The following is a 144,179-nucleotide window of genomic DNA, read 5'->3' on the forward strand; positions in this document are numbered from 1 at the left end:
TACGGGGGACCCCTACTCATTTTGTCCCCCGTATTTTGGGAACCAGTCCCGGACCTGGAGCCTGATTTTTTATTACCAGCCCGGCTCTTTCAGCCTGGTGCTGGTTACGGCTGTGGGGGGGACCCCACGCCGAATTTATTTATTTATTTTTCTATTTTTTGCTACACATTGCAGCCTGCACAGATCTGACTGATCCGTGCAGACTGCCTGCACAAATTCGTATTAGCGGCCATATATACAGCCGTTAAAACGAATCAATACGACATCGGGGATTACAAAGCAGTCGTATTTGACTGCTTTGTAAATTCCCCTCCGGAACATGACTTTGCATACGGCTGACACAGCCGTATGCAGTCATAGTGATTCATATTAAGAATATGAATACGATTTTTTGTATTCGTATTCTTAGTAAATTTCCCCCTGTCACGACCACCATTGCAGCTACATGTGCTCCCTGTGCTGTTCCAGCCCTGCAGACCTCTGACGCTATGCCCTCTGCCCTGGCGCTCACCTCCGCTGCTGATACCGACGCCGACCTGCTGCATTCTGTCACTCTGTCACCCAGGCGCCATGTCCATTCACCGGGTGTCAGTTCTGGTGTGCAGTGTCTTGGCGTGCTGGCTCCGGGTGGCGTGAGGCACGATCTGCCATGATGGTGTCCGCGTCCTTCTAGGCCTCAGGCTGGGAAGCGTAGTATTCTCCGCCGGCTGGTTTCTGTCGCCACAATGGGCGGCGGCCATCTTGTTGGTGTCCACAACCTATGCTGCGCGGCTCCAGCTGTGATGTCACTCTTGCGGCCAATCCCCCTTCAGCTCAGCACTTAAATATTGACTAGCCGGGCCAGACCGGCAGTCAGTACAATGTTGTCCACCAGATAGCATCTCTGTGCATCCCTGACAATTCCTGCAGTATCCGCTGCAGGCTGACCCCTCTAACTTCTGGGTGAAGTCTATCGTGACTATTCCTGCTGGTCGTCCATTGCTCAAGTCATATCCTCCCACGGAACTCATCGGCCGCCTCTTAGGATAAGAACAAGGTTAAACACCCCAAAGGTGTCATCTTCCTCCTGCAATCCTGACAGTCAATATCCGTGGCCAGTATCCCTGGTATCCTGGCAGCCACAACCTCATACAGCAAGAACTACTACTGGACTTCATCTTATTTCCATTTCTTCTTTGTTATCATTCAATCATCCAATCTTCGAACCACCCAATCACCCAACCATCCAATCTTTCAATCATCCAATCTTCCAACCATCCAATCATCTTCAAGCTTCTTCAATAAGTATTATCATTATTGTCTTCTGTCATTCAACCAATATCTACAGTTATTTCATTGTGCCATCATCCATATCTTTGTACCGCAGTATCTTCATTAAAAAAGGTTTAATTTTATTCAATTGCTTCACTCCATTCTGTCGTTCATGCAATAGCCCTACATTAAAGCACCCAGCCTCCGTTACACTCCGGCTGGTGCTTCAGCAAGCTCACGAAACGTGACACCCCCATAGTGTCACAGTGCCCCCTTTATTACACAGAGAATGTCGCAGTGCCCACCTTATTACACAGAGTGTTGAAGTGCCCACCTTATGTTGAAGTACCCACCTTATTACATAGAGTGTCGCAGTGCCCGCATTATTACAGAGTGTCGCAGTGCCCGCAATTATTACAGTAAGTGTTGCAGTGCCCGCATACTTAAACAGTGTCACAGTGCCCTCCTTATTACAGTCTCGGAGTGCCCACATTATTACAGAAAGTGTTGCAGTGTGTTGACAGTGTCAGAGTGCCCTCCTTATTGTGTTGACAGTGTCAGAGTGCCCTCCTTATTACGCAGAGTGTCGCAGTGCCCTCCTTATTACATAGAGAGTGGTGCATTGCCTACCTTATTACAGAGAGTGTCCCAGTGCCCACCTTATTACAGAGAGTGTCACAGTGCCCACCTTATTACAGACAATTTCACAGTGCATGCCTTATTACACATTCTTACAGAGTGTCGCAGTGCCCGCCTTATTACAGAGTATCACAGTGCCAAAGCGATGCTCAATATGTATGCGCTATATAAGAAACTGTTTATGAATAAATAATTACAGAGTTTCACAGTGCCTGCCTTTTTATGTAGTGTTGCAATGCCTGCCTTTTTACAGAGAGTGTCGCAGTGCCCGCCTTCTTAAAGAGAGTGTCGCAGTTCCCGCCTTATTACAGAGAGCGTTGCAGTGCCCACCTTATTACAGAGAGCGTCACAGTGCCTGCCTTCTTTCAGAAAGTGTCGCAGTGCCCGCCTTCGTACAGTGACGCAGTGCCCGCATTATTACAGAAAGTGTTGCAGTGCCCACCTTATACAGAGTTTTGCAGTGCCTTCTTTCAGAAAGTGTCACAGTGCCCGCCTTCGTACAGAGGCCCTTATTCTGATCGGTGCGGATATTCCCGCTTGCGTACGGGCCGCCGATGTTTATCGTCTGCGCATGTGCAGAGGTCACTCTGCGCATGTGCAGGCGATTTCGCCGCATGGATTCTTTATACGCCGCACAGGGGGCGTAGAGGGGCGTGAGGGGCTACTTAGCCTCATTACCCTATGCATACGCCCCCCGTTTCATGGGCGTTCCCATGCAAACGCGGGGCGTATGCATGGTAATGAGGCCGTGACGCGTGGGTACGGGGCGGGCATCTGACATCGCCGGATGTCAGCTGCCCGCCCCCATACATGATTTCACACGGACAAGTGTCCGTGTGGTCTTGTGTTGCGGGACCTGGTGGAGCGTGCGGCCCTGCATTCGATGTTCGACGACCATCGAATGCAGGGGCAGCTCCCAAGACGGAGGAGGCGTATCCCCGTCCAATTTCATGCGGATCGCCACATATCCGCGTACGGACGGCAGGTGGCGATCCGTATGGAAGGCGGGGATTCGCCTGCACGGTTGCGGCCGCATATTCTGATCGGGCCGCACCGATCAGAATAAGGGCCAGAGAGTGTCGCAGTGCCCGCATTATTCCAGAAAGTGTCACAGTGACCGCCTTATTACAGAGAGTGCCTGCCCTGTTATACAGTGTCACAGTGCCTGCCAGAACCGACTTCCCACACTCTACATCGTCATGTAGTCACAGACACATAGATTCAGAGTTACAGATACACGTTACCATTACACAGACACCTATACACTAACACATATACAGATGCCTACATAGTGTAATTACACAGACACAATATAACTGAATGTTCTTCATAACTTACATAGTGACAGTATTGGCAGCTCCTCGTTCCTGTGTCTCTCCGTGGGACAAATTACACTGCAAGAATCCTTTTTAAGTAGTCAGGGCCAGTGACACACACCCCCAGAGACCCCCTACTGCGATCACCATTCTCTCAGTGAGACTGCCCCTCCTCGTCTGGGAGGCGGAGCCTCTGACTGTCTCAGAGTCTTAAGGTGGCCATACACACGCATATTTATCTGCAGATCTGTCTGGTTGGAACAAAAACATAGTTATGGATGAGAGCAAATGACAGTTGACCATTTGCTTAGAAATGCTGGAAAACTGACAAACTGTCACTCATCCATAACCATGTTTTTGTTCCAACCAGCTAGATCTGAAGATAAATCTTACTAGTGTATGGGCACCTTTACCAGGAAGTACAAGAGGCAGGAAGAGGCGGCGTTATTCTGCCTGGTGATCATCATGCTGCCACAATGGTGGGCCTTATTTAAGTGGAGGCCTGGCCCTGATGCTGTGTTATATACAGGAGAAATGAGTGCAGCTGGTCCATGGTTACAGCTCCCAGCTCAGCTTCTGCAACAATGTACCTAAGTGCAACAGCTGCAGAGATTAACCCTCTCTGTGACTTGTGCACACAGATCTCACACCCGCTATTCATAGGACCAGGGACAGTTTCAGGGCCTCACGGGTAGGGATGCCAATCCCGGGGCATTTTTCCAATCCCGGAAACCGTGATTGAAAAATGCTCAATCCCGGGATTCCCGGGATTGGCATCCCTAAAAGAAGACCACCCCCCTCTCCCCCACGTTGCCCAGTGACGTGCGGTGAGGTCAGCGGTTGGTGAGGCACTGGTGCAGGGGAGCGGTGGGTCCTACAAACATTAAGGGCGCCATAGCAGCCGCATATCCTGCACCTTTGATAGTTATGCCACTGCGCTCAACCTCCACAGTCGTACCCTTATACGTAGTATGCAACAGTAATACACCGTATACACATATTGCCACAGTAAAGCACCTTACACATATGGCACATCTTATTAATCCACTGATTCAAATAATTCCCCCATACACAAACTGCTTCCTACACATTACTTATGCCCTTATACACATAATGCACCTTACACATATGCCCCACATGATTAATGCCCATATACATATAAGGCCTTTTACACATACTGTATGCCCCACATTATTTATAGAGATGTGCGGCGGCCACTTTTTCGGGTTTTGGTTTTGGATCTGGATCTCAATTCGTGTTTTGGATCTGGATTGGTTTTGGCAAAACCACCCTTGTGTGTTTTGGTTTTGGTTTTGGATCTGGATTTTTATGAAAAAATGCTAAAAATTTCTAAAATAACAGAATTTGGGCCTGTTTTTGCCCCTAAAGTATTATTAACCTCAATAACATTAGTTTCCACTCATTTCTAGTCAATTTTGATCACTTCACAGCTTACAAAATTGTTTTCATTTACTGTAGTTGGGCCAAAAGGGTATACCGAGGTAGCTGGATGACTAAGCTAAGCGACAACAGTCTGCATCACATACATGTGGACCTTACACTTCCAACCTGGCAGAGCGGCACTGCAGGGGCAGACAGGGTGGCAGTTTAATAAACTATCCCAAAAAAAGAGAAATGCTCCAAACAGCAAATACAAAGAGGTATCGGCCTTGTCATAACTGGTGGTAGCAGCTTCAGCACTCCCACTATTTCCTCCTCCATCATCCTCCAGAAATGTGTTTTTATTTTATTTATTACTTTTATTTCTTTTTCTTACTTTACACTGGACACAGCCTGTCACACTGGACACAGCCCCTTGGACACTGGACACTGCCCCTGGACACTGGACACAGCCTGTCACCCTGGACACAGCCCCTGGACAATGGATACAGCCTCTGGACACAGCTCCTGTACACTGGACACAGCCGTCACACTGGACACAGCCCCTGGACAATGGACACAGCCTCTGGACACAGCTCCTGTACACTGGACACAGCCGTCACACTGAACACAGTCCCTGGACAATGGACACAGCCGTCACACTGGACACAACCTCTGGACACCGCCCCTGGACACAGCTCCTGTACACTGGACAATGGATATATGTCACGCTGGACACTGGATATATGCCGTCACACAATGGTTAGATGTCACACTGGCCACTGGATATATGTCGTCACACTGGACACAGGATATATGTCGTCACACTGGACACAGGATATATGTCGTCACACTGGACACTGGATATATGTCGTCACACTGGACACTGGATATATGTCGTCACACTGGACACTGGATATATGTCACGCTGGACACAGGATATATGCCGGCACACATTACATGTCACACTGGACACAGGATATATGTTGTGACTTGTGACACTGGACACAGGATATATTGTCGTCACACTGGACACTGGATATATGTCGTCACACTGGACACAGGATATATGTCGTCACACTGGACACAGGATATGTCGTCACACAGGACATAGGATATATGTCGTGAGTGACTCGTGACACTGGACAATGGATAAGATATAGGCCGTCACACTGGACACAGCCCCTTGTATTACTGCAGCCCCTGTACACAGTGTACTACTCAGCAGCACTGCAGCCCCTGCGTGTGAGCACTGCAGCACTGAGTTAGTTAGTTAAATCACAAAAAACACAGGGTTCATGGCTAAATAAATCACAACACAGGGCTTAGGGCTAAATAAATCACAACAGGGCACGGGCCACAGGACAGCCCCTGGACAGTGGACACTGCAGCCCCTGCGTGTGAGCACTGCAGCACCTAGTTAGTTAAATCACACTACAGGGCTCAGGCCTATAATCAGTCACTGACTCTCAAGTCTACAACACAGGGCAGTGAGGGCACAGGGCAGGTCACGGAGCACAGCACAGGGCAGTGAGGGCACAGGGCAGGTCACGGAGCACAGCACAGGGCAGTGAGGGCACAGGGCACGTCACGGAGCACAGCACAGCGCAGTGAGGGCACAGGGCAGGTCACGGAGCACAGCACAGGGCAGTGAGGGCACAGGGCAGGTCACGGAGCACAGCGCAGCATGGAGCACATGGCACGGAGCACAACACAGGGCAGTGAGGGCACAGGGCAGGTCACGGAGCACAGCACGGAGCACAAAGCACAGAGCACAGCACGGAGCACACGGAGCTTCCCAACCACCCTCTTCCCTCTCCAAGATTGGAGTGAAGATGGCGGGGCGCGCGTGCGTCTTTTATAAGATCCCGCTCCCGCGATAATCCGACAGCGCGATGATGACGTTCGGCCTCGTTATTGGTCCGGAATTCAGGCGGGAACTCCCGAGCCGGCTCGGATCTGGCCCGGATCCCCGATATTCGGATCTGTCGGATCTCGGGGATCCGGACCCGCTCATCTCTAATTATTTATGCCCTTATTCACATAATGCACCTTACACATAATGTCCTTTACATATGCCCCACATTATTCAATGCTCCTTTATACATAATGCCCCACATAATCTCTTACTTTTGCCCCATATTATTAATTGCCCTTATGCATATAATGCACCTTACACATCCCCACTGTCTGCTCCCCTGCTCTTACTTAGCAGCAGCCGGGATCCAACTTCCAGACAGGTGGCACACGGCACCTGCATTCCCCCTGGCTACTACCCCCCCGCCTCTGGCTTTCTCCCATCTGCCCAGTCCCTGCCCTGGGGCTACTACTTACCCGGCTCCAGGCATAGCTCTTGGGTGTCCCCCTGAAATACATAGCAGAGGCACCCACGGGGTTGGGAGCAGCCTATGCCAGACATGCGGGGGGGAGGGCTGAGATGCGGAGATCCGTGCACCCGGTCCGACAGGGAAGAAAGCCTTGCGAAGTTCTGGCATGCACCCGCCAGGGGAAAGAGAAGGTGTGGGGGTCCGTGCTGCCGCCACCGGGTTTGGAAGGAGGGTTTGCAATGTTCCGTTATGCACACACCAGGAGAGGGAGAAGGTATGCGGGTCCGTGCATCCGCCGGGTGGGGAAGCGGGGGTGGGTGCGGAGGTCCGTGCACCTGCCGAGTGGGGAAAGGGGGATGCAGAGGGTGCTGCTGCACTGACCGGCATAGGCAGCAGAGAGTCAGTGAAACCAATCATAGCTGTCTGAGTGACAGGGGCGTGCTATAATAAAGGCAGAAAGTAACCCCCTGTCACTGAGGCACCGTTATAGGTGCCGCCTATATAGGTTTTTTTAATGTGATTTTGCAGTCTGCTGCTTGGCCCCGCCCCCTGCCCGCCCCGGTTTCTGGAACCTGAACATTATCAGCAGGAGGCACTGTTCCCAGTGCCGCCGAAACCAATAAAAAAAATAATAATTATGGCATAAAAATGAATAGAATAATATAAAGCATTTACTTTTATATGTTTATCATTATTGATTATCATTAATGACAGGGGAGGCACTGCCTCCCCTGACGTTGCCTTACTTTAAGCGGGGCAGGTGGCAGCGGAATGGAGGCAGGCTGCGAGTGTGATGCCAGAGGGAGGTCAGTGTGTCACTAGACTGTGCAGCCGGGAGAAGTCGGGCGGCGAGCGGGTTCGGTGCTGCGGCCTGCGCAGCGTGACCCATAGTTGTGTCCCATAGGTCACGCTGCGCAGGCCACAGCGCTGCAGCTCCAGTGTCACAACTCGCTTGCCGTCCAACCTCTCCCGGCCGCACACAGTCATGCCTAACCTGGTCACAGCAGCAGGCGAGTTCAGCGAAGAAAGAAAGGTAGAGAGTAAGTTCTGTGCGCCTGGGCAGCCTATGGTGGGTACATCCAACAAGGGTGACCCTGGACCCCCAAGAAACAGTGGAAAAAGTGACAAAAGATGGCATGTTCCCTCCACCGGCGCCCTTGTGAATTTAAAATATGTCCATAGATATATAGGAACGTTCCTCTTCTCCAAATACTGGCTAGCATATACAGATATATATAACCATACGTTCCTCCTGTCCTGATAGCTTCTCCTCTTCTCCCAAATCGACTGCTTATTTGGATAGTGGAACACCAATCCTCACACCCATAGATCATTTATCTCGGTCCGGATGAGACCCCAAAATAAATGTAGAAAAGATACATATGGTGCAATACCACATTTATTGATATACGACAAACATGTGATGTGATAGTACAAGAAAAGAAAATATAAGTACCGGATGGAATGGAGAATCTGAATTGAATCAGTTCTCAAAAGCGCTTGAAATACAAAGGATGATGGTCCGGAATCCGTCATCCAAAGTTCTCTGCGGTCGGTAAAGGAAGTCCAGATCCAATTCAGGGTTACACAAATAAACACCAAAGACCTCCGTTCAGCAAAGAGCCTCCAGTTGTAGAAAGAGGCGGCGGTGCGGGGGATGTGTTCGGTTGGCTGCACAGTGTGACGCCCAGCATGACCTCTGACCACATCACGCTGCGCGTCTGAGCTGCACAGCCGGCACAGGACTCGGAGCAGCCAGGCAGCATCTGAGCAAGTGCTCAGACGCTGCCCAGCATTAGACTAATCCTGAAATATTGGGCAATATTGGGGCCAAATCCCGGGATCCCGCCGATCCCGATCCCGGGATTGGCCACCCTAGTCACGGGCCTGGCTAATAATGTACAAGAGCCTATTATGAGAAGTGGAGGAGGTGAGGCCAATGCCATGTAGAACCCGTACACTATAAGCACCAATGTCTTCCTAAACACATCAAAATACAAACATGATTTTATTATTATTATTATAATTTTATTTATAAGGCGCCACAAGTGTTCGCAGCGCCGTACAAAGGAACAATACAGGGAGACAAAGCTTGGCATAACATTGAATAAATAACAAAAATACAGTACAAATAAAGAGCGCCACAGTTCAATACACATTACAGCTTGGATATAAGTAGTGAGGACTCAATCAACATACAACTAGAGGCTAGATGCCAATGATGGAGATGGGTATGCGGACGAAGATGGTTTGATTTATGGCCCACATTGTGCCCAGCTGGTGATCATCATTGTGCCACGATGATGGGCATACTTTATGTGTAGGCCTGGAGCGGCAGCTCCATCTGGCCCTGTATAACCAATATTCTCTGCACTACATCGCTACACTATATACCCCGCACTACATTACTACACTATATACCCCTACACTCCACACTACATCACTGCACTATATACCCCTATACTCCGCACTACATCATTGCACTAAATACCTCCTACATGCCGCAATACACCACTACACTATGTGGATTAAACGGCGCCCCCCCCCCCTCCTTCGTTCGCTGGTACAGCTGCGAATGGATGTTTTGCATAACATCACTACAATATATACCCCCTATACTCCGCACTACATCACTACACTTTATACCCTCTATACTCCATACTACATCACTACTCTATATAACCCCTTTACTCCGCACCACATCACTACACTATATACCCTCTATACTCCATACTACATCACTACTCTATATAACCCCTATACTCCGCACCACATCACTACACTTTATACCCTCTATACTCCTCACTACATCACTACTCTATATAACCCCTATACTCGGCACCACATCACTACACTATATACCCTCTATACTCCGCACTACATCACTACACTTTATACCCTCTATACTCCATACTACATCACTACTCTATATAACCCCTATACTCCGCACCACATCACTACACTATGGGGGTTATTCAGATTCAGCCTTGCGAGTCCACCAAACCCCGCCCGGTGAACGACCGCCCCCCCCCCCCCCCTGCGGCCCCCTCAAAGTGCGGCTTCGCCCGAACAGCTGCGAATGGATGTTTTGCATAAACATCCATTCGCATGGCTCGGGTAACCACCCACATCTTTCGATGGTCACCGACCATCGAATGATGTTTAGCGTGCACGCATATATAAGTGACTTTTCAGTTGCGTAGATATGCGTGCATGCTGGCGTGGATACGGCTGGGCAGCTGACATCCGGTGATGTCAGCTATCCGCCCCCCACACCCGCGTCACTGCCTCATTACCATGACAACGCCCAGCGTTCTCATGGGAACGCCCATGGAACGCTGGGCGTCCCATATGGGAAGGTGGCCAAGTCCCTTGCTTTTCCTGGAGGTCCTCTGCACCCTCCCCTTTGCCACCCACAACAGAGTGGAGGAGGGTGCAGCAATGTAGGAAGTATGACTCAAGGGAAAGTATAGAGGTGAGGTCTTAGAAGTTCCACAGCCACCACCTGCATTAAGTACAGCAAGGATCCTCATAGACAGCCTTGCTTTTTTGATTTGCAGACTTGGTGGCGCCCCCCAGAACCTGGCGCCCTAGGCAGCTGCCTAAAGCTGCCTAGTGGTAGAGCCGGCCCTGCCTGCACATGCGCAGATACCCGCCTGCGCATGCGCAGACGCACAACATCGGTACTGCGTTCGAATGCACGCAGTACCGAACGGATCTGAATCAGGCCCTATATACCCTCTATAATCCATACTACAGCACTACAATACATACCCCCTATACTCTGCAGTACATCACTACACTATATACCCCCTATACTTCATACTACATCACTACACTATATACCATTTATACTCCATACTACATCAGTACAATACATATCCGCTATACTCTGCAGTACATCAGTACACTATATACTCCATACTACATCACTACACTATATACCATTTATACTCCATACTACATCACTACACTATATACCATTTATACACCATACTACATCAGTACAATACATATCCCCTATACTCCGCAGTACATCACTACACTATATACCCCCTATACTTCATACTACATCACTACACTATATACCATTTATACTCCATACTACATCACTACAATACATATCCCCTATACTCCGCAGTACATCAGTACACTATGGGCCTGATTCTGGTTAACTCAGTAAATTGCAAAGCTCGCAGCTTATCGAGTCCCAGTTTGCCCGCCCCCACAAATTGCTGACCTCCCGCCGCTGTATCCTCTTCGAAACGATGCCATGCCTTCACAATCATGGTATGAAAACACATCCCCTTACATGCCCCGCTGCTGGAGAAATCATTCGATGGTTGGCGACCGTCTAATGATTTCTGCAGGGCTCCCAAATATAAGTCAGTGGAGACTGAGTTATATTTAAGGGCTTCCGGCCGAAGACAGGGCGAGCGGCTGACATCATGTGACGTCAGCCACCTGCTCCCGGCAACGTCCATGAAACGCTGGACGTTCCGATGGAGCATAGCCGCCGCCACTCGCTCCCCCTCCCCCCACGACAGTGCGGATTATGCGTATGTGCAGGGTACCACCATCGGTCCCCCATGTGAACATGCGAGGGACCGAATTAACTAGAAACAGACCCTATATACCCAGGGCTGCCAAGAGAAATCCTGGGCCCCGGTACAACAGCTTCCCAGGGCCCCGCTGGAGGGGGTGAGACCACATATTTTGGGGGCATGTTTAGCACATAGCAGGATGGAAAAGTGAAGGTTGAAGTAAAATGTGCGCTTAAGGCACATGTTACGTTCAAGGGGTGTGGCCACTCAAAGGGGGGCATATCTTTGAGTGTAGTGTACCACACCTTATACCGCTTATTCAATACAATAGTAAACCCCCTTACACATTATGCTACAAGGAATGAGCCAAAATTCACATTATGCCTCACAGAATAACCCAAAAAACACAGCATGAGACAAAATTCCCGTTACGTCACATAAATTGAGCCCAAATTCACATTATTCCACATGGTGATACGGCGGGGATGCAGAGACAGAGACGCCATGGACATAGAGACAGACATGGCTGGGACGCAGGGACAGAGATGGCGACGACGCAGGGACAGAGATGGCGGGGACGCAGGGACAGAGATGGCGGGGACGCAGGGACAGAGATGGCGGGGACGCAGGGACAGAGATGGCGGGGACGCAGGGACAGAGATGGCTGGGACGCAGGGACAGTAATGGCGGGGATGCAGGGACAGAGATGGCGGGGATGCAGGGACAGAGATGGCGGGGATGCAGGGACAGAGATGGCGGGGATGCAGGGACAGAGATAGCGGGGATGCAGGGACAGAGATGGCGGGGATGCAGGGACAGAGATGGCGGGGATGCAGGGACAGAGATGGCGGGGATGCAGGGACAGAGATGGTGGGGATGTAGGGACAGAGATGCATTATAGTGGGCTATTTAATGTGCAAGCCTACCTACCAGTGGTCCAGTGATGGAGTCCGGCGGTACGACAGCAGCAGTGGGGATGGGGTGGGCTCCAGCGGGGTTTGTAAGGGGATCAGTGGTGGGAAACACAGCCTTGCAACCAGCAGAAGGGCCCAGCAGCAGCTCCAGCTGTTGTGGGGATGACAGCCTAGTGCATGGGTCTTCAAACTGTGGCCCTCCAGATGTTGTAGAACTACATGTCCCAGCATGCCCTGATAGTTTTGGCATGCTCTTATAGGAAAAAATGTGGCAATGCATGTTGGAACATGTAGTTTCCCAACATCTGGAGGGCCACAGTTTGAAGACCCGTGGCCTAGTGCACTGTGAGGGGTCCAGGGCTGACACACCAAGCAAATGTGGCAGAGGCATACATGGGGAGAATGTGTCATAGACACATATGAGGAGGGGAGGTGGAGGCATGCATGGGGAGGTGGTAGAGGCACACATGGGGAGAATGCAGCATAGATTAACATGGGGAGGGGAGGTGGAGGCATGCATGGGGAGGGGAGGTGGAAGAGGCACACATGGGGAGAGGGAGGTGACAGAGGCATACATGGGGAGAATGCAGCATAGATAAACATGGGGAGGGGAGGTGGAAGAGGCACACATGGGGAGAGGGAGGTGACAGGGGCATACATGGGGAGAATGTGACATAGGGGTTTATTCTGGTTCGGGCGGCTGGGCCGTAAGCGTACATTCCGGGATTTTTTTTGATCTGCGCATGCGTACCTACCGCAATGCGCAGGCGCGACGACTCCACAACGCTCACGGACGGTTCTTTCTGTGCGAAAAAACCTGTCCGCAAGAGTACGTCATTGTGGGCGGCATATGGGCGTGTTGAGGGGAGCGGCCGAAATAATGAGGGAAACTGGGTGTAAACATGGGCATACACGGAGGTGTTCACAAAAAAATGTACGGTGCTACTACCGCTCGATCGGCGAAAGCACCGTGCATTTCGGACACAAAACAGGCGGCCGCCACCACCACCTCCAGACCACCCCTACAGATACACAACACATACACCTGAATGTAATAAGCAATGCTTCCTAGTGGAAGTCCAGGCCAACAAGTAGAGAATGAAGCTTCTGATTGGTCTTTTACTATAGGCAAAACTAGATAATCGGTAATATGTCATTCAAGTGCCCTAGGTGTCTAAAACATCTTGCAATCGCCACTGCTGTAGCTGGTGATCAAGCCAATTGGTGTTGCCAATCTAATATAAATAAAGGTGCACTAAAAACATATATCATGCTATGCCAAATACTAATGCCCGCAGTTACTAGAATACCAAACAGTAATGGCCACAGCTCATATTTGGCCAAACAGTAGTGCCCACATGCTCACATTATGCCACACACTGAATTTCCATGCCTGGTCCACACGGCAGGCCACACTGAGGGGGTTATTCTGGTTGGTACGGTGAAACGTACGTACGGTCCGTCACACCGTACGCTCGCGGTGAGCGTAAGTCCGCCCACAGAACAGCCACACACGGACGGTCACAAACACTGACAATGGGTAGTGGTGTACACTTGAGCGTACGCCACAGTGTATGGATAGATCTCCCTCTTAGCCACCGATACCTGGCGTACATCAGAGCGTACGCCACAGTGCACGGGCGGATCTCATCCATTTTTCCATCGACACTTTCCGTATATCTGAGCGTACTGCACAGTGCACGGACGGCTCTCAGCTTTTTACAATGGAAAACTTGCGTGTGTCACCGATCGTGAGAGGAAGCGTACGTCCGTGCACGGTGGTGTACCCTTCACATATATGGGCCTGCAAATATTCCCTTTGAAGTAGAATTAAGACAAATACTTAATTATTCCAAGTGTTATTTAATCATTGTTTTCTATTACCTCAATTGTCTACCTTAATAAACACCCTAATAAAACAACTTTTTAATCCTCCTTACATGTATATTAATTATGTTCTAATAAGGCATTTTACTCACTATCTATGTGTCCCCACATTGGATTAACTTTTAAATAAAGTCAGGTTGGTGTTTGTGTGTATGTACTAAATTATGTCCATAATTAGAACAATGAGTTCCTCATGGAGTGGATGAGGTAGGCAAACAAGAGGGAAAAGTGACATTTGTGTAGGAATGCATATGTGTCCTCCAAAAACAAACAGTGATGACTCCCCATAGTTCTTGGTACAGGTGTGTTAAAGTTGTCAGTCAACCAAGCATGACAAAATGGTATGTGTGCAAACATGTTCTAATATTGTTCAACATAAGACTTTAGAGTGTGATAGGCAGATGTTGGGATCCTTTGTTAAGTTGTGTACACAGGGGGGCGATAGGGGCTGATCTCGCTGGGAATATGGTCACTGGCGACCATATTGCCAGTGATGGGAGTGTGCCCCGGCGATAAATACCTGTCCTCTTGCGGACAGGTTTTTTCGAACGGAGAGACCCGTCCGTGAGCGGTGTGAGGGCGCCGCACATGTGCATTGCGAAAAATACGCATGAACAGATGAAAAAAAAACCCGATCCGCCCGTATACAGTCCCACCGTACCAAACAGAATAAGGCCCAGAGTCCCAACTAAGTGCCAGCAATGGGTGAATGGATGAGCTTCTGCAGTTGGGCATGTGTAGCAGGTTCCATTTCAGCCATAATAGAATATAGTGACACGCACAGGAGCGCAGCACAATATGGGCAGATGTTGTTGTCCTGCTTGTCCCTCTTAGTATTAGGTGGTATGATGAGCACAATGCTCACTCCGTAGTTTCGCCCATGCCAAGAAGTTAGTGGATGCAGCTTCAGAAGATGAGAAAGGATTTATGTTAGTTCTTGCCCCATATGGCATAATGATTAGACACACACCTGGCCTGGTCCCTGACACTAAGCTTTCTAGTCCTTAGATTCCATCTTCAGCTGTGATCTTCTTCCCATCAGGAGCATCAGACACTTGGGGCGAAATTTAATAGGGGCCAATTTTTAGGCATGTTTTAAAATCGCACAAAATTGCACTTTTTAAAATCGCATTATTGGGCCGATTTTCGCATATTTAATGAGATGCGAATTTGCGGCAAAATAGCACGATAAAGTGCGATATAGGGCCTTATTCTAGTTCACTCTTAGAGGTAAATTCCTTCTCAAATGGACAAAACCATGTGCACTGTAGGTGGTGCAGATGTAACAGGCGTAGAGAGAGTTAGATTTGGGTGGGGTTTTTCTTCAAAGTGAGATCTATATTGCAGTGTAAAAATAAAGCAGTCAGTATTTACCCTGCACAGAAACAAAATAACTCACCCAAATTGAATTCTATCTCCACCTGTTACATCTGCCTCCTGCAGTGCACATGGTTTTGTCCATCTGAGAAGGAATTTGCCTCTAAGAGTGAACTAGAATAAAGCCCATAGTGCGATTTTTAGTCATGAAAATGTGCGATTTTCAGTCATGAAAATCGGCACATTTTATGAAATGTGTGAATTTTGGTGTAAAAAAAACTAAAAAAAAAAAACTGCGTGGGGTCCCCCTCCTGAGCATAACCAGCCCCGGGCTCAAAGAGACGGTCCTGGTTTCATAAAATCACGGGGCAGAACAAATAGAGTTCCCCTGGATTTTACAAAACCAGCACCAGGCTCAAGGGCCGATACTGGTTCCCAAAATACGGGGGACAAAATGAGTAGGCGTCCCCCGTATTTCAAGAACCAGCACCGGGCCCAACCAGCCAGCAGGGTAATGCCACAGCCGGGGGGGGGGGGGGGGGGAGACTTTTTATACAAGTCTACCCGGCCAAAGCATTTATCCCCCTGACCGGTCAGCAGGGGCAGGGGTCCTGGGGAAGTGGGGACCCTCCAAAGAAGGGGTCTCCCCCCCCTCCAGAACTTACCTGCCCATGCTGAAGCCCGGGGCTGTCCTCGATGCCCCTGGGCGGTGGACATCGAGCTGATATTTGGTGTAAAAAATAGATGAAAAACTATTGTCTTATACCATGGAGCTAGGAGTCCCAGCAAGCCTCCCCCGCATGCTGGGACTTGGAGAACCACAAGTCCCAGCATGCGGGGCATTAAAGGGCCCGCTGGCACTTGTAGTTCCACAGTAAAATAAATAGTTAAATAAACACACTGACACCCAGTAAAAATAAAACTTTAATACATACAAAGCCCACAAATACTGATACTTACCTATCTTGAGCCCGTTGGTAGGTCCCTGGGTCCGGTCCGGGGGCTCGGTTCCGGCGCTGGTCCGGGGCTCCAGGGCTGAAGAGTCCGGGGTCCTGGATCCGAAGAAATCCATGGGGGACCTGTGGAGGGAAATCCTACTCACCCAGGTCCTCTGGAAAACATCCCAACATATTCTCCATCTTCTTCTTCTTCTCCGTCTCCGCTACACGCTTGGAGTGAAAGGTGCAGAGATGTTTCATCTTCAGCGCCTCTCATCCAAATGATTCTATTCGCAGCCTAGCGGCCAATCAGGAGCCGAGAATGTCGGCTCCTGATTGGCCGCTAGGCAGCCAATAGAATCATTCGGATGAGAGGCGCTGAAGATGAAACATCTCTGCGCCTCTCAAAGTCCATCGGGTACCGGCGGCGGAGACGGCGAAGATGGAGAAGATGTCGGGATGTTCTCCAGAGGACCTGGGTGAGTAAAATTCGACCCCTATTAAATTTCGCCCTTGGTTTCTGCTCATCAGCATTGCTGGCAGCAAAACAGAACATGTCTTATGGCCACTACTGACAAGTCTCACCAACTTCAAATGTGCACTTATCCCTCACCTTTTCTTCAAAGATTTCCATCCCTCCTCGTAAAACTCCGCTTTCCTCTACTCCGTTTACCCTCCATAACCCCTATAAACTTTCCGACGGATAAAGGGGGAAATTTACTAAAGGAAATTTGTAAAAAAAATAGGTGTATTTGTATCCAGAAATACACTTATTTTTGACATTTACTATGCCGAAAATACGGCAATTTGTATTCGTATTGATGTGCTATCAATACGAATACAAATTGCCATATTTTCGGGATAGTAAATGTAAAAAATAAGTGAATTTCTGAATACAAATACACCTTTTTTTACAAATTTTCTTTAGTAAATTTCCCCCTTTAAAGTGTGTCATGCAGTTGCGGAACTAGAAATGTTGCCCCCCCCCCCGCCTCAAAAATGTCTGCCCCCCGCCCCATACATTTATTATAATTTGATATACCTAAAATATCATTGCAAAGGGTTTTATGATCATGGATGGGATTTAAATGCTTGTTAACAGGGTTTACACGCCATTGCTAGGGTTATCATACTCATTTCCGGGGGGATATATATATAAATTCCGGGTAGCGATATACGCTACCCAGTAGGACCTCTAGCATCTATCCATCTGTCCAGTAGGACCTCTATAGCATCTGTCTTCTAAAAGGCAGCGGACATTTTGGGAAGGACATTTTCAGTAGATTCCACACGGATGGCCAGACCCATTGGAATCTGCAGAGACCTGGGGCCTTATTCAGATTTCATTGGTACTGCGCGCATTCGCACGCAGTACCGATGTTGTGTGTCTGCGCATGCGCAGGCGTGTTTCTGCGCATGTGCAGGCGCATGGTGCGTGCACCCTGTGACCCGAAAGCAGGGAGGGGGGGTGGGCGGAGATGGGCGGGGAGCGCCGGGCTGCCCCATTACCATATGGGAACGCCCAGCGTTCCATGGGCGTTTCCATGGGCAGTTTTCATTGTTTTGGTGTCTATGTTGACATAGGTCGACATGGGCACTGCATCAGTCTACCGCATCCCCTTGTGTGAGCCATGCTGCGCTAATTACACTATTATACCCAGGGCCGGTGTAAGGCTTCTCAGCACCCCAGGCAAAACTTCAACCTAGTGCACCCCATACTGCCACCAATATCCCTTAAGGCATACCTGCCTAACATTCTGGAATGGCAGGGAGGCTCCCAAACAATTGTGTGGTCCTCCCAGCCCCCCTGGAACGTGGGCAAGTCCCCTGCTCTCCCTGGAAGCCCCCCGCACTCTCCCCTTTGCCACCCACAGCAGAGTGCAGGGAAGAGGTGGCAGCAAAGTAGGGAAGTATGCCTCAAGGGAAAGTATGGAGGTGAGGTCTTAGAAGTTCCACAGCAACCACCTGCATTAAGTACAACAAGGATCCTCATAGACAGCCTTGAGGTTTTGCTTTGCAGACTTGCTGGCGCCCCCCTAGATTCTGGCGCCCTATGCAGATGCCTAAAGCTGCCTAATGGTAGAACCGGCCCTGATTATACCCTCCCTCTATGCCCACTGGTGTGGTAATGTATGAACAAGTCATAAAGAAAAATCATGAAAAACTCAGGGTCGACCTTTTTCATGTCGACCTTCAGCTTGTGTTGTCCTTATGACCATGTTGACCTTTTGACTGCCGACCTAATGACCACATGCTGTAAGATATATACCTGGAACTAGACAAAGCTGAGCGCTGCATAGCCGCCTGTCCTGCCCACACGCCCGCACTGTACGGTACCTATGTGAGAGCATCCTGTGAGCATACTACATACACCTCTGCATCACTCATACTTGGGTACTGTAAGTGTTGGTGCATTCCCGATGTGAGCACACACAGGAGCTGCTGCATCAGCTCAAAGGGCACATACATCACACATGTGCAACACGCCCATGACTTCCATTTATAAGCATTATATATATACCAACAAGGCCAATAGCACTAAATGACACTATGGTGCGAGTAACTGAGCGTGTTGTACAGAAATTCATGGAAATGTATTTATAAATGGTAGTAGTAGAAATAGAGGCCTCAGCACTTGCCTCCTATAGTACTATTGAATGGTTGATATATCGATGCACCATCGGCTGATGTCTACGAGCGATATATATCTGTGAACTGCGTCATTCACAGATATATCGCATCGCTATGCACCACAGCCGATGCTTGATATATCAAGGAGCGCCACCGTGATTGACAGCTTAGTGGGTGCGCGCATGTAAATCCCCGCCTATTTGTGATGTTAGTCCCGACGCATCAGGTAGCGGGCATGGAGAACACAATGCCCAATCTGTCTGTAGATATATCTATTAGTGTGTACCCAGCTTTAGATGCTTCTGTGCTCAGCTGTCAGTGCATCTGTGTGTTCTGTATGTATCATTTTAGTGACTATTTGGTATTATTATACACTGCGTGTGCATGTGATAGATAGTAGATTGTGGGCCAGATGCAACAGTCAGTCAATCAGCTCCTAAATTCAATGTCACAGACAAAAAATGTCAGGCAACAGCTGATTGGTTGGTTGTTTATCACTCTCCATTTTATTACTTTAGTGCATCTGGCCCACAAGCTACTACCTATTCCAGGTCACCCAGCAGGTGCTCTGTGTATCAGCAACGGTCACATTTCAAAAATCCACAGGTAACCTGGAATATGAAAGCTGATAGGGGGACTGGGGGTTGAGGTTGGGAATCACTGCTCTAAAATGAGCTATATATAGAAGTAACTGGTCATAAATAAAATAGGAATATAAATTAGAGATGAGCGGGTTCGGATCCTAGAGATCCGAACCCCCACGGACTTACCTGATCCGAGGCCGGATCGCGGGAGTTCGATGGTCGCCAGTGCACAGTATAAGTCCAGGGTGGCTGCATGTGTGCTGCATCAGTCCAGGGTGCCCGTATGTGTGCTGCATCAGTTCAGGGTGCCCACATTTGTACTGTATCCATCCAGGGGTGCCCACATGTGTGCTGTATTTGTCCAGGGGTGCCCACATTTGTGCTGTATCAGTCCAGGGGTGCCCGCATGTGTACTGTATCCATCCAGGGGTGCCCACATGTGTGCTGTATTTGTCCAGGGGTGCCCACATTTGTGCTGTATCAGTCCAGGGGTGCCCGCATGTGTACTGTATCCATCCAGGGGTGCCCACGTGTGTGCTGTATTTGTCCAGGGGTGCCCACATGTGTGCTGTATCAGTCCAGGTGGTGCCCGCATGTGTGCCATATAATTCCATGGGTGCCTCCATGTGTCCTGTATCAGTCCTGGGGTGCCCGCATATGTGCCGTATAATTCCAGGGGTGCCCCATGTGTCCCATATCAGACCAGGGAAGCTTCCCTTTTTTTAATGAAAATAAAAATAAGGTGTTTTTTTTTTGTTTACTGCAAGGGCTGTTAAATGCGCTGTAGTCCAGGGGTAAGCCAAGAGTGCTGTATAATTCATGGGGTGTTGCTAAGTAAGGTGTGCTGCTCTTTTTTATAATTAAAAGAATACACATTTTTATTTTTACTGCAGGAATTTGTTTGCCATATAATTCCATGCCTGCCGCCATGTGTGCCGTATCAGTCCAGGGGTGCCGCCATCTGTGCCGTATAATTCCATGTGTGCTGTATCAGGTCAGGGGTGCCACCATCTGTGCCGTATAATTCCTGGGGTAAGCAAGTCTGCCGTATAATTCATGGGGTGCTGCCAAGTGTGCCGTATCAGTCCAGGGGTGATGCTAAGTGTGCCATATCAGTCCAGGGGCGAGCCAAGTCTCCCAAATAATTCCTGGGGTGAGCCAAGTCTGCCGTATAATTCATGGGGTGCTGCCAAGTGTGCTGTATTAGTCCAGGGGTGATGCTAAGCGTGCCATATCAGTCCAGGGGTGATGCTAGGTGTGCCGTATCAGACTAGGGGGGATGCTAAGTGTGCCATATCAGTCCAGGGGTGATGCTAAATGTGCCGTATCAGTCCAGGGGTGATGCTACCTGTGCCATATCAGTCCAGGGGTGATGCTACCTGTGCCATATCAGTCCAGGGGTGATGCTAAGCGTACCATATCAGGCCAGGGGTGATGCTAAGCGTGCCATATCAGTCCAGGGGTGATTCTACCTGTGCCATATCAGTCCAGGGGTGATGCTAGGTGTGCAGTATCAGCCTAGAGGGGATGCTAAGTGTGCCATATCAGTCTAGTGTTTGTGCCGCACACTTGTGTGGCTTATCATAGTTATCCAGCTACCTCGGTGCAACCTTTTGCTCTAAAAAAGGCGTGAGCTGTTCAGAATAGACTGGAAATGAGTGGAAATGAATGTTATTGAGGTTAATATAGCGTAGGAGCAAAAAATAAAAACCAAAATTCTGCGATTTTAGCAGTTTTTATGCTTTTTTTTAACAAAAAATCAGAACCCCAAACCCAAAAAATCCAAACACAAAACACTTAGGAGGTGTTTTGCCAAAACCCATTAGAACCCAAAACCTCAAAGTACTCAGAACCCAAAACCCGAAAAGTGGCCGGTGCACATCCCTAATATAAATGAATGTTTCTAAGAATTTTTTTTCTAATAGAAGTGACAAACATAACCAAATATGTACCTCAATATATATAAATTGTAATCTAATCAGTCTGCTTATAAAAATGTCCCCCCACCATAATTTAGGAAATCACTATTAAATCCAATGCTAATATCACACATACCCCCCAATTGATATAACATATACAACTTGTATGTAGTGCACAGACATAACTGGGGCCCTTATTCTGATTGACGCGGACTTTACCGCATACTTTCGGATCGCGTGTTTACGGCGTCTGCGCATGCGTGGAGAATGCAACGCGCATGTGCCACGCCTTGACTCGGTACCAGTTCGGCCAGATCCCGTCCAGAACTGTTCACCGCTCTCATTCGGGAAATAGGGGCGTATTATGGGCGTCATGCGGAATGACACATGGGCGTAGTTTCAAAGTGGGCAAAACGGGGCGGAAACATGGGCGGACACGGGGGAGTACACTTATGTTGGGGGGCGTACATTCGGAAACCACTCCGAATGCACGCGATCAAAAAGGGCAGAAATGTGCGGTGTCCACAAGTGTACTATTGCTTTGCGGACACCACTCGTTCATGCGCTAGGCAAACGTACGCCTAATGACTACAACCATTAACACCTGAACCCAATAGAATCTACTCCTTTACTCATTACTCACTAATAGGACGCTTGTCAGTGCTTTAATTGAAACCATTGCACTTCAATTGCTGTAAGGGTTAATGTGTGCAATGCATGTGTTAGGCATGCTTGTAAGGATATATTGGCATCTAATTGATTCCAATTCCAAATAAGCAGTTTTTTATGAGGATAGGTAATTGAATAAGTGGGTCATGTGATGTATTGCAGAAGATACATAATAGTGGGTTGTTTGGCGTAAATACTCCGCTTACGTGCGGTAGCACCGCTTGGCTCCCGTTCGGATGCGGTATTCCCGAGCATACTCTGTAATACTCTGTAATACCGTGCAGAATCTGAGTGTTTCTCCCGCACACGCATGGTTTGTATGTCGTCCGTAAACACGCCCTGTTCTTAAAGAGTGGGCGTTTCTACGGACGATGGCCGCACGCGGCAAAACACCGTGGCGTGCGGACCGCACCGTAAGAATGCGGGAATATCCGCACCGATCAGAATAAGGGCCTGGGTAATGCCACAGCACAGCACTTGCTGCTTTGAATGTTGTCATGGCAACCAAGCTGTTTACTTTCCACCCTCTGCTGCAAGTGGCAGTTGGTAGCCAGATGACAGTTGGTAGCTATAGATGTGGAGGAGAGCTACAGGCAAGATCGCTACGTGGAGGAGGACAGCTTTGCAGAGAGAAAAGATGAAGAAGACGGCAATGAAGACTTCGATGTGGAGCATGGCCATGCAGAGGATGACCAGGTGGAGCATGGCCATGCGGTGGAAGGCCAAGTGGAGTTTTGGCATGCAGAAAAGGACGGCGACGAGGAGGAAGGCGGCCACATGGAGAAAGAAGATCTGCAGGAGGACATCACCCTGCTCAGAGACCAGCGCGGTAAGAAAGAAGAGAGAAGACCTACAAGCAGATGCAGACCGAAGAAGTAAGTGATACATACACACACACGGTGGTTATACAGGCACTGAATGTAGTTTGGTAGCTGTAGTATAGGAGCTAGGTGCTGAGGCCTCTGTGTCTACTACTTATATTACAAAATACATCTCCATGAATTTATGTACAACATGCTCAGTTACTTGTATCCAAATCTAACGCAGTGATATCTACCTTGTTGTTAAATACAATAATGCTTAGATATAGCAGTACAGGTATACCACAATAATCCGGCACTGCACTGGAGATCACCTGCTTTGGCAGATTATCAGTGGTAGAGAATTTCTTGTTGTATCTGCGCACTGAGATTGATGTTATGACTAGCTGCGAACACTTATGGATCTGACTGGGATCCAATCTTTTTGAACGTATATAATTTTTGTGGGTTAGTGTCGCGTTCTGTCTTAATTATTAATCAATATGCAGTGAATATACATATATATGGGTGCATATGGCTGTATACAGTAGAAATTGGTAATAGACTCAGTATGTTCGCAATTGTAATTTACTTCAAACAAGGATTCAATTAAAATGTACACAATTGGCCAAGGGGTCAATTGGTCATAAGCATAAGTTGGATAGTCTGTATGCTCAGTCCTAACTGTGCGTATCAAAGGTTGGTGATTCCCCCTTAGGATTGCGTAAACTTTAGGAACAGTCTGATAAGTCTCTGGTGAGAGCACTTGGATAATAGTCTCTTAGGGTTATCTGAGTGCGGCGTCCCGCTGTCAGATAAGCTAGTGGATTCTTCGGGTACCCCTTTAACAGCCTGATGTCCCTCCTAGGTTTTCGGAGGAGTGTGCGGTAGGTACAGTTTAGGGTGACCGGTGTCACTTCTGCTTGGTGCCGAGTTGCTGCGGCGTCGCACACATGTGGGGGATACTGTATACGTCTGCCGATGCCCTCTGCGGCTGAAGCAGGGACTTGTTTCAGTGGACCGGCATCACGGCTGACCTTGTAGCCGTAGGCGCCGTCTCACTTACTTTTGCCGGGATCCCTCCTGCCTCACTGCTCGCTCATAGCCTCCTACTTACCCTGTCCCGGCGCTTGGTTCTGCTTCCGTCTCAGGTGTGGGTGGTATGTTCCTTCCGAATCCTGTGTGTGCACAAAGTGTCACCAACGCGTTTCAGCTTTACAGCCTTCTTCTTGCAGCGTGATTCCCCCATGCACCGGTCTCATCCCGTGACTCCCTCCTGTAGTCTTTCCCCCCCTGCAGCTTGACTCCCCCCACAGTATGTCTCCCACCCCACAGCGTGACTCCCCCATGCACCAGTCTCACCCCTGTGACTCCCTCCTGCAGTCTGTCTCCCCCGCAGCGTAACTCCATCCCACAGTTTGTGTCCCCCCCACAGCGTAACTCTGTCCTGCAGTCTGTTCCCCCTTGCAGCGTGACTTCCTCCCGCAGTCTGTCCCCCCCCCCCCCGCCGCAGCATGACTTCCTCCTGCAGTCTGCCCCCCCCTGCAGTGTGACTCCCTCTCTCTGCCAGCAGCAGTGCTTTTCTTGCTGACAGTAAAGGATATATTTCTGCTGTTTTTGACCTATGCTTGTTTGTATTGATTTAACAGACTAGTTATCCCATCGGTTTTATAAATAATTTCTGTAAATCATGTTTAATATTAACTTTAGTGCCAGTTGTATAATAGTCATTATAGGCAGGGCCACCACTAGGCAGGTTTAGGCTTTTTGCCTAGGGCGCCGGGCACTAGAGGGCGGTAGTGAGCTGCAGGAGGAGCAGCAGCAGCAGGAAAGGTCCCGCCGACACCCAGGAGAGCAGGAGGAAAGCCCCTGGGAGCAGGTGAGCGAGCCGCACCGCCACCCCTGGAGGCAAGCCCCCGCAGGCAGCACGGCAGACAGAACGCGGCATCATCACATTCCACATACCCCTCCCCAGGAGCAGCACGGCGGCCAGGCACCCCCTCCCCCGGAGCAGCACGGCAACAGGGCACCCTCCACCCCATGGAGCGGGTGAGCGCCGGGGCGCCCCTCCCCCCCTGGGGCGCTCCGGCCCTGATTATACGTAGTGTAAGTGGATAAGACCCAGCGCTGATCACTGTCTGTGAGAAAAGCAGATAGAGGTGTAGATAAAGGTAGTCAGCACTTAATGAGAGCGGTACATAAGCTCCTCCCCTCCAGCCCCTTCCTCAGACTAAACATAAAAAGAGTGATACCTGTAGGTCAGTTGCATAAACAGCAGCTGGCATCCGTCTCCTACCAACCAATAAGTAGGGACGAAGTGTCCACCAGATGTGGTCTCCATCCAACCATACAATAATTCCTCTGACCATGTAACTTACTCAGCCAGTAATTATTTGTTGCACACTCCCCCCTATCTGAAGATAGCATTACCCAATGGGGACAAGATACAGTTGGTGGAGTTGGATATGTAGTTCTCCCGTCAGAGCTGAACACGTGTACATATGACAATGTGCACCGCTCTGTCCTGTTTTCATAAAAGAAAATCTCTAAGCAAAATAGCTTAGCCTCCTGATGCTACTGGACTAACATTTTCCTCAGTAGGATAACTGAATGGAAATCTTCATGTCACTTGGCTGATTTTCTGGTCACTTTACCCTGTTTTTCTGCTGTAATACATTCTTCCAAACTGTCCTGATTTTCGCTAAACCATCCCGTTTGTGATAGTCTGCCATCCCACCCAGGGCCGGCAGCGTTCCGCAGTGGTGATGGTGCGGCAACAGGGAATTCCCCCTGCCTGCCGCTGCTTAGCGGGGAATAAATGCTGTGTGCCTGTGCACAGCATCTATTCAGGCAGTCAGAGGGGCTGGGAGCATGGCCAGTAAGCTCACAAAGTGCTGGACATGCCCCCAGAGCTGCATAGATGGGCCTCGCAGCAGTTCCATGAGCATAGGTCACACCCATGGAGCATGAGGCCACGCCCACAGAAATTTGGGCACACACAAGCATCCCTCTTCCTTCTCTGCCAAAGTTGGGGGGCATGATAATATAAATGTCACCTTAATTCATGTTCTATCATATATGGGCACTGTTTAAATGTTCTCCTCTGGCTTCTCTCTCCATCAGAAACCAGCAGTGCTCCATCATCCTGCCTCAGAGATGCAGTCTCTCGTACCATCCAGGGACTGACGTTTCACCATCAGTTAGGCCAAGGTGGTTTTGGGAAGGTAAGCAATGAGGTTTCAGTTGTCACAGGGGAATTACTATATGTCTCCATATTATTAGAGGTGAACAAGGCTGCAGTGCAATATCATTCAATGTCAGTTGTGACTCACCATTCCATGTAATGATATTGCACACAGTATAACTGCATGATGTGTAACATTCCCCGCTATAATATAACACTACAGTGTTCGATGGTTCGGGTAGGGCGACCTCTTCTAGTAGTCACTGTAATAAGGTTACAGTATGTGGGGTGATAGAAGCATGGAAGGATAGACGCACTGTGTAATGTGTGACCTCCTACCTAGAGTGGCCCCTTTTCTTACATTATCAGTGCAGCATCAGCTAGAACATCAGGGAATGTTGCCTGTATTACATGTGGCACTTATATACGTGTGAAACGTCTTTACATTGTGTAGAAGATGCTGCTTCACTGAAACGCAACCTGCAAGGTGCAAAATCTCTGGCAGTAAAAGTATTATATAATACACCAGAGTGGGCACGGCCTGGCTGCTTGGGGCATCACATGGTAGCATTCAATGTAGCACTTTAATATTGTTTACCAGTGTAACACAGTCTAATGCAGGGGTTCCCAAACTGTGTGCCGTGGCTCCCTGGGGTGCCTCGGGACACATGCAGGGGTGCCCTGGGTTGGTAGTCCAGGACCAACTCAAATTATTAATGGTTAATTATTTATAAGCAAAACCAGTGCTGGTGGCTGCCAATCATAAAATGTGTGCAAACAGAAGCAATTCCTGACCTTTTCCCTATAACTGACCCTAAGAATCTAATTAAAATTATTTTGGCCTTGGGGTGCCGCAAAAAAAATTCTTATACTCTAGGGTGCCGTGATTAAAAAAAGATTGTGAACCCCTGGTCTAATGTATGTCCATCACTTATGTATCACTCAGTTTTTCTTATTAACAGTAACACAAAAGCATATTTCTAGGGTGGTGCCCGGTGGTGGCTAGGCTTTACTGGCATGGGGGGATTCCGTGCCCCATCTGGCCATACACTATTGCGATGTATCGCAGAAGTGTATGGCCATACCCCCCCCCCCCCCTAGACGGCAACATCACAAGCAATACATTGCATATGGTCCTTTCACATGTGATATATCGCAAGCAACAACCCCCCCCCCCCCCCGTGAGGGGGTCAGAGTCAGACCTGCAGGTCTGGCCTCCATTATGATAGGGGACCACGCACCGGACCCAATGGCATGTCATACACATCCAATTTAGGCCAATGTCCATCAGATTTGGATGAAATTGGCCCAAATTGGACTAGTGTATGGGGGCCTTTCAGCTTAGTGTTAGGGACCCACAAGGGATGATGTCACCAGGACACTGTGGTTATGAGGTTAACACTGTAATATTTCCTCTAGGTTCTCCTGGCCTCACACTCAGCTCACAGCCAGTTGTTGGCTGTGAAGGTCATGAGCAAGAGATGGCTCCTAGAGATCGGCGTAGAACATGCATTCATGGAAAGAAAAGTGCTAGACCTTGCATCTGGGTGCCCATTCCTCATCCATGGCTACTTCTCCCATCAGAGCACGGTACGGCTGTGACTGCCTCTAACCTTTTACATGTCGACCTAATGCTTGTGTCAACCTTTTCATCATGTCCACCTAATGCAGGTCGACATATTTCATGTGTTGACCTATTGACTATTGACCTATAGTGGTCAGCCTAATGACTGTCCACTTATGTACTGCTGGCCTAGGCACCGCCCCCCTGGTCCCGTCCCCTCCCCATGACTGTCCATTATATTCTCATGAGAGGATGAGAAGTGAATGAATAATGTATAGAATTTCCCCTTACTTAGTTATTTCGGACAAAGGTGACATTCCCCTCGCCCTAGCTCTGTCCCTTCTGCCTGTCCTGCCATGTATATAATAACACTATTGCTTCTACCATACACAGAATCACGTGTTCTTTGGGATGGAGTATGCCAGTGGCGGAGACTTCCGTAGTCTCCTGATGAGGAATGGGCCCATGGACATCTCCAGTGCAAGGTGAGGATATAATAGAGTAATGTGTTGTTACAGCTGCTGATAGAGGGAGGACTTACTGATAGATTATATATTATACATATACATTTTGTATTCAGTCAGAAGGGTTCTGATGTATCAATATATAATACAGTATATAAAAGCACTAGGTGATTCATCTCGCCCTACGGGCGCTCTTCACACCGTTGTAAGGGGCTCCGCCCACTTAACATGTGAATGCCTTTAGTGTGTGAAATCTGCATTGAATTATATAGAGGATGACCTGTATTGGTTATAGTTAGAGGTTTCATTTTTAAGATGAAAAGGGCGTTTGATTGTGAAGAGGGAGTATGTTATTTTGTTGGTATGAACAGGGCTTACAGACGATGGGCGTCTGTGGTGTTGGTGTGGCTGGTTGCAGGGGTAATGCGAAATGGAGAGGGGCAGGTGCAGTGTTTTGGCAGGTGGATGTAAGGGTGCTGCGTGTGGTGAAAGGGGGGGCTTGGTGTTGTTGGAGGGGTATTTTTTTTGAGAGTGGTGGAGTTGAAGGTGCATGTGGGTGGTGTGGTTGTGTGAGGTGCGGGGGTGAGGGTGTTGTAGTTGGCTGGGGAGTGGTTGCCGCCAGTGTTGGAGGGGCGGTTGTGGGGTTTTGGGGTGGGTTAGGGAAGGGGTTTGGGCATGTTGTGGATGTGTGAAAGGCCGGTGTAGCGTTGGTGGGGGAGGGGGTGTGTGGCTGTAGTGGCGGTGTATGATGGGCGGATGTCCTGTTTGCGCAAGTGGATGGCGGGGTGCTGTGGGTGGTGGTGGAGGAGCGGGTGCGGTGATGTTGTGTGTGTTGTAGTATGGTGTGTGGCGGAGGTATGCAAGTGGGGGTGCTTATGGGTGGTGTGCGTGGGCTAGTGTGAGGTGTGAGACAGTGTGGGGGGTGGAGTTACATGTGTGGTGGTGGTCCGTGTGGGTGGTGTGTGTAGGTGTGGTGCGTGGGTGCAAAAATTGCAAAACATGCATTTGTGGGGGTGCTGTGGGAAGTGTGTGGTGTGATGTATATAAGATATGCCTTATACTGTATGTGTCACCTTATATTGGGCAAAGTAATACTATTAGTAGTAACAAACCCCAGCTGTGACAGGATTATACAGCTGCTGTCATCACTGTGTGCAGCAACATGAAGGTGGCCATGCACTAAGGGGCAGCTGTGTATGTGGTTTGGGAAATGACACACGTCAGATGTAAAGTTCAGATAAAAACTGTTGCATTTACTATTCTATGGTTTGAGACCCAGGGCCTAATTCAGTAATGCGCTGTAACCCCCCGCCACCATGCGTACAACATTTGGGACAAAAAAATGTGAAAACCCCCATGTCAACTTTTTGACTATCGACCTAACCCGTGTTGACTTTTTTGACGCTGTTGAATTAATGAACATCTCGACCTAGACTTATGTGGACCTTCCTGCATGTTGACCTAGACTCATGTCAACCTAAATGCATGTCGACCTAATGACTGTCAACCAACATGCTGGTGAGCCAATGACCATATCCCCTCTGTGTAACCTATTAGTAGCAGTGAATGACAGCGGCTGGTAGGATAAGTCACTTTTATATGCGTACGCCTTCCCCATAGTTCCATGGCCGGTGACCATGGAATTATATGGGCTGATTGCACAAGGCAGCGAATGGATGTTACTGTGTAACATCCATTCGCAGTCCCTGCCAGCGAATCGCCCTTGTGAATGGTGGGATGACGTACCACCATTCGAACTGCGGGGTTACATGGATTCGCAAGGCTGCGAATTCATAGCCTTGGGAATCAACCAGAATAACCCCCAATATGAAGTGAATTGCACCAATGCACAAAAACAGAAACCTCATATTAACCTCATATGGGAAACCTCATATTAACCTCATATGGGAAACCTCATATTAACCTCATACGGGAAACCTCATATTAACCTCATACGGGAAACCTCATATTAACCTCATATGGGAAACCTCATATTAACCTCATACGGGAAACCTCATATTAACCTCATACGGGAAACCTCATATTAACCTCATATGGGAAACCTCATATTAACCTCATATGGGAAACCTCATATTAACCTCATATGGGAAACCTCATATTAACCTCATATGGGAAACCTCATATTAACCTCATATGGGAAACCTCATATTAACCTCATATGGGAAACCTCAGCTGGTGAATGTGAAACAAACCAAATGAGGCCTTTGTCAGAGAATGGGGGAGCGTCATCTGGGAATCACTCAGCCATTATTTATGGGTGCCGGACGAGGTCCCGACAGTCAGGATCCCGACAGTCATTTACCCGACGAAGGGATCCCGACTGTCAAAACACCGACAGCCGGGTGCCCGACGGCCACCGGCTATTCTCCCTTTTGAAGGTCCACGACCCCCATAGAGGGAGAATACAATAGGTGGCAAGCGTAGCAAGCCTCCGTGCCCGCAGGGTGCCGAGCGCATCGAGCCCGAAAGGGGCTCTGTTGCGCTCACCATGCTGTCTGATTCCGGCCAGTCGGGATTCCGATGTCGGGCTAATGACTGTCGTGACCCCGACTGTCGGGCCCCTATACCACACCCATTATTTATACATCCTACAATGTAACATTAACCTGTTTTCTATCCAACAGGTTCTATGCAGCAGAGATAGTATGCGGGATTCAATTCCTCCATTCCAAGGGAATAGTCCATGGGTAATTATATAGTTACAGTATGATAATAGTATAATAAAGCAATATTACTATGGAGTGTATAATGCAGAATGTAATATGCTGATCATGTCTGCTTCCTACATTCTACACGCTATACATGTTACCAATTACCACATATTTCCCACTTACATGTTACATGGCCTCCTTTACATAGTAATGTACAATCGTTATCTACAGCTCTCAGTAGCCACAGAGGCTCTCTCTGCACAATTGTTTTATGCTTTTATTGTCAATTATGGCTGAGGAGAGTATTGAGTAGGGAGTGAGAAGTGCAGGGGAAGGAGGTGCTGAGAAGTGCAGGGGAAGGAGGTGGGAGGGAGTGAGAGGTGCAGAGGAGGGAGGTGGAGGAAGGGAGTCGGAGGGAAGTGCAGGGGAAGGAGGTGCTGAGAAGTGCAGGGGAAGGAGGAAAGAGGGATTGAGAGGTGCAGAGGAAGGAGGTGGAAGGATGGAGTAAGAAGTGCAGGGGAAGGAGGTAGATGAAGGGAGTGGGAGGTGTAGAGGAGGAAGGAGGGAGTGAGAGGTGCAGGGGGAGGAGGTGGAAGGATGGAGTAAGAAGTGCAGGGGAAGGAGGTGGAGGGGGAGGTGCAGGGGAAGGAGGTGGAAGGATGGAGTAAGAAGTGAAGCGGAAGGAGGTAGAGGAAGGGAGTGGGAGGTGTACAGGAGGAAAGAGGGAGTGAGAGTTGCAGGGCAAGGAGGAGGAAGTGAGAGGTGCAGGGGGAGGAGGTGGAAGGATGGAGTAAGAAGTGCAGGGGAAGGAGGTGGAGGGGGAGGTGCAGAGGAAGGAGGAGGAAGTAGGTAGTGAGAGGTGCAGGAGAAGCAGGTGGAGGGAGGGAGTGGGAGGCGCAGAGGAGCAAGGAGGGAGTAGATGTGCAGGTGAAGCTGGTGGAGGGAGTGCGAGGCGCAGAGGAACAAGGAGGAAAAAGTAGACGTGCAGGGGAAGGAGGTGAAGGAATGGGAGGTACATAAAAAAAGAGGAGGATGGAGGTTATGAGAGGTGTAGTAAGGGAAGTAAGAGGAGCAGGTGTGACAGATGACAAATTAAGGAAAGCTAAAATACATAATTGCGGAAGACGTGGATGGACACAGGTTGGATAACTTCACCTAATTTGGTTCCTTTAATTCCATCTCCAATTGCTATTTATATGAATCTAATGGGGAGAGGGGAAAGTGGACTCTTTTTGTGGGGCACTCTGTTTCTGATTATGATTGAAAACTTAACTTTTAATGTAACCATGTGCACTGCAGGTGGGGCAAATGTAACACGTATAGAGAGTTATTTTGTTTCTGTGCAGGGTAAATACTGGCTGCATTATTTTTACACTGCAATTTAGATTCCAGTTTCAGCACATCCCACCCGAATGTAACTCTCTCTGCACATGTATCATCTGCCCCACCTGCAGTGCACATGGTTTTGCCCATTTTCCAAACAAATTAGTAATGAGCTCAGATCTGAATAAGGCCCATTACCCCTAAAAGCTTACAATCCCCAATGATAAATTGCAGCGGCTGCACGCAGGGAATAACAGCACAATAAGCACAATGTGCTGCCTGGCCCACGTGTCAGTGTATTGTTATTATTTATTTTCTGGTTACAAATAAGAATAAACTGACCCCATTTATAAGCTGCTCCCCTTCCCCAGCTGGGAACGACCAGCATCAGCCTCCATTTGCCGCTTCCTATGACATCAATATCACTAGTTATTTACAGTATGCTGTAACCACACATATTAGTATCACAGGGGTTATTGGGCTGAGGAAGGTTCCACTATTAAATAACCTAGAATTCTGCAGAACACATACAGATGTACATGACATGGTGGAATCACATGGACACTAACCTAAATATGATTACATTAGTCCTTGCTCCCAAACATATAAAACTACTATTAGTTAGAATGTACACATGTAACGTGCAATATAATCTATGTACCAAATAATTCCTGTTTGTATGAAAACAAAGATTTTATTTTCTTCACAGCGACCTAAAACCAGAGAACATCTTGGTGACTCCAACAGGACATCTCAAGATCGCCGACTTCGGTCTGGCCCTTGAGATCACGCCTAGAGACGAGGGTGTTACTGGCTGTGCTAGAAGGTGTGGAGTCATTATTCCTGAGGTAAATGCAAAGGGTTTCCTACTGTTTCCTCATGTAACTATGTACATGGGGCCTGATTCCAACCCCGTATGTGACGGCATATAGCCAAGTTGGGTAAAAAGGGCATTCACTGTAGCACGCACATGCATCGTTGCACATTTCTGGGTAATTCTGATTCTGCCAAGTGTTGGCAATTTCTCTCCATGTGGAAGATGCACTAACATCCCCCCACCACCACCACATCACCAGCATTCCCCGGGTACCGCATTATTACTAATCCCACATGCACTAACATATGCGATTATTAATGCAGAGGACAGCTCTTTCCATAAGAGCTGTCAATTGCGATGCGGCTCTGGCATTGGACTTCTGGGTCTGGTGCCGAATCACCAGTAAACAATACGACTCTTATGTTGGGTTCACACCAGAATGATCTTGATTGAAAAATACAAATCAGACCAAAGTGCGCAGCTGAACCCAAAGTGTTGCAAACATATCATGCACAAAGTAATAATCCCAAGAGTGATAAAGATGGAAATAGTGCATACAGTACATACAATAAGCGCTCAAAGGGTAACCATCAGATCGGAATCAGATCAAAAACATGCCAAAACGTGCCCAATTTACATAAAATCGGACGAAATTGCATCGACATTGATGGGACTGAGCAAAATCGTTCTGGTGTGTAACCAGCATTACCTTAAGTGACTACCCTCCACCATAGCGTCCTCCATGGGAACGGGTACATGCGACTTCCGGTCCGACTCTTACCAGGGGAAGATGACGTGAGACTGTTGCCGTGTGTTGGCAGGACAGCTGCTGTAAACAATATATAGTACGTGAACTAGCATATACAAGTGAAAGAGCAATAACTCGGGACAAAATATACCTAAAAACAGCAAAGTAATTATTATTTATAAACAATATATAGTACGTGAACTAGCATATACAAGTGAAAGAGCAATAACTCGGGTCACAATATACCTAAAAACAGCAAGGTAATTATTATTTATAAACAATATAAAATATTGCTGCTGTTACTATAACATGTAGGGGTTATCTTTACCGCTATTTTGTTAATTTAATTTTTTTTTATTTTTTTAAATAAAGTGATTGCTAAAATGTTGGTAACCAATTGCTCTCTTCTGGTAGCTGTATTTCGGCAAGGAGTACATGATTGGCGAAGACTGGTTCTCATTTGGAGTCATCCTGAACGAAATGATAACCGGAGGTCATGCTGCTCACTCAAGATTCTGCGCAACAGAATCTGCCGCCATGGACCTCATTCACATGGTAAATATGATATTACATTTATAAATTATTAATATAAATGATGTAATTGGTTGTATATAACTTTATAAGATGTTGGATGTAAGTAACCATTAGTCACTGTGTTATAGGATCAATCTGTTCAGTCCTCTGATCTCTATTGAAAACCAGAGTATCTGATCTACTCTACTGTCCAATTACTGCTACAAGTAAACTCTGCACTCTGACAGCCGGCCACTATTACTGACTACAGATGTGTCCTGCTACAGCTTTGCTGCGTAGAGCAGCTTGCTGTAGTGGGAGTGCAGGCTCCCATAAAGCAGCAGGGTGCATGTACCCGCACCAGCCAGCTCCTATATAAGTGTATGCATAGCGGGAGTGTACACATACCATATGCCCCGCTATGCCGCGCATTGTGCAGCAGTGAATAAAGATTGTGGCTTTATGGAAAATAGCTGAATCTTTTCTCTGGCGACGGCTGACGCAGCTGTTAGCTATGCTATAACTATTGACAGATAAGTAAAAGACCTACATGGGTGTTTTTTTATTGATAGGTGACTTTTTCTGAATTTTATAAATAGGATTAATAAATATAAAGAGCATCACAATGGAGTACATACTCAACTAAAGCCCTGTACATGGGGAGACTTGAGTCCTGTTCTGCTTAAGCACAGGTGGCTCAGCACACATAGCTGCACACATGGGAATTACCTGCTATATGCGCTGAGCAATCTGTGCTGAGCAGTGTTTGCCTATGCGGACTGGTAATGTAAGCAGGATAGAACGTGCATGCACTGTCTATATTTGTGGGCGATAGTGATGTGCAGGGCTGCGAACCACAATAGCTGTAGGGTGTACAAAGGGAGCGATCCGAGCTTCATTTCTAAGTGTCCTAGACAGATCGCTTAGAAATAGGGCATAAATCGCCCGTGTGTTTGCCCCTCACCTGCATCATCCCACTGGTTTCTCTGCAGTCATTCCTGTTAGACAGACAATAATCAGATAAGTAACGTTAGACTATTGTATAGTGACAATATAACAATGTACAGATATGTTTCTATCAAACACCAATACATATATTTCTAGTGATAACAGGTATAGAAAGTTCTGTCCGAGTCCACTTAGTGCCCCATGCCTATGTGATATGTTGTATGTATATCTTTAAGATGTATGTAAGTAATGCATGTAGTCTTATTTACAAATGTCTATACAATTGCCAAGCAAGACCTGAGCAGCCATTGTTACACAGACACATCAGTATTAAGGCCCATAGACACTGGGCGACTTTAAGCTGAAAGTCGCTCAAAAAAGCAGGTTTGAGCGGCTTTCAGCTCAAAGCCGCCCAGTGTATATGCCCGGCGATGAGCGGTGAGCGATGCTGCACGCTCCCGCATCATCGCCAGGAAAGCCGTTCATCTGCTGCTATTACAAGCAGATGAGCGGCTTTGAGGACGGCTTTGCATAGCTTTGCACTATGCAAAGCCGTCCTCCCCCGCCGGGCAGGGGGAAAGCCGCTCAGTGTGTATGGACTGAGCGGCTTTCACCCTCAGCAATGATAGCGATCATCGCTGTGCACACCGACTGGGCATAATCGCCCAGTGTGTATGGACCTTTAGGACACATATGACAGGAAATGGCAGAATGGTTACATGTTCTTGGAATGGGGAATGTAATGTGAGACACACAACAGATCCCAGATAGAATGTCAGTAGTAACATACTGTAGCCATGGAGAAATCCCTTTATATTCTTCTGTGCCGGCAGCAGAAATGTTTGTACAATGATTGTCTTGAGCAACTGTGCTGAATAATTACATCCAAATACCTTTTTCAGCTTGTCAATAACCATCTGGGCCAAGAACCAGGAGTTACTGACAGCATTCGCCACCACCCCTTCTTCCAGCACATTGACTGGGTCGCCATGGAATCCCTTGGGATGGAGCCCCCATACTTCCCTGTAAGTATAAAACAGAACTTCCATGAGCTACTCATTGCTGGTCAGCAGATAATGTATAAGTGCCAAACACATACTTGGGGTGTGGATTAAGGGATCGGCTCTGTCTATATAGACAGCCATTATGTCAGCATGCAATAGGCTGACAGGGCCACTAATTAGGCAGTGTCTAGGATAGACAGGGTGAAATGTTTAACTGACAAATTGTCAAGTTTTAGTCATTTTAGCCCTACTCCACCCCCTAATGCCTAACCCTAACTATCCACCCCAGTGTCTAAGCCTAACTCTCCCCTTCTGCAGCCTGACCCTGACCTTAATCCTAACTGCCCCCTAGTACCTAACCCTAACTGTCCTCTTCTGCAGACTAACCCTGACCTTAATCCTAACACTACCTGAGAGAGCTCAATAAGATTTGGCACATGATGTGTCTTTTTATACACACGAATTACATGGGATTTATCACACACAATCTCGGAGATCTGCAGGCAGGGGGTGTATGAATTGAAAAATACTATTCAAAAGATCAGGTGGCTGCTGATTGGCTGAAAGAGATCTCTCAGCCAAACAGTGGCCACCCAGTCTTTTGAATAGGATTTTTCAATTCTCCTCGCCACCTGCCGCACCCTGCTCACCGCACCCAGGATGTTCTGCTGACTGCTGCACATAAGATGTATTTAATGTGCAGCCCGTCCGAGCTCTGATCCGATGCGCACGGGACTGCGCATCGTATCCGATAGGATGTCACAGACAATCTGCTGGATCCTCTGGCCCAAATCGCGTAGCGTATGAGGGCCTTAACAGTGTAAAGTTCCCTAAAGTTATTCTTGTGCTCAGGGTTACATAAAGATCACTGACAAAGACACATTTTTAGTTTTCTTTCTAGCAGGGGACACACAAGTAGAAAGGACATAATTACTATGTTACCAATACTTTCTTATTGTCCCAGATGTGAGCTCCGTTACATCTTCTGACATTTTTCTAATATAATTGATAATCCTGCGCCTCATAATAAGCTGACAAGGAGACAAAGTGGACTATAGAGCACAGGTTACACTTTCCATAGTGAGCTTCTGGAATGTCATTTTCCTCTCTGCACTTCTAGAGTATATAGATATCTCTTGATAGCACAGAGTAGATGAACACCTATAATTGCACCATAGCGACCTCACATCTACTGCAATGCTGTGCTTATATATATATATATATATATATATATATATATATCCACAGAATCGGGCGACACTCACGGAAATAATGAGAAGGACACGCAAGGTGCGCTTAACGATTCAATCTTCACAGATTTTCATCAGAAGCGATACAAACATGCAATAAACAAGAATAAATACCTTCACCAGCCCGTGTTAGCACAGTCCGCGCCTACAGCCCGCGTTTATGCTCACCTGCATGCTGACTCGTCGCACGTCGGATGACGTCACGGGTATCCGGTTGCTAAGGAACAGCCGGCTGCTTGCATACCACAAGTCGCAGCCACTTCCTGCTTCCAGCATCCCGCACTATCCAATCAGAGGCACGGTGTAGCCATAGTGATGGCGTTAGCTTCCCGCAGTTGCATAGAGGCCGCAGCACTGTGAGAGACAAAAAAACTTATAATTACATGTTTTAGGCAAAGATGGAATAATCTAAACATGAGAAGTGAAAAAACGGCAAAAATTAATAAGACATGTTAAGCAAATAGGCACTGTCAGCAAAGAGAAACTTTTATAAAGGCAAAGTGGAGTTAGAGAAAACAATTCAAATTCAATTGCTCATTCAGCCCAAACGCGCTGATAGTGTTCAACATGTATGTCCATCGGGCCTCCTTTTGAAGAAGTGCCTTGGCTCTATCACCCCCAAGAATGTTGAATGGCACATGGTTGAATGGCATAAACAAGAAGTTTGCTAAATGCCTCTGTCTGTCTTATGTCCTCTACCAGTCCTATGGTAGATGTAATAATCACTGATATACACTTTTACTTCTTATTTCTGTAGGCATTCTTTCCACCCTCTGCCTCCAGTAATAACCATCTAGAACTAATGGAGGCAGAAGAGGCCAATTACCCACCAATTACAGCGGCGGAGCAGGCAAATTTTACGGGTTTCTCGTCAATTACCTCCAGCTGGAGAAGCTTCCCAAATCCACCTGGTCTAAGTTCATCTAGTGAGGCAGAGGCACTGCTGGATGCGACCATGCCTGGTTCTGCATGTAAGTACATTATATCTTCATTTTTCTTATTATTTTTAACCATGTTTGATTGAAGACTTCAACTTTAAATGGGGGCATGATAAAGAAAGTAAAAGGGAGCTAGATCTGGGTATAGCAGTATTATAATAACCAATAATACATGTTCAGAATGGAAAGTTGTACACTAAAGGGGCGTACACCCGGGGAGATTTCAGGTCATTCTCTCAGTGATCTCACTAGAAAATGCCCCTACATTTGCTGGTGAATTTATTCCAGCACTACATTATGTATGCGGCATGTAATATACATAGATGGTATGTACAGCAAAAGGATTAATCAGTGCATTGGAATACATGTATGATAGTAGTAATGCAGAGAACTCAGTGTACATATATCCCTATGGAGCGAAGGAGAAATAAACTAAGTTCTCTGCATTACTACTATCCTGTAGGGTGGGGGAATTCTGTGATTCTCTTGCCTTGTTTAGCCCCTCCGTTGCCTGAACTAGCCCCTCCCTTGCCTGAACTAGCCCCTCCCTTGCCTGAACTAGCCCCACCCTTGCAAGCACTTGCAATGGACCAATAAGGTCCAAATGGACCAATCATTTGAGCAACTTGGCACTTTTGTGTACCACATATTTATTTCCTACCTGCTATTCATTATGATCACCCTGGGCCTGATTCAGACCTGATCTCTATGCAGTGTACACTCGCTGCCTAGTGAAAGGGTAAGCACCACCCCAACTAACACGCTGGGCATTCCAATGGTACCTCCATCCAGGTGTCTCTGATCTACGAGCGCTGGAGAAATCATTCGATGGTTGCCGACCATCGAGTGATTTCACCCCGGCAGCGAACGGATTATTATGCATATCATCCATTCGCAGCCGTACCGGGGATCGTGGCGTGCAGTGTGTGTGTGTGGGGGGGAGCACGGCAGGCACTGCGGACAAAGTTTGGTCCACACGCAACGCTGTGAAATTCATCTCATGGGACCAGAATAAGGTCTTTACTGAGAACCTGTAAAAGAAAGATCCGTAAGCAGGGAAGAGATTTTGCGACCTCTCTGTAACTAAAGATACTCAGTCTGTACCCCTTCAGTCTCATTTACATATTATGCGGGAGATTCTCTAAGCGAAAAATGCGGTAAAAACCCCGTTATCTGAGTTTTTACCGCATTTTGGGATGCCGGGTTACCGCGGCGGGGGGCATCGCCAGAAAAATCTGGCGATGCCCCATAGAAGCCAATGGACTTCTATCACAACCCTCCGTCGCCCCGCGCCGACCCCCCGCCGCCCCGCATCGCCCCCTCACCTGTGTCCGGGCAGCACAGCGCAGTGCTGCCCGGACCTGTGACCTCCTCCCTGCACTGATCCTCTTCCGGGTGCAGGGAGGAGGAGAGCCCGGCGCTGCCGGGTGTGGGAGGAAGGGGAGAGCCGCCGGGACCTGCTGGGACCCGGCGACTCTCACTGCAAAGGACAGCTCTTAACGCAAGAGCTGTCCTTTGCCTTAATTATTGCATATGTTACAGCATATGCGATAATTAAATATGCAATGGGCGGCAAAGAGGGGCGGAGATTCTTAGAGAATCTCCCCCTATATCCTGTAAATGCAGCCAGCCAACAATTACTTACAAACACTCTGTCCTATCCACCATTTCCCATTAAGATGTGGCCCCTCCCCATAGAACCCCCTGATGTGCAGGTCCAGGTGCTTACTCTACAGATGAGCGCATTACTGCAAACAGAAGCGTCACAAAGCAGCTTATGCTCTGCAGTCCCGTAATGTTACATTCTAGTAACTTATCCAAGTGTCTATAGATTTCATCGTGGAAACAAAGATTTATATTATGCTATATTGTATCTTGTTATAAATGTGACCAGATTGCACATGGTGTAATAGGTACAATGCACTTTTGCTATCATATAGAACATCAGCTGAAATACAGAAGGTAAGAGGATGGATGTCAACAGGTAAGATTTGAAGGAGTGTGATCTACAGTGGCAAAGGCTACACACCGGTCAGGTAGTATGAGACCTTTGTATTTGGTGGTGACGCTGGTAAGAGCAGTTTGGGAATAGGATGCAGGAGGCAGAAAGCAGGTGGTGGTGGCAAAGAAAGGAGAGGAATGGGATGAAGAAAGCAGGCGGTGGCAGCAAAGAGAGGAGGTGACAGGGAATGAGACGCAGAATATAGGCGGTGGCAGCATAGAAAGGAGAGGAGAGGATGGGGAATGAGACGCATTAAGCAGGCGGTGGCAGTAAATAGAGGAGAAGAGGTGACAGAATGGGATGAAAAATGCAGGCGGTGGCAGTAGAGAGAAGAGAGGAAGTGAAGGAAGAGATGAAGCAGGCGGTGGCAGAAAAAAGTTGAAATTTACATTTGAAAAAAATTGTAAGCATATAAATTATAAGAAATTATAGTGAAAAGATATAGTAGAGTGAGATATATGGTGAGATATAGAGTGAATAAATAAATAAATATATAGTGGATGAATAGATAGATAGGGGAATGCAATAAAGAAAGCAGGCTGTGGAGGTTGAGAGAAGAGAGGAGGTGACGGAAGAGATGAAGCAGGCGGTGGCAGCAAAACAATTTTAAGCATAAAAATTATAAGAAATTATAGTGAAAAGATATAGTAAAGTGAGATATAGAGTGAATAAATAAATATATAGTGAATGAATAGATAGATAGGGGAATGCAATAAAGAAAGTAGGCGGTGGAGGTTGAGAGAAGAGAGGAGGTGACGGAAGAGATGAAGCAGGCGGTGGCAGCAAAAAAATTTTAAGCATATAAATTATAAGAAATTATAGTGAAAAGATATAGTAGAGTGAGATATATAGTGAGATATAGAGTGAATAAATAGATAGTTGATGAATAGATAGATAGGGGAATGCGATAAAGAAAGCAGGCGGTGGAGGTTGAGAGAAGAGAGGAGGTGACGGTAGAGTAGAAGCAGGCGGTGGCAGTAAAAAATATTTTAAGCATATAAGTTATAAGAAATTATAGTGAAAAGATATAGTAGAGTGAGATATAGAGTGAATAAATAAATATATAGTGAATGAATAGATAGATAGGGGAATGCAATAAAGAAAACAGGCGGTGGAGGTTGAGAGAAGAGAGGAGGTGTCGGAAGAGATGAAGCAGGCGGTGGCAGCAAAACATTTTTAAGCATATAAATTATAAGAAATTATAGTGAAAAGATATAGTAGAGTGAGATATAGAGTGAATAAATAAATATACAGTGGATAAATAGATTGATAGGGGAATGCAATAAAGAAAGCAGGCGGTGGAGGTTGAGAGAAGAGAGGAGGTGACGGAAAAGATGAAGCAGGCGGTGGCAGCAAAAAAATGTTTTAAGTATATAAGTTATAAGAAATTATAGTGAAAAGATATAGTAGTGTGAGATATATAGTGAGATATAGAGTGAATAAATAAATATATAGTGAATGAATAGATAGATAGGGGAATGCAATAAAGAAAGCAGGCGGTGGAGGTTGAGAGAAGAGAGGAGGTGACGGAAGAGATGAAGCAGGCGGTGGCAGCAAAAAAAACATTTTAAGCATATAAATTATAAGAAATTATAGTGAAAAGATATAGTAGTGTGAGATATATAGTGAGATATAGAGTGAATAAATAGATAGTTGATGAATAGATAGATAGGGGAATGCGATAAAGAAAGCAGGCGGTGGAGGTTGAGAGAAGAGAGGTGGTGACGGAAGAGATGAAGCAGGCGGTGGCAGCAAAAAACATTTTAAGCATTTAAGTTATAAGAAATTATAGTGAAAAGATATAGTAGAGTGAGATATAGAGTGAATAAATAAATATATAGTGAATGAATAGATAGATAGGGGAATGCAATAAAGAAAACAGGCAGTGGAGGTTGAGAGAAGAGAGGAGGTGTCGGAAGAGATGAAGCAGGCGGTGGCAGCAAAACATTTTTAAGCATATAAATTATAAGAAATTATAGTGAAAAGATATAGTAGAGTGAGATATAGAGTGAATAAATAAATATACAGTGGATAAATAGATTGATAGGGGAATGCAATAAAGAAAGCAGGCAGTGGAGGTTGAGAGAAGAGAGGAGGTGACGGAAAAGATAAAGCAGGCGGTGGCAGCAAAAAAATGTTTTAAGTATATAAGTTATAAGAAATTATAGTGAAAAGATATAGTAGAGTGAGATATATAGTGAGATATAGAGTGAATAAATAAATATACAGTGGATAAATAGATTGATAGGGGAATGCAATAAAGAAAGCAGGTGGTGGAGGTTGAGAGAAGAGAGTAGGTGACGGAAAAGATAAAGCAGGCGGTGGCAGCAAAAAAAATTTAAGCATATAAATTATAAGAAATTATAGTGAAAAGATATAGTAAAGTGAGATATATAGTGAGATATATGGCCAAATGTAATATGGTGAGAGTTTCAGAAAGTGAGAGATTTTGGGAGAGTTTTCCCCCTTTTTTTTAAAGCAGCAATCAACTACATGGCAAAATCAACCTGGTTTTGCAGTGTAATTGATTGCTGCTTTAAAAAAAGGGGGAAAACTCTCCCAAAATCTCTCACTTTCTGAAACTCTCACCGTATTACATTTGGCCAAGAGAGTGAATAAATAAATATATAGTGGATGAATAGATAGATAGGGCAATGCGATAAAGAAAGCAGGCGGTGGAGGTTGAGAGAAGAGAGGAGGTGACGGAAGAGATGAAGCAGGCGGTGGCAGCATAAAAATTTTTTAAGCATATGTTATAAGACATTATAGTCAAAAGATATAATAGAGTGAGATATATAGTGAGATATAGAGTGAATAAATAAATATATAGTGGATGAATAGATAGATAGGGGAATGCAATAAAGAAAAAAGGCGGTCGAGGTTGAGAGAAGAGAGGAGGTGACGGAAGAGATGAAGCAGGCGGTGGCAGCAAAAAAATTTGAAGCATATAAATTATAAGAAATTATAGTGAAAAGATATAGTAGAGTGAGATATATATAGTGAGATATAGAATGAATAAATAAATACATAGTGGATGAATAGATAGATAGGGGAATGCAATAAAGCAAGCAGGCGATGGAGGTTGAGCGAAGAGAGGAGGTGACGGAAGAGATGAAGCAGGCGGTGGCAGAAATTTTTTTTTTAAGCATATAAGTTATAAGAAATTATAGTGAAAAGATATAGTAGAGTGAGAGTGAGATATATATAGTGAGATATAGAGTGAATAAATAAATAAATATATAGTGGATGAATAGATAGATAGGGGAATGCAATAAAGAAAGCAGGCGGTGGAGTTTGAGAGAAGAGAGGAGGTGACGGAAGAGATGAAGCAGGCGGTGGCAGCAAAACATTTTTTTTTTCAAGATTAAAATTTTATTGAAATTTTCAAACATGTCAAAACAGACATTATGATAAGGAATACATAATTAAGAGGGGGGAGGGGGAAGAAAAAAGAAAAGACAAGGGAGGGGGGAGTGGAGGGATGGGGAAGGGGAGGATAACAACACTGTAGATGAAGTAGGACATACAGTTTATAAGTAGGTACAGGCAGTGCTCGAAGTGGAAATTATGAAAGTGGGGGTATGGAAAGGGGGCGTGGCCACTGAAAAAGGGGTCGTGTCTTTAAGTGTAGCATACCATACCCCTTATATACCACACTAGTAGGACCCCTTATACTACAGTATATAGTACTAGTGCCCCTTGCACATTGTGCCACACTGTATGAGCCAAAATTCAAGGACAGCAAGGACAAATGGACAGAGTGACAGAAGAGAGAGACTGACAGCGGGAACACAGAGAGAAAGTGACAGGGACAGCCACATATGTATATTGGGCATCACCGTTTGTGGCAAATGTATAATGAGCATTACTGTGTTTGGCATATGCTCATTATAGATTTGCCACACACCATGATGCCCAATATACATTTGCCACACACCGTGATGCCAAATATACATTTGCCACACACCGTGATGCCCAATATACATTTGCTACACACAGTGATGCCCAATATACATTTGCTACACACAGTGATGCCCAATATACATTTGCTACACACCGTGATTCCCAATATACATTTGCTACACACAGTGATGCCCAATATACATTTGCTACACACAGTGATGCCCAATATACATTTGCTACACACCGTGATGCCCAATATACATTTGCTACACACCGTGATGCCCAATATACATTTGCTACACACCGTGATGCCCAATATACATTTGCTACACACAGTGATGCCCAATATACATTTGCTACACGCCGTGATGCCCAATATACATTTGCTACACACCGTGATGCCCAATATACATTTGCTACACACAGTGATGCCCAATATACATTTGCTACACACAGTGATGCCCAATATACATTTGCTACACACCGTGATTCCCAATATACATTTGCTACACACAGTGATGCCCAATATACATTTGCTACACACAGTGATGCCCAATATACATTTTCTACACACTGTGATGCCCAATATACATTTGCTACACACCGTGATGACCAATATACATTTGCTACACACCGTGATGCCCAATATACATTTGCTACACACAGTGATGCCCAATATACATTTGCTACATGCCGTGATGCCCAATATACATTTGCTACACACCGTGATGCCCAATATACATTTGCTACACACAGTGATGCCCAATATACATTTGCTACACACAGTGATGCCCAATATACATTTGCTACACACCGTGATGCCCAATATACATTTGCTACACACCGTGATGCCCAATATACATTTGCTACACACATTGATACCGAATATACATTTGCTACACACTGATGCCCTATATACATTTGCCACACACCGTGATTCCCAATATACATTTGCTACACACCGTGATGCCCAATATACATTTGCCACACACTGTGATGGGTGATAAGGAGGTTAAGCAGAGGAGAGGAGTAGTGGAAGTGGAAAATGTGGAGAGGAGGTAGGGGGAAGGGTAGGAGGTATGGAGGAGGAGGAGCGGAGAAGGGAGAGCCGTACAAGTGGGAGCTGTGTACCTCCTGATGCCAGCGGCAGACACCTCTGGCTGACGCTGTTAGGAGGCCGTGCACAGGGAGGGCAGAAAGGGGCTAGTAGGCAGCCAGACCATATAGAGTGGCAGGTGTGCACTGGGTGATGGGAAGGACACAGCAGACCAGGACGCAGCTTCCACTTACCGATAGCAGCGCAGACTTCCGCACAGGCTCCCGTCACCAGTCCCCATCACGCTGCCGGGCATCAGCTGCACTTCATCTTCTATATCCCCAGTAAGGCTCCCATCATCCTTCATGCTCGCTCCCAGCTGGGCTCCCTGTCAGTGCCTCGACCTAGATAACCACCGATAGGTTTGAAAGGTAAAAAGGGAGTCTAGAGGGTGTAGATCCAATTACCACTTCTCAATAAGTCCTGTGAATGTACAGGGGTGCAGAGGGGACTATAGCAAAATCTCAATGCCACTGGTCAGTGTCCCAGATATGCACCCTTTTGTGGGAGGCTGCTGTTCCAGACTGGCTGGGGGAAAGGTAGAAGTGTAAACAGTGCCTACTTCACCCTCTATAAAGAAAGTCAGTCACTGTGGGGTAAGGGCAGAGACCAGTGACAGTTCTCCCCGTGTAGCTCACCTCAGATATTGGTGTTCTTACTCCAGCTGCTTCAGAAGAGGGTAGGGAGCTGCAGAGGAGATGACCATAGTAGGGTTAAAATCCAGCAAAGCCTCTGCCTCCTGTGGTGTGTCTGGGGTGAAGCAGGCAAGATGTCCGCCGCTGCAGACTGCGGGCCAAAGAGCTCTGCTGGATGGAGCCCCAGGGACTGTGAGGGCACCAGCTGGTGATCCGGAGCCTGTCCCCGCAGCCACCGTGTCCCAGGATCCCATACAGTATGGAAGGGGACCTCCGGCGGCCAAAACGAAGCGTTTCCTGCGGATCCGGCAGGGGGACCGCAGAAATCTAGGCCCCAGCTTCAGGAGCACTGAAGGCCGCAACCTGCAAGAGCGACGGAAGCGCTCCCCGGCTCTGCAGCCCTTCAGTATTAGCATCGGTGAGGCTGGGCCGAGGTGAGGACTCGCTGAGGGTGTAGGGGAGACCAATTCTGAGGTTATAAAATCCGGAGCCTCGGGGAACTTCTCTCCTCCGACGCCAGGCCACGCCCTCATTCAATCTCCGGAGGCTTTTCGAAAAAAAAAAAATAGTGCCCGAAGTGAAGTGCCGGTATGCCATACCGTTGTATACCGGCCCACTTCGAGCACTGGGTACCGGTATAAAGATAATGCATTACATACAGCATTGAGAAAGGAGACATGACAATTTCTAGACAGATAAGAAAAGGCTATCATAATATATAAAATCTAGGCTAGAAATCTTAGGTAGGTTTGGACAATTTATATGCCATCCAGGCCATCCACTTTGCCGATGGGGACAGAGAAGATATGGCGCAAGCAGAACCCTCTGTTTCAAACCGATAATGGTCGTGTACTGCTTCTTTGATAGTTAAGATCGTAGGAACTAAAGGAGTCTGCCAGTGACTAGCTATAAATAGTTTGGTAGAGATTAAGATATGTCCCAACACATAATGAACATCTTTATGGATGTGGTTTGGAAATAGATGAAATAGTGCTATCTTCGGATGTGGAGATATGACAAACCCCGATATGCCCGAGAGTAGCGTAAATATTTTGTCCCACATCCCCTTCAGTTTTGGACATGACCAGAAATATGATACAATGTTCCCACTCCCCTGCACTGTCTCCAGCATGTGCTATCAGTAGATGGCCACATAGAATGTAGGAGGGCCGGGGTAAGGTATAGTCTATGGGTCAATTTGTAATATTGTTCTATGTGCGATTGGCATTTAGATATATGGAAACAATTGTAGTAAACTGTTTTCCATTCAGCTTCGGATAACGAAACCTGCAAATCTCGTTCCCATTTACCTTGAAAATTCAATTTATTAGGCTGTTGTGGGTCTGTAAGTAGGTTATACCACCAGGTTATGGAGCAAATCTATGGGAGATGAATTTGGACAAAGGTCCTACTTTATGTGGAGAGGGGCTCGTGCTCTGCAGCCAATGTCATACCTGGAGATATTTGTAAAAATGCTTGGTGGGAATGGAGGAGTTTTGGACATCACTAAATGGGATTAAAGTGCCCTCTTTAAGGAGAGAGTCTAATGTCAATATACCCCGAGCTATCCACAGGTCCAGTGACAGGTCTGGAATCATATGGGCCAATCCCGGAAGGGACAGGTCGGGGGAAGGGAGAGTGATTTCGATGTGAGAATGTTCGATACACTTAGGGGCTGCAGATGGGGGAAGCCACAAAATATCAGTGATAGCTAACGGTAAGGCAAGACCCTGTTCTAGCAAGACCCAGGGTTTGACATTCTCTCTAACAAACCACTCGTGGAGTGGGGACAAAATACAGGTCACTTGATAAGAAAGAAGGTTGGGGAACGCCAATCCCCCTTTTGATTTAGGAAGGCACATTATACTTCTGGCTAATCTAGGCTTTTTGCCTCTCCAACTATATTTTGTGAATATCCCATTGAATTTGGTTAGTAGATGTTTTGGGAGGAGGATGGGAATGGTCCTAAAAAGATATAGCAACTTAGGGAGTAAGATCATTTTAAGAGCTGATATGCGACCTAGCCATGATGTCTCAAGAAGCATCCAATCCTTTGTCATCTGGGAGAGTCTACTTAGTAATGGTAGGTAATTGGCAGAGATTATGTCCGAGATTTTAGGGGTGATTTGAATACCTAAATATTTAATGCTCAATGACTGCCACGCATAGCCGTAGCTCGCCTTAAGTTCTTTCGACTGTTGTTCTGGTATATTATTAATGGGTAAAGCTTCTGTTTTCGAGCTATTTAATTTATAGTATAAACTGAAGAGTAGGTATGCAGTATCCTATGGAGAGAGGTTAGGGATGTGGAAGGATTAGTAATTGTGAGTAGGACGTCGTCCGCAAATAAAGATATCTTATAAGAGCGCCCCAAATAGGACTGGGCCTTCTATGTCGGGGGCCGATCTAATGGCTTCCGCCAGTGGCTCAATTGCAAGTACAAACATGAGCTGAGATAGCGGGCTCCCCTGCCGGGTACCATTAGAAATTGTAAACGTGGACGAGAGCATACCATTTACAAAAACTTTGGCCGATGGATTGGAGTATAGGGCCATAATAGAGGATAAGGCCCTACCTCCAAATCCAAATTTGCGGAGGACAGCTTGTAGGTAGCCCCAATGGAGTCTGTCAAACGCCTTCTCCGTGTCCAACGACAGGACCAAAAGCGGCTCCGCCGTCCTAGAGAAGGCGTCCAACAGATGTATAGTTCTCCTCGTAATATCTGGGGCCTGGCGTCCCATCACAAAACCCACTTGATCTTGGTTAATTAAGTATGGAAGGATCTGATTAAGCCTATTCGCAATCAATTTAGCATAGATTTTCACATCAGTATTTAGAAGGGCTATGGGGCGGTAATTCATTACAATTATAGGATTTTTACCTAGTTTTGAAAAGGTCACAATTCGGGCCTCCAACATCTGAGTTGGGAAAGAGCCCTGCTTCGATGCTTCATTAAAGAGAGGGGCTAGCAACGGAGGTAGTCGGTCTCGGTACATTTTATAAAATTTATTGATATAACCATCTGGGCCAGGGGCTTTTTCAGACGGCAAGTTATCGATAACTACACGGATTTCCTCTTCCGACCATGGACGCTCAAGGAAATTTAAAGTGGTCTGGTCCACTGAGGGTAGATCAATGTGTATTAAAAAGGAATCTATAGCTTCTGAATTGGGTTGAGGTGTAAGGGGGTCTTGGCGAAGGTTATATAATGATGCATAATATTCTGCGAAAGAATTGGCAATAACTAGAGGATCTGTTACTGTGACTCCCTTCACGTTAGTAATTTGCTTAGTGCGTTCCAACGTTTGTTTCCCTTAATTTTCTCGCTAACAATCTACCTGCACTGTCTCCTTGGGAATAAAATGTCTGCTTCATCCTAAATACGTTTTTTCGTACCTCAGACATAGAGAGAGTATTCCACACATCTCTTGTCCTGAGAAGCTCCCTGTACAAAGAACGGTTAGTAGGGTCTTGTTTAAGTTTATGCTCTGGGGGGCAATTTGATTAAACATAAATCCCAGGTAAGCAATATAGCTGAATGATCAGACCATGCGATCGGCAGTATATCCGCAGACTTAATCTGCTGGAGGGTCCTCCCATCCGAAAGAGACAAGTCAATCCTAGAAAAGGATCTATGGACTGCAGAATAAAAAGTGTAATCCCTGCCACTAGGATTCCTCTCTCTCCACACATCATAAAGGCCAAACTCACATAAAATGCGCTGGAATGCTTGTGATTTGGTTCTCTTATGGGGCACAGCCGGTCTAGATCGGGGGTTGATTTGTCCATGTTAGGATCAAGAACTAAATTGAAATCCCCCAATATAATCAACGAACCTTTATATGACGAGTGGAGAGTCGAGCAAAATTTTCGTATAAATGGGATTTGTTTAGTGTTTGGGGCGTTATCGTCAATTTTTCCCATAACTATTAGATACCGTCTTCTGGATCTGCAATCTGTTGTGCGAGTGAAAAATTGCACCTCTTTGAAAAAAGAAGGGCCACTCCAGCCTTCTTATTGGGGCCATTGGCTGTGATGCAATGTGGAAATTTATTATTATAAAAGCGAGGTGGGGCAGAGGCGGGGAAATGTGTCTCTTGGACTGCCACAATGTGGGCTTTAATTATAGTGAAATGCGTCAACGCCATTTTCCGCTTATTGGGGAAATTTAGGCCCTTGACATTCAGAGACAATATTTTAAGCTTATTTGGGGTCATAAGTAAACATATACCATAGCTTTAGGAGTACCATAGGCATAATAAGTATTCCAGACCTCTTGGACCAAAACAGCTCGGGGACTACAAGCAAAATGCACATCAAAAACTTCGCTAAATATACCTGTTTCAAGAGCATTAAGACTAGGTCCAATATTGTACATCGAAGACTTATAGTGTTAAATCCAGTGTACCTAAATGCTGTATGAGTGTTGCATAGGGGGTGATAATTCAGGAATGAGATTAAAAGGGGTAGACATTGGGCTAACAGCCCGGTAGGGTAGGAAAAATACAGTGTAGGAAAAATACAGTGTGGGAAAGAAACAAAGAAAGAGACACCGTACAGGTGTTTGAAAAGGCCGCCCAGGTTGGCAGCACATAGGGGCGTGGGTATTAGTACAAGGGTGCACCGAAGAGTCTCGACAATAGGTGTAATGTACACGATGATGCAAATATAAATGGCACATCAGTGAGGTAGCAAATTGGGGATGGGTGTGTATGTGCCACTAAATCGTATTATTGCATGGGTCTTCAAACTGCGGCCCTCCAGATGTTGTGAAACTACAAATCCCAGCATGCCTTGCCACAGTTTTAACACTCCCTTATAGCAAAACTGTGGCAAGGCATGCTGGGATTTGTAGTTTCACAACATCTGGAGGGCCGCAGTTTGAAGACCCATGGTATTATTGTAACATGCAAAGTCCGACCTGAGCTTCTAGGACAACCTACTCAAGGACATGAGAAAATATCGCAGTCCATTGTAAGAGGAAATGAAGGATGGAAGTGAGTGAACAAGAGTATAAGACATGCTAACTAAGCTAAACATAACTATATTAATAATAAGCATAGATACACTAATAACCCTCCAGTGGTGAATCCTCCGACCGAGGCAGGCGGGAAGGCCCAGACCATGTCCACGACCGAACATTTAAACGGATGGTGTTCCACACCCCGTCCCAGCCCGAGCCACCAAATGGAGAACTAGGCCCCAAACTGCAACTTTTCAAAACATACCAAAGTAACCATCACAATCAACAGGAAGGGGCAATCTGGGAACTGAGAAAAGCAAATGCTTTACATTCAAGCATTATGTTTAGCTGTAGACCAGTCTTGCGCCACCCTGTTGGTAGAAGGCGCGCAAAGGGTAACGTTCCAATCCGCTAGAATCTTCTCCCCCACTGATGGAGATGTGATAATGGTTGTGGTCTCATTACGTCTCACTATCAGTTTTGTCGGGAAGCCCCAACAATAGGGGATGTCTGCATTATTTAGGGATCTGGTGATTGGTGCGAAAGACCATCTCATAGCCAGGGTAGAAGCGGAGAAATCTGCAAAAAACTGTAAGTCTCCCAAATGATTCAGAGTCATCTGAAGATCTCGCTGCTCACAGAACACGCTCTTTTATGTGGAAGTAATGGAACCTCATCAAAGTATCTCGGGGGGGCTCCCTGCGGAGCGTTTTTAGCCTTAGGGATACGATTAATGCGATCCAAGAGGAAATCAGACACGTGTACCGTGGGTAGGAGTTTTGTGAATGTGTCAGTTACGAATTGCACTAGGTTTTCCCTCTGATCTTGAGATTGTTTCTGTGTGACCTGTCCTCCAGGTCACACAGCTTGCCACGTAGAATGGCATTCTCCTCCTGTAATTCTTCATGTAAGACTATCAGCTCATTGTGGGATTTCACCACCTCCCCCATTTTAGTTTCTAGGTGATCGACCCGTTGCTCCACAGCGTCAATAGATTGTTGGTATGATTGAAAAGCTGCTTTGAGTTCCTGCGAGATGTCTGCTTTGAAAGCCTGCAGCAGTTGTTTCATGGCACCAATTGTTAGTGGGTCGTTGTCTCCCATGTTGGGAATAGGAGAAGTGGGTGCCGGAATGGGTTCAGAGGAGGCGTTAGATATTGGAAGCTTTTGTTGAGATGCTGGGACCGGAGACTTGAGTTTAATCCCCTGGATTGGGGACGGGTGTTTGAAGAAAGAAGACTTAGAAGTCCCCGGTACAGCTTTCTGACGCCTAGACGGCATTATGTTAGTAATGATTACAGAAGTGAGATAGGCAAGACAATCTAATGACGCAGGGCGGATAGGAGAATAGAAAAATTGCAGGCCCCTGGCAGAATTACATTAAGTCTGCCTCAAAAGTACAAATCATTGAAGTGTCTAAGAAACGTCCGGTGCCCCCACTTTAGAGAGCCATGGTGGGATTACATATTATCTCTAAGAAAGGAGGTGCCGTTGCCCGGGAAGAAGACACTTTCTGGGGACTTCCTCAGACCCTGTAATTCGTATTGGGCTCCTCTGGATAATAGTAACATGGGCCCAAGCCTTCAACCTTGCTCTCCTGCCTATGGGATCCCACTGCAGGGGGGTGATAGATTGTATGTGGCTGATCCACAACTTACTCCAAATAGGGTCGGCAATTGTAGGTAGAGACTCACCGGTGGTCCTGCTGGATATTTTTAGGGCAGTTCCCCCTCAGCACTCCTGCCGTAATAGTCAAAATGAAGGCCTCCGTCACCCCGGGTCCTGGCTTCTGTGTAGGCCTCAGCCAGCAAGCATCTGCCCGCTGCCGCCCCAGACACTCAGCCCTGGAGAGATGCCCCCGGCCGTCCCCGGGTGTCCGGAGCAGGCTCTCCACACACCCGGCGCACTCTCCCACCTGGAGGTCGGGTCCCGCCCGTCCCCTGGCTCGCACGCACACAAGGCCGTGGCTCCTGCGGGCGAGTAGGCCGCAATCCACAAGCGGCCGCAAGCGACCGCCCCGACTCTGCTGTCTCCCACCAGCGCGGCCGCCTAATGCACGGGGCACTTACAGCTCCCCCAGTGCCAAGGGCTGAACGGCAAGGTGAGATAGCTGCGGGCACCAACCTGGCAGTAAAAGATATAATCCAGGGGTCTCTCCAAGGGGTCTCCTCGGGTCTGGGCAGATGTCCGCTCACCCGGGGAGGCTATGAGGAGTCTTTTGGGCCGCTTCCCCACTTCTCTGGAGCCGCCGAGCGGTACTGGAGCTCGCGTGGCGGCAACAAAGTTAGGCCCCCACTTCTGTCGCAGACTAGGCCGCGATCAGCGAATCACCACCAGAGGGGACCCCGGGTCTGCAGTCGCCGTCTCCCCTCTCCAGAGGTTCTTAGGAGGTCGGGTGGAGGTATCAGGAGCGGAGGGGACCCCCAAACAGGTGATAATTGGAGGCTATATATCAGCAAAACATTTTTAAGCATATAAATTATAAGAAATGATAGTGAAAAGATATAGTAGTGTGAGATATATAGTGAGATATAGAGTGAATAAATAAATAGATAGTGGATGAATAGATAGATAGGGGAATGCGATAAAGCAGGCGGTGGAGGTTGAGAGAAGAGAGGAGGTGACGGAAGAGATGAAGCAGGCGGTGGCAACAAAAAAAATGTTAAGCATATAAATTATAAGAAATTATAGTGAAGACATGTAAGTGTAAAGGAGCCCATACACGCTCCGTTTTCGCCGGCTCCGTTCTGTACTATGCGATGCGTGCTCCCGCGCATCACATAGTACGGTACAAAAAGTATGTGCTGCACATACTTTTTGTACTAGGTACACATCGTATCGGATCGCAGTGCATGCACAAAGCATGAACAAGGGATGCGATCTGACACGATGTGTGCTGTTTAAGCACACAACGGATCCGATTAATGGATCGTGTATGGGGGGCTTAAGATATATAGTGAGATAGAGAGTTGATAAATAGATAGTGGATGGATGAATATATAGATAGATAGTGAGTAGATAGATAGATAGATAGATAGTGGGTAGGTAGATAGGGGAATGCGATAAAGAAAGCAGGAGGTGGAGGTTGACAGAAGAGAGGACGTGATGTGGAAAGGGATGAAGAAAGCAGGTGGTGGCAGCAGAGACAGTAGGTTACGGGAAATGGGATGCAGGAAGCAGGTGACGGAAGTAGAGAGAGGAGAGGAGGTGACTGAATGGGACAAAGAAAGCAGGCGGTGGCAGCAGGGACAGTAGGTGGCAGGGGATGGGACACAGGAAGCAGATGGTGGCAGCAAAGAGTGGAGGTGATGGTGAATGGGACACAGGAAACAAACGGTGGCAGCAGAGACAGTAGGTGAAGGGGAATAGGATGTAGGAAACAGGTGGTGGCAGTAGAGAGAGGAGCTGACAGAATGGGATGAAGAAAGCAGGCGGTGGCAACAGACAGTAGGTGAAGGGGAGTGGGATGCAGGAAGCAGGCAGTGGCAGGAAAGAGGAGAGTTGGTGACTAAATGGGATGTAGAGAGCAGGCCGTAGCAGCAGAGAGAAGAGAGGAGGTGATGGGGACAGGGATGAAGCAGGCGGTGGCAGCAGGTTTCATATTTTTGTGTCAGTTTATTTTTCATAATACAACAACACAATAAAGGCGTGTGATGGTCTGGCTAGAGGGGGAACGGATGGAGGCCAGGTTTTTTTTTTCTTCATTTCAAAATTTTTGTGATGTTGTATTATGAAAAAAAACAACAACACAAAACATGGCTAGAAAGAGGCAGAAGTGGCAGAGAGAGAAGGTCATGGGAAACTGGAAGCAGAAAGTAGGGGGCAGCAACGGAATGCATAGAGGAAGACATAGGGAATAGGATGCAGATAGCAGGTGGTGGCAGCAGAGACAGCAGGTGACAGGGAATGGGACACAGGAAGCAGGCAGTGACAGTAGACAGAGGAGAGGAGGTGATGGAATGGAATGAAGAAAGCAGCCGGTGGCAGCAGAGACACTAGGTGACGGGGAATGGTACGCAGAAAACAGGCAGTGGCAGCATTTGAATGAGTGTCTTCTACAGTGGCAAAGGCTACACACAGATCAAGTAGTATAAGACCTTTGTATTTGATGGTGATGCTGGTAAGAGCAGTTTGGGAATAGGATGCAGAAGGAGGCAGAAAGCAGGTGGTGGTGGCAAAGAAAGGAGAGGAATGGGATGAAGAAAGCAGGACCTTCCAGCAAAAGAGAGGAGGCGACGGAATGAGACGCAGAATATAGGTGGTGGCAGCATAGAAAGGAGAGGCGAGGATGGGGAATTAGACGCAGGAAGCAGGCGGTGGCAATAAATAGAGGAGGTGACAGAATGGGATGAAAAATGCAGGCGTGGCAGTAGAGAGAAGAGGAGGTGATGGAAGAGATGAAGCAGGCAGTGGCAGAAAAAAATGTAAATTTATTTGAATTTTTTTTAAGCATATAAGTTATAAGAAATTATAGTGAAAAGATATAGTAGAGTGAGATATATAGTGAGATAGAGTGGATAAATAAATAGATAGTGGATGAATAGATAGATAGATAAAGGAATGCAATTAAGAAAGCAGTAGGTGGAGGTTGAGAGAAGAGAGGAGGTGACGGAAGAGATGAAGCAGGCGGTGGCAGCAAAAGAAAATTTAAGCATAAAAGTTATAAGAAATTATAGTGAAGACAAATATATATATATATATATATATATATATATATATATTAGAGTGAGATATATAGTGAGATAGAGAGTGGATAAATAAATAGATAGTGGATTAATAGATAGATAGATATCTAGTGGGTAAATAGATAGATAGTGGATGAATAGACAGATAGTGAGTAGATAGACAGGTAGATGATAGATAGATAGTGGGTAGATAGATAGACATCTAGTGGGTAAATAGATAGATAGTGGATGAATAGATAGACAGTGGGTAGATAGATAGACAGATAGTGAGTAGATAGACAGGTAGATGATAGATAGATAGTGGGTAGATAGATAGATAGGGAAATGCAATAAAGAAAGAAGGCGGTGGAGGTTGAGAGAAGAGAGGACGTGATGTGGAAAGGGATGAAGAAAGCATGCGGTGGTAGCAGAGACAGTAGGTTACGGCAAATGGGATGCAGGAAGCAGGTGACAGCAGTAGAGAGAGGAGAGGAGGTGAATGAATGGGACAAAGAAAGCAGGCGGTGGCAGCAGAGACAGTAGGTGGCAGGGGATGGGACACAGGAAGCAGATGGTGGCAGCAAAGAGTGGAGGTGACGGTGAATGGGACACAGAAAACCAACGGTGGCAGCAGAGACAGTAGGTGAAGGGGAATAGGATGTAGGAAACAGGTGGTGGCAGTAGAGAGAGGAGCTGACAGAATGGGATGAAGAAAGCAGGAGGTGGCAACAGACAGTAGGTGAAGGGGAGTGGGACGCAGGAAGCAGGCAGTGGCAGTAAAGAGGAGAGTAGGTGACTAAATGGGATGTAGAGAGCAGGCCGTAGCAGAAGAGAGAAGAGAGGAGGTGATGGGGACAGGGATGAAGCAGGCGGTGGCAGCAGGTTTAATATTTTTGTGTCAGTTTATTTTTTCATGATACAACAACACAATAAAGGCGTGTGATGGTCTGGCTAGAGGGGGAACGGATGGAGGCCAGGTTTTTTTTTCTTAATTTCAATATTTTTGTGATGTTGTATTATGAAAAAAAAAAAAAAAAAAACATGGCTAGAAAGGGGCAGAAGTGGCAGAGAGAGAAGGTGATGGGAAACTGGATGCAGAATGTAGGGGGCAGCAGCAGAAAGCATAGAGGAAGACATAGGGAATAGGATACAGAAAGCAGGTGGTGGCAGCAGAGACAGTAGGTGACAGGGAATGGGACACAGGAAGCAGGCAGTGACAGTAGACAGAGGAGAGGAGGTGATGGAATGGAATGAAGAAAGCAGGCGGTGGCAGCAGATACACTAGGTGACGGGGAATGGTATGCAGACTATAGGCAGTGGCAGCATTTGAATGAGTGTAATCTACTCTGGCAAAGGCTACACACAGGTCAAGTAGTATAAGACTACAAGTATTTGATGGTGACGCTGGTAAGAGCAATTTGGGAATAGGATGCAGAAAGCAGGTGGTGGTGGCAAAGAAAGGAGAGGAATGGGATGAAGAAAGCAGGCGGTTGCAGCAAAAGAGAAAAGGCGACGGGGAATGAGACGCAGAATATAGGCGGTGGCAGTAAATAGAGGAGAGGAGGTGACAGAATGGGATGAAAAATGCAGGCGGTGGCAGTAGTGAGAAGAGAGGAGGTGACGGAAGAGATGAAGCAGGCGTGGCACATTTTTTTTTTTTATTTACATTTGAAACATTTTTAAGCATATACAGTATGTTATAAGAAATTATAGTGAAAATATGTAGTAGAGTGAGATATATAGTGAGATAGAGAGTGGATGAATAGATAGATAGATAGATAGATAAAGGAATGCGATAAAGAAAGCAGGCGGTGGAGGTTGAGAGGAGAGTAGAGGTGACGGAAGAGATGAAGCAGGCGGTGGCAGCAAAAAAAAAATTAAGCATATAAGATATTATAGTGAAGACATATATATTAGAGTGAGATATATAGTGAGATAGAAAGTGGAGAAATAGATAGTGGATTAATAGATAGATAGATAGATAGATAGATAGATAGATAGATAGATAGATAGCGGATAAATAAATAGATAGTGGATGATTAGATAGATAGATAGATAGTGGGAAAATAGATAGTGGATGAATAGATAACTAGATAGATAGATATTATTATTATTATAATTTTATTTATAAGGCACCACAAGTGTTTCGCAGCGCCGTACAAAGGAACAATACAGGGAGACAAATCTTGGCATAACATTGAATAAATAACAAAAATACAGTACAAATAAAGAGCGCCACAGATCAATACACATTACAGCTTAAAAGTAAGTAGTGAGGACTCAATCAACATACAACTAGAGGCCAATGATGGAGATGAGTATGCAGACGAAGATGGTCACTGAGTGTTGGAGTATAGGAGAGCTGTGAGTGAAATGTGAAGATAAGTGGGCTTTGACAACAGGAGGGAAGAGGGCCCTGCTCAGAGGAGCTTACAATCTAGTAGAAAGGGGAGACAGACAGATTACAAGAGGTGCAAGCGAGTGGGTGGTGGTTAGATAGCAGGATGTAAACAGGCAAGGGGTCGGAGAATCAGCTGGTTTATGCAGTGGAAGGGTACGCTTTGATGAATAGGTGAGTTTTCAGTGCCCGTTTGAAACTTTGCAAGGTCGGGGAGAGTCTAATGGAGCGAGGGAGTGCGTTCCACTGAAGGGGTGCAGCATGGACAAAGTCCTGTACTCTAGCATGGGAAGCAGTGATCAGGGTGGAGGAGAGACGACAGTCGTCAGCCGACCGTAGAGGGCGGGAGGGTGTATGAATGGAGATGAGTTTAGAGATATATGGAGTAATGGAATTTGAGATGGCCTTGTATGTGAGTGTGAGGTGTTTGAAGAGGATTCTGTAGGGGAATGGAAGCCATTGCAGATTTTGTTGAAGGGGAGTGGCAGAATTAGAGCGGCGGGAGAGGAGGATAAGCCTGGCTGCAGCATTGAGGACAGATTGGAGAGGAGCCAGTTGGGATTGAGCGAGGCCGGTGAGGAGAGCATTACAGTAGTCAAGCCGTGAGATGACCAATGCGTGGATGATCAGTTTAGTTGCACTCTGTGAGAGAAAGGGCCTGATGCGAGCAATGTTGCGTAACTGGAACCGGCAAGAATGGGCCAGGGCTTGGATGTGGGGTGCAAAGGAGAGGGAGGAATCAAGAGTGACACCCAGGCAGCGGAGTTGGGGAACGGGGGAGATGATGGTGTTGTTAACAGTGATAGAGATATTAGTAGGGCACATAGCTCTGGGTGGGGGAAAGATAATAAGTTCGGTTTTGTCCATATTCAGCTTCAGAAATTGCTCAGACATCCAGGTGGAGATGGCAGAGAGGCAGTTGGAAACTTGAGAGAAAACAGTGGGGGACAGATCAGGAGAGGAGAGGTAGATTTGGGTGTCATCCGCATAGAGGTGATATTGGAAGCCAAAGGAGTTAATGCGTGCACCAAAAGAGAGGAGGTGTACAGAGAGAACAGAAGGGGGCCAAGGACGGAACCCTGAGGGACCCCGACAGGAAGGATGGAAGGTGGTGAGGTGGAGCCAGAGGCAGAGACTGAGAAGGAACGGTTGAAGAGGTAAGAGGAAAACCAGTTGAAGACTGTGCCAGAGAGGCCAATGTTTTGGAGTGTGTGGAGGAGGAGAAGGTGATCCACAGTGTCAAAGGCAGCAGATAGGTCCAAAAGGATAAGCAGGGAGAAGTGACCCTTGGATTTGGCTGACAGCAGGTCATTGGTGACTTTCACTAGGGCAGATAGATAGATAGATAGATAGTGGGTAGATAGATAGACAGATAGTAAGTAGATAGATAGACAGGTAGATGATAGATAGAGAACAGGCCGTGGCAGCAGAGAGAAGAGAGGAGGTGATGGGGACAGGGAAGAAGCAGGTGGTGGCAGCAGGTTTAATATTTTTGTGTCAGTTTATTTTTTCATGATACAACAACACAATAATGGCGTGTGATGGTCTGGCTAGAGGGGGAACGGATGGAGGCCAGGTTTTTTTTTTTATTCATTTCAATATTTTTGTGATGTTGTATTATGAAAAAAAAAAATAACACAAAACATGGCTAGAAAGGGGCAGTGGTGGCAGAGAGAGAAGGTGATTGGAAACTGGATGCAAAAAGTAGGGGGCAGCAGCAGAAAGCACAGAGGAAGACATAGGGAATATGATGCAGAAAGCAGGTGGTGGCAGCAGAGACAGTAGGTGTCAGGAAATGGGACACAGGAAGCAGGCAGTGGCAGCAGAGAGAGGAGAGGAGGTGATGGAATGGAATGAAGAAATCAGGTGATGGCAGCAGAGACACTAGGTGACGGGGAATGGCACGCAGACTACAGGCAGTGGCAGCATTTGAATGAGTGTCATCTACAGTGGCAAAGGCTACACACGGGTCAAGTAGTATAAGACCTTTGTATTTGATGGTGATGCTGGTAAGAGCATTATGGGAAAAGGATGCAGAAGGAGGCAGAATGCAGGCAGTGGCGGAAAATAAAGGAGAGGAGGTGATGGAAAGGGATAAAAAAAAGCAGGTGGTGGCAGCAAAAGAGACGAGGGGATGGGGAATAAGACCCAGAATACAGGCGGTGGCAGGATAGAAAAGAGAGAAGAGGAAAGGGATGAAGAAAGCAGGCGGTGGCAGCAGAGACAGTAGGTGATGGAGAATGGAATGCAGGAAGCAGGCAGTGGCAGCAGAGAGGGAAGAGGAGGTGATGGAATGGGATGAAGAACGCAGGCGGTGGCAGCAAAGACAGTATGTGACTGTGAATGGGATACAGGGACCAGGTGGTGGCAGCGGGTGTGGTATGATTCACCGACAGTCGGGATCCCGACAGTCATTATCCCGACGTCGGGATCCCGACTGCCTGTTCTCAGACAGCGTGGCCAGTGCAACAAAGCCCCTTGCAGGCTCGCTGCGGGCACGGTGGCGAGCTACCTATTCTATTCTCCCTCTATGGGGGTCGTGGACCCCCACGATGAAAATAGCCGACGGCCGTCGGGAACCCGGCCGTCAGTGTTTTAACAGTCGGGATCCCGACGTCGGGTTAATGACTGTCGGGATCCCGACTGTCGGGACCCCGTCCGGCAGCCGTGGCAGCAAAGAGGAGGCAACAGTGAATGGGACACAGAATACAGGCATTGGCAGCAGAGACAGTAGGTGAAGGGGAATAGGATGTAGGAAGCAGGCGGTGGCAATAGAGAGAGGAGAGGAGGTGACGTGAATGAGACACAGAATACAGGCAGTGGCAGCAGAGACAGTAGGTGAAGGGCAATAGGAAGTAGGAAGCAGGTGGTTTGAAGTGAAGAGTGGAGTGGATGTGACGAGCAACGGGATGAAGAAAGCAGGCAGATAGAGGAGAGTAGGTGACTCAATGGGATGTAGAGAGAAGGAAGTGGAAGCAGAGAGAAGAAAGGAAGTGCTGGGGAAAGTGATGAAGCAGTCGGTGGTAGCAAAGACAAGAGGTCTAATATTTTTGTGTCAGTTTCTTTTTTCATGATACAACAACACAATAAAGGCGAGTGATGGTCTGGCTAGTGGGGACGGTTGGAGGCCAGGTTTATTTTTTTCTTTACATTTTAATATGTTTATGATGTTGTATTATGAAAAAATAAAGTAACCCAAAACATGGCTAGAAATTGGCATTGGTGCAGAGAAAAGTGATGGGAAACTGGATGCAGAAAGTATGCCGTGGCAGCAGAAAGCGTTGAGGAAGAGATAGGAAAAAGGAAAAAGGAAAAAGGTGGTAGCAGTATAGAGTGGAGATAATGTGGCAAGCAATGGGATGCAGGAAGCAGGTGGTTGCAGCAGAAGGAGAAGAGGTGACAATGGGGAATGTAGCGCAGAAAGCAGGTGGTGTCAGCAAAGAAGGAGGAGAGAAAGAGTTAGGGAATGAAGTGCAGAAAGCAGGTGGTGTCAGCAGAGAGAGGAGAGATAGTGTTAGGGAATGGAATGCAGAAAACAAGCAGTAGTCGCAGAGAGAAGAGAGGAGGTGACAGGGAATGGGATGCCAAAAGTAAGCAGTGGCAGGAGAGGAGGAGAATGCAATGCAGAAAACAGGCTGTATGGGCAGAGAGAGGAGGTGAAGGGAAATGTGATGCAGACTACAGCCGGTGGCAGCATAGAAGGGAGAGGATGAGGAATGGATTGAAGAAAGCAGGCGGTGGCATCAGAGACAGGAGGTGATTGTGAATTGGAGGCAGGAAGCAGGCGGTGGCAGTAAATAGAGGAGGTGACAGAATGGGATGAAAAATGCAGGTGGTGGCAGTAGAGAGAAGAGAGGCAGTGACGGGGAGATGAAGCAGGCGGAGGTAGCAAAGACAGGAGGTGGTGAGGATTGGGATGCAGACTACAGGCGGAGGTAGCAAAGAAAGAAGAGGAGAGGAATGGGATGAAGAAAGCAGGCAGTGGCAGCAGAGACAGGAGGTGACAGAGAATTTAACATTGAATACCGTAATTGTTTTAATCATAAAAGTGTATTGAAATTATATTGAAGATATACAAAATCAAATACACAAGTCAAGAAATCAAGATAAATTTTAATTATTTTGTGTTAGTTTACTTTTTTTATAGGATAGGTGATGGAGTAAGGGATAAAGATAGCAGGAGGTGGAGGTTGAGAGAAGAGAGGAGGTGAGGGGAAAGGGATAAAAAAAGCAGGCGGTGGCAGCAGAGACAGTAGGTGCCGGGGAATGGGATGCAAGAAAGCAGGCAATGGCAGCAGAGAGAGGAGGTGATGGAATGGGATGAAGAAAGCAGGAGGTGGCAACAGAGACAGTAGGTGCCTGGGAATGGAACGCAAGAAGCAGGCAGTGGCAGCAGAGAGATGAGAGGGGGTGACTGAATGGGATGAAGAAACCAGGCTTTGGCAGCAGAGACAGTAGGTGACAGGGAATGGAACGCAGGAAGCAGGTGGTGGCAGCAGAGGGAGGAGAGGAGGTGACGGAATGGGATGAAGAACGCAGGCGGTGGCAGCATAGACAGTAGGTGATGGTGAATAGAACACAGGGACCAGGTGGTGGCAGCAAAGAGAGGAGGTGGCAGTGAATGGGACACAGACAACAGGCAGTGGCAGCAGAGACAGTAGGTGAAGGGGAATAGGATGTAGGAAGCAGGAGGTGGCAATACAGAGAGAAGTGACAGAATGGGATGAAGAAAGCAGGAGGTGGCACCAGAGACAGTAAGTGATGCGGAATGGGACACAGAAAGGAGGTGGTGGCAGCAAGGGGAGGAGGTGACGTGAATGGGACACAGAATAAAGGCAGTGGCAGCAGAGACAGTAGGTAAAGGGGAATAGGAATAGGAAGCAGGTGGTGGAAGTAGAGAGTGGAGAGGATGTGACAAGCAACGGGATGAAGAAAGCAGGCAGTGGCTACAGACAGTAGGTGAAGGGGAGTGGGACACAGGAAGCAGGCGATGGCAGTAGATAGAGGAGAGTAGGTGACTCAATGGGATGTAGAGAGCAGGAAGTGGAAGCAGAGAGAAGAAAGGAAGTGCTGGGGAAAGTGATGAAGCAGTCGGTGGTAGCAAAGACAGGAGGTCTAATATTTTTGCGTCAGTTTATTTTTTCATGAAATAACAACACAATAAAGGCGAGTGATGGTTTGGCTAGAGGGGACGGTTGGAGGCCAGGTTTTTATTTTCTTTACATTTTAATATTTTGATGAAAAAATAAACCAACCCAAATCATGGCTAGAAAGGGGCATTGGTGCAGAGAAAGGTGATGGGAAACTGGATGCAGAAAGTAGGTGGTGGCAGCAGAAAGCGTAGAGGAAGAGATAGGGAATAGGATGCAGAAAGCAGGTGCTGGCGGCAGAGAGAGGATGGGTGACAGGGAATGTGATGCAGAAAGCAGGCAGTGGTGGCATAGAGGAGGAAAAAGGGATGCAGAAAGCAGGCAGTAGTAGCAGAGAGAGGAAAGAAACTGACAGGGAATGGGACACAGGGAGCAGGTGGTAGCAGTATAGAGGAAAGGAGGGGAGTGGGATGCAGGAAGCAGGCGGTAGTAGCAGATCGAGGAGAATAGGTGACTGAATGGGATGTAGAGAGCAGGCAGTGGCAGCAGACAGTAGGTGAAGGGGAGTGGGATGCAGAAAGCAGGCAGGGTGGCAGATAGAGAAAAGGAGGTTATGGGGAATGGGACGCAACAAGCAAGCAGTGCTGGCAGAAAGAGTAGTTGACATGACTTTCCACAGTCTCCCACTTATCCTGTTATACAGGGTGAAGTATTGTGGTACATCAGCGCTCACCGCTCATTGCCTGCCCATACACACTAGGAGATTTTGAGTTAAAAGTAGCTCAAAACGGAAAAAGTGGCAACTTTGAGCTCAAAAGCGCCTAGTGTGTATGGGCCTCAACTTTCCTCCAACCCAGGGGCGTAGCTACAATAAAGGCAGCCCCCGCAGCTGCTTGGGGGAGCCACCTGCGGTGGGCGCCCGGCATACTAACTAATGTGTCAAAGCGTGTGACAGGCAGCAGCTGCTGCTGGACGGGACTCAGGGAGCCGGGGCTTACATAGAAGGGCAGCAGCAGCAGAGAAAGTGACTTTACTTTCACTTTCCACGCTGCAGTTCTGAGCCCCGCCTCCTCCCTCCAGTCACTGCTGACTGAGAACAAGCATGGATTCCTGGAGCTGGAGCTGTTGCCTCTTCTCTGCCAGGGGACAATAAAGCTGGCCCCGACAAACACCTGCTGCTGGTCTCCCTAGTGCTGCTGCTGGCAGGCCCCTACCCAGCGCCAGTGGTATGTTACAATATTATTAATATCTTGGGATATATGTATGGATGTCATTTTGGGGACATATGGATGTATGTATGCATGAGGGTGCAGTGTATGTATGTATGTATGTATGTATGTATGTATGTATGAGGGAGGCAGTGTGTGTATGTATGTATGCATAAGGAAGTCAGTGTATGTATGTATGTATGTATGTATGTATGCATAAGGAAGTCAGAGTATGAATGTATGTATGTATGTATGTATGCATTAGGAAGTCAGTGTATGTATGTATGTATGTATGTATGTATGCATGCACAAGGTAGGTAGTGTATGGATGGTTGTATGTATGTATGTATGAATGAGGGAGGCAGTGTATGTATGCATTAGGAAGTCAGTGTATGTATGTATGTATGAGGGAGGCAGTGTGTGTATGTATGTATGTATGTATGTATGTATGTATGCATAAGGAAGTCAGTGTATGTATGTATGTATGTATGTATGCATGCATGCATGCATGCATGCATGAGGTAGGTAGTGTATGGATGGTTGTATGTATGTATGAGGGAGGCAGTGTATGTATTTATGTATGCATAAGGAAGTCAGTGTATGTATGTATGTATGAGGGAGGCAGTGTATGTATGCATAAGGAAGTCAGTGTATGTATGTATGTATGTATGTATGTATGCATGCATGAGGTAGGTAGTGTATGGATGGTTGTATGTATGTATGTATGTATGTATGAGGGATGCAGTGTATGTATGTACTGTATGTATCTGTATGTATCAGGGAGGCAGTGTATGTATGTATGTATGTATGTATGTATGTATGTATGTATGTATGTATGTATGAGGTAGTCCGTCTATGCCCGCCCCCCAGTCCTGTGTTTCATCCCAGTGCCTACCCCACTCCCTGCCCAATATCTGTCCCCACTCTACCTGCCCAGTATCTGCCCGCCGACTCACTGGATATCCTCTCTCTCCCCCCTATGCCTGCCCAGCATCTGCCCCCCTCCTCTCCCTCCGTACCCCTTCTCCCTGTCCACCATCCGGCCTCTGTCTGCCCACCATCCATCTCCTCTCTCTGCCCACCATCCGTTCCCCCTCTCACTGTCAACCATCCCTCCCCCCACTCCCTGCAAACCACCCCTCTCTCTGCCCACCATTCATCCCCCCTCCCTCTTCCCAGCACCTGTCTTCCTCTCTCTGTCCATTGTCTGTCCCTCTCCATCCCCAGCATCTCTCCCCCTCTCTCTGTCCAGCATCTGTACCACCTCCCTGCCCATCACCTGTCCCCCTCTTCCTGCCCGACATCTGTACCACCCTCTCTCTACCCAGCATCTGCCCCATGCGCAGCATCTATCTCCCCTCTCCCCACATCTGTTTCCCTCTCTCTGCCCAGCATATACCCATCTGTCCCCAGCTAGAACTGTATCCCATGCACCCGGAATGATGAAAATTAATTTGTGGCTCCTGGGAACAGTATTTCCTTGGAGTCCACAACCCGTTTTATTAGACCATACACACTTTTCTAGGAACCTGCACGAAACTGCCCCCCCATTTATTTATTGTAGTGCCCCCACTGTCATTTTTTCTGGATCCCTGTGTCTGTGTGTGTGTGTGTGTGTCTGTCTGTCTGTCTGTCTGTCTGTCTGTCTGTGTATGTGTGTATATGTATATATATATATATATATATATATATATATATATGTATAGTTAGTGGGGGGGGGGCGCCACAACTTTTTTGGCTTGGGGGAGCAAAATATATAGTTACGCCACTGCTCCAACCATCCAACTTTTATGTTCTGTGCTGCTCCACATACCTAACAAACTTTATCATTAGTGTAAACCAGCCAACTTCTGTCGCTCTCCAACTTGTGATGTCACAGAGGCAAGCGGGCAGTGTCTGTATACTTCTGTATGCCTTGAGTAAATAAACATTTTGTCAGAAAAATAAAAAACACTTTTGCATGTGTATTTATATCAATAAAACTAGAGAACCACAAGTGCCAGTTTACCCTGGGATCTGTAGTTTATTATCTCCTGCAGGAATTAATAAATTGACATCTTGCTAAATAGGCTTCAGTGTATACAAAATAATGAGTAATGCAGACCCTAGAAACCAGTATATTTGCACATGCCCTGGTCCCATAGATGTTTGTGGGCAGCTGACGGTACTGCCAGATCCAATGTGCTGGAGCCAAGGTCCTCTGTCCCCTGCATACTGCAGCATGGAACGCCCCCTGTCCAGGATGGTAGAAGACATCGCTACTCACAGATCTTTTATTATTGAAATAACATCTGCTAGGAAGTTTACATGCTCTCTCAATATTTGTAAAACTTCTTTTTATAATAAATTCTATCTATTGTACCCATCACCCTTATTTCTCTGGTTTATTTTTTGCTCCTATATTACATATATTATAAAGAGCATGATCTCTCATCCTGTGATGTGAATACATTTCTAATTCCAGGAATACACAATGCCATAACAAATGGAATATGGGGTGTTGGGATACTTGCAGACGTACTATTACACTAGTGTGATTCTTGCGGTGACCCAAACTTGTACCAATACTCTGAATGAATTAGTCGGGTGGTCAGGATTAGTATCAGGTTCCCACAGACCTCAGTGTCCGCACAATGAAGCAGATCGGCTTTCTGGACATTGGAGTCTGGCAATCTGTCCACAGGGATTACAAGTTGCCTATAAACCCCGTATTTAATGTACATGTCACCCTTGTTCTGTCCTAATATTTTATTACTATTCTTGGTCTAGATCTACAATAAAACTCAAAAGGTCGATATGGGGTTTTCAAAAGGTCGACACAGTGGACATGGACACCGTATCGGTGCATCGCGTCCCCTCGCATGGCTGGCTGTGCTCACCATACTTCGGGCACGGTGCCTCGTTACGCTTGGCACACTATTTTATTCTCCCTGCACGCCTTAGTGGATGGTAGGGCATGAAAATCCGCATGTCGGCACATGTCAGCTAAAAATATAACAAATAAACATTGGCCTTTTGGCTGTCGACCTTCCCCATGTTGACCTAATTCTTGTGTCGACCTAAACCCATGTCAACCTTTTGAGGTTGTTGACCTTCAATGGTTGACCCAGTATATGTCGACCTTCCTGTGGTCGACCTAGTGACCGTTCCTTATCTGGATAACCTTCAGAATACACAAATTGGCCACCGCGGCTCTGTAATATGGTGCTGTAAATCTGTGTCGGAAGAGTATCCTGTCCCCGCCCCGCTATACAATGCTGAAATTACTGAGGATTCACTATGAAATCCCGACAGACAAAATCCCGACATTTAAAATCCCGACAAGGACAAAATCCCGACATTTAAAATCCCGACATATAGAATGCACAGGTGAAAAAGTCAACATGACTTTGAGTCGACAGGTCGCAAGGTTTCACCTGTACATTCTATATGTCGGTATTTTGACCTTGTCGGGATATTAATGTCGGGATTTTGTCCTTGTCGGGATTTTGACCCATTCAAGATTTTGACCATGTCGGGATTTTGACTGCATCCAATTACTGACCAACATTTGGTAAAGCTGCGTACACAGCCCTGGGCACACTATGGGAACAATTACACCAAAGCATCTGTCAGCACTAGCTTGATAAAATGTCCTGCAATTTAATTCTTCAAAATGTAATCTTCAGTGATATCATTCCCCCGATCTTAGACGCTCCAAGAGAGGAGAAGCAAAACTCCCTAGTGCAGTGGTTCCCAAACTGTGTGCCGTGGCACCCTGGGGGCCTCAGGACACTTTCAGGGTTGACTTGGGTTGGGGGTCCAGGAAAAACTTCAATTATTTATGGTCAGTGTGTTAGGAAAATCCAGATGTGTGGACAGACAGAAGAGAATCCTGTCCCTCATCACATAAGTGAACCTAAGAATGACATATAAACACAAATTACTTAATATTCTTTGTGAAATATCTCAATAGGAAACCTTTGGTCTAGGGGTGACGCAAAAAGCATGTGATTATCTAGGGCGCCATGATGTTCGGGAGCCACTGCCCTAGTGTATAACAGCATCATTCTAAGTACAACCCCAAGCAGGTCAGGTGGAGTCTCCTACCAGAGGACATGCGCTATGTTTTATGGCTGACAATTGCGCATCCACAGAGAGGATTACATCCTATTCGGGTGAGGCCAATATTGGGAATCACACCGTCACCATTCAGCAGCAACTCCTATGAAACAAATGGAGAAAACTAGTTTAAACAGTATTTATCAAAGTGCAGAAGAATAAAAACATAAAGTGCAGGAGTGAATTGGACTCTGACTAGTTGCATAGTCTACTATAGAAAAAGGTAACGTAATCACAACAGTAACATGTACAGTACATCAGGTGCCCCCAGGTTACCCGCCAGGCTCAGAGTTGGGATGCAGTTTAAATCCCGACGCCGGAATCCCGACTGCCGAAATCCCGACCGCCGGAATCCCGACAGTTTCTCCCTCCGTGGGTGTCCACGTCCACGTCCCCCCCTTGTCGGGATTTTGGCGGTCGGGATTCCGGCGTCGGGATTTTGAATGCCGGGATCCCGACCGCCGGGATTTCATCTGAATCCTCAGAGTTACCCGGCAGGTTACCCGCCAGGCTCAGAGTCTAATAGGGCGTGCACACGGTTCGATTACAGATGGAGCCCCTGCCATCCTTGGCCGGGGCTCGCCAGACCCTCCCCGCTGGCGAGCGCTGGCGGCAGGGGCTTCACTGAACTGGGACACGCGTGTGTCTCACACGCACGCGCGTCCCAGTCTCTCGGCAGGGATGCTGCGTGTCCCTTCCCATCTCCGCTTCAGACGGGCAGGGTTAGGGGGCGCTCGGGGCGGCAAGGGCGAAGGTGGGGGAGGCGGTGGGGACCGGAGGAAGGCTCCGTTTCCCAGGGGGCGCGCTTTATGTCTATTTTGCTATTCGATTTTTGCTTCAAATCGAACAGAAATTTAACGTATTAGATTTTCATTCGATCCCCAATACGCGGCACCGTGGCATCGAAATCAAATAGAAAAATAGACTGTGCGGCAAGACCATATAGTACAGATCTGTACTTTACAGTCTAAATCGAATGTGTACTCGCAACATTCGATCCGATCCCAATTTATTCGGGATTGAATAGAAAGTATATTGCACCGTGTGTACACCCCATAACAGCGCTCTGGTAATCCCTCCTCACCTACTTGTTTCCATACCAGGTGCATATTCCTCAAGTCATGCCATGGGATCAGGCTGCCATAAAGCACGGCTATTGCTGCCCTGATCTGGCAGGACGGATGCATTCACCGACAATTGAATTCCTCCACTAAATCTGCATCTGAAAACTATAAACCAAATCAATATAACAAATCATTGTCAAATCATTGGATTATTTATATGGACAAATTATATTGACCCCAGATTTTACCAGAATTATGGGGCAATTCTCAAGGATTTGCCTTAGTTTGCCTCAGGCCAAACAAACATGGGTAATATACAGTAGGAGCCCAGGAGATACAGCAGTGCACCACACACTGATAGAGATGGTCTTACATCATTTTCTAGGGGACATCACTAGTCTGCGTGCTGCTGCTTTAAGGATGATATTGAAAGTGACAGTCACCTCCTCAGGCCACATACTGTTATGGGGCCTACACATGGAGAGATTTCTTACGTTACTTCAGGGTTGCTGACTTTTACAGTCTCCTCTCCGGGAGAACCCTGGAAAGGAGACTGTCAGCAGCACTTCTGGGGGGCGGGGCTGATGGAGAGATCATTAGTCCATGCCCCCAGTAATGCAAATCCTGCAATTTGTGGGTCTCTGAGTAAGGGGCAGGGCTAAATAACGGCGATTTGCATATTTAGCCCCGCCCCCTCCGCCGACCATTTTAAATGTAAAACTCTGCCACCGGGTAAATGCGGGGGTCTGCCGGTATCTGGGAGTGTTGCCCACCTGTCCGGGGGGCCCGGCAGGGGGACACGATTTTCGGGACCTTCCCAGCCATTCCGGGAGGGTAGGCAACTCTGCGTTACATATACATGACTGAACAGTTAGAGAAGAAGCTGCTGGCCCACGGCTACCAAGTATCAGTAACTGGGATAAAATAATATGGGTGTGGTATAAAAACCCGACAGTCGGGATTCCGACAGTCATTAGTCAGACGTCGGAATCCCGACTGCACAGCGTGGGGAGTGCAATGAAGCCCCTTGCGGGCTCGCTGCGCTCGCCACGCTGCGGGCACGGTAGCGAGCTGCGCTCACCACCTGTTTTTTTTCTCCCTCTATGGGGGCCATGGACCCCCACGAGGGAGCAGTCGGGATTCTCCCCGGGTGCCAGGCAGCACAGTAACGATCGGGTGCAGTGAATATATGAATATGTAATGAGCGGCTCGGCTCCGGCGCCCCCTGCTGGCTGCTGTGTAAAAAATAAAAAATATATATATTTTTTTTTAAATTAAATATATATTCATGTGCTTACAGCACATGAATAAAATTGCATGCCCCTCCTCAGAATAAAATTCCAGATTTTTTGACACCAAATGTAAAAAACAAAACACTTTATTTTAAAAGTTCACCTTCCACTTCTACATAAAAAGAACGCGATTGCTACTCGGTGAATCATGGCGAAAAAAACCTTCAAATGTATTCGCCATGTGGTCATTGAATGGGGTGATTCACCGTTTTAGTCAAAAATTCGCCAAACAGCACAAATTCGCCATAAAAACATGGCGAATCAGGCTCATTGAATACCGCCCCATGTAGGAACCACTTCATTAAAAACACATTAGGTACGTACAGTATATACAGCGCAGTATTACTACTGCATTAAACAGTTGATTTTAAATTTAACAAAAATCATCTTAAAAAATCTATGGACAACTTATGGGGTATGGATCAGTAGGTCTACAAGAGAATGGTCAACAAGCATTGGGTCGCCACCATTAGGTTGACATGCAGAAAGGTCAACATGGGTCTAGGTTGACAGGTCAGTAGTTCGACATGGGCAAGGTCAACAGTCAAAGGTCGACATTGGGTTTTCATTCTTTTTTTACCCAAATTTCTACACAGAAAACATGGACACTGAACCGTAGCACCGCGTCTCCTCGCTTCGGGCTACGCTCGGCACACAATACCGCCTGTTGGCGCATGTCGGCTCAAAAAACTGTGAAAAACACAATGTCGACCTTTTCACTGTCAACCTTGCCCATGTTGACCTAATGTTTGTGTTGACCTAATGACCTGTTGACCTAGACCCATGTCGACCCAGACCCATGTGGACCTAGACCCATGTCGGCCTTTCTGCATGTTGACCTAATGGTGTCGACCCAATGCTTGTCGACCTAATGACAGTATCCCACCTGTAGCTACACCTGCCTGAGGCAGTAGGGTTTGGGGAAAACACTGCATAGATCTCTGTCTCTCCTTTCATGGGTATGGGTCGTTGGGTTGACCCAATTTGGGTTGACATACATTGGGTCGACACAGTTAGGTTGGCAGGCCATAGGTCAACACCTATGAAAGGTTGACATAGCTTAGGTCAACGGGGACTTTAGGTCGGCATGAAAAAGGTCAACATTTTTTGTGTGTGTGTGTGTGTCTATGCTGACTTACGTCAATATGAAAACTGTATAAGTGTAAAACAAAACATGTCGACCATCTTTATATTGACCTTTATCATATCGACCTAAAGTCCCTGCTGACCTAGGCCATGACGATATTATATAGGTGACGACCTAACAGTGTCGACCCAATGTACAGTATGCCTACCTAATAAAGGCCAACCTAACAACCATATCCAACCTTCATAACCAGCCACACATTCCGGTACTGGGCAGTTAGGGGGAAATCAGCATGGAGTACCAGTAACCAGCACCGCACAATGCCATAGCAGGGGAACACATTACACCTACATCCGCCATACAGGCCCAGATGTAGGGCCTCATAGGCCTGGAGCTGTTCAAGGGCCTATTATGAGAAGTGGAGGCCAATACCATGTAATGGTGTGTACACACAGCAGGATATGCCGTGAGATGCGAATCCCGATACGATCAGATCTTATCGGGACTCGCATCGCACGGCATGCAGAGTGACAATTTAGACTACATAGTGCAGATCTGCAGTATATAGTCTTGGCTGCCCTCTCTATTTCACTGCCGATTTGCGCTCACACGGGAGCACGCATCGGCAGCGCATCGGGCTCGCAAGCCCTAGAAAAGCATGTGATCTGCATGCGATATGGCTTCCGATGTTCACTATATCGGCAACATCGGAAGCCATATCGCCCCGTGTGTACACACTATGAGACCTATACACTATGGACCTTATTCAGGTGCATTCGCAAGGCCGCGTTTCCACAGGGCAGATGTTTGTTGTTTGCGCATGTGCATTTTAATGCATGTGCTGGGTGCATGCACCCACGGCGATCAAACTGTGCACGCACCCAACCTTGCAGCCGGAGGGCAGGGGCGGCTCATTAGCATATGGGAATGCCCAGCCTTCCATGCGTGTTTCCATGAGAACGTTGGGTGTTCTCATGTTAATGCACCGATGAAGCTGGTGCGATGGGCGGCAGCTGACATCACCGGATGTCAGCTGCCCACCCTCTTCCCTCAGATTGGGAACCTTAGATGTGTGTGCACGTTCCACATCATTCAATGGTCGGCGATGTGGGTGTTACCCCGCAGGCTGCGAATGGATGTTTATGTAAAACTTCCATTCGCAGCCAGTGCGTGCGAACACACACTGTGAATGGGTGGCGGACAAGTTGCAATACTTTATGTTCATCCATGTGACTGTGGTGTCTGCCTGGTGATCATCACGCTGCCATGGTGATGGGCCTATTTATGTGGAGGTCTGGAGCTGCCCATTGTTCGTCTGGCCCTGATGCTGTGTTATGTGCAGGAGTGATTAGTAAGCTGCAGCTGGTCCATGGTTACAGCTCCCAGCTCAGATTCTGCAACAATGTAACAATGAGCTGCAGAGATTAACCCTCTCTATGACAGCTGCACAGGGATCTCACACCCTGTATTCAGTGCTATCACATTATCCTGCCCCAAACTGGTGTTCCATACCTCCCAACTGTCACGATTACAGAGGGACAGTCCCAATTTTCGGGTCCTGTCCCGCTGTCCCACCCGCGGCAGGCATTGTCCTGCTGCGGGGGGTGGCAGTTGGGAGACCCCCCAATCTAATAGAATAGACGCTGTGCGCATGCATGAACGTTATTCGCCGGTACACAGAAAACGCTGTAATTGGCTGTTCACATTTGAACAGCCAATCACAGCGATCGCCGACGGGGGGGGCGGCATCGCAGCCCCCCCTGGGCATGCAGGGACATGTCTGCTGTCAGGGACAGCAGACATGTTTAAACTGTCACCGCGTCTATAGACGCGGTGACAGTTTAAAGCCATGACGTACATTTATGCCATGTGTCGGGAAGTACATCCCGGCCATGACGTAAATGTACGTCAAATGTCGGGAAGGGGTTAAAAAAGGTTTAAATATATTCAATTGCTTCACTCCATTCTGTCGTTCATGCAATAGCCCTACATTAAAGCACCCAGCCTCCGTTACACTCCGGCTGGTGCTTCAGCAAGCTCACGAAATGTGACACCCCCATAGTGTTACAGTGCCCGCTTTATTACACAGAGAATGTCGCAGTGCCCACCTTATTACATAGAGTGTTGAAGTGCCCACCTTATTACACAGAGTGTTGAAGTACCCACCTTATTACATAGAGCAGTGATTTTCAACCTTTTTACCTTGCGGCACACTAAACAAGATTTAAAAATTGCCAAGGCACACCATGAGATCCCCACAGGGCAAAACACTTTGGCCCCCACCGGAAAAAAAAAAAACCTAATGGCCCCCATATAAAAACAATCACACTGGTCCCCACAGGTAACAAAAATAGAATACCTTGGCCCTTTACATGAAAAGAAGAGGCTGGTAAATAACAGTTGAACTGGTGGTGCCTATAAACTGGTGTGGGCATCTCTATATCTGGGGGCACACTTGAGAACAGCTCAAGGCACACTAGTGTGCCACGGCACAGTGGTTGAAAAACACTGACATAGAGTGTCGCAATGCCCGCATTATTACAGAGTGTCGCAGTGCAAGCAATTATTACAGTAAGTGTTGCAGTGCCCGCATACTTAAACAGTGTCACAGTGCCCTCCTTATTACAGTCTCGGAGTGCCCGCATTATTACAGAAAGTGTTGCAGTGTGTTGACAGTGTCAGAGTGCCCTCCTTATTGTGTTGACAGTGTCAGAGTGCCCTCCTTATTACATAGAGAGTGGTGCATTGCCTACCTTATTACAGAGAGTGTCCCAGTGCCCACCTTATTACAGAGAGTGTCGCAGTGCCCGCCTTATTACAGACAATTTCACAGTGCATGCCTTATTACACAGTGTTACAGAGAGTGTCGCAGTGCCCGCCTTATTACAGAGTATCACAGTCCCAAAGCGATGCTCAATATGTATGCGCTATATAAGAAACTGTTCATGAATAAATAATTACAGAGTTTCACAGTGCCTGCCTTTTTATGTAGTGTTGCAATGCCTGCCTTCTTACAGAGAGTGTCACAGTGCCCGCCTTCTTACAGTGAGTGTCGCAGTGCCCGCCTTATTACAGAGAGCGTCGCAGTGCATGCCTTCTTTCAGAAAGTGTTGCAGTGCCCGCCTTCGTACAGAGTGTCGCAGTGCCCGCATTATTACAGAAAGTGTTGCAGTGCCCACCTTCTTACAGAGAGTGTCGCAGTTCCCGCCTTATTACGGAGAGTGTCGCAGTGCTCGCCTTATTACAGAAAGTGTCACAGTGCCTGCCTTCTTTCAGAAAGTGTCGCAGTGCCCGCATTATTACAGAGTGTCGCAGTGCAAGCAATTATTACAGTAAGTGTTGCAGTGCCCGCATACTTAAACAGTGTCACAGTGCCCTCCTTATTACAGTCTCGGAGTGCCCGCATTATTACAGAAAGTGTTGCAGTGTGTTGACAGTGTCAGAGTGCCCTCCTTATTGTGTTGACAGTGTCAGAGTGCCCTCCTTATTACATAGAGAGTGGTGCATTGCCTACCTTATTACAGAGAGTGTCCCAGTGCCCACCTTATTACAGAGAGTGTCGCAGTGCCCGCCTTATTACAGACAATTTCACAGTGCATGCCTTATTACACAGTGTTACAGAGAGTGTCGCAGTGCCCGCCTTATTACAGAGTATCACAGTCCCAAAGCGATGCTCAATATGTATGCGCTATATAAGAAACTGTTCATGAATAAATAATTACAGAGTTTCACAGTGCCTGCCTTTTTATGTAGTGTTGCAATGCCTGCCTTCTTACAGAGAGTGTCACAGTGCCCGCCTTCTTACAGTGAGTGTCGCAGTGCCCGCCTTATTACAGAGAGCGTCGCAGTGCCTGCCTTCTTTCAGAAAGTGTTGCAGTGCCCGCCTTCGTACAGAGTGTCGCAGTGCCCGCATTATTACAGAAAGTGTTGCAGTGCCCACCTTCTTACAGAGAGTGTCGCAGTTCCCGCCTTATTACGGAGAGTGTCGCAGTGCTCGCCTTATTACAGAAAGTGTCACAGTGCCTGCCTTCTTTCAGAAAGTGTCGCAGTGCACGCCTTCGTACAGAGAGTGTCGAGGTGCCCGCATTATTACAGAAAGTGTCACAGTGACCGCCTTATTACAGAGAGTGCCTGCCCTGTTATACAGTGTCACAGTGCCTGCCAGAACCGACTTCCCACACTCTACATCGTCATGTAGTCACAGACACATAGATTCAGAGTTACAGATACACGTTACCATTACACAGACACCTATACACTAACACATATACAGATGCCTACATGGTGTAATTACACAGACACAATATAACTGAATGTTCTTCATAACTTACAGTGACAGTATTGGCAGCTCCTCGTTCCTGTGTCTCTCCGTGGGACAAATTACACTGCAAGAATCCTTTTTAAGTAGTCAGGGCCAGTGACACACTCCCCCAGAGACCCCCTACTGCGACCACCATTCTCTCAGTGAGACTGCCCCTCCTCGTCTGGGAGGCGGAGCCTCTGACTGTCTCAGAGTCTTACCAGGAAGTACAAGAGGCAGGAAGAGGCAGCGCTATTCTGCCTGGTGATCATCATGCTGCCACAAGGGTGGGCCTATTTTAAGTGGAGGCCTGGCCCTGATGCTGTGTTATATACAGGAGAAATGAGTGCAGCTGGTCCATGGTTACAGCTCCCAGCTCAGCTTCTGCAACAATGTAACTAAGAGCAACAGCTGCAGAGATTAACCTTCTCTGTGACTTGTGCACACAGATCTCACACCCGCTATTCATAGGACCAGGGACAGTTTCAGGACCTCACGGGTAGGGATGACAATCCCGGGGCATTTTTCCAATCCCGGAAACCGGGATTGAAAAATGCTCAATCCCGGGATTCCCGGGATTGGCATCCCTAAAAGAAGACCACCCCCCTCTCCCCCACGTTGCCCAGTGACGTGCGGTGAGGTCAGCGGTTGGTGAGGCACTGTGGCAGCATACCCTCCAACAGTACCGAATTTGCCGGTACATTACCGTTTTTTTACGGTCTGTACCGGCAAATTAAACATGTACCGAATGTACCGAATTCAGAGCCGGGCAGCGCACAGACAGCAGTTAGCTGTCTGTGCGCTGCCCGGCTGGATTTAGTTTCTGCCCTCTGCTTACCTAAAGCGGCGGCAGCAGCAGCATAATCTCTGCCGCGTAATTCAAGGCCTAGCCCAGGGCAGGCTCTTTCTCCCTAGGCTCAGGCTGGAGTCAGTGCCGTGGACAGCCGCGAGCCAATAGGAGGTCGCGGTCTAGCAGCCGCTCATGATTGGCTGTCTGACCGCGACCTCCTATTGGCTCGCGGCCGCGGCGCCCAGCGGGAGAATTTAAAATAGTGAGGGTCAGGGACGAGGATGTTGCCGCTGCAGTGCTTACACTATACAGCCGGGCAGCGCGCACAGCCTGCTCTCTCTGCCCGGCTATCATTTGATTAAATTGTGTGTGTCCGGCGGCTCCCCCTTGACAACGAGCAAAACCCCCCCCTTGACAAGAGCATTTTCTCCCCCCCTTGACAACGAGCAATTCCTCCCCTTGACAACAGCATTTTCTCCCCCCCCCCCCTTGGCAACGAGCAAGTCCCCCACCCTTTGCAATCGGCATTATAGCATTATATTCCCCCTTCGCAACATGCCATGCACTCCCTCTTGGCAACAAGCATGAAGCCAAATCCTCCTTGACATCAAACATGAAGCCCTGGCATCAAGAAAGAACCCTCTAGCAATGAGCATGTAGGTAAGCAGCATTTATGCATCAAATATGTAATGGGCATTATGGTTTGTTATTTAGTATGTAATGGGCATCACGATGTGTTGTACAATGTGTAATAGGCATTACGGTGTGTGACCTTATGTGTAATTGGCATTACGGCGTTTACTAAAATGTGTAACGGGAATTACGATGTGTTGTGTAATGTCACGCCCCTTTTGTGTTGTGACACGCCCCCTTCCACATGGCCATGCCCCCTTTCTGAATGTGTACCTATTTCTGCCCTTCAAATGTTGGAGGGTATGTGGCAGGGGAGCGGTGGGTCCTACAAACATTAAGGGCGCCATAGCAGCCGCATATCCTGCACCTTTCATAGTTATGCCACTGTGCTCAACCTCCACAGTCGTACCCTTATACGTAGTAATACACCATATACACATATTGCCACAGTAAAGCACCTTACACATATGGCACATCTTATTAATCCACTGATTCAAATAATTCCCCCATACACTAACTACTTCCTACACATTACTTATGCCCTTATACACATAATGCACCTTACACATATGCCCCACATGATTAATGCCCATATACACATAAGGCCTTTTACACATATGCCCCACATTATTTATGCCCTTATTCACATAATGCACCTAATTAATTAATTAATTAATACATATAATGACACATAATGCCCAATACACATAATGGGCCTTATTCTGGTTGGAGCGGCCGGGCCGTACGCGTACGTCCCGGGATTTTTTATGATCTGCGCATGCGTACATTCGCTAATGCGCAGGCGCGAGCACTCCACTACGCTTACGGACGGGTCTCTACGTGCGAAAAAACCTGTACGCGAGTGTACGGGTATTGGGGGCGGCATAGGGGCGTGTTGAGGGGAGCGGCCGAAATAATGAGGGAAAATGGGCGTAAATATGGGCGTACACGGGGGTGTGCACCAAAAATGAGCGGTGCTACTACCGCACGATCGACTAAGGCACCGTTCATTTCGGACACAAAACAGGCGGCCGCCAACCGCCATCTCAAACCACCCCTACAGATACCGCATGCCAGCGTGCGCCTGAGTTTGCTAATTAACGCTGATTCCTACTCAAACACATACACCTGAATGTAATAAGCAATGCTGCAGTCTATTAAGTCCAAACCATGATTTCACTACCTGCAAGCCACACACAGCACTCAAACACATTGGAAGCTTATCTTTCTATACTTCTCCACATTTAAAGGTTTGTTTAATTTAAGGTAAGAATCTTTTTAAGACCTGCTTATATATGCTAAGGTAGCTATTTGCTAAACAGTTAGACACATTCACTACGTGCTTTCATAGACTTTACACAGTAGCACACTCAATCTACACAAGTCGACATGTGTCAACGTGTTCACTCTAATACAAACATAGGTTTTGTATTTAGGATACAATAACATAAACCACATCTAACACCTACAAAGGATGTTTCAGCAATGTTTGAAGCCCATGCCCACTATTTAGCACACAATCTTTGTATAGTACCCAAAATACAGAACTGTACCACTATCTCATCTGCTATGAATTGGATTTGCCTACACTCTGGATGTAAGATGCCACCAATCACATTATTGCACTCACATCTCTCTAACAAAGGATTCCTACATCTGCTTATGATACTGTAAAATCATATATATTTAAAAACTTATACATGTTTGTTCACAAGCAATTTTATCATGTTTGGCCCATTCACACATCTTTTTTTAGGGAGGACACATATGCATTCCTACACAAATGTACCTTTTCACCCTTGTTTGTCTGCCTCACCCACTCCATGAGGAAAGCATTGTTCTGAACCTGCTTTTACCTACTACTGTAGGAGCTACCTCACCTGCACACAAACTGCTTTCTCACCTATTAAGTTGCTCTGCACATGTGCTGACACAAACTAATTAGCAGGGAAAAGTTGGATAGGAACATGGGAATGGCCATGGAGAGGGTTACACATGGGAAACTTCGACCACACTTCAACAAATGTTCAAAAATACCCTGGTCAGTAAGTACACATAAATCTAGTATTTGTTTCACACAAGAAATTACACATACCACAATTTTGATTTAATTGGTAAAAGAAATTTATTTGCTGTTCAGCATCACAGCTTATTTCACACTTTAATGACAGAAATCAAATAAACAAATAAAATAGACACAAAAATAAAAAAACAGCCAGAACAAGAGGTTGCATATCTCTAAACATGTGTTACCCTGCAAATGCAATGGTGAAAGAAATGGGGACACCAGAATACGTACTGCAACAACCAGGGTGAATACTAAGCAAGATACACACCACCAAAAATTTATCCTGCATTTGTAGAGGTCAAAATAAGAACTTTAATGCCCATGGCACGCAAATGGATAGATGGCCAACTCAGGAAGTGGATGTCCAGTGCAATTTAAACATTTGGGGTCCAACCACAGAGGAAGTGAACCAGGTCTCATTATTTGGGCCCTTTTTTCCCCCTTTTAGATGGGGCCTTGGGGACAGGGGCCTTTGGCTCAGCTGGCTTGCGGCGTCTTCCCCTAGTGGACACAGGAGGGTCAGCAGAGGTGGAAGGTTGGGGAGCAGCTTGGGGTGGGCCAGCAGATGGGGGATTGTCCCTTAGGGACCTGGCGGTGGTCAGCTGCTCCGCAAGAAGTTCATTCTGGCGGCTGAGGTGTTGGCCAATGCTTAGCATGCCAGCCGCCAGAGTGTCATTAATGCGGTTCAAGGCCTCACACTGCAGCCTGTTTGTGGCCTTCCACTCCGCCAGAAATTCCGCCACCTGCTGTTGACGGATCGCAGCATCCACCCCTTGCTGCTCGATCCTCTCCAGCATCACCAACACGCTCTCATCCCATGTCTCCTGTGGCTGGGGCTGGGGGCGACGTCTTGGTGGAGGCTGGACCACTTGCTCCACCTGTGGCTCTGCAGAGGAAGATGCTGCCGGTACATCCTGGGTTTCTGCTTCTGCTAGGATAATAATTGAAAACAATGTCACCATCACATACGCACTAAAAAATCTCTTTCAAAATACAATGCATTACTGTGACTTACCATCAAAAGCAGCATCAAAGACCTCCGCCGGGAGCTCACTGTCCATATTGGAGATCCCCCTGACCTCGCCCACATCAATGACGTCCAAGGCGTCCTGCTCCAGGGGGGTATACTCCAAAGTATCGGGCATAGGACCTCTCCCGGTGGACATGCTGTGGTTGTACCGGTCAGTCATCTTCCTCTTCAGTGTACTTTTGAAGTCGGTCCACCTACAAGTTTAAAAATACAAATATCACCATGAGATATGTGCACCACTGTGCTAGTGAACATCATGACTACGTTACATTTCCTAGTGTGGGTGATCTTATGTTTTTTAGCCATATGTGTCCCACACACACATTAATGTCTCCATTAGGAGGCATTTCAGTGTCTCATCTCATTCATTAGGCCACTAAATGCACATACATAGATCACTATGCAGAAATGACATCATCCCTGGCCAAATTAGTCACCTCCACCTGTTGTGAAACTACACATTCCACCATAGCTTGACAGTGTGGTTATTATGGAGTCATTTAACTATGGGATGGCATACTGGGATGTGTAGTTTCTCACCAGCTACATGTGCACAGTTTGCTCATTCTTGTTTCAGTTGCATCATATGGAACATGTAAAGGTGGCCATACACGTTACAATTATTGTATACAATATTGTATACAATAATTGTAACGTGTATGGGCACCTTTACAACAACTCTTTCCAAAACACACTTTCTCTTGTCCCATCACATACTTCACATACTTCACATGAGCAGAACTGTGCCCATAACCTCACATCACACCAATGGTGCATGTTTCATATATCAATGTGGGTTATTAGACATGGTTGTGTTCACATGTGACATTGAAGTGTAGCACTATCTACAAACACACCTTTCTATTATTCTCAAAACATACATGTAACATATGTACACACATATGACATTATCAGGGGGACAAACACACTTGCCTTTTCTTCACCGATAGCCAATCTCTGACCACTGGTGACACCTGGTTCACTTCCTCTGTTATCTTGTCCCAAAGGTTTCTCCTTGCACTGGCACCCGGCTTCCTGATTGGCAATTCTATCCATTCACGTGCTCTGGGCACTAAAATTCTTAATTCGGCCTCTACAAATGCAGGGTTTCTCTTTCTGGTGGTGGTATCCTGCTCAGTCCTCACCCTCGATGTTGCAGCTTGTTTTCTGGTGGCCCCAGTTCTCTCACCATGCACCTGCTGGGTCACACCTGTTTGGAGAGATGCAACCTCTTGTTCTGGCTGGTTGCTTGGCCCTTGTGGAGCTGGTGGAGGTTGAACAGGGCCTGTTAGTGAGGGGCCCGCTTGGTCTGGCAGGCTACCTCTCTCTTGAGCCCTCCTTCTCCGCTCCTGTTCCCTCTTCTGTAACGCTTCAAGCAGGGATTCTGCTTGTGCTCTCTGCAGAGCGTCCTCAGCTGCGGAATCGTCTGAGTTAGACATGTTTGCAGCAATTCTGGCCTGCATCTGACTGAATATTTATATGTTAATCTCCCGCCATGAACAAGGGGGCGTATATTTTTCCCCGCAATGTACTTGCTAATTTACGCCGATATTTCCCGCCGATAATTGCCGCTTAAATTACGCAGGTCTCCACGCACCTGATCAATCACCTGTATATGCACATACACAGGTTGTGGAGCATTGTGTTCTGCAGCGTGAAATGTGTGCACCTGTCATTCCAATGATGAGTGTTGTCAGCTGGTATCTGTTGGAGTTCGTGTATGCTTTGTGAGTCACATTTCAAAACATCACGTTATAATGCTTTCCTTACATATGTAATGAGTCTGAAATTGTCATACACCAACATGTTGCATTGGGCCCCTTTTAGCAGCGTTTTTATTAGTAGACGCTTGCGTGTATTCTTTTACGCACACTGTATATACAGTACGTCTCTCCATGGAAATGGGTGTATTGTGCCCCTTTTAGCAGCGTATTTATTAGTAGACGCTTGCGTGTATTCTTTTACGCACACTGTATATACAGTTCCTCTATACATTGAATGCATGCTGTTGGTTATGGTGTGTATATCGGAACGGTCCGCGTAAGTTTCTATTCGCATCCAGTTTGTTCATGTAAGAAGGATTAATAAAGTTAATACTAAACAAACAATTTTTTACACCAATCAGCAAGCACCAAAAGTGATATATGTACCTGCAATTAATAACTGCGCCATTGCCACTATGACTTCAACCAGGGCTAGGGCGTTTTCTACCCAGGAGCTATTGGCCTTGGTTGAGGTCATGGACCGGCGCCTGGGGCCCAGGGGCCCTTATGTGTCAAATAATGACAAGCGGCGGGCATATAATGCTGCCCGCCAGCTAATCTTCGCCCGGACCGGCGTTCACAGGAGCCTGGGCCAAGTTGAGCGGCGCTGGTCTGACCTGCGCCGGCGGCAGCCAGTGTTGCTATCATCACTTCGCCGCCATATTGCCCGATGTAAGTTTTTATTTACTAGTATGCCTGCGTTTTTTTGCAATGTTTTCTGTACTTTTTATAAATATGTTCCTGAGTATGGGGGTGTATAGGGGGTGTATAGGGGGTGTATATGGGTGTATAGGGGGTGTATATGGGGTGTATATGGGGTGTATATGGGGTGTATATGGGTGTATAGGGGGTGTATAGGGGGTGTATAGGGGGTGTATATGGGGTGTATATGGGGTGTATAGGGGGTGTATAGGGGGTGTATAGGGGGTGTATATGGGTGTATAGGGGGGGGGTTTAAGTAGTTGCTCAGTTTTTGGGTGTAGCATATCAATTAGTTTGCATGATAAATGTCTGAAATATAACAGCAATGATAATTTGGAAGGTTATGAGCATGACTAATGTGAATTTTTCTTTCCCCCTTTTTTATGAAACCCAATCTTCGATTTCTATGCCATCAACATGAACATTTCAGCACGGGCAAGAGCCCGCATAGAAGCCCGGGAGCAGGCAGCCCGGGACCAGGCAGCCCAGGAGCAGCCGGAAGAGGAGGAGGAAGAGGAAGAGGAGGAGGAAGAGGAGGAGGAAGAAGAGGAGGAGGAAGAGGAGGAGGAAGAGGAGGAGGAGGAGGAAGAGGAGGAGGAGGAAGAGGAGGAGGAAGAGGAGGAGGAAGAGGAGGAGGAAGAAGAGGAGGAGGAAGAGGAGGAGGAAGAAGAGGCCGAGACAATGGGTCAAGCTGGGGCCCACACAATTTCCCCATCCCCTTCCCCCACCCCCTCCCCCCACCCCCTCCCCAACCCCCACCCCCTCCCCAACCCCCTCCCCTACCCCCACCCCTACCCCTACCCCCTCCCCACCCCATTTCCAACCCCCCTACACCTCTCCACCACCCACCCCCAAACCTCTCCAATCCCCACTCACACCCACTAGCAGCATCCATAGGCCAATCCCATCCACCTTGCTCCTGACCCCCCCAACCACCGCACAGCCAACCAGCGGCGACCAGGATGGCTCAAGTAGCCGTAAGTAAATAATGTGTCTAATGTTTACCTACACATTTCTACACATAAACAATCACAACAACCACATATGTGTATCCAACATCAACATTAGTTGCAACATATCACTGCAGGGCGACCATGAGGTGTGGCCTGTCCTTCTCCAGGAACAAGGGTCCCCTTGGTGGTTTTTTGGAGTGTGGCCATGCCTCACCCCTTGAATAATTGACATAACAGTACATCCAATGAGATATCCGACATTAGTGGTGTTGTAGTTATGTGGCTCCAGGTGTTGGGTAACTCCAGTTCCCAGCATGATGTGCAACATAAATGTAGAGTTTGTTTTGTTCAAAGTGTGTGAGGCCATGCGGATACATGCTTTACAAACATAGCTTTAGGCCTATAATTTGTACAGCAATGTCCTAAATTTAAAATAGTAAGGAGTACTTAAGCCGCAACAATGTCATAACCCTTAAATAGCACAGCCTAATTGTGAGGTTAGAGGTGAGTCCCCCAAAACCAAACTACCAATTCGGATACAGCATACATTCATCCAATAAGGAGTAATTTTTATATTTTTATGTAATATGTACAGTATGTGTGTGTCAACAGAATATTATTTTGGACCATGTTTACAGCAGACACATCTTCAATGTAGTTGTAAAATGTATGTGGCCTTCACAGTTAACTCCCAAATTCATATTATGTTACAATGCAACAAACATTTGTGTATATGATATATTAAAATATACTGTAATGTTTTTTTTCCCTTCACTACAGACACAGAACAGCACCAGGATGATGTGGAGGAAATTCTGCGGGAAATCTTCCTGACATTATTTTATTTTACAATTCTTTTTGGCCGACTGGAGGCCCTCCTTTAATTTTTTTTGCCCCCCTTACTCAGTTTTGAAGAAATAAATGTTTTTGAAAAGTTAGAAGTTTCCTGTGTTTTTAATCATAAATATGTGAGAGGGTTTGTAAGAGCAGGTACATACAGATGTGTAATGTAAGTTAGATTGGTAATTTGAGGTGAGGGGTAACCATTGATGTGTGAATTTGTGTGTTTTTGAGTTAAATAACACATAGTGAAAATGCATGAATTTTTAATGTTGTTAGATTAAAACAGCACACATAACATCAGGGTAGGTATACATGTTACACATTTTGGACAAACTAATTATGGACATAATTTAGTACATATACAGAAACACCAACATAACTTGATTTAAAAGTAACAGCAATATGGGGACACATAGATAGTGATTAAAATGCCACATTAGAACATAACAAATATACATGTAATGAGGGTTAAAATGTTGTTTTATTTGGGTCTTTATTAAGGTAGACAATTGAGTTAATAGAAAACAATAATTGAATAACAATTAGAATAATGAATTAATTGTCTGATTTGTAGTTGAAAGGCAAGATTTGCAGGTCCATATATGTGAAGGGTATGCCAGCGTGCAGGGACGTACGCTCACTCTCACGAGCGGTGACATAAGCTGAATTTTCCATTGAAAACAATAGGGACCCGTCCGTGCAAGCTGGCGTACGCTCAGATCTCCGCAAGAAGGCGGTGGGAAGACGGACGAGAGACGTCCGTAAACGGCGGCGTACGCTCAGTTGTACGCCAGTTGTCGGAGTGTAAGGGCTGGCCCGTCCGTGTACGTTGGCGTACGCTAATTTGTACGCCACTCCCCTTCTACGTTGTTTATGCCCGTACGTATGCGGCTGAGTTGTGGGTGGACTTAACCCCAACGGCCGCGTACGGCTAGCGTACGTTAATAGTGAACGTACGCACGTTTGGCCGCTCCGATCAGAATAACCTCCAATGTCCTTTACATATGCCCCACATTATTCAATGCTCCTTTATACATAATGCCCCACATAATCTCTTACTTTTGCCCCATATTATTAATTGCCCTTATGCATATAATGCACCTTACACATCCCCACTGTCTGCTCCCCTGCTCTTACTTAGCAGCAGCCGGGATCCAACTTCCAGACAGGTGGCACACGACACCTACATTCCCCCTGGCTACTACCCTCCCGGCTCTGGCTTTCTCCCATCTGCCCAGTCCCTGCCCTGGGGCTACTACTTACCCGGCTCCGGGCATGGCTCTTGGGTGTCCCCTTGAAACACATAGCAGAGGCGCCCACGGGGTTGGGAGCAGCCTATGCCAGACATGCGGTGAGGAGGGCTGAGATGCGGAGATCCGTGCACCCTGTCCGACAGTGAAGAAAGCCTTGCGAAGTTCCGTTATGCACCCGCCAGGGGGAAGAGAAGGTGTGGGGGTCCGTGCTGCTGCCACCGGGTTGGGAAGGAGGGTTTGCAATGTTCCGTTATGCACACACCAGGAGAGGGAGAAGGTGTGCGGGTCCGTGCATCCGCCGGGTGGGGAAGCGGGGGTGGGTGCGGAGGTCCGTGCACCTGCCGAGTGGGGAAAGGGGGATGCAAAGGGTGCTGCTGCACTGACCGGCATAGGCAGCAGAGAGTCAGTGAAACCAATCATAGCTGTCTGAGTGACAGGGGCGTGCTATAATAAAGCAGAAAGCACCCCCCTGTCACTGAGGCCCCGCTATAGGGGCCGCCTATATAGTTTTTTTTAATGTGATTTTGCAGCCTGCTAATCGGCCCCGCCCCCTGCCCGCCCCTGTTTCTGGAACCTGAACATTATCAGCCGGAGGCACTGCTCCCAGTGCCGCCGAAACCAATAAAAAAATAATTATGGCATAAAAATGAATAGAATAATATAAAGCATTTACTTATGACACACAATGTGTCATAAGTATTTTCTTTTATTATGTTTATCATTATTGATTATCATTAATGACAGGGGAGGCACTGCCTCCCCTGACTGCACGTCCCTGACGTTGCCTTACTTTAAGCGGGGCAGGTGGCAGCGGAATGGAGGCAGGCTGCGAGTGTGATGCCGGAGGGAAATCAGTGTGTCACTAGACAGCCGGGAGAAGTCAGGCAGCGAGCGGGTTAGGTGTTGCGGCCTGCGCAGCTTGACCCATAGGTGTGTCCCATAGGTCACGCTGCGCAGGCCGCAGCGCTGCAGCTCCGGTGTCACAACTCGCTTGCCGTCCAACCTCTCCCGGCCGCACACAGTCATGCCTAACCTGGTCACAGCGGCAGGCGAGTTCAGCGAAGAAAGAAAGGTAGAGAGTAAGTTCTGTGCGCCTGGGCAGCCTATGGTGGGTACATCCAACAAGGGTGGCCCTGGACCCCCAAGAAACAGTGGAAAAAGTGACAAAAGATGGGATGTTCCCTCCACCGGCGCCCTTGTGAATTTAAAATACGTCCCTAGATATATAGGAACGGTCCTCTTCTCCAAATACTGGCTAGCATATACAGATATATATAACCATACGTTCCTCTTGTCCCAATAGCATCTCCTCTTCTCTCAAATCGACTGCTTATTTGGATAGTGGAACACCAATCCTCACAACCATAGATAATTTATCTCGGTCCGGATGAGACCCCAAAATAAATGTAGAAAAGATACATACAGTATGGTGCAATACCACTTTTATTGATATACGACAAACATGTGATGTGATAGTACAAGAAAAGAAAATGGCTAAGTACCGGATGGAATGGAGAATCTGAATTGAATCAGTTCTCAAAAGCGCTTGAAATACAAAGGATGATGGTCCGGAATCCGTCATCCAAAGTTCTCTGCGGTCGGTAAAGGAAGTCCAGATCCAATTCAGGATTACACAAATAAACACCAAAGTCCACCGTTAAGCGAAGAGCCTCCAGTTGTAGAGAGCGGCGGTGGTGCGGGGGATGTGTTCGGTTGGCTGCACAGTGTGACGCCCAGCATGACCTCTGACCACATCACGCTGCGCGTCTGAGCTGCACAGCCGGCACAGGACTCGGAGCAGCCGGGCAGCGTCTGAGCAAGTGCTCAGACGCTGCCCAGCATTAGACTAGTCGGTACTTATGTATTATCTGGGCTCGCATGTTAATTGCACCCCATTTTTTCATACCGCTACTATCCAACTACGCATGGAGTTGATTTTATATAGTGTGGCGAGCGCAGCGAGCCACGGTGCCAGAAGCGTGGCGAGCGCTGTGAGCCCCGCGAGGGGACGCGGTCTCATAAGAAAAACGGGAGCCCAGATATTACATAAGTACCGACTAGTCTAATCCCGAAATATTGGGCAATATTGGGGCCAAATCCCGGGATCCCGCCGATCCCGGGATTGGCCACCCTAATCACAGGCCTGGCTGATAATGTACAAGGGCCTATTATGAGAAGTGGAGGAGGTGAGGCCAATGCCATGTAGAACCCGTACACTATAAGCACCAATGTCTCCCTAAACACATCAAAATACAAACATGATTTTATTATTATTATAATTTTATTTATAAGGCGCCACAAGTGTTTCGCAGCGCCGTACAAAGGAACAATACAGGGAGACAAAGCTTGGCATAACATTGAATAAATAACAAAAATACAGTACAAATAAAGAGCGCCACAGTTCAATACACATTACAGCTTGGATATAAGTAGTGAGGACTCAATCAACATACAACTAGAGGCTAGAAGCCAATGATGGAGATGGGTATGCGGACGAAGATGGTCACTGAGTGTTGGAGTATAGGAGAGCTGTGAGTGACCAGTGATTTATGGCCCACATTGTGCCCATCTGGTGATCATCATTGTGCCATGATGATGGGCCAACTTTATGTGTAGGCCTGGAGCTGCAGCTCCATCTGGCCCTGTATAACCAATATTCTCTGCACTACATCACTACACTATATACCCCCTGTATGCCGCACTACAACACTACACTATATACCCCACACTACATTACTACACTATATGACCCTACACTCCACACTACATCATTGCACTATATACCCCTTGTACTCCGCATTATATCACTACACTATATACCCCCTATACCCTGCACTATATTACTACACTATATACCCCTACATTCCACACTACATCACTGCACTATATACCCCTATACTCCGCACTACATCACTGCACTAAATACCTCCTACATGCCGCAATACACCACTACACTAATTGGATTAAACGGCACCGCCCCCCCCCCCCCCCCCCCTTCGTTCACCAAATTCACTGGTACAGCTGTGAATGGATGTTTTGCATAACATCACTACAATATATACCCTCTATACTCCGCACTACATCACTACACTTTATACCCTCTATACTCCATACTACATCACTACTCTATATAACCCCTATACTCTGCACTACATCAATACACTATGGGGGTTATTCAGGTTGATTCGCAAGGCTGCAAATTCGAAGCCTTGCGAGTCCACCAAACCCCGCCCGGCGAACGCACGCCCCCCCAGCAAAGTGCGGCTTCGCCCGTACAGCAGCGAATGGATGTTTTGCATAAACATCCATTCGCTTTGCTGGGGTGTCCGCCCACATCATTCGATGGTCACCGACCATCGAATGATGTTTAGCGTGCACGCATATATAAGTGACTTTTGAGTTACTTACATTTGCGTGCACGCTGGCGTGATATGGGCGGGCAGCTGACATCCGGTGAGGTCAGCTACCCGACCCACACACCCGCGTCACTGCCTCATTACCATGAGAACGCCCAGCGTTCTCATAGGAACGCCCATGGAACGCTGGGCGTTCCCATATGGTAATGGGGCAGCCCGGCGCCCCCCGCCCATCTCCGCCCCCCCTCGCTGCCATGGGTGCGTGCACCCGGCGACCCGAGAGGTCGCCGTGGGTGCACGCACCATATGCCTGCACATGCGCAGATACCCGTCGGCGCATGCGCAGATGGCCAACATCGGAACTGCGTGCGAATGCACGCAGATCTGAATAAGGCCCTATATGCCCTATATACTCCATACTACATCACTACAATACATACCCCCTATACTCCGCACTACATCACTACCCTATATACCCTGTATACACCATACTACATCACTACACTATATACGCCTATACTCTGCACTACATCACTACACTTTATACCCTCTATACTCCATACTACATCATTACTCTATATAACCCCTATACTCTGCACTACATCACTACACTATATACAGTACCCTCTATACTCCATACTACATCACTACAATACATACCCCCTATACTCCGCACTACATCACTACACTATATACCCTCTATACACCATACTACATCACTACACTATATACCCCTATACTCCGCACTACATCGCTACACTTTATACCCTCTATACTCCATACTACATCACTACTCTATATAACCCCTATACTCTGCACTACATCACTACACTTGGGGCCTTATTCTGGTTGGTGCGGCCGGGCCGTACGCGTACGTCCCGGGGTTTTTCATGATCTGCGCATGTGCAGATTCGCTAATGCGCAGGCGCGACCACTGAACAACGCTTACGGACGGGTCTCAACGTGCGAAAAAACCTGTACGCGAGTGTACGGGTATTGGGGGCGGCATACGGGCGTGTTGAGGGGAGCGGCCGAAATAATGAGGGAAAATGGGCGTAAATATGGGCGTACACGGGGGTGTGCACCAAAAATGAGCGGTGCTACTACCGCACGATCGACTAAAGCACCGTTCATTTCGGACACCAGACAAGCGCCCGCCAACCGCCAGCTCAGACCACCCCTACAGATACCGCATGCCAGCGTGCGCCTGAGTTTGCTAATTAACGCTGATTACTACTCAAACACATACACCTGAATGTAATAAGCAATGCTGCAGTCTATTAAGTCCAAACCATTATTTCACTGCCTGCAAGCCACACACAGCACGCAAACACATTGGAAGCTTATCTTTCTATACTTCTCCACATTTAAAGGTTTGTTTAATTTAAGGTAAGAATCTTTTTAAGACCTGCTTATATACGCTAAGGTAGGTATTTGCTAAACAGTTAGACACATTCACTACGTGCTTTCATAGACTTTACACAGTAGCACACTCAATCTACACAAGTCGACATGTGTCAACGTGTTCACTCTAATACTAACATAGGTTTTGTATTTAGGATACAATAACATAAACCACATCTAACACCTACAAAGGATGTTTCAGCAATGTTTTAAGCCCATGACCACTATTTTGCACACAATGTTTGTATAGTACCCAAAATAATGACCTGTACCACTATCTCATCTGCTATGATTTGGATTTGACTACACTCTGGATGTAAGATGCCACCAATCACATTATTGCACTCTCATCTCTCTAACAAAGGATTCCTACATCTGCTTATGACACTGTAAAATCATATATATTTAAAAAGTTATGCATGTTTGTTCACAAGCTATTTTATCATGTTTGGCCCATTCACACATCTTTTTTTAGGGAGGACACATATGCATTCCTACACAAATGTACCTTTTCACCCTTGTTTGTCTGCCTCACCCACTCCATGAGGAAAGCATTGTTCTGGACCTGCTTTTACCTACTACTGTAGGAGCTACCTCACCTGCACACAAACTGCTTTCTCACCTATTAAGTTGCTCTGCACATGTGCTGACACAAACTAATTAGCAGGGAAAAGTTGGATAGGAACATGGGAATGGCCATGGAGAGGGTTACACATGGGAAACTTCGACCACACTTCAACAAATGTTCAAAAATACCCTGGTCAGTAAGTACACATAAATCTAGTATTTTTTTCACACAAGAAATGACACATACCACAATTTTGATTTAATTTGTAAAATAAATTTATTTGCTGTTCAGCATCACAGCTTATTTCACACTTTTTTTTTTTTTTCCAAAACAATTTTATTGGTTTTGTCAACATTAATAAAGTGCAAACGTTAACATCATTGTCCTCTGGAATACATTCTTTTTGTCGGTATAACACAATTCAACATTGGACACATTGCAATAGACATCAAGCATCTTCATCAGTCTGTATATATGAACAAGTTGCATTACTGCGCTTTCCTGCGCCTTTAACCTGAGTATGTGGTTTGGTTTTTACCAACTCTAATAGCTCTTTCATTCCATTTTCTGCTTATATTAACCACATAGTCAGTTAACATTTTACACTAATATATAAAAACATATATAATATTATAACATTTCTACCCCTAAAACTGCCCCCCTCCCTCCCTCCTCCCTCCCACCCTCCAGACTCGGTGTGTCTTAGCCTTCTGTTAGTGATCTAAGTAGGTACCAGGTAGTGCCTTCAAATATCTTCATGACCTGTAGTTGTATATCTTCCTCTAGTGATCTTATGTAAATTCCCCACTTGTTGTAAAATCTCTTTACACCCTCTTCCACCAATGGCAGAGCGGCCCTTCTATCAAAAAACATCAATTGTGTTAAGGCGGCCTTGACCTCTTGCAAAAGGGGCTGCGACGGAGCTGTCCACTTCCGTAATATAACTTTTTTTGCCACCGTCACAGTTACCGTAAGAAATGGCAACAGCTCCGTTTTCCGCCCGTGTAAGTTCCACCCAGAAAAGTTGGCACATAGCATTGCCAGTGGATCTTTACATAGCTGCAGGTCACAAGTGGTGTTTATAAACATCATTACCCTATCCCAGAACCTTCTTATTTTCCCACACCCCCACATATGGTGGAAGAACGTAGCATTTGAGCCTTTGCACTTAAGGCAAATTCCCAATTCCCCTGATATAAAATGCTTTCTTTGAGCCTGAGAGATATATGCTCTATGCATGGTTTTAATGTGTACCTCTTGTAGCATGGTGGACTGCAGTATTTTCAACGTTTTTTCCATATGTTTGTGGAGTGTTTCCATTGAAGATACCCCTGGGATATCCCCCTGCCATTTCGGGACCATAGCGGACCAAACTGCTTCCGGTGAGGATGGAAGGATGTCAGCATATAGATACCTCAGTCTGTACGATCCAGTGGAACTCAGACTGAACACCTGCTGCAGAGCATCCCGCCTCCCTGAGTCCAGCATGGGCCCTTTCTTTGCTTGTATGTAATGTCTCACTTGAAGGTACATAAAGAAGTCTCTGTTAGGTAGGGAGAATTTGGTTGAGATCTCCTGAAAGGAGAGCATCTGGCCCCCTGGGTCAAACACATCTTTGACTGCCATTATGCCTTGCTTCTTCCACCTGTCATACCCCACCTCGGTCATTCCAGGGGCGAAGCAAGGGTTTCCCCAGATAGTGTCGTATCTGGTGTTTTGGTGATCTCTTCCTAAACATTTGTTAATTCCTACCCATGCAGAAAATGTATCATTAAATAAAATATTTTTCCTGGCCTGCTGTGGTAATTTAGCCCGCGGAACGTGGAGCAACCCTGCCAGCGAATATGGACTCATCATATCCCCTTCTAAAGATTTGTGGGTGTATGAATTTGTTCCCTGTAGCCAGTCTAGGATATAGCGCATGAATATTGCTTGGTTAAAAGCCAAAATGTTGGGTATCCCCAATCCTCCGTCAGCTCTCTTAAGGTAAGTTTTTTGTCGGGAAATGCGTGGCTTTTTGCCCTGCCATAGAAAGCTGAAGAAGGCTTTATTTAGTTTCTGTGCATCTTTCTTTGATAGTTGCACTGGGATCATTTGCATGCAGTACGATATTTTTGGGAAAGCTATTGACTGCAGTACAGTTGCTCTTCCCAATAATGACAATGGCAGAGACCTCCATACTTCTAGTAGCCTAAGGATTTCTGCGACTATAGGGGGGAAATTAACCCCATACAACCTCGAGATCTCCCCGGGCACCTGGATGCCTAAATACTTAATTTTGTCAGTTGTTAGTCTGAAGGGGGAAACAACCTGATCTGGGATTTCCTTAGCTTTTGGCCCTATTACCTGGAGAATTTCTGACTTATGATAGTTGATCTTATATCCTGCAAAGGACCCAAAGTCATCTATTATTTTCCTTATTGTCGGCAGTGATTCAGGGAGGTTTGAGACGAACAGGAGCATGTCGTCTGCAAATAAACTGACTTTTAACACCGTCTTTCCCACAGTTATGCCCCTGTACATACAGTCAGAGCGGAGGGCCACCGCTAGCGGTTCCAAAGCCAGGGCAAACAAGAGTGGAGACATCGGGCATCCCTGTCTGGTTCCCCTCTGAATCAGAAACGGGGCCGACAGGTATCCATTACACGCTACTTGCGTGGTAGGCTGTGAGTATAGGGATTTAGTGACATCAATGAAGCCCTGGGGAAACCCAAATCTCCCCAAGGTTTCCCATAAATGGTCCCAGGTGACCAGGTCAAACGCCTTCTCTGCATCTAATGAAAGTATAGCCTGGTCACCTGAGCCTCCCCCGCTCCCTATATGTTGGATTGCCGCCAGTAGTTTGCGTACATTAACCACGGAGTGACGCCCGTGAATAAAACCAGTCTGGTCATCTGATATAACCGTTGGCAATACATATTTTATCCTTTCTGATAATATTTTCATCAGCATTTTATAATCGGTATTCAACAGCGAAATTGGTCTATATGAGCCCGGGTCTTCCGGGTCTCTGCCCGGCTTTGGAAGCACCTTAATCACCGCAGAATTGAAATATAGAGGGAGCTGTTTGCCCTGAATTATGTCATTAAATACAGTCACTAGGGTTTCACTTATTCTAGGTTTAAGAATTCTATAAAACTCCCCCGAGTATCCATCCGGCCCTGGGGCCTTGAGTGGTTTAAGTTGAGAAATAGTTTGTGTTACTTCGTCTATAGTAATCGGCGCCATAATGCGTTCAGCCGCTGCACTTGATATCTGGGGGAGAGTCATAGAAGCCCAGAATTGTTCTTTCTGTCTCCTATTTATATCGCCTTGGGAATATAATTTAGCATAGAAGTCACTCAGGATTGTCAACATCTCTGTCCCCTTATGTGTTCTACCCCCTCCTGGCTTTTGTAGAACTTTGATTAAGGCTGAGGGCCTAGAACCTCGCATTAAATTGGATAATAACCGTCCGTTTTTATTGCCATGCTTGTAAAACTGGAAATTAGTATTGTTAATGTTTCTCAGTGTTTGAGATTCCATTAAAGCGTCAAAGTGGGTCTTTGCCTGCAAGTATATGTGCTTGTGAGTCTGGGTGGGGGATGCCTTAAAAGCAGCGTATGCACTAGTCAACAAGTCCTGGGCTTTTATTATGTCACCTGACCTTTCTTTACGATATTTGTTAACATATGAAATTATCTCTCCCCTCATCACCGCCTTGGCTGCCTGCCATGTAATTAGTGGGTCTGTGCTGTTATCTCCGTTATTATGCCTATACTCCATCCACTTGGCCTCCAGGGCATCACGAAATGTCTTGGAAGACGCCAGGTACGAGGGGAACCGCCACTGGCGGTGTTTCCCCACGTCCAGAGCAGTCTCCACAAGCACCCATATCAGGGAGTGATCTGACAGGCATATGGGTTCAATGCCCGCCTCTAGCATGCTACCACAGAGGCCCGTGGACAGGAGCAAATAGTCAATACGAGATAAGGTTCCGTGTGCCGCTGATAAACACGTATAGTCCCTCTCGGTCGGGTGGAGTAATCTCCAGCTGTCTACTACATGTAATTGGGATGAAATTTCCCCTATGCCTAGGGTGGGGCTTCGGGGCAGTTTCTTCGGGTTGGATGATCTGTCTAATGATGGCATAGCTACTATGTTAAAGTCCCCTCCCACAATCAGGCATGAATCAGCGTATGGATATAATTTCGTCAGCAGTCCTGTGAAAAATTTTTTTTAATAGACATTAGGGGCATAAGTGTTACACAAAACATACTTCTCCCCGTGTATGGAGGCCTCTGCAATCACAAAACGTCCCTCAGGGTCTTTGATGCTGTTAGTAACCAGCATCCCCAGTGATCTCCTTGATAAAATCGCTACTCCCCTGGCTTTGGAATTATAAGAGGCATAAACCTCGACTTTAAATCCCATTATTCCCAGTTTCTCATGCTCTATATCCGTTAGGTGAGTCTCCTGTAACATAACTATATCAGCTTTTTGCTTTTTAAGATAAAGCAGCAACTTTTTTCTCTTTATCGGGGAATTAATCCCTCCCACGTTCCACGAGCATATCTTCACATTAGCCATGTCACTTTATTTTCAAGATGTATTATGGCCCTGGACACACCGAGTACTGGTTCCCTCCCCCCCCCTTCCCCCCGTCTCCCCAAACACTTCCCCGACATAGGAACAGCAGGTCCCTGTAACTTACCCCTCACCCTCCTCCCAACCAATTCCCCCGAGAGTACTAGCTCTCCTTTAACTCTAAAAAATATAAATCAAATTTCACGCAGTGATGGGTAGCTCTGTGAGCCTTCCCACACCAACACAACTCTATGGTTATAACCTAACCTCCACTTCCTTCCTCCTCGCTCAAGTAATAAAATTATTCCCACCTCCCTGAGCTGTAACTTTGGGTCGGCACCCCTTATACATAACAAAGATATATAACATTTTATAACCACAGTCCCCTCCTTAATCTTCCAAAACTTTCCCATATGTGGTCAAAGAATCTTTTTAAGTAAAACATTAGCGTTTGGTATGATAATATCTAGACCTTTAAGAACATCAACTCCACACTCCCCTAATTATTAGCGAACACATTGTAAAACATTCAAATAATTACGCCATCTACTTCTCTCCTTAGTAGGACATCTTTGTCTGCCCCCCCTATGGTGGGGAGTCTGTTGCTTTTTCCATCCGCAGGTATGCCCTTGCGTCCCCTGCCGTAGAAAAGTCTCTGAATGAGTCCCCTTCAAAGACCCTGAGACGGGCCGGGTATAATAATGCAAATTTCCTCTTTTCCCCGAATAGGTGGGAGCAGATGGCAGTGAACTCCTTCCTCGCCCTAGTAACCTCAGCGGAGTAGTCCTGGAATAGATGCAATTTGTGGCCCTCCCAAAGTATGGTCTTTTGCTTACGGGATACTGACCATAGGGTTTCCTTGTGCAGGTAGTTCAAACTTTTAAAAATGGTAACTCTAGGCCTGACGTTAACTCCGTCCTTTTCCGGCCCCAGTCTATGGGCCCGTTCAATCACCATGTCTGCACATTCACTTTCCACCCCTAATAATGCCGGTAGTGTGTTTCGTATAAAGTGGTGGAGGGCAGGGCCTTTGACTGTCTCCGGGAGCCCCACCAGCCTGAGATTTGATCTTCTCGATCTGTTTTCTAAGTCATCCACCTTGTTTGTCAGTGAATACACTGTTTTTTGCAGATCAGCATTGTGTGACTTCAATTCCTGCACCTCATGGAAAACTGCTCCTATCTGTGACTCATTATTGGTAACTCTCTTAGAGAGCTGTGACATGTGTCCCTTCATGTCCTCAATGCTTAGCCTCAGTGTCTCTGCTTGTGCCTGAAACATGGGAGCCATAGTTGCTTTAATGGCTCTGACCATATCATTATAAGCTGCTGTGTCCGCCTCCCCTCTCTCATCTCCCGGCCCCTGTAATAAACAGGCTGGCGTGCCTGTAAATGTCTGCGGCTGCGAAGCCTGGCTGTCCCCCAGTACCTGTTGGCAGTTTATCAGTGCTGCCGTCTGGCTTAAGGTCTTGTCTGCCTCTGCCTGGGTGCTGTGTCCGGCCGGGGTTGGAGGCGCGGCCGCCATCTTGGGCTGCTGTGTCTGCGGCTTGGCGGGAGTTTTGCGTGTCTGTCTCCTCGACATGGGAGAATGACACCTCACCATGCGCTGCGCTGTGTGCCGCTCCCGTTCTGCCGCTGTCAGTGGATGTCGGGGACCGTGTTGTGGCAAGGTAGGGGTGCCGTCCGCCTTACCGCCCACGGAGCTCCTGACTCACGCGGCCGTCCTTGCTGGAGCCGGAACCGGAAGTCTATTTCACACTTTAATGTGAGAAATCAAATAAACAAATAAAATAGACACACAAATAATAAAACAGCCAGAACAAGAGGTTGCATATCTCCAAACATGTGTTACCCTGCAAATGCAATGGTGAAAGAAATGGGGACACCAGAATACGTACTGCAACAACCAGGGTGAATACTAAGCAAGATACACACCACCACAAATTTATCCTGCATTTGTAGAGGTCAAAGTACGAACTTTCATGCCCATGGCACGCAAATGGATAGATGGCCAACTCAGGAAGCGGATGTCCAGTGCAATTTAAACATTTGGGGTCCAACCACAGAGGAAGTGAACCAGGTCTCATTATTTGGGCCCTTTTTTCCCCCTTTTAGATGGGGCCTTGGGGACAGGGGCCTTTGGCTCAGCTGCCTTGCGGCGTCTTCCCCTAGTCGACACAGGAGGGTCAGCAGAGGTGGAAGGTTGGGGAGCAGCTTGGGGTGGGGCAGCAGATGGGGGATTGTCCCTTAGGGACCTGGCGGTGGACAGCTTCTCCGCAAGAAGTTCATTCTGGCGGCTGAGGTGTTGGCCAATGCTTACTATGCCAGCCGCCAGAGTGTCGTTAATGCGGTTCAAGGCCTCACACTGCAGCCTGTTTGTGGCCTTCCACTCCGCCAGAAATTCCGCCACCTGCTGCTGACGGATCGCAGCATCCACCCCTTGCTGCTCGATCCTCTCCAGTGTCACCAACAGGCTCTCATCCCATGTCTCCTGTGGCTGGTGCTGGGGGCGACGTCTTGGTGGAGGCTGGACCACTTGCTCCACCTGTGGCTCTGCAGAGGAAGATGCTGCCGGTACATCCTGGGTTTCTGCTTCTTCTAGGATAAGAATTGAAAACAATGTCACCATCACATACGCAATAAAAAATATCTTTCTAAATACAATGCATTACTGTGACTTACCATCAAAAGCAGCAGCAAAGACCTCCGCCGGGAGCTCACTGTCCATATTGGAGATCCCCCTGACCTCCCCCACATCAATCACGTCCAAGGAGTCCTGCTCCAGGGGGGTATACTCCAAATGGTCGGGCATAGGACCTCTCCCGGTGGACATGCTGTGGTTGTACCGGTCAGTCATCTTCCTCTTCATTGCCGTTTTGAAGTCAGTCCACCTACAAGTTTAAAAATACAAATATCACCATGAGATATGTGCACCACTGTGCTACGTGTAAGGTTACAACCTAGTCCCTTAAATTCCGGACACATGTTAATTACACAGGTTCTGTGGCAGTTTAAAATTAGGTGAAGTGGAGTCTTGAAGTCAGCCAGCCACAGAACCTGTGTAATTAATATGTGTCCGTAATTAAAGGGACTATGTGGTACCCCTAGCTACGTGACATTTCCTAGTGTGGGTGATCTTATGTTTTTTTGCCATATGTGTCCCACACACACATTCATGTCTCAATTAGGAGGCATTTCAGTGTCTCATCTCATTCATTAGGCCACTAAATGCACATACATACATCACTATGCAGAAATGACATCATCCATGGCCAAATTATGCACCTCCACCTGGTGTGAAACTACACATTCCACCATAGCTTGACAATGTGGTTATTATGGAGTAATTTAACTATGGAATGGCATACTGGGATGTGTAGTTTCTCACCAGCTACATGTGCACAGTTTGGTCATTCTTGTTTCAGTAGCATCATATGGAACATGTTACAACAACTCTTTACAAAACACACTTTCTCTTGTCCCATCACATACTTCACATGAGCAGAACTGTGCCCATAACCTCACATCACACCATGGTGCATGTTTCATATATCAATGTGGGTTATTAGACATGGTTGTGTTCACATGTGACATTGAAGTGTAGCACTATCTACAAACACACCTTTCTATTAGTCTCAAAACATACATGTAACATATGTACACACATATGACATCAGGGGGACAAAGACCAGGGCAATTTTTCAGCAGTCTCCAGCAGGAACTGAGGCCCTTATTCTAGTTCACTCTTTCTGCCCAAATATTTCTTTGATGGACAAAACCATGTGCACTGCAGGTGAGGCAGGTGTAAAACCCCACCCAAATCTGATTATCTCTGCACAAGTAACACCTGCCTCACCTGCAGTGCACATGGTTTTGTCCATCTAATAAATATTTGGCCAGAAAGAGTGAACTAGAATAAGGGCCTCAGTTCCTGCTGGAGACTGCTGAAAAATAGCCCTGACAAACACACTAACCTTTTCTTCACCGCGTCCCAATTTCTGACCACTGGTGCCACCTGGTTCACTTCCTCTGTGATCTTCTCCCAAAGGTTTCTCCTTGCACTGGCACCCGGCTTCCTGGTTGGCAATTCAATCCATTCGCGTGCCCTGGGCACTAGAATTCGCATTTCGGCCTCTACGAATGCAGGGTTTCTCTTTCTGGTGGTGGTATCCTGCTCAGTCCTCACCCTAGATGTTGCAGCTCGTTTTCTGGTGGCCCCAGTTCTCTCACCATGCACCTGCTGGGTCACACCTGTTTGGAGAGATGCAACCTCTTGTTCTGGCTGGTTGCTTGGCCCTTGTGGAGCTGGTGGAGGTTGAACAGGGCCTGTTACTGAGGGGCCCGCTTGGTCTTGGCTCCTCCTTGTCCTCTCCTGCTCCCTCTGCCTCAACCTTTCCAGCAAGGATTCTGCTCTTGCTCTCTGGAGAGCGTCCTCAGCTGCGGAATCGTCTGAACTAGACATGTTTGCAGCAATTGTGGCCTGCATCTGACTGAATATTTATATGTTAATCTCCCGCCATGAACAAGGGGGCGTATATTTTTCACCGCAATGTATTTGCTCATTTACGCCGATATTTCCCGCCGATAATTCCCGCTTAAATTACGCAGGTCTCAACGCACCTGATCAATCACCTGTATATGCACATACACAGGTTGTGGAGCATTGTGGGCTACATCGTGAAATGTGTGCACCTGTCATTCCAATGATGAGTGTTGTCAGCTGGTATCTGTTGGAGTTCGTGTATGCTTTGTGAGTCACATTTCAAAACATCACGTTACAATGCTTTCCTTACATATGTAATGTGTATGAAATTGTCATACAGCAACATGTTGCATTGTGGCCCTTTAAGCAGCGTAGTTATAAGTAGAGGGTTGCGTGTATTATTTTCCGCACACTGTAAATACAGTACTCCTCTCCATGGAAATCGGTGTATCGTGCCCCCTTTAAGCAGCGTAGTTATAAGTAGAGGGTTGCGTGTATTATTTTCCGCACACTGTAAATACAGTACTCCTCTCCATGGAAATCGGTGTATCGTGCCCCCTTTAAGCAGCGTAGTTGTAAGTAAATGGTTGCGTGTATTATTTTCCGCACACTGTATATACAGTTCCTCTCTATACATTGAATGCATGCTGTTGGTTATGGTGTGTGTATATCGGAACGGTCCGCGTAAGTTTCTATTCGCATCCAGTTTGTTAATGTAAGAGGGATTAATAAAGTTAAATACCAAACAAACAATTTTTTACACCAATCAGCAAGCACCAAAAGTGATATATGTACCTGCAATTATTAACTGCGCCATTGGCACTATGACTACTACCAGGGCTAGGCCGTTTACGACCCAGGAGCTGTTGGCCCTGGTTGACGTAATGGACCGTCACCTGGGGCCCAGGGGCCCATATGTCAGCAACATGGACAAGCGGCGGGCGTATACTGCAGCCCGCCGCCTAATATACTCGACGACCGGCGTCCGCAGAAGCCTGGGGCAAGTTGAGCGGCGCTGGTCCGACCTGCGCCGGCGGCAGCCAGTTTTGCTCTGCACCCTTCGCCGCCATATTGCCCGATGTAAGTTTTGATTACTAGTATGTCTGCGTTTTTTAGCTAATGTTTTCTGTACTTTTTATAAATATGTTCCTGAGTATGTGGGTGTATATGGGTGTATAGGGGGGGTATATGGGTGTATATAGGGGGGGTATATGGGTGTATATGGGGTGTATAGGGGGGTATATGGGTGTATATGGGGTGTATATGGGGGGATATGGGGTGTATAGGGGGGGTATATGGGTGTATATAGGGGGGGTATATGGGTGTATATGGGGTGTATAGGGGGGGTATATGGGTGTATATAGGGGGGGTATATGGGTGTATATGGGGTGTATAGGGGGGGTATATGGGGTGTATAGGGGGGGGTATATGGGTGTATATAGGGGGGGTATATGGGTGTATATGGGGTGTATAGGGGGGTATATGGGGGGGATATGGGGTGTATAGGGGGGGGTTTAAGTATTTGCTCAGTTTTTGGGTGTAGCATATCAATTAGTTTGCATGATAAATGTCTGAAATATAACAGCAATGATAATTTGGAAGGTTATGAGCATGACTAATGTGAATTTTTATTTCCCCCTTTTTTATGAAACCCAATCTTCGATTTCTATGCCATCAACATGAACATTTCAGCACGGGCAAGGGCACGCATGGTAGCCCGGGAGCAGGCAGCCCGGGAGCAGGCAGCCCACGAGCAGGCAGCCCTGGAGCAGCCAGACGAGGAGGAGGAAGAGGAGGAGGAGGAAGAAGAGGAGGAGGAAGAAGAGAAGGAGGAAGAAGAGAAGGAGGAAGAGGAGGAGGAAGAAGAGGAGGAGGAAGAGGAGGAGGAAGAAGAAGAGGAGGAGGAAGAAGAGGAGGAGGAGGCCGAGACAATGGCTCAAGCTGGGGCCCACACAATTTCCCCATCCCCTTCCCCCACCCCCTCCCCAACCCCCACCCCCTCCCCAACCCCCTCCCCTACCCCCACCCCCACCCCTACCCCCACCCCCACCCCCTCCCCACCCCATTTCCAACCCCCCTACACCTCTCCACCACCCACCCCCAAACCTCTCCAATCCCCACTCACACCCACTACCTCTATCCAAATTCCCATCCCATCCCCCTTGCTCCTGACCCCCCCAACCACCGCACAGCCAACCAGCGGGGACCAGGATGGCTCAAGTAGCCGTAAGTAAATAATGTGTCTAATGTTGACCTACACATTTCTACACATAAACAATCACAACAACCACATATGTGTATCCAACATCAACATTAGTTGCAACATATCACTGCAGGGCGACCATGAGGTGTGTCCTGTCCTTCTCCAGGAACAAGGGTCCCCTTGGTGGTTTTTTTGAGTGTGGCCATGCCTCACCCCTTGAATAATTGACATAACAGTACATCCAATGAGATATCCGACATTAGTGGTGTGGTAGTTATGTGGCTCCAGGTGTTGGGTAACTCCAGTTCCCAGCATGATGTGCAACACAGGGCCGGATTATAATGGAGGCACAAGGGGTCAGTGCCCCTGGGCCCCCCTCTAGCTAGGGGCCCCCTGTGGTTGTCATGTATTTTGAAAAAAAAAAAAATTAAGTTTTTATTTGTTTTTTTTAGCTAAAGGTTTTGTGCATGGGTGGGGTAGTGCTGCAGCTTCACCTATCTGCCAATGTGACAATGATTTATGGTGCTGAGCATCGGGAGCCAAGGCACACTGATTGCACAAGTGTGCAGTGCATTTCTGGGAGTTGACTAAGTCCCATGACACTTTGCACCAGAGGACAGAGGCTGAGAAGTTTGTGCTGAGCTCTGATTGGTGGAGCTCATTACATGCTTCTCAGGTCCATGGAGAACAGCAGCAGCAGCTTAGTCATGTGAGGGTTTTTAATCAGAGGCAGCACTAGGACTGTGAGGTCTCCTCCAGAGTAAGGGGCAGAGGGACAAACACAGGCTTTTCATGTGGTGTGTGTGTGTGTGTGTGTGTGTGTGTGTGTATATATATATAAATATATATATATATATATATATATATCCCCTGCAGTTAACCATTGACCAAGTTTATTCTGCCTTTACTCTGTGTTTTGACAGTATAATATTCTCCCATGCAGTGTGCGGCCAGTAATGACAAGTGCAAGGGGGCCCCCCGGTCTAAAGTACCCCGGGCCCCCCGAAGGCTTAATCTGGCACTGGTGCAACATAAATGTAGAGATTGTTTTGGTAATAGTGTGTGAGGCCATGCGAATGCATGCTTTACAAACATAGCTGTAGGCCTATAATTTGTACAGCAATGTCCGAAATTTAAAATAGTAAGGAGTGCTTAAGCCACAACAATGTCATAACCCTTAAATAGCACAGCCTAATTGTGAGGTTAGAGGACAGTCCCCCAAAACCAAAGTACCAATTGGGATACAGCATACATTCATCCATGAAGGAGTAATTGAATTAATGTTATTTACTATGTACAGTATGTGTGTGTTAACATATTATTTTTTAGTACTGTGTTTACAGCAGACCCATCTTCAATGTAGTTTAAAAATGTATGTGGCCTTCACACATAACTCTGAACTTTTTATTATGTACAAATACAACTAACATTTGTGTATGTTATATATTATTTTTTTTTTTTATCCCTTCACTACAGACACTAAACAGCAGCAGGAGGAGGTGGCAGCCCTAATGCGGGAGATTGTACTGACCCTCCTGTACCTCCAGATCCTGTTTGGACTTCTGGAGGCCCGGATTTAATTTTTTTTTATCCCCCCCCCCTTATTATTTTTGTCCTAAATAAAAGTTTATGTACAGTTCGAAATTGCCTGTGTTTTTACTAATAAATATGTTAGAGGGCTTGTAAGGGAAGGTACATACAGATGTGTACTGTAAGTTATACTTGTAATTTGAGGTGAGGGGTAATGATTGATGTGTGAATGTGTGTGTTTTTGAGTAAAATAACACATAGTGAAAATGCATGAATGTTTAATGTTGGTAGAATAAAACATCACACATAACATCAGGGTAGGTATACATGTTACACATTGTGGACAAAGTAATTATGGACATAATTTAGTACATATACAGAAACACCAACATAACTTGATGTAAAAGTAACAGCAATATGGGGACACATAGATAGTGATTAAAATGCCACATTAGAACATAACAAATATACATGTAATGAGGGTTCAAATGTGGTTTTATTAGGTCTTTATTAAGGTAGACAATTGAGTTAATAGAAAACAATAATTGAATAACAAATAGATTAATTAATCAATTGTCAGATTTGTAGTTGAAAGGCAAGATTTGCAGGTCCATATATGTGAAGGGTATGGCAGCGTACACGGACGTACGCTCACTCTCACGAGCGGTGACATAAGCTGTGTTTTCCATTGAAAACAATAGGGACCCGTCCATGCAAGCTGGCGTACGCTCAGATCTCCGCAAGAAGTCGGTGGGAAGACGGACGAAAGACGTCCGTAAACGGCGCCGTACGCTCAGTTGTACGCCTGTTGTCGGAGTGCAAGGGCTGGGCCGTCCGCGTACGTTGCCGTACGCTCATTTGTACGCCACTCCCCCTCTACGTTATTTCTGCCCGTACGTAAGCGGCTGATTTGTGGGTGGACTTAACCCCAACGGCCGCGTACGGCTAGCGTACGTTAATAGTGAACGTACGCACGTTTGGCCGCACCGATCAGAATAACCTCCTATATACCCTCTATACTCCATACTACATCACTACAATACATACCCCCTATACTCCGCACTACATCACTACACTATACACCAGGGCTGGGCAACACCGGCCCTCCAAATATTGATGAACTACACATCCCAGGATGCTTTGCATTAGTTTTGCTATGTGGCCATGCTGAAACTGATGCAAGGCATGCTGGGATGTGTAGTTCATAAACATATGGAGGGCCGGTGTTGCCCAACCCTGCTATACACCCTCTATAATCCATACTACATCACTACAATACATACCCCCTATACTCTGCAGTACATCACTACACTATATACCCCTATACTCTGCTCTACATCACTACAATATATACCCTTTATACTCCATACTACAGATGTATCGGGCCTTATTGTTGCTGGCGATCCGGGCTGGCGTTGCTGGCTGTGGGCACCGGGCGACCGAGTGCAGCACCGTCGGAAGGGGACGCGCGCACCTCGTGCGCGCGCGTCCTCTTCCGGCATACAGATGGCGGCGGGGCAGGGGATGGTACATCAGTACAATACATGTCCCCTCTACTCCGGAGTACATCACTACACTATATACCCCCTATACTCCGCACTACATCACTACACTATATACCCCCTATACTCTGCACTACATCACTACACTATATACCCCTATACCAGGGCTGGGCAACACCGGCCCTCCAGATGTTGATGAACTACACATCCCAGCATGCCTTGCATCAGTTTCAGCATGGCCACATAGCAAAACTAATGCAAAGCATCCTGGGATGTATAGTTCATTAACATCTGGAGGGCCGGTGTTGTCCAGCCCTGCCCTATACTCTGCACTACATCACTACACTATATACCCTTTATACTCCATACTACATCATTACAATACATATCCCCTATACTCCGCAGTACATCAGTACACTATATATCCCCTATGCTCCGCACTACATCACTACAATACATACCCCCTATACTCCATACTACATCAGTACAATACATACCCCCTATACGCCGCAGTACATCACTACACTATATACCCTTTATACTCTATACTACATCAGTACAATACATATCCCCTATACTCTGCAGTACATCACTACAATACATATCCCCTATACTCCGCACTACATCACTACAATACATACCCCCTATACTCCATACTACATCAGTACAATACATACCCCCTATACGCCGCAGTACATCACTACACTATATACCCTTTATACTCTATACTACATCAGTACAATACATATCCCCTATACTCTGCAGTACATCACTACAATACATATCCCCTATACGCCGCAGTACATCAGTACACTATGGGCCTGATTCTGGTTAACTCAGTAAATTGCAAAGCTCGCAGCTTATCGAGTCCCAGTTTGCAGGCTCCCACAAATTGCTGACCTCCCGCCGCTGTATACTCTTCGAAACGATACCATGCCTTCACAACCATGGTATGAAAACACATCCCCTTACATGTCCCGCTGCTGGAGAAATCATTCGATGGTTGGCGACCATCTAATGATTTCTGCAGGGCTCCCAAATATAAGTCAGTGGAGACTGAGTTATATTTAAGGGCTTCTGGCCGGAGACAGGGCGAGCGGCTGACATCATGTGACGTCAGCCACCTGCTCCCGGCAACGTCCATGAAAAGCTGGGCATTCCGATGGAGCATAGCCGCCACCACTCGCTCCCCCCCTCCCCCCACGCTGACAGTGCTGATTATGCGTATGTGCAGGGTACCACCATCGGTCCCCCATGCGAACATGCGAGGGACCGAATTAACTAGAATCAGGCCCTATATACCCACTATACTCTGTTATTTAAAGTTATTGGAATCTATGGGACACATTCGGGTAACTGTGTGATAATGGCATTATGAATTGGGATGATCTACACAAGTAACAACAACTGAGTTCTGTAGACAGTATGGCAGGAGAATTGTGTGGGCGTCACCTGTCAGGACCTATGGGGCTCTGCAGGATGAGGCTGATCTTTTGTGTTTTATTGGAGGCAGGTATTCAATGCTTGCTCTGGGGAGCTGCAGCGAATCCTGTGTAGGTTTCTCTGCACTTTCTCCCCAATTCTCCCTGTAGGGAGATTCCCCGGGCAGCCGCCCGTTCTCCCTATTCAATGCCTCAGGGGCTCTCTGCCCCTGGCGGCGAATTTTAACCCCCCCGGCGAATGCCGCCGGGGAGCTGGGGGACGGCTGCAGGCAGGGAGATGGAAGCCTCCCTGCCTGCGCCGGACACTGCGGGGGTGAAGGAGGGCTGTGGGGGACAGAGGGAGAGCCCCCAGAGCTGGCAGGGGGCCGCTACACACTGCTCCTGATCGTGCATGTGTAATGATCGGGACGAGTGTGCAGTGAATATATGAATATTAATGAGCGGCTCCCGGCTCGGCCCCCTGCTGGTGAATGTGTAAAAAAAAAAAATATATATTGTTTAAATTTTTTTTTTTTTTTTTATATATATTCATGTGCTGCAAGCACATGAATAAAAATAGCATGCCCCTTCACAGAAAAAAAAAATCTGATTTTTTGACACCAAAATTAAAATAAAAAACGCTTTATTTTCAAAGATCACATTCCAGTTCTCCAGAAAAAGATGACAAATGTAAAATGGAGAATCCGGGGAAAATCATTGGAGAAAGCAGTTCTCCACTTCAGCATTGAATACACTCTCGGTGAATTTCACTAAAAACCCCATTGAAAACCACTGGCGAATCGCGGAGAATCACAAACAGAGAATTGCCAGACATTCGCTCTTCATTTGCAGAGAATTGTGTCCATTGAATAGGGCGAATTGTTTTTCCAGTGAGAAAATTCCCTGTAAACCCGGGGAATTGACTGATTCCCCAGAAAATATGGAGAATCAGAGGCATTAAATACTGGCCTTGACTTTTAGGGGAAAATGTACTAAGATGTGAATTCTACTGAAGATGCATACCTCCCAACTGTCCTGATTTACACCAAACTGTCACTTTTCTCAGGACGGTCCCACGTCACACCCGGGGCCTGCAGTGTACCACTGTGGGGCCACAGTTGGCAGTCTCCCCTGCCACACTAATTTACACTGTGCGCATACACAGGTATCAGAGGGACAGGGGAGTCCACCAGCTCACATAGGGCAGTATTCAATGAGGATAATTCGCCCTGTTTCACGGCGAATTTGTGCTATTTTCGCGTTGGAAAATGATTTTTTTGGGTCAGAAAGTGAATCACCCTATTCAACGTGCACTTTTCGCCGTCTTTCTAAGTGATTTTCGCCGCGTGTCGCCGTGTAGCAATTCGCCATCTTTTCATGGAGAAGTGGAAAGTGAACTTTTAAAATAAAGTTGTTGTTTTACATTTGGGGGGTTATTCTAGTTCATTCTTTCTGACAAAATCCTTCTTAGATGGGCAAAACCATGTGCACTGCAGGTGGGGCAGATGTAACTTGTGCAGAGAGAGTTAGATTTGGGTGGGGTTTTTCTTCAAAGTGAGATCTATATTGCAGTGTAAAATAAAGCAGTCAGTATTTACCCTGCACAGAAACAAAATAACTCACCCAAATCTAATTCTATCTGCACATGTTACATCTGCCCCCCTGCAGTGCACATGGTTTTGTCCATCTAAGAAGGATTTTGTCAAAAGAATGAACCAAAATAAGGCCCTTGGTGTAAAAAAATCTTGAACTTTATTCTTTGAAGGGGCATGTTATTTTTATTCATGTGCTTATAGCACATGAATATATATTTAATTTTAAAAAACATTTTTTTTTTACACATAGCAGCCAGTAGGGGGCCGGGAGCCGAGAGCCGCTCATTACATATTCATATATTCACCGTTCCCGATCATTACATATGCATGATCGGGAGCAGTGCATATTTGGTCCCCTGCTGGGTCTCCCGGGGGGGGAGGGGGGGCAGCTTGTGCAGCCTGGCTCCCGGGGAGCCCACCTAACCCCACATACGTTCTGGGGCAGGCAGGGAGACTTCCATCTCCCTGCCTGCCACTGTCCTCCGGCTCGTTCACACTCGCCGTCAGGGGCAGCGAGCCCCTGCCTCATTGACTAGGGGGATAGCAGGGGGACAGCGAGGCTCCGGAACACGGCGACTATGCAGCGAATCCTAAACAGGATTCGCTGCATGCCGTGAATATTTTCATTGAATACTGCCCATAGACCTGGTTATTTATTTATTTGTATTATTTATTAACAGTTTCTTTTATAGCGCATACATATTACGCAGCACTTTACAGAGTATAGTTGAACATTCACATGCTATATTCCCTGCCACATGTAAATGCACACACAGACATTCTAGGGTTAATTTTTGTTGGAAACCAATTGACCTACCAGTATATTTTTTGGGATTGTGGGAGAAAACCGGAGTTCCCGGAGTAAACCCACGCAAACACGGGGAGAATATACAAACTCTGCACAGTTAGGGCCATGGTGGGTATTGAACCCATGACCTCAGCGCTGTGAGGCAGTAATGCTAACCATTACACCATCCATGATGCCACATGGTTATGCTCCACAGCGCTAAAATTGGGGCGTGGCTTCATGACAGCGGAGAGCCCACAAAGCCACGCCCCTTTTCTCTGACCTCATGCCTTTTTTTTAATTGTGTACAGTTGCTTTATTCTGTGTTTTGCTGATTACCTTCAGCAGCGCTGTGACTCTATGAGAGATATTTATGTTGTTCTAAAGAACACCTTGTTGTATAGTTACAGAGCCAGGGTATAGAAGTTGTCCTACAGCACCTGAGGTGAGTGTAAGAACTGGGCACCAGTATCAAGCACACAATGTGCAGTCACTCTATCCCACCCACAATGTAGCATCATCTGTTGCCTAAACTTTATCACAACCTAGTGGAGGTCCAGGCCAACAAGGGGAGAATGAAGCTTCTGATTGGTCCTTTACTATAGGCAATACTAGATAGTCGGTAATATGTCATTCAAATGCCCCAGGCAGCGAAAACATCTTGCAATCGCCACAGCTGTAGCTGGTGATCAAGCCAATTGGTGCGGCCAATCTAATATAAATAAAGGTGCACTAAAAACATATATCATGCTATGCCAAATACTAATGCCCGCAGTTACTAAAATACCAAACAGTAATGGCCACAGCTCTTATTTGGCCAAACAGTAGTGTCCACATGCTCACATTATGCCACACACTGGGCGGTATTCAATGAGCCTGATTCGCCATGTTTTTATAACGAATTTGTGCTGTTTGGCGAATTTTTGACAAAAACGGTGAATCACCCTATTCAATGACCACATGGCGAATACATTTGAAGTTTTTTTTCGCCATGATTCACCGAGTAGCAATCGCTATCTTTTTATGGAGAAGTGGAATGTGAACTTTTAAAATAAAGTGTTTTGTTTTTTTACATTTGGGGGGAAATTTACTAAAGAAAAGTTGTAAAAAAATAGGTGTATTTGTATCCAGAAATACACTTATTTTCGACAAATAGACGGCAATTCATAGTCGTATTGATGTGCTATCAATACGAATACGAATTGCCGTATTTTCGGGATAGTAAATGTCAAAAATAAGTGTATTTCTGGATACAAATACACCTATTTTTTTACAAATTTCCTTTAGTAAATTTCCCCCTTGGTGTCAAAAAATCAGGAATTTTATTCTGAGGAGGGGCATGTAAGCACATGAATATATATTTAATTTAAAAAAAAATATTATATATATATATATTTTTTTTACACAGCAGCCAGCAGGGGGCGCCGGAGCCGAGCCGCTCATTAGATATTCATATATTCACTGCACCCGATCGTTACTATCGGGTATAGTGAATATACGGTCCCCTGCTGGCATCCCCGGGGGCAGTAGCGCACGCAGGGGGGGTTTCTGAGTACCCAGAAACCCCTCCAGACGTCTAAAGGCCCTAGGCTGAAAGCTGAGGGTCCCCTCTTTCCATGGGTATAAGAATTTTAAAAATCGGCCCTTGGGAACTGGAGATATCTGACTTCAAAGCAGTGGTCACCATCCAAGCCTGTTAATTGCTCTTATTTCAGGGTTATTGAGGGTATATTCCAAAAGCTGGGACTCTCCCTCTTTGACGGGCACTAGTAGCTTGTCTCTACTGTGCCCAGAACCAGAGATATCAGCCTTCCAGCAGCTGGTTACTGCTCCAGCTCCACACACCTGGTATGTAGTTTTATATACTCGTTGGCAGATTGCTCTGCCGCCTGAACTCTCATACCCTAGTCCCTAATACCATTTGGTAGGTGGGGTGCTCTAGTTTTTAATTCCATTAAAATCTAAGAAATCTGGTTCCGGGAACTGGAGATATCTGCAGTCAAGCAAGCTGTCCTCCCACCAGAAAATTATGAATAATAAGCCCACTCCACTATACACCCCTCCTCTGCGTATTAAACATCCTCTACCACCCTAGAAGTTATGTATCAGGACCCCTACATTCAGCCCAATGCCCCCTTCTCCTACCTCATCTCCCACCATCTGTGCAGTAAAGGGGTAATTATTGGAAATTACTGATCCATGCCCTACATGCTGAGCGGTTGATATAATACCTCCTACCACCCGCAGGACATCAAATCTTCCGCTCAAAGCTCAAAGCACCCCCCTCCCCTACCGCTGGAGGATCGGTAAGGGCCCCAATACATTGCTATGCCCAGGGGTCTACACTGCTGTTGATGCCCCTGTATGTATATATATATGTATGTATATGTATGTATTTGGTCTATCTATAATACTTTAACTGACCCGGCATATACTGGGTCACCTAAGTGTCCATCTCCGTGCTTTGCTCCGCCCCTCTGGAAACCCCCTTCTGAAAATCCTGCGTTTGCCCCTGGGGGGCAGCCTGTGCTGCCTGGCACCCGGGGAGCCCACCTCCCCCCACAAACGTTCTGGGGTAGGCCGAGAGACTTCCATCTCTCTGCCTGCCACCGTCCTCAGGCTCCCTGCGGCGTTTGCCGCAGGAGCTCATATTCGCCAGTCAGGGGCAGTGAGCCCCTGACTCGTTGAATACCGGAGCCGGCGAGGCTCCGGAACCTGGCAAATGTGCAGCGAATCCGAAAAAGGATTCGCTGCACCTCGCAGGTATTCACATTGAATACCGCCCACTGAATTTCCATGCCCAGTCCACATGGCAGGCCACACTGAGGGGGTTATTCTGGTTTGTACGGCGAAACGTACGTACGGTCCGTCACACTGTACGTTTCCCGTACGCTCACGGTGAGCGTAAGTCCTCCCACAGAACAGCGGCACACGGACTGTCACAAACACCGACAATGGGGAGTGGCGTACACTTGTGCGTACGCCACCGTGTACTTGGTCCATCTAGTCTGCCCCATTTTTCCATCGACACTTTCCGTATATCTGAGCGTACTGCACAGTGCACGGATGGCTCTCAGCTTTTTTCAACCGATCGTGAGAGGAAGCGTACGTCCGTGCACGGTGGTGTACCCTTCACATATATGGGCCTGTAAATATTCCCTTTGAAGTAGAATTAAGACAATTACTTAATTATTCCAAGTGTTATTTAATCATTGTTTTCTATTACCTCAATTGTCTACCTTAATAAACACCCTAATAAAACAACTTTTTAATCCTCCTTACATGTATATTAATTATGTTCTAATAAGGCATTTTACTCACTATCTATGTGTCCCCACATTGGATTAACTTTTAACCCCTTCCCGACATTTGACGTATATATACGTCATGGCCGGGAAGTACTTCCCGACACATGACGTATATATACGTCATGACTTCTAACTGTCACTGCGTCTAGAGACGCAGTGACAGAGGGACGATGTCTGCTGTCCCTGACAGCAGACATGTCCCTGCATGCCCAGGGGGGGCTGCGATGCAGCCCCCCCGTCGGCGATCGCTGTGATTGGCTGTTCAGTGTGAACAGCCAATTACAGCGTTTTCTGTGTCACCGGCGAATAACGTTCGCCGGTGACACGGGATCGGAGGTGATTGGTGCTGTAAAGTACAGCACCAATCACCGCGGGGTGTAAGGGTGACACTGGTGTCACCCCACCTCACCCCGCCCGCCCCCAAAGGCCGGGGACTACACTGCAGACGCCATTCCGGTCTGGAATAGCGTGCAGTGCGGTCACCGTGCCCAGCTGTCGCCATTTACTGACCAGAACCTTGCTCAATACTTACCTGATCACTGCTTGGGATCTTGCTTCATCTTGTGACATCCTGTGCTGTGTTGTGCTGTGTTGTGCTGCTGCAGTGTCATCGAGTTAGAGAGAGAGAGAGATAGAGAGAGAGAGATAGAGAGGCCTAGTGACAGAGAGTGCTATATTTTGTGCTGCTGCAGTGTAATAGAGTTATAGATAGAGAGATAGAGAGAGATAGAGAGAGAGAGATAGAGAGAGATAGAGAGATAGTGACAGATCGTGCTATATATTTTTTTATATAACTGACTGCTGCCCCCCCTTTTGTGCTGATCAGTATAAATTAACTGATCAGCAACTTTTTGGGGGCGCAGGGTATTTTTTATATATATATATATACCTGTCAGTGCTGCTGCTGCAGTGTCATAGAGTGATAGATAGTGAGAGATAGAGAGATAGAGAGATAGAGAGAGATAGTGACAGAGAGTGATAGAGACTGCTATATTTTGTGTCTGCTGCCCCCCTTTTGTGCACCCCCAGCAACTTTTTGGGGGTGCAGGGGTTATTTTTCATATATATAACTGTCAGTGCTGCTGCTGCAGTGTCATAGAGTGATAGATAGTGAGAGATAGAGAGATAGAGAGAGATAGTGACAGAGAGTGATAGAGAGTGCTAAATTTTGTGTCTGCTGCCCCCGCCTTTTGTGCTGATCACTATATCTGAGGTGATCAGCAACTTTTTAGGGGTGCAGAGGTTTTTTTTTTTTTATATATACCTGCCAGTTGCACTGTCAGTTGCACCAAAGGTTGTGCACCTGCTGCCCCTCACTGGTAATCAGTGTCGCATCACTGATCACCTTTTTTTTTTTTGTGTGTGCTGTGGGGTCTTTTTTTAATTTTTTTTTTACACACACTGTGATTTTGGGGGTGTCCTGTGGCCGCTGTGCGCTGATCAGTGACGTACATCACTGATCATCTTTTTCGGCACAGGGTTGATCTATTTTTTTTTTTTTTTATCAAATTCCTGTTGCCTTTGAGCGCTGTTCAGTGACGGACGTTACTGACCAACATCTGTGCTCAATTTTTGGCGCAGGACCTTTTTTTTTTTTTTTTAACCCCTTCAATTTTTTTTTTTTTTTAACCCCTTCATTTTTTTTTTTTTGTATAAAGTATTTTTTTTTTTCTGCACTACATACACACTACACACTACATACCCCCCTGGTTGAAATAAAGTTTGTACCCCCCCCTACACTATACACGTGTTGAAACATTTCACTACCAGTAACACAAAAATAAAAATGGCATCCCAAATGTCATCCCAGTCATCCAGAAGAATGTATTCAGTGGAGGAGGCATATGCCATGCTTGCTTCTGACTCTGACACAGCCAGTGATGCAAGCGGGGAATTTGAAGGATTCGCCTTAAGCTCCTCTTCCTCCTCTGGTGATGAGGGACCCCCTCAAAGACGCCCCCGTAGAGCAGCTGAGACCCCCCCCCCCCAATAATTGATCTCGTATGGACCCCACCACCAGACAATTTTGAGCCCCAGGTTCCTGAGTTTTTGGCCATGCCAGGAATCCAATTTGATTCCACAGGTCTCAGAGAAATTGACTTTTTCAAATTATTTTTCTCTGATGATTTTATAAATTTAATGGTGGACCAAACTAATTTATATGCCCAGCAGTTTATTGCTCAAAACCCCACGTCATCATTTGCTAGGTGGACCCCTGTAGATGCAGTAGAGATGATGACGTTTTGGGGTCTGGTGTTTCATATGGGCATAGTAAAAAAGCCAGAAATTAGGCAATATTGGAGTACAGATGTTCTGTACAGCACCCCATTTTACCGTATGGCCATGCCCCGGGCTCGATTTGAGACGATCCTTAAATTTTTGCATTACAACGATAATGCACAGTGCCCACCCAGAGATGATCCCACCTTTGACCGGCTATTCAAAGTCAGGCCGGTCATTGATCATTTCAGTGCCAAATTTGAAGAGATGTACATCCCAGATAAATTCATTTGCATAGACGAGTCCCTTATACATTTTAAAGGAAGGGTTAAATTCCGCCAGTACCTTCCCAGTAAGAGGGCAAGGTATGGCATAAAAATGTATAAGCTGTGTGAAAGCACCTCAGGGTACACTCACAGGTTTAGGGTATATGAAGGGAAGGATTCAAGAATTGAACCGCCAGAATGCCCCCCCTCCCTCGTAGGTGTTAGTGGAAAAATTGTCTGGGATTTAGTGCACCCCTTCCTGGATAAAGGTTATCACCTCTATGTGGATAACTTTTACACTAGCATCCCCCTGTTTTTTTTTTTTTGAATAGACGTTGTTTTATTGTTTTCAAAATTTTCATCATAAACAATGTGTACATTTGACAAGGTTCCAACGTTGTGGACAAAATGGACAAACATAACATACTCTTGACATAGTTTTGAATGACATATTTGTGGCTTGGGTGGGATACATTGTATCCCCCCCTGATCTTAGCATTGCAAAGTTAGTATTTATTTTATATATGGTTCTGACCGATACTTGTGTGCCAAACTATCAAAAGATAACTACTTCGTCGGTCAGACCTTACATGTTGTCCATCAAATAACATACATTCTAATTATATATTATTAATAGGAAATAAAGATAGAAGGAGAAAGGAGGGAGGGTAAAAGGGGGGGGGGGGGGGTAGGAGGGGTTGGTTACATTTATACACAACTATTTCTCATTGTTTATTGAGATGTCCAGTATAAAATACTGTGGTCTGAACAGATAGGAAAATTTAAACGCTTTGAACTTAGCTGAACCTCAAGGGGGGTCATGAGGCCCGGTCGGGTGATTGGTTTTAGTTGTGGCTCTTAACAACGTGATGAGGGTGTTCTTATAGATCAAGAGCTTTGGCTCGATTAGGGGATGATTTGGGGTTGATTAGGGGCAAATGTCCAATTTGTTATTTCTGACATTTGTGTGATTTTTTCCCTATTCTCTGGGTCAAGAGAGTTGATATATGGATCCCACTTTTTGTGGAAATTACGTGCCGAGCCTTGGGATAGCGTGAGGGTTTTTTTGTCAAAATAAATTTGTTGGAGCAACATGGAATGAAGTTGGTCCATAGACGGAGAGGTTTTGACCGTCCAGTTCTTTAAAATTAGTTTCTTTGCCACTGTGAATATCATGATAAACAGCGGAATTAAAGGGTTTACTGAGGGCAGGGCTGCCCATTCATTGAATACAAGACATAAACTGGCACTAGGTGAGGGTCGTAGGGTGAGGCGGAAGTGATTGTTAATAAACATGTATACCTTATTCCAGAATCTTCTTATCTTCGGACAGTCCCATAGGCAGTGGTATAGATCAGCTCTCGATCTCCCGCATCTGGAGCAGGCACCATCAACTGCGGGATCAAAGTGAGCGCGCACGGATGGGGACATATAAGCTCTATGAGTGGTTTTCACATGAACTTCTTGCAAGTATGCTGAACCCAATATTTTGAGGGAGGAAGCAAAATTGGACAGAAATATATCAGGCGAAGGTATAGACGGGATGTCTTTTTTCCAGGCATCAGTTAGTGCCTGAGAGAGGGGCTTCGCCTGCATGGAAATTAGTATATCATAGACATTTTTCAATTTATGTGGAAGTTTGGTCCATTTGTGTATGAGTGATGGTATGTGTGAAGATTTAGTGTTGATTGGAAGTGTGAGGGAGAGTGATTGTATGTAATGGCGCATCTGGAGAAACATAAAGAATTGTGAATTTGGTAGGTGAAATGTGGTTTGCAGGGAGGCGAAAGTCAGTATGTGTCCTCCTGGGTCAAACACTTGGTTTGCAGTATCGAGCCCCTTCATCTTCCACTGTAGGAAGAGTTTGTTGGACAAAGAAGGCGGGAATGAAGGGTTGCCCCATATGGTGACATAAGGCGAGGTAGTGTGTTGTCCTCCTATCTTTTTGTGGAGTTTTATCCATGAATAGTAGGTGTCGTGAAACAGAGGATGATTTAGGACTGTTGGTGGGATTAGGTTTTTCTTTGTATGTAGGAGTGCATTTAGGGAGTAGGGATGGAAAATATTTGATTCTAGATCATAGTCAGTGTATGTGCTCCTTCCTATGATCCAGTCTGCGGCATATCTCGATAGGATAGACAGAGAGTATAGTGAAAAGTCTGGCATGTTTGTGCCACCATCTGCCTTTTGCATAGTGAGTTTATTGTAAGCTATTTTAGGTTTTTTCCCCTGCCATATGAATTTAGTAACTGCCTGTCTTAATCTTTTTTCATCTGTGGGAGAAATAGAGTACGGGAGAGTTTGCATAACGTATAGAAGTTTAGGGAAAGTGATTGTTTTTATTACTGCGATCCTACCAAGTAGGGAAAGTGGGAGATCTTGCCATCCTTCTAGTTTTGTGATAAGTTTGGTTATGGTGGGTTTGTAGTTTAAATTATATAATTGATCTATCACTCCGGAGATCTGGACGCCTAAGTATTTAAAGTGGGAGGTAGTTATTTTAAAGGGAGTGGAGGCTATTGTGTTAGTTAGGAGTGTTTGTGAGAATTGTAATGGAAGTAATTCGGATTTAGTAATATTAATCTTATATCCCGCCACTGCTCCGAATTCGTCTATAAGGGTAAGTATTTCTTTTATGGAGGACTCCGGTTCAGACACAAATAATAACATATCGTCAGCAAACAATGAGATTTTCAGTTCAGTCTGCCCGATCTGTATTCCTCTGTAAACTGTGGAGGCTCTTAAGGCCAGCGCCAGCGGCTCAAGAGCTATTGCGAATAATAAGGGCGATAGGGGGCATCCCTGTCTAGTGCCCTTTTCTATTTCAAAAGGCATTGAGAGAAAGCCATTACATGAAATTTGTGATTGGGGGTGATGATATAGGAGGCTTATCAATTGAATGAATGTTCTAGGGAAACCGAATTGCGTCAGGGTCTTGTGCAGGTGAGGCCATTCTATTAGGTCAAATGCCTTCTCTGCGTCCAAAGAAAGGATAGCAGAGGAGGCATCTTTGTTGGAATTTTTAGTCTGGGTAAGGGCGGCTATGACTTTGCGAACGTTGACTGAGGAGTGACGACCAGCGATGAACCCCGTCTGGTCCGGGTGTATGATTGAAGGGAGCATGGGTTTGAGCCTGTCGGCAATGAGCTTTGCTAGAATTTTATAGTCCAAGTTAAGGAGCGATATTGGCCTGTATGAGCCAGGGAGGGATAGGTCCCGCCCTGGTTTTGGAAGAATTTTGAGAACTGCCGAATTGAAATGTGGAGGGGGTGTTGTGGAATCGAGAAGAGCATTAAAAACTTGCGTTAATATTGGGCTGATTTTTGATGAGAGGAATTTGTAGAATGCACTGCAGTACCCGTCTGGGCCTGGGGCCTTGTTGGATTTTAGATGTTTAATTGCTGACTCAATCTCTTCTTGCAATATTGGGGTTGATAGGGATTCTGACATAGCAGGGGAAATCTGTGGGTAAGTTATGGAGTCCCATAGAGGGGATTGGGTGTGGGAGTCTGTATGTAAATTTTGCGAGGGTGTATTATCCGTAGTTATATTAAGCCCATCTAGGTGGGGTGGGGTTGGGTTTGGTGTTTCTGAGTTGTTATTTGCTGTGTCTGGAGGAGATTTAAGGGAGGAGGAGTATAGTTCCTTGTAGAACTGTTGCATTATCTGGGCTATTTCCTTATTGCTTTTTGTGAGAGAGCCATGTGGAGTTTTTAGAGGTTGAACTACTGCTGGTTTCATTGTTCCTCTCAATAGGCTAGTGAGGAGTTTGCCTGACTTATTTCCGAAGCGATGGTATTTATAATTTACTGCAAATAGATGTCTATCTCCCATTTCTGAAATATATTGTTCAAGTTGTGTTTTGGCCGTAGTGTATTCCTGTTTTTTGCAGGGGGAGGGATCATGTTTATATTCAAGGAAATGTTCCGATAGCGAATTTTGGAGAAGGAGGTACTTTTTTGTGTAGTCCCTATTGGAGGCGGCAGTAAACGAAATCAGTGCCCCTCTTATAACGGATTTCATGGACATCCAGAAGAGGACTGGGTTATTGGTTTGATGTTCCCTGTTTGTGTTGCAGAAATCGTCCCATGCTGCCTCCAAGAAGGACTGGAATTTTTTTGATTTTAAGAAGCGGGAGGGGAATCTCCATAGACGTGAGGCTCCCTGTTCTGTGGGGAAATGGAGCGTAATAGTGACCAGAGCATGGTCTGAAATGATTATAGGGTTTATATGGGAGTCTATGATTAAAGGAAACAGTGAATGGGATACTAAAATGAAATCAATGCGGGAAAAGGTTCCATGGGCTGCTGACTGGCAAGTATAATCTTTATCTGTTGGATGTGTGGCTCTCCACGTATCAACTACTCTTAGCGTTTTAATGAGAAGGTTTAGGCCAACTTTTGGCAGGGGTGGGGGGGTGTTTCTTGTACTGGACCTGTCTAAGAGGGGGGTGGAGACCATATTGAAATCACCTCCAATGATGAGGTTGTCTTCCATGAAGGGGGTCAACACGGAAATGAGTGTGCGAAAGAAGGGTTTAGAATATGGGGGGGGAGTGTACACATTCGCCATGGTATATAATCTGCCCAGATGCTTTACAACTGCAATTGCATATCTACCATCCACGTCCACCTTCGTCCGTACCAGCTCCAGAGCGAGAGATCTTCGAGCCAAAGTGACCACACCACGTGCCCTGGAAGTGTAAGAAGAAGATGTTAATACCTGCCATCCCAGCATTTGCAATTTAGGGACTTCAGATGGGACTAGATGAGTCTCTTGTAAAAAGGCAATATTTACTTCACTTTTATTCAAATAAATCAACAATTTCCGTCTTTTCATCGGTGAATTGATCCCACCAACATTCCATGTGCCTATTTTTAGGTCAGAAGTCATGGGGTATACCAGTGGTAAAAATGTGTGAGCCACGCTAGGAGCTCTGTTTTTATTTTTATGTGAGAGCCCGACCAGACCTCATTTTGAGTCCCCCCGAAGTCCAATATGACATCAGGAAAGTGAGTTTTTGTTAGGTAGCACCCAAATACCAGATTTGGGTAAGGATAGGGGGTTTGGGAAAGTGGGGGGTGGAAAGGAAGGGATAGGTTAGAAAAGAGAGACAAAAATATGAGTCCAGAGGCAAGATTGCCTCTGGTAGGACTTCCTACAAAAACAGTAAATCCAAATAACATAAACAAAGTAATTATTCCGGCATTATAGCTCAGCTTCCTCCTCTAACACCTTTTTTTTTTTTTTTTTTTTTTTTGTGTGACGCTGTCCGTGCGTCATGGTGATCGGTCCTCCGTCCTCAGGTAGTTAAGCCGAGGGAGGGTGATGGTGGGGGGGGGGGGGAGAGGGGGGGGATATTATGGGAGGGAGGGGGGGGGGGGGGTGGGGGGGAATATTGGTATGATATGTTGTAAGGTAATAGGAGGGGGGAGGGGAAGGGGGGGGGGGGGGAGAGGGGTTAGTATAGTATAGTTATTAGTGAATATAATCTTTGAGTTATGTGCCCCGGAGTGGGGATGGGAGTAGTAGGAGTTTTGCCTAATCAGCTAGTACTTTTTGGAGCTATTAGTCCTTTGCCGTAAATTGTCAACAGGTATAGATTAAACATTTACACATATAAACTAAATCAAATCAACTTTAACTTTGAACGCCACCTCATCCATATGATTTGCGTAAATCATGTAGCTTAGTGGGGAGAGTCATAGGACTGAGGTGAACGATAGGATTTTTATAAGTAGCGGTCTGCGGCCGCACAGCCGGGATGGCATTATTCAACAATCAATGGTCAGCAGTCAGCAGCCAACATGGCGCGGTCTGTATAAACAGAGTAAACATAGTATGAGACGACATAGGGGGTGTAGTTTTAAAGGCACGTTGCCTAATACACCTGGAAATTGGTATTGTCACGGTGTGGCAAGAATTCCCATCATGGGGTAGTGTCAGAGATGTCTTCTCTCCTAGATCTGTGAAGTTCACGCAAGTAGTCTTCTGCGTCTGAGGGGGTCGAAAAGTCCTTGAAGGATGTCCCATCGTAGATACGCAGCTTGGCTGGGTATAGCAGCCCAAATTTCCTTCCGTCTGAAGCCAAAGCTGAGCAAATAGTGGAAAAGGCTTTTCTGGCTTTTGAGAGCTCAGCTGAAAAGTCCTGAAAGATAAAAAGTTTGTGACCTTCCCAAGTCAGATTTTTAACCTTCCGTGAAGCTGCCCATATCTCGGTCTTGTGAAGGTAGTTGAGACATTTGAACAGGGTGACACGTGGACGTGGTCTGTTGGGGGTTGGTGGCGGGCCCACCCTGTGAACCCTCTCTATTACCATATCCTGACACTGAGTTTCAATGCCTAGGAGCGAGGGGAGAGTGTTGCGGACGAAATGGGCCAGTGCAGGACCCTTTACTGACTCAGGCAGTCCCACCAATCTAATGTTACTTCTTCTCGACCTATTTTCCAATTCTTCAACCCTGTTCCAAAGCTGGTAATTCTCCTTAGAGAGTTTGATTATGTCTCTCTGAGCGTTTGAAATGTCGTGAGCTACTGCCCCAATTTGATTTTCTGCTGTAGTCACGCGCTGCGTGAGATGTTTAAGCTGGGATGTAATATCCTCAACAGCCCTGTTGAGAAGAGGGGCCATTGTAGCATTAATTGCCTCGACCACCTCTTTATATGTCACTGGGGTGTCCAAACCTTGTCTGATGTATCCCCCAGGTGAGGATCCTTCTGCCGCTGGCTTTTTGTGTGCAGGGAGAGGAGATTCTCCTACCTCGTCGGGCGCCATGTTTTCTGCAGCCCGCCTGCGTTCCTGGCGTGGCTGCTGCGGCGTCTGAGCGGGCGCCGGAGTCGGTATGCGCTCCATTTCAGTACTCCTTATAATTGCGGGGATGTTTGGAGTGAGGTCCGGGGGACCGGAGAGGCTCCAGGAGCCTTGTAACAGCGGCGGTGTCTGCGGCGGCAGCGGAGCTCAGAGACGGAGCTCCCTGTCCATCAAACCCGGAAGCGGAAGTCAGCATCCCCCTGTTTAAGGCCCTTGGTTCAAGAGGTACAGCAGCTTGCGGTACTGTGCGCAAGAACCAAAGAGGCCTCCCAAAAACGCACATTGCCCAAGTAATGAGAAGGGGTGAAAGCAGGGGAATATGCACCGAAAATATGTTGTTGGTCAAATATAAGGACAAGAGGGATGTCCTTATACTGACAACAATTCACGGAGACAGTACCACCTCCGTCCCTGTACGAGGTACCAGTACCCACACCTCAAAACCTAATTGTATCCTGGATTACAATAGGTACATGGGCGGAGTGGATCTTTCAGATCAGGTACTGAAGCCGTACAGTGCCCTGCGGAAAACAAAAATCTGGTACAAGAAGCTGGCCGTGTATATCATCCAGATGGCACTGTATAACGCTTACGTGCTATTCCGTTCTACCGGCCAGAGGGGGACATTTATGCACTTTCAAGAGGAAGTCATAAAGGGCCTAGTATTTGGGAACCAGCAGGCAGAGGGCCCCAGTACTTCTAGTACTGGCCCCCGTATTGTACCAGGGCAGCATTTTCCGAACGAAATCCCCTCCACTGCAAGAAAGGGCAGGACACAAAAAAGGTGCAAAGTTTGCTATAAAAAGGGAATAAGAAAGGAAACTATTTTCCACTGTGAAACTTGCCCCGACAAACCCGGCCTATGTATAAAGGAGTGTTTTAAAATATACCACACATCTATGGATTATTAGGTTCATCATTTCACCGTGCTTCGGGGGTCTTGCTAATGCCACATAGCACCCACCAACATTCCACCAGAATCTGAGCTGCAAAATCCAAAAATCACTCCTTCCCTTCTGAGTCCTGCCATGCACCCAACTGGTATTTTTTGGTCACATATGAGGCATTGCCATACTCGGGAGAAATTGGGGCACAGATTTTGGGGTGCTTTTTCTCCTTCATACCTTATGAAAATGAAAAATTTTGAGCCAGAACTGCATTTTTGTGTAAAAAAATGTAATTTTTCATTTTCACTGCCCAGTTGTATCAAAATTGGTGAAACCCCTGGGGGTTTGAAATGTACACTATACCCCTAGATGAATTCCCTGAGGGGTGTAGTTTGCAAAATGGGGTCACTTGTGGGGGGGTTCCACTGTATTGGTGCTTTGGGGGTCTTGCTAATGCGACATAGCACCCACCATCATTCCACCAGAATTTGTGCTGCAAAATCCAAATATCACTCCTTCCCTTCTGAGTCCTGCCACTTTTTGGTCACAAATGAGGCATTGCCGTACTCGGGAGAAATTGGGGCACATTTTGGGGTGCTTTGTCTCCTTCATTCCTTCTGAAAATGAAAAATTTTGAGCCAGAACTGCATTTTTGTGTAAAAAAATGTAATTTTTCATTTTCACTGCCCACTTGTATCAAAATTGGTGGGGTTTGAAATGTACACTATACCCCTAGATCAATTCCCTGAGGGGTGTAGTTTGCAAAATGGGGTGACTTGTGGGGGGGTTCCACTGTATTGGTGCAACATAGCACCCACCATTCATTCCACCAAAATCTGTGCTGCAAAATCCAAAAATCACTCCTTCCCTTCTGAGTCCTGCCATGCACCCAACTGGTATTTTTTGGTCACATGTGAGGCATTGCCGTACTCGGGAGAAATTGGGGCACAGATTTTGGGGTGCTTTTTCTCCTTCATACCTTCTGAAAATGAAAAATTTTGAGCCAGAACTGCATTTTTGTGTAAAAAAATGTAATTTTTCATTTTCACTGCCCAGTTGTATCAAAATTGGTGAAACCCCTGGGGGTTTGAAATGTACACTATACCCCTAGATGAATTCCCTGAGGGGTGTAGTTTGCAAAATGGGGTCACTTGTGGGGGGGTTCCACTGTATTGGTGCTTGGGGGGTCTTGCTAATGCGACATAGCACCCACCAAAATTCCACCAGAATCTGAGCTGCAAAATCCAAAAATCACTCCTTCCCTTCTGAGTCCTGCCATGCACCCAACTGGTATTTTTTGGTCACATGTGAGGCATTGCCGTACTCGGGAGAAATTGGGGCACAGATTTTGGGGTGCTTTTTCTCCTTCATACCTTCTGAAAATGAAAAATTTTGAGCCAGAACTGCATTTTTGTGTAAAAAAATGTAATTTTTCATTTTCACTGCCCAGTTGTATCAAAATTGGTGAAACCCCTGGGGGTTTGAAATGTACACTATACCCCTAGATGAATTCCCTGAGGGGTGTAGTTTGCAAAATGGGGTCACTTGTGGGGGGGTTCCACTGTATTGGTGCTTGGGGGGTCTTGCTAATGCGACATAGCACCCACCAAAATTCCACCAGAATCTGAGCTGCAAAATCCAAAAATCACTCCTTCCCTTCTGAGTCCTGCCATGCACCCAACTGGTATTTTTTGGTCACATGTGAGGCATTGCCGTACTCGGGAGAAATTGGGGCACATATTTTGGGGTGCTTTTTCTCCTTCATACCTTCTGAAAATGAAAAATTTTGAGCCAGAACTGCATTTTTGTGTAAAAAAATGTAATTTTTCATTTTCACTGCCCACTTGTATCAAAATTGGTGAAACCCCTGGGGGTTTGAAATGTACACTATACCCCTAGATGAATTCCCTGAGGGGTGTACTTTGCAAAATGGGGTGACTTGTGGGGGGGTTCCACTGTATTGGTGCAACATAGCACCCACCATTCATTCCACCAAAATCTGTGCTGCAAAATCCAAAAATCACTCCTTCCCTTCTGAGTCCTGCCATGCACCCAACTGGTATTTTTTGGTCACATGTGAGGCATTGCCGTACTCGGGAGAAATTGTGGCACAGATTTTGGGGTGCTTTTTCTCCTTCATACCTTCTGAAAATGAAAAATTTTGAGCCAGAACTGCATTTTTGTGTAAAAAAATGTAATTTTTCATTTTCACTGCCCAGTTGTATCAAAATTGGTGAAACCCCTGGGGGTTTGAAATGTACACTATACCCCTAGATGAATTCCCTGAGGGGTGTAGTTTGCAAAATGGGGTCACTTGTGGGGGGGTTCCACTGTATTGGTGCTTGGGGGGTCTTGCTAATGCGACATAGCACCCACCAAAATTCCACCAGAATCTGAGCTGCAAAATCCAAAAATCACTCCTTCCCTTCTGAGTCCTGCCATGCACCCAACTGGTATTTTTTGGTCACATGTGAGGCATTGCCGTACTCGGGAGAAATTGGGGCACATATTTTGGGGTGCTTTTTCTCCTTCATACCTTCTGAAAATGAAAAATTTTGAGCCAGAACTGCATTTTTGTGTAAAAAAATTTAATTTTTCATTTTCACTGCCCACTTGTATCAAAATTGGTGAAACCCCTGGGGGTTTGAAATGTACACTATACCCCTAGATGAATTCCCTGAGGGGTGTAGTTTGCAAAATGGGGTCACTTGTGGGGGGGTTCCTAACTTTTAGCATCTTATTGTGCCTAGAAACCTACATGGTGCCTAAAAAATAATCTCATAAAAAGGAGGCTCCAAAATCAAGTAGGTGCTCCTTCTATTATGAAGCCTGTGGTTTGGTCAACGTGCACACTAAGGCCACATATAGGATATTTATGAAAACAAAAGAATTGGGGGAATCAATTTTTAGTCACATTTCTCTAGTAAAATGTACTGTGTTCCTTAGAAAAATGTATTCAAATTGCAAATCTGCAAAAAAAAATGAAATTTTGAAATTTCACCTACACTTTGTTTTAATTCCTGTGAAACACCTAAAGGGTTAACAAACTTCCAATATGCTGTTTTTAATACTGTGAGGGGTGCAGTTTTTGAAATGGTATCATTTATGGGGGTGTCTCACATACAAGTCCCTCAAAGTCACATCAGAACTGAACTGGTCCCTAAAAAAATCAGTGTTTGAAATTTTCTTGAAAATTTGAGAATTTGCTATTCATATTGTAAGCCTCCTAGTGTCCAAAAAAATGAAAAGGAAGTTGAAATAATGATGTCAACATAAAGTAGACATATGGTCTATGTTAGTTATTAACTATTTTGAGTGGTATGATTATTTGTCTCACAAGCAGAAAATTTAACATTTTGCAAATTGCTAAATTTTCCATTTTTTTACGACATTTTGGTATTTTTCACAAAAAAACACAGACTGTATCGACCCAAATTTACCACTAATTTGAAGTACAATGTGTCACGAAAAAACAATCTCAAAATCACTGGGATAAGTAAAAGCAAAAAAAAGTTATCCCCACTTAAGTGAGACATGTCAGATTTGAAAAAAAGGGCTCTGTCAGGAACGCAAAAACTGGCTCTGTCAGGAAGGGGTTAAATAAAGTCAGGTTGGTGTTTGTGTGTATGTACTAAATTATGTCCATAATTAGAACAATGAGTTTCTCATGGAGTGGATGAGGTAGGCAAACAAGAGGGAAAAGTGACATTTGTGTAGGAATGCATATGTGTCCTCCAAAAACAAACAGTGATGACTCCCCATAGTTCTTGGTACAGGTGTGTTAAAGATGTGTCAGTCAACCAAGCAAGACAAAATGGTATGTGTGCAAACATGTTCTAATATTGTTCAACATGATACCCCTTTCACATCACACTTTTAAAACTGTATATTGCAGTTTTTTTTCCATTTTAAATCGTTTAAGGCTGCAATGTGAAAGTGCCAGAGTTGATTTACCGGTTAAAGTAAACCGGTATTTCAACACGGTTAAAAAGCAGAGTCCTACACGGTACAAAGCCGTTTTTTTGGCAGTTTGAACAGCTCTATTTCAATGGCTTGAAACGTGTCCCTTGGGGGTTAAACGGGTTGAATGTTTGAATGGTATTAAATGATTTTTAAAACGGTTTTCACCTGCAATGTGAAAGGTCTCAAGGCTCAGACCCGTTTTAAAGTCCCATTTAAGAATACCGTGTCATTACCCATTTCTGCAATGTGAAAGCAGTATGAGACTTAAGAGTGTGATAGGCAGATGTTGGGATCCTTTGTTAGAGATATGTGATTGCAATAATGTGCTTGGTAACATCTTACATACAGAGTGTGCTACACAAAATTCATAGCAGATATGAAAGTGCATAATGTATGTTCTTGGGCAAAAATATACAGATTGTGTGCAATATAGTGACCATGGCCTTAGGACATTGCTCCACCATTGCAAGTAGAAATTGAGTCCAATAACATCCTTGTTGTTCTTAGAAGTGGTTTATGTGTCTTTTTCATAATAAAAAACACTGGTATGTTTGTGTTACAGTGAAAATGTTGACACATGTCGACTACTGTGAATTGAGTGTCCTGCTTTTTAAAGTAAAAAACCACACTTTCTGAATGGGTGTATACTGTATGGTTATAAAATAACTAGCTGGACATATATAACCAGGTATTAGAATGAATATTAGCTAAAATTAAACCAACCTTTACATGTTGAAGTGTAGAAAGATAAGCTTCCAATGTGTTTGAGGGCTGTGTGTGGCTTGCAGGTAGTGAAATAATGGTTTTCACTTAATAGCCTGCAGCATTGCTTATTACATTCAGGTGTATGTGTTTGACTAGTAATCAGCGTTAATTAGCAGACACAGGCGTCCGCTCTCATACGGTATCTTTAGGGGTGGTCTGGAGCTATCTTTGGCGTCCGCCTGTTTTTGGGCTAAAATGCACTATGCGTTCGTCAATCGAGGAGGTTGTGGCACCGTGCATTTTGTGTGCACACCCCCATGTACGCCCATGTTTACGCCCAGTTTCCCTCATTATTCCGTCCGCTCCCATAAAAATGCCCACATGCCGCCCACAATGACCGTGCTTTTGCGGACAGGTTTTTTCGCACAGAGACCCGTCCGTGAGCGGTGTGAGGGCACCGCACATGCGCATTACGAAAGATACGCATGCGCAGATGAAAAAAACCCTGATCCGCCCATATACGGTCCCACCGTACCAAACAGAATAAGGCCCAGAGTCCCAACTAAGCACCAGCAATGGGTGAATGGATGAGCTTCTGCAGTTGGGCATGTGTAGCAGGTTCCATTTCAGCCATAATAGAATATAGTGACACGCACAGGAGCGCAGCACAATATGGGCAGATCTTGTTGTCCTGCTTGTCCCTCTTAGTATTAGGTGGTATGATGAGCACACTGCTCACTCCGTAGTTTCGCCCATGCCAAGAAGTTAGTGGATGCAGCTTCAGAAGATGAGAAAGGATTTATGTTAGTTCTTGCCCCATATGGCACAATGATTAGACACACACAGGCCTGGTCCCTGACACTAAGCTTTCTAGTCAGATTCAATCTTCAGCTATGATCTTCTTCCCATCAGGAGCATCAGACACTTGGTTTCTGCTCATCAGTTTTGCTGGCAGCAAAACAGAACATGTCTTATGGCCACCACTGACAAGTCTCACCAACTTCAAATGTGCACTTATCCCTCACCTTTTCTTCAAAGATTTCCATCCCTCCTCCTAAAACTCTGCTTTCCTCTACTCCGTTCACCCTCCATAACCCCTATAAACTTTCCGACGGATGAAGTGTGTCATGCAGTTGCGGAACTAGAAATGTTGCGCCCCCCCTGCCTCAAAAATGTCTGCTCCCCCCCCCCATACATTTATTATAATTTGATATACCTAAAATATCATTGCAAGGGGTTTTATGATCATTGATGGGATTTAAATGCTTGTTAACAGGGTTTGCACGCCATTGCTAGGGTTTTCATACTCATTTCCGGGGGGATATATATGTATATATAAATTCTGGGTAGCGATATACGCTACCCAGTAGGACCTCTAGCATCTATCCATCTGTCCAGTAGGACCTCTATAGCATCTGTCTCCTAAAAGGCAGCGGACATTTTGGGAGGGACATTTTCAGTAGATTCCACACGGATGGCCGGACCCATTGGAATCCGCAGAGACCATAACGCCAGCTCCCCCAAGCCACCGCTTGGTCTGCAGTGCCATTGTTTCACCATTGGCGCCATGTATGCAAATCGCTTGCCAATAATGTAATAATAATAAGAAGAAATATCTAATAAATAAAAACACAGATATATAGATTTGGCAGAAAAAAAAGAGCTATTACTTATTTAAGTTTATATTTAAGAGAAAGTATGGTGGCAAAGAAAGGAAGCAAAGAAAGTGTGTAGGACGCAAAGCTAGTGTGTAACCAACACAGATTGCCCGGCCTGAAGCAGAGAAGGAATAACATCTTTCAGATAATAATGTGTTACAGGAACATAACCCCAAGTTATATGGGAAACAAAGACGTAATATGAGGTTCCCAAATGGGCCCCATCGAAAAAATTCCAGTAAGGCAGCAGAGATAGTCTGCATGCTATTCAGTGTCTCTGAGAGCACAGGCATTTAGCAGTAACAACTATAACAGATAAGAACCACTTGGTCCATCTAGTCTGCCCCTTTTTTAAACATGTTACCTCAAACCAAATTTGTTCCTTATTTCTTTGTAAGGATATCAATATACCTTTCCCAAGCATGTTTAAATTGTACTTCTGTATTTGCATCTACCACCTCTGATGGGAGGCTATTCCACTTATACACTACCTTTTCTGTGAAGTAATTCTTCCTCAAATTTCCCCTGAATCTTCCTCCTTCTAGTCTCAGTGCATGTCCTCGTGTCCTGTTGCTCCTCTTCCTGTGAAGAATGTCTCCCACCTGTACCTTGTTAAAGCCCTTGATATATTTGAAAGTTTCTATCATGTCCCCCCTTTCCCTTCTCTGCTCTAAAGTATACATATTAAGATCTTTTAGTCTTTTCTGGTACGTTTTGTGATGTAGCCCATGCACCATTTTAGTTGCCCTTCTTTGTACAGTCTCTAATGTATTTATATCCTTCTGGAGATACAGGTATGGCCTCCAGAACTGAACACAGTACTCTAGATGAGGTCGTACCAATGACCTATACAGTGGCATTATTACTTCTTTCTTTCTACTGCTGATACCTCTCCCTATGCAACCAATCATTTGACTTGCCTTCTTCATTGCTTTGTTACATGACATAGGGTATCGCAGTGCCTGACTTATTACATAGAGAGTGTCGCAGTGTCCACCTTATTGCACAGAGTGTTGCAGTGCCCACCTTATTACACAGAGTGTTGCAATGCCTGACTTATTACAGAGAGTGTCGCAGTGCCTGCCTTATTACACAGAGAGCAATGCAGTGCCCGCCTTATTACACAGTGTCGCAGTGCCCGCCTTATTACACAGAGTGTCACAGTGCCCGCCTTATTTCAGAGTGTCGCAGTTCCACCTTATTAGAGTGACACTGTGCCAGCCTGATTACACAGAGAACATCGAAGTGCCCACTTTATTACACAGAGAGTGTTGCAGTGCCCGCCTTATTAGATATTCACACAGTGCCCACCTTATTACACAGAGAGCATTGCAGTGCCTGCCTTATTACACAGAGTGTCGCAGTGCCAGCTTTATTACACAGAGTGTCACAGTGCATGCTTATCACACACAGAGTGTCACAGTGCCTGCCTTATTACACAGAGCATCGCAGTGCCCGCCTTGTTACACAGTGTCACAGTGCCCGCATTATTACACAAAGTGTCGCAGTGCCCATCTTATTACAGAGTGACACTGTGCCAGCCTTATTACACAGTGTCGCAGTGCCCACCTTATCACACAGAGAACATTGTAGTGCCCACCTCTTTACACAGAGCGACACAGTGCCTACCTTATTACAGTGTCGTAGTGCCCGCCTTATTACACAGAGAGTGACACTGTGCCCTCTTTATTAAATATTGACACAGTGCCCACCTTATTACACAGAGAGCATTGCAGTGCCCACCTTATTACACAGAGTGACACAGTGCCCACCTTATTACACAGAGAGCATTGCAGTGCCCGCCTTATTACACAGAGTGACACAGTGCCCACCTTATTACACAGAGAGCATTGCAGTGCCCGCCTTATTACACAGAGGCAGACACAGAAGTGACCCCCCACCTTCCCCACCACCATTTATTTGCTCATATGCAGCTAAAGAATGCGGTTGCCAGGTGGACAGGACTTAGGTTGACACATGAAATCTGTCGTTCTGGGGGGTTGGTATTGCGCTCCACTATTGGTACTGTGTGTTGCGGTGCAGCAGATTCTGGGTTCTTCCGCCTAATGAACCCTGGGGTGGATATTGTAATATTTCTTGAATTGCGCACTCGCTGGTGTTGATGTGGACCTCTTGTTAATGCTAAACAGAAGTATTGCAACACCTTTTAGTAAACAAATATGTATTTATTAATACTTAAAAAGTGCATACACTCTATTTGTGCAGGGTTATTGGGGATGGGTAGGTCTCCCTGTTGTAATTTGGTCACAGGGACCTTTAAAGCTGCAGATCTCACTCTCGTGTCTTCTGCAGGTTGGTTTGGGGTATTGGGGTATTGCAGCTGTGCTGCAGGGTTGGGTTGAATTGTTCAGCAGACTCCCGTGGTTTGGCAATGCACGGGGTCTTTCTGTCTGTACTGATTTTTGGACAATGGGTGGGGGGTATGTGGGTAGTTTTTGCAAAAGCAGATCGGGGTTGTGGATGGGCAGCGGCAGTCCTTGGGTGTCAGCGGGAGTCTCTCGCAGTGTAAAAGAAAGTCTTTGAGGTCAAGGCAAGTGTATGGTGGTACCGGGGGCTGGCGTCCCTAACCCTCCGGTGGTGCACCGTGCACTTACCCGATACCTGGGCTTGCTTCCTGCAGGGGATGGAAACCGCGTCTTCTCCTTCGGTGTTCGCCGGCGTCCTCACTTCCTCGCGATAGCCGGCAGTGGGTCCACACAGTTGTCTCAGTTCCTCGCGGCACTTCCGGGTTCGGCTTTGCGGCATCGCCCGGGGTGTCGTGGGTCCCGTCGCTGTGTGTGCTCAACTCCTCCTGGAGGAGACTTGTGCAGTGGTGAGTGTGTGCAGGACTGGTGTCCTGAGGTCCAACGCGTTTCGGCACGTAAGTGCCTTTGTCAAGGATGCAGTTTGAATATCCGTGTTCCTGTATTTCTACCCGCCTTACTGCTCTGTGGTTGGTTGGAGATTTAGCTTGTGGGCGGGGTTGTTGCCTGTCAGCTGTTGTGCTGCTCGTGTGCACCTTGGATCGGCCAGTTAGGTTGCATTAGCGGGGTTTGTTGTGTATACCCGCTTATGTATGTCGACTATGTTGACATATGCAGTGGATCAAACTAGTTCTGTATTTTAGTTGTCTGTGTTCTCATATGCTGTTTGTCAAATGATGATAAGGTCGGCTGAGGTCTCGACATCGGTTGTGGCAAGAGTGCTAGGGTTGGAGTGCTTGACTTAGCATTTTTATTTTGTAGGTAGATGTGGTGTTTTTTTGGGCATGGTGGAGGCTGTTAAAGGTGGATATGGTGAATTGTTACAGACTCTGTGTGGTTGGTATGTCAACCTCAAGAATGGTGGGTTTACATTTGGTATATGGATATGGGCTAAGTGATTGAAAGAACTTTATTATAAATGTTATATGGACAGTGGTACCTGATGGTGGGGTACTTGGTGTTCTTTTTTTAAAAATTATTTCTTAAAATCAATGCATGGTAAAAATGTGTGCATATATAGGTGTGCACATAAAGGATTGAATATATGCACATCTCTACACATAAGTGTGTGTACCCTGGTGTGGGTTATATGATACGTATACAGGTGTATATATATTTTTTTCCGGTCATTCAATAGTTGTGTTGGTGTGTTCTGACCTATACCACGTCACTAATATTGAAGTCAATGTTATGTCCCTTTGGTTTCATTGTTTGCAGTTTGTATATCCACCTCAATTCTTCTTTGTTTATTTTTTTGAAGTAGTCCCCCCCTCTCCAGTTATGTGGAACTTGGGTGATGGCGGTGAATGTCATCCCTGTGGGGTCCCTATTGTGTGTTTCGTGAAAATGTTGTGACAGACTATGTTGTTCCAATCCTTTTTTAATATTGCGGATGTGTTCGTACATTCTTGTCTTTAGGGGTCTGATGGTTCTCCCTATGTACTGCTTGTTGCAAGGGCATGATATTAAATATACCACCCCTTTTGTGTAGGGATGTTCACCGGCCACTTTTCGGGTTTTGGGTTTTGGGTTTTGGGTTCTGATTACCTTGAGGTTTTGGGTTCTAATGGGTTTTGGCAAAACACCTCCTAAGTGTTTTGTGTTTGGATTTATTTGGGTTTTGGGTTCTGATTTTTTTGTTAAAAAAAGCCTAAAAACAGCTAAAATGGCAGAATTTGGTGGTTTTTTTGCTCCTACGCTATATTGACCACAATAACATTCATTTACACTCATTTCCAGTGTATTCTGAACACCTCACACCTCACAATATTGTTTTTATTGCCAAAGTTTGCACTGAGGTAGCTGGATAACTATGCTAAGCCACACAAGTGTGCGGCACAAACACGTGGCTCATGTAAGAGTGGCACTGCAGCGGCAGACATGATGGCAGTTTAAAAAAATAGGCCCATAAAAGATACCTATCTGGCTTGATCATGCACTGTTTACCATGTGCAGCCAAGGAGCGGTGGGCATTTTGTGCAGCACAGAGTTTGTCTGCAAGTGTGTAACTGTTTCGATCACTTTAACATCCAACAAGACCCCTATCTGGCTTGATTGTGATTATGATTATTTATAATTAATTTCATCTGATTTTTAATTTGGTGATTAGTAATATTATTCATTTATTATTTATTATTACCATTCGTCTCGTCAATCATTGCCTAATGGGTGGAGGGGAGGGGGCTAATCAATGACTAGGTGGCAGCTGGAAGAGTTCTATCTGGCTGCGACTTCTGTAACTCTATTGATCGCTAGGGTGGATTCAGGTGATCTGGCTCGCTAGGCGGGTGTTCCCTTTGCTCACTGCTTCACATGCGTCCCTCGTGAAGCTGTGCGCTCTGTCGAGGAGGATGTCCTTTGCCGGTAGAGAAGTACTGATCTTCTCTCAAGGTGTTACGACTCGTAGCTGCACTCCCCTGCTACAACCTCAAAACAAGCACCAAGACCCCTATCTGGCTTGATTGTGCACTGTTTACACAGTGCAGCCGAGGAGCAGTGGGCGATTGGTGCAGCAATCAATTACTCTCATTAGTGGAATGCAATCAGTTGTATGCATTTAAAAGACAAGTCCCTCATACGAATGACTCTCAGCAGTGGGCACCAGACCAGACAGGTAGATGAAGCAGTACTAGACACCACACGGTAGATAAGTCAGTACTAGGCACAAGACCGGTAGATAAGGCAGTACTAGGAAGCACTAGGCACCAGACGGTAGATACGGTAGTACTAGGCAGTGGGCACTAGACCAGACAGGTAGATGAGGCAGTATTAGTTGTGTGTGTATCTGTTTTGGTCAGTTTAATATTTAACAAGACCCCTATCTGGCTTGATTGTGATTATGATTGATTGATTATTAATTAATTTTTTGATGTGATTGATTCATGGTCGAAACCCCGTTTAACAACCTGGTTGATCCTGACCCTGATGTGCAGTTTGTCTCTGTGCTGAAAGATCCCAATCTCAAATGGCAGACTGAACAACCTGTGGATAGCCATATTTCAAAAAATGTGAATGGGCTTGTGTGGCAGCCCACTACAGGATACCCCCTGTGCCCCTGGAGTGCCCCCAAAGAAGTTTAATTGCAGCCAATGCTGCTCAGAGGAAAACTGCAGGGATGTGAGGGGTTAAACAGCCCCAGCTCAGTCCACGTGCAGGGAGCCTGACACCCCCGATTGGCTGCCCAGGGATTGTGGCAGTCCACCCCTGGTGTACTCTTGTGCCCCCAAAGAGATTTTAATTGCAGCCAATGCTGCTCAGAGGAAAACCTCCTTTGCTTGTGGAAGCTGCAGGTCTGTGAGGGGTTAACAGACTCAGCTAGTGTCCTAGTGTCCCAGCTCCCCTGCACATGAGACAGGAAGCTGGGAGGTCAGAGGTGATCCCAGCAGCAGTGTGTGAGAGAGAGAGAAAGTGTGCAGAGGGGTGAAGAGCTTGTATCCTGAGCCAGGAAGCATGCAGACAGAGATGCTGTGCAGAGAGAAGCACACATCTGAGACCAGGCACTGGGAGCAAGGACCCAGCAGTTAATGACAGCCAGCACTGCTGACCAGAAGAAGGGGTGAGCAGCATGTGAAGGGAGATAGAGCCCAGTAGGAGTGACTGCAGAGACCTACAGCACGGAACTAGGCAGAGAGGGACATTGCCGCCCATCTGGGAGTCACCCAGAGGACCACACAGCACCCAAGACAGGCAGTGGCCAGCCAGGAGTCGTGACCAGCAGGAGCTGGCAACTGCAGCTGATTGTTCAGGTACTGGGGTGTTGGATACCCCCACTAACAGGACTGCCTGTTTGCCTCTGATACAGGAGATTGCCCTAAGGGATGGGAATCTGCCTGCCCCTCTTAGAGAGGATTTTTGATCACTTTTGTTATACATAAAAGTAGTGTGCACACTAAGTTATGGCCTAATCACCTTGTGAGGATTTCCTTCGCGGGACCGTTATTCAAATTCAGGAACTGTGTTGTTTTGCACCAGGGACTACCGCGCAGTGTATATAGGGTGCATAGCGCCACTTGGCGGACATGTTGTGACGTAATATTATTCTGTCATATTGTTATTGTTGTGATGTAATTTTTTGCGTAATCGTTCTCTCTTTAATCTGGTCATTGATTAGTTATAGCTTTAATTACTGAATGATATAAAGTGACTGTTTTGCATAAGTACGTGAGTGTATTGCAGCAACCCATTTACATATCTCCTTTAAATAAATATTTGTTGCTGCTAGCCGTAGTAGCCTTGTCTTTTGTGGGTTCTCCTTGGGTTGTGCCATTCCCTGCCACAGGTTCTCCGGAAGAAGCCGTGAGGAATCCAGAAGCTGCCGCCGTAATCAGCTCCAGATTCAGGTACTATTTTGCACCACACTGTTACAGGGGCACTGGCACAGGAGCGCAAAAGGAGAGGTCAGAGGTGAAATGAAACTGTGCCGGAGGAGGGTTTGCAGCAGCGTGAGAGAGGATGACACGTGCTTAGAGAGAGAAGACAGGCTGGGCACCCTAAAGATCCACAGAGAGGAGAGCAGCAGAGTGCGCAGCCTGGAAGCGTGCAGAAGTGAGACCCGCTAGAGAGGAGAGAGCCGGGCAGCGTTTCCGTGCAGGAGACCCGGCGGTGATGGACAGCAGCGCACACAGAGAGAGCCAGCAGCCAGCATCATGAGGGAGGCAAGAGGGAAGCCGTGAGGAATCCAGAAGCTGCCGCCGTAATCAGCTCCAGATTCAGGTACTATTTTGCACCACACCGTTACAGGGGCACTGGCACAGGAGCGCAAAAGGAGAGGTCAGAGGTGAAATGAAACTGTGCCGGAGGAGGGTTTGCAGCAGCGTGAGAGAGGATGACACGTGCTTAGAGAGAGAAGACAGGCTGGGCACCCTAAAGATCCACAGAGAGGAGAGCAGCAGAGTGCGCAGCCTGGAAGCGTGCAGAAGTGAGACCCGCTAGAGAGGAGAGAGCCGGGCAGCGTTTCCGTGCAGGAGACCCGGCGGTGATGGACAGCAGCGCACACAGAGAGAGCCAGCAGCCAGCATCATGAGGGAGGCAAGAGGGAAGCCGTGAGGAATCCAGAAGCTGCCGCCGTAATCAGCTCCAGATTCAGGTACTATTTTGCACCACACCGTTACAGGGGCACTGGCACAGGAGCGCAAAAGGAGAGGTCAGAGGTGAAATGAAACTGTGCCGGAGGAGGGTTTGCAGCAGCGTGAGAGAGGATGACACGTGCTTAGAGAGAGAAGACAGGCTGGGCACCCTAAAGATCCACAGAGAGGAGAGCAGCAGAGTGCGCAGCCTGGAAGCGTGCAGAAGTGAGACCCGCTAGAGAGGAGAGAGCCGGGCAGCGTTTCCGTGCAGGAGACCCGGCGGTGATGGACAGCAGCGCACACAGAGAGAGCCAGCAGCCAGCATCATGAGGGAGGCAAGAGGGAAGCCGTGAGGAATCCAGAAGCTGCCGCCGTAATCAGCTCCAGATTCAGGTACTATTTTGCACCACACAGTTACAGGGGCACTGGCACAGGAGCGCAAAAGGAGAGGTCAGAGGTGAAATGAAACTGTGCCGGAGGAGACACCAGGGACACCAGGGAGACACCAGGGAGACGCTACCGGCCGGAGCCGGCAAAAGCAGCAGAGTACAAGGGTGCCCTACCCCCACTCAGCCTGTACCCTTCCTGCCCCAGCCCTGACTCCCCCAAGTCAGGGAGATCACATTCTCACCCATAAAGATGGTGACACAATTTTAAAAGAGGACAGAGAACAATCTCATGCACATGAGACCACTGTGCTTGATACAAGACAGACCAGAGTCCACCTAAAGGTGTTGGCTAGTACAGCATCCCTAAAAGTCTCAAGGCTCCAAAAAAAATTAGGCAGTGAGCCCCTGACCAGACAGGTACAGCAGTATTAGGCAGTGAGCCCCAGATCAGACAGGTAGATACGGCAGTATTAGGCAGTGAGCCCCAGACCAGACGGTAGATATGGCAGTACTAGGCACCAGACAGGTAGATAAGACAGTAGTACTAGGCACAAGACAGGTAGATACGTCAGCAATACTAGTATTGTGCACCAGCAGAATTTATAATAATTAATTTTCTTATTAGGTACTGTTCGGCCGTGGCACTCAGTGGCAGACGTCAGTGCACAAGCAGCATGGAATTCTTTTTTACAGTCCCACACAGCACAAGTATTATTTTTATTTTTATCAAATTAGATATAGCAGCTGTGTGGTTGGAGGAATATGGCCGACGTGTCGCTGGATGAACTGATCAGGAAACGGGGAATGTCCGTGGGCACCGGGATGTACCGCAGGGTCAGTAACAGGGGAGGTATAGGAAACGTGAGATCCAGACTCCAACCATCTGTGAACAATCGTCCACTTGCCACCAGTTTTCAGAGAACATTTGATGCTCGTCAGAAAATTGGTGTGACTGATGCACGCCAAAAACTAGGGATAAAAGATGCCCGTGAAAAGTTGGTGGCCAAAGATGCTCGCTTCCGCATAAGGGGTAAAGTGCAGGACGCCCGTGAAATGCTGAATTCGAATAAGCAACAGATCATGGCAGGAGACAAGCCTATCAAAGTGATGGACGCTCGTGAAAAGATTACTTTAAGAGGAGTGCTCCAACAGTGGTCGAAACCCCGTTTAACAACCTGGCTGATCCTGACCCTGATGTGCAGTTTGTCTCTGTGCTGAAAGATCCATATTTAAAAAAATGTGTGGCAGCCCACTACAGGATACCCCCTGTGCCCCTGTGCCCCAAAGAAGTTTAATTGCAGCCGCCCCCAAAGAAGTTTAAATGCAGCCTCCCCCAAAAAAGTTTAGCCGCCCAAAAAGATGTGTAACTAATTGTACCCAACTGGTCATCAAAAATAAATCAATCTTTATTGTGAAAACAAGGTATCAAGTGGCAAAGAAAAGGAAGCCAGTGATGAGAATTTTGTGAGCTGTGAAAGTATTATCAAGGAAACATAACTTTACTTAAGTTTTGAGGAAAGGCTTTATCGGACCATTTCATGAATAAAGAACAGTTGATGAAGAAATTAAAGAAGTATTCATCGTTCTTGTCATTAAATAAAAAGGAGAGAGATGCGAAGGTCAAATCATTACAAAGGTTATCTGATGAGGAAAAAGCAGTTCTCTCTAAAAGGCTATGCACATATGACAAATACTACAAAATGTTTGCAAATCAATTAAAAATTGAAAAGGGGGGCCAGAAGGTTTGTACAGCTTTATCTCCTAAAAAATTTCCAACAACTTGTTCCGAAGCAACTGTGTCTGTTAGTAGGTCAGCCTGTACAACTAACGGCAAAGAAAGTGACTATCTTCAAAACAAAAGGATTTTTGCCGCTTCAGAAACTGATCATGCTCAAGGTGAAGGCAGTCAGTGTACACCTCAGAATGCTAACCAAATACACAAAGTCCATGCAAAGATAAAGGATATTGTAAAAGAAAATTGCACTGACAAGTCTTCAACTTACAAAAACCAAGCTATGTATAAAACTGCAGTAACTGGAAAACTAAAAAAAACTTTAGCCGCCCACAAAGAACTTTAATTGCAGCCGCCCAGGCTTGATTCTGATTATGATTGATTGATTATGATAGATTGATTGATTATGATTGATTGATTATGATTGATTGATTATTAATTATGATGTGCCTGATCCTGACCCTGATGTGCATTAAAAATGACTCTCAGCAGTGGGCACCAGACCAGACAGGTAAAAAAAGGTTAGCCGCCCAAAAAAAGAAGTGTAATTGAGCCTTCCTGCCCCAGCCCTGAGTCCCCCAGGTCAGGGAGATCACATTCTCACCCATGAAGGTGCAGCAATCAAGTGGAATGCAAACAGTTGTATGCATTGAAAAGACAAGTCCCACATATGAATGACTCTCAGCAGTAGGAATAATGAATGGTGATGCAAGATGGAATTGTCCTTGGGCCCTCCCACCCACCCTTATGTTGCGAAAATAGGACATGCACACTTTAACAAACCAAACATTTCAGCGACAGGGCCTACAAAACTGTGGCTGAAATGATTGGTTTGTTTGGGCCCCCACAAAAAAATAAAACAATTCATAATATCTCCCTGTATAAACTGGCTCTACAGTAACAAGATGTCATCGTCACTCATCATCATCATCATCATCCTCCTCCTCCTCCTCCTCTGATTCCTCGCCCCCTTCAGTGTGTACTTCCTCATTCTCAGAGATTATCAATTCGTCCCCACTGGACTCCACAATCACAGGTCCCGTTATAATCTCTGGAGGCAATTCCTGCTCTTCATTGAATAAGTGATAATTCATTTTTATAAACATCATTTTCTCAACATTTTTCGGGAGCAACCTCCTTCGCCGCTCACTGACCAGGTTCCCCGCTGCACTGAATACTCTTTCGGAGTACACACTGGAGGGGGGACAACTCAGGTAAAATAGAGCCAGTTTGTACAGGGGTTTCCAAACTGCCTTTTTTTCCTGCCAGTACAGGTAAGGACTGTCTGACATGTCTACTTGGATGCTGTCACCAAAGTAATCATCCACCATTTTTTCAATGTTGACAGCATCCAATGCACCGACAGTTGACATGTCAGCAATCGTTGGCAGGTCCTTGAGTCCAGACCAGATGTCCAAACTCCCTCCTGCCTGCCCTGCATCCCCGCCAGCGGGTTGTGTGGGAAATCGCAGCTGTTTCCTCACAGGCACAGGTGGGGGAGAAAATGAAGGAGGAGCTGGGGCCATGTCACGGTCCCCTTCAGATGACAATCTCCTGACCAGCAGGTCTTTGCACCTTTGTAGACTTGTGTCCGCCGGAAACAGAGACACAACATACGCTTTAAACCGAGGATCGAGCACTGTGGCCAAAATGTATTCCTCTGACTTTAACAGACTGACCACCCTCGTATCCTGGCAAAGCGTATGGAGGGCTTCATCCACAATAGCGACATGCTTTGCGGAATCGCTCCGCTTTAGCTCCTCCTTCACTTTCTCCAGCTGCTTTTGTAACAGCCTGATCAGGGGAATCACCTGACTAATGCAGGCAGTGTCGGAACTGACTTCACGTGTGGCTACTTCAAACGGCTGTAGAACCTTGCACAACACGGAAATCAGCCTCCACTGCGCTTGAGTCAGGTGCAGCCCCGCTCCTCTGCCTATGTCGTAGGTGGCTGTGTAGGCTTGAATGGCCTTTTGCTGCTCCTCCATCCTCTGCAGCATATAGAGGGTGGAGTTCCAGCGCGTCACCACCTCTTGTTTCAGCTGATGGCAGGGCAGGTTGCGGAGTTTTTGCTCCCGCTCCAGCCTTCGGCAGGCTGTGGCAGAATGCCGAAAGTGTCCGCAAATTTTGCGTGCCACCGCAAGCATCTCCTGCACACTCCTGTCATTTTTTATGAAATGCTGCACCACCAAATTTATTGTGTGGGCAAAACATGGCACGTGCTGGAAATTGCCCATGTTTAATGCCCGCACAATGTTACTGGCGTTGTCCGACACCACAAATCCCCAGGAGAGTCTAAGGGGGGTAAGCCACAGGGAGATGATTTCCCTCAGTTTCTCTAAGAGGTTGTCGGCGTTGTGCCTCTTCTTGAAACCGGTGATACACAGCGTAGCCTGCCTAAGAAGGAGCTGACATGCAGGAGATGCTGCTGCTGCGGAAGGCGATGCATCTACCCAGTGGGCTGTCACAGTCATATAGTCCTTAGTTTGCCCTGATCCACTTGTCCACATGTCTGTAGTTAAGTGTACAGTGGGTACAGCCGCATTTTTCAGGGCACTGAGGACACTTTTTCTGACCTCCCTGTACATCGCGGGTATCGCCTGCCTAGTGAAATGGAATCTAGACGGGATTTGGTACCGGGGACACAATACCTGCATCAACCGTTTAAATCCCACTCCATTGATGGCGGACACCGGACGTACGTCTAACACCAACATAGCTGTCAAGGCCGCAGTTATCCGCTTTGCCATAGGATGACTGCTGTCGTATTTCATCCTCATGGAAAATGACTGTTGGACGGTGAAGGGTTAATCAGCCATCTTGTTTCTCTTTCTTATAGTTTCTGTTCTTGCTTATCTCAAGAAGTTATGTTCTGGCTTGTTTCCAGTACTCGCTTGCTATCCCGTACTCTGTAACTTTCCTCAGAAACCGTACATTCTGTGATTTCTCATAACTTTGCTACACACTCCCCTACAAGGCGACGTATAAGCCAACAGATGCTGTTATTCCCCTACCTCTGCACCAAATATTAACCAATCATGTAATTGAACCAGCGCCGTATGTTATGTATAAATATGTTGTTTTGTCATAATTAAATCAGAGTTACACCTTGCATACGTGATCTCTGTTATTGATCTGTATATACGGGGTTAACTCTCACGGAATTCTAAGAAGTAATCACATTGAGGTCAAAAGGGTAATTATAGATGAGGACGAACCCCGATAACTAAGTAAGTATTGGGCAATTCTCCTTCAAGCTGGGGGCTCGGCCACCGGGATCGAAGTCTATTATTACATACCTGTCACCAGACCCAGAGTCTGCTCTGAAATTAATGTAAGATCATAGACATATTTCGACCTGAACCTGTGACTCTACTCTCGGAGAGTATCAGAGATCACGTAGTAAAGTCTTGAACTTTTATTTTATATACACAGACTGATCTGGGATCAGATTGCCGTACTTGGAGTACGAGGAGACTGGGAGTCTATAAACTAATTCATAGTACCTCAATTTGATCACTTAAAACCTTTTCATGGCCATTCCTTACTGTCACTTTTATAAAAAATAAGTTTTATATTATAATATCATTGTGTGGGTGGTAAGTTTACGCACAACTGATATCTGTTTTAATTTTGTGCCGTGCGGTTGGTAAGTTCACGCACAATAACTCTATTGTCTCATTGATTACTGTATGCCAACAGACTTGCGGACTTATGTTCTCCCCTTCGGAGTAACGCAACGTGAGGCTTCATATACAGTCTTCATATTATAACCACTGGACTCTATCCACTGTCACATAGACAGTCTGTGGTTCCACTAACAAATCATATATAAATAACAATTTATGAGATGTCTAAAGTGAATACATGATTCTATAAGTGTTTGGATAAAGACTAACCCTCACAGTCTGCTGCAACAGGTTTTACCTGCCTCTCTGTGATGACGCCCCTGGTCCATACACTTTGAGTCTTTTCACGCTCTCATATTACATGTCAGATTATGAATGTCCACCGATAGGAAATTGCAATAGTTGCCAAAGTAGTTTAATATTGTGGTATAAGAATCCAGAATATTATCCAATATTGGTATCTGTCAACGAACAAAGGACAAGATTTAAATCCACAATTAAAACATTCTCTAAGGGCATTGTGTATGAGGCAGTCCTCATAGTAGGTTGTCACTTACGCACAGAAATCACCAGTAGATATATTAATCAACTCTATCCTTCCTTCGTGACAGATCTACCAATCAATCTTTTCACCTATCCCATTATTTGCCCGAAATCTATTGAACAAATAAAACAATTACCAGAAAGTAGCCAGATTCTAAACCTCATAGATCTTAGTGAAGATTATAGTCATCAACAACAAATAAAAAAGTGGAAAGCATTCACACGGAATCATAATAGAACTGTACACAAATATGGGATCAAAACAAAGTAAAATGACTGTAGTCTACCCACCTCCACTACCCAGTGAAACATGTAAAGATTACGTGGCACGTAATTCACCTACCAATTATTTCCTAATCAACCCATGGATAGATAATTTAGCGGGATGGACTGAGAATTGTGGGAGTGAAGATGCATTTCCCAGAGACGGCGGCAACTACCCATATTATATGGAAATGGTTAAAGGATTGTGTCTTGGAGACAAACAAGCCTGGCCATGGTACGATGCCGATCCGTCTTGGAATATGAAATATATGTCTGCAGGAGGTGAGCAATGGCTTACCATTGCTCCCTTCTGGCATGACACCACAATTACAAAGAAACAAAGGCAAATAAGACAAATATCAAAATCATTACATCAAAAAGAAGAAAAAAGAATTAAGAAAGTAGTTAAAATACTATCTCCACCCCCCTACAGTCCGGTATATCCCTCACTCACAGACACAGA

General features: G+C 46.4%; 1 long non-coding RNA gene across 1 annotated transcript; it reads right to left on the minus strand.

Moving 5' to 3' along the window:
* Positions 1-36,241: 36,241 nt before the first annotated feature.
* Positions 36,242-68,646, minus strand: LOC146027105 (uncharacterized). The gene is made up of 4 exons (XR_014454671.1): positions 68,589-68,646; positions 66,313-66,413; positions 37,772-37,957; positions 36,242-36,372 (listed from the first exon to the last, which is right to left on the minus strand). It is a non-coding gene; the product is annotated as an uncharacterized LOC146027105 (long non-coding RNA).
* Positions 68,647-144,179: the final 75,533 nt, after the last annotated feature.

The sequence above is a fragment of the Crinia signifera genome, chromosome 8 (assembly GCF_055691185.1).
Source record: "Crinia signifera chromosome 8, ASM5569118v1, whole genome shotgun sequence".
Taxonomy (NCBI): domain Eukaryota; kingdom Metazoa; phylum Chordata; class Amphibia; order Anura; family Myobatrachidae; genus Crinia; species Crinia signifera.